The sequence below is a fragment of the Hyperoodon ampullatus genome (assembly GCF_949752795.1).
Source record: "Hyperoodon ampullatus genome assembly, chromosome: 16".
NCBI classification, from domain to species: Eukaryota; Metazoa; Chordata; class Mammalia; order Artiodactyla; family Ziphiidae; genus Hyperoodon; species Hyperoodon ampullatus.
The window spans coordinates 26,419,309-26,563,487 of record NC_136929.1 but is presented as its reverse complement, the minus strand read 5'-3'; the positions used below and the strand labels follow the sequence as shown (position 1 = coordinate 26,563,487).

Here is a 144,179-nt window from a genome sequence, read left to right as displayed (position 1 = left end):
GGACAAATCTCCCATGTAGAAGAATTCCAAATAATTTATGTAGATACTTCACCCTCAAGGAGGCGGAGCGTAACTTCCCAGTCTTTAAGAGGAGGTTGCACATAAAAAACTTCCTTCCAAAAAGTACAGTATGGAAAGGGGGAAAAAGAGTCACCTTATAATTGAGAAATCTGATAAACATTTCCTGAGCCAAGTGATCAAGGTTAAAACCAACAATAATAAGTCATAATGATCATAGGTACCCTGGATATATGATGAGAATGACATTTTACGTCTATGGTCTTCCTCCCCAAAACACATTACTCTGATCTAATCATGAAAAATCCCAGTGGAGGGACATTCTACAAAACACCTGACTGGTACTCCTCAAAACTGACAAGGTCATCAAAAACAAGGAAAATCTGGGAAAATCTCAGAAAATAGGAGCCTAAGGAGACAGGATAACTAAATGTAATGTGGTATCCTACATGGGATCCTGGAACAGAAAAAGGACATTAGGTAAAAACAAAGAAAATCTGAATAAAATATGGACTATAGTGAGTAATAATGTAACAATATTTGCTCATTGATTGTAACAAATGTACCACACTAATGTCAGATATTAATAATGGGGAGGTCACTGTAGGATATGAGGGAACTCTGCAGTATCTTTGTAATTTTCCTGTAGATCTAGAAGTGTCCTAAAACAAAACGTTTATTTTTAAAAATAGGCCATTTCCACACATGCCTGAATTATTTCTTCCATTTCTCAAACTGGCAGCCTACATCAGAATAAGCAAACTGCTGAGTAGATCTTCAGCTTTTGTTCCAGCATCAATTTGTATTTTCCATGCCCTTTTGAATTCACACTAATAGCTCTGCACAACCTCTCCTTTTTCCTGTGCATTATCCATTGAACGAGTTCCAAATCACTCTGCTGTGGAGTGGCCAAAGATCCCATATGATGGATGGGCATTTCACACACCTGTTTGGGGGTCTTTGATTGATGTGGTGGCATACATCTAATGTAACTTCTCCTAGAAGAGGAGTGAGGAAAACATACATTTGTGCAAGCTGCAGTCCAGTTTGCTGCTCATCCAAAAGGCTTAATTTAGAAATAGTTACTTAATAATTCAACAGGGACAATTCCTTGATTCCCATTGACTTTCAATTCAATCAGCAAGCTGCCTCTTGGATTTTCCATTATGATGAAGACTGATGTATTTTATAAGAGCAAACAGCTGCTCTGGCAGATTAATGTTCCTTCTTGTCACCCTGCAGTGAAAGCTTACTTGGAATTCTTCTCTTGTAAAAAGAAGTTTGGATCCCAAAAATTTAACCGGCTGACCACTAATGACTTTAGTGTACTCCTCTGCCCCAGGTCTGCTTTTATAACCCTAGCCTAGCAAAGTTCAGCAAGATCTTCATATATATAGCTTCTGCTGAATTAAAAGACACATGTACTGAAATGACTGAGCACTTGAAGTTGAGAGAACCGGGCTCTCATTGCAAAATTCTGTTTACTCTGGACAAGTTATTTACCTCTAAATGCTTTCTTCTCTGCCTCCTTCCCAGTTAAATGAGAACAAAAATACTTGCATGGTCTGTCTCATGGAAATATGGGCCCATCATGCATTCATTCAACAAAAATTTCTTGAGGATCTATTGTGTTGCAGTCAATATGTAAGAACTGGGGATGTAATAGTCAAGGGAAAAAATTGCTGCTTTTGTGGAAACTACATTCTAGTAGAAAGACATAGAGGATAATAAAATAACAAGTATAGTACGTTGATAGTTATTAGTGCAATTAAAAAAAAAACAGAAAGGAAGACAAGAACTCTTGGAAAAAAAGAAGAGGTAGTTTTAAATATGGTGATCAAAAATAAGTCTCATTATGAAATGGCATTTGAGTGAAGTAAGGGAGCCAGTCATAAGGATATCAGGAAAAAAAGAACATTCCAGGAATAGGAAATAGCAAGTGTAAAGGCCCTGAGGCAGAAGCAGGCTAGAATATTCAAAGGGCAGCAACAATGTCAGTGTGGCTGGAACAAAGGGAGCCATGTGGAAAGTAGTAAGAGGTGATGTCAGACAGGTGACAGAGAGGATGGTCAGGTCATGTAGAGCCTTGTATGTTGTTGTCAGGACTTTGGTTTTTACTCTGGCTGAGACAAGGAGACATCGCAGATAGGGAGCCATTTGAACAGGGAAGTCACATGGTATGTTTTATGCTCTAATAGGGTCACTATAGTTGAAGCATAGATGAGGGGAAAGCAGAGGAAGGGGACCAGTGAGTTACCTATGGAAATAACCTAGGAAGAGATCATGGTGGCTCCGGCTAGGATCCTGGCAGAAAAAGTGTTGAAGAGTGACAGGATTCTAGATAGAATTGTCAATAGGTATAGTCAATAGAATTGTCTGAGAGATTTGGATGTGAGATAGGAGAGAAAGAGAAGCATCTCTCTCCAAAATTTTTGTCTTGAACAATTGGAGAGATAAAGTTGCCATTTTCCGGCACTGGGACTACAGTGTGAGAAATCATGTGGAGGAATAGGAAAGAGCAGAAGCTCAGTTTGGGAAATGTTATGTTTGATATGCCTGTTAGACCTCCAAGTCAAGGTTATAAGTAAACAACTGGACATGCACGTTTAGAGTTCAGAGTGAAAGTTCAAACTGAAGATAGAAAATGTGTAGGTCATCGGTGTATAGACGGTATTTAAAGCAGTGTGAGTTGATTGGTCACCAAGTGAGTCTGGACAGTAGGGAAAGGGAAGAGGTCCTTTAAGGACTCAACTCTGGGACATTCTAATGTGAAGAGGTCAAAAAGATAAAGAGAAACCAAGCAAAGAGCCCTGAGGAGAAGAGGCAAGGGTTGACAATGAAACCAAAGAAGGAAAATGTGGTGGTAATGACCTGGAATCCAAGGGAAGAAAGTGTATGGAGGGGGAGGGAATTACCAGCCCTATGAAAGAGAGGTGATGGGTCACAGAAGATAAGGTCTGAGAACTGACCTTTGGGTTCAGTGATGTGAAGGTCATTGTTTATTTGGAGGCAAGAAAGTACAACTGCAATGGCTTCAAGAGTAAATGGGAGTTCCTGGCTTTGATAATGTGTTATGGTTATGTAAAATGTTAACATTAAGGGAGGCTAAGTGAAGAGTGTATGGGAATGCTCTGTACTATTTTTGCAATTTTCCTGTAAATCTAAAATTACTTCAGGATAAAAAGTTAGAAAAAACACAAGGGAAGAGAGTAATTAGAAGTAGTAACATAGGCAACTCTTTCACAGAGTTTTCTGGAAAAGGTAAGAAAAAAAAATGGATGGTAACTTGAGGAGGAAATGGGGTCAAAACAGTTTTTTGTTTGGTTTGTTTTTGTTTGTTTCTTTTCAGCTAAGAGAAACAGCACCATGTCTGTGGGCCAATGGGAATCATGTGGTAGAAAGATAAAAACTGATGATGCAGGAAAGAAAATATTGCTGGAGTAATGTCCCTGAAAAGGAAAAAGGGGCTACAAACTAGTTTACCTGTGGAAGCCCTGGCCAGAGCCAGGAAGGGCAGATTGAAAGGTACAGAGACTGGATTCAGGTAGATGTTCAAATGCGGTCTGATTCCTTCAGATTTCTCATGAAAGGGGGAAGCAAGGTCACAGATGAGAGGGAAGATGACAGCGGAAGTGCAGGAGTGACAGGGTTTTAAAGAGAGAGGAAAAGAGTGAAACAGTCCCCTAGAGGGTGACAGGGAGGCTAGGGGAGAGCATCTGAGAGGTGGGAAAGTGATTAACACTCAGTAAAGGAAGAAAGCCTGGACCTGGGAGTGCAGGGGGCACTGGCTGATGTGCCACTCTTCTTGCTTGATCTCTTCTGATGATTCTCAATAGTAGTAACTCCAATTAACAGGCCATGCCAAGGAAAGTTCCAGAAGCAATGGCACAGCCCACCTCTATAGTTTTAGTACGGCCATAAAGAATTACCAAAATCTTTACACATCTAATATTGAACAACTTCCTATCAGAACTATCTCAACTGCTGTGAAACAGAAGTTAAATCATGCTGCCCGTCCTCCTTTTGGAGCTGACCATGATGTATTGCACAGCTATATGCATTTAATTATATACTTTTAAAATATATCTTTTTAAGGCAGTGACCTTAAGAATAGAAAATCCAAGAGGAGAGCTGAAAAAGTTGAAAAAGTTCTATCTTCAGTCATCCAAGTGCTGCTCTGCCATATTACCCTTAGCTAATTTCACAGAAAGGGTACATTCCCCCAACTAGGGGGCCTCCCCTCAGAAGGAGGGCTGGGAAGAGAAGCATCCCAGGCATATGGCCTCTCCCCACTCAGCAGTCCAGGGGAAGACTCCTAATTGAGTGACATTTCAACCGAGAGTCAAGAGAGATTGTTACCGCCTCCCTAATAAAGCTCCTGGTTCTTCAAGCTGGTCCCTGAGCCCTGGAGGGGTTGGGGAAGTTGGTCTCCAGTTTCCTGGACTACTGGGTAATTTGCCTCCTGCAGAGAACAGATGAATAACCAAGACTAAAACCTCACAGAATAAGGTAGAGATGCTAAACAATTATGTTTGATAATTTGGACTAAATTCACCTGTTCATGAAGGAAAAGGGGGCAGAGGTTATTTGAAGTTCTAAGAAGCCCACCCAGGGAATCAAATTTCCAGACAACTGCAAGTTGTCCACTTCAATGCCACTGAAATAACTATGAATAGATTCCTCTCCCCTCAGAAATCCCAGTTAAATGAGGTGAAGTTTCTTGGCCAGAGGTTTCCTCCCCTTCCCCCTGCACCCCACCTACTCATAACAGCCTCCTGGAACCTGGTTCTTTCTGTCTAAGATACAAAGTAAGTGTGTTTCTCACAATCGTGATAGTGAGATGGGCACATTTATTACATTTGTTTAATTTCTAACTTCCATCAAATTCCCCCAGGACTTAGTGCAGGCCCTGGTTATTTGTTGAAATCCTGGTTTTGACCTGATCTTTTTTCCAGAATTTTATCCCTCCGGCACTGCATGTTGCAGTTAAGTAAAAAAGACAGTGGCAAGATTAGGAGGAAATTACGGAGCTGGCATCTCAAGTACAATTCCAACATTTATAAGGAACTATCTGGCCAGGAAGCCCTAATGCCTCCATTAATAAAGCTATTAATTTTGAAAAGCTTTGACAGCTATAACATCTTTTTTCAGAAAGCAAAAACACTTTTCGTTTATCTCCAAAATGCCTCCTTCTCTGTATGTAGTGGCTGCCTCAAGACCCGCTTTTACTGTCTGTTTTAATTTGTCTTTAATATCAGATGTGCCTTATCGATTTCTTCTGTGTATATTTTCATTCTGAATAATTCAGAGGCACTTTTTTATTCCTATTATGGTCAATAGCAGGAGCAAATTTTGAGGATAATCAATGGAGCCCTGACTGAGGATTCCTGTGTTGATATCCCCCGAAGTGGGGGAGGGGGAACAGCAGGCGATAATACTACCCCACAGTCAATCACCGCTATCAGTAAATGAGCCAACACGGGTTTCTGTGAGGAATGGAGATCCATACCGCTGGCCCAAAAGGTCTGCTAATAGTCCGTCTTTTTTACTTTCCATCTCAAGGTACTCCAGCTGTGCCAGGGAGAATTATGGTCCTTTCTCATATACATTTTCTTTTCTACTAAGGTCGTTTTAAAATCATGTTTTAAAGGTGGCATATTAAAAAAAAAAGAGGTGTCATATTTTATAGGATATGTACATCCTATAATGCATCGATTCTTAATGATTCGTTCATATTTTAGCCAAGCTTTTGCCAAAATAGGGTAGTGAAATTGGAAAGGTTCCAGGAAATCAGTCCAGGGAATAAATGTCACTTTTTAATTCAGGTAATATGGTTGAAATTAATTATCACAAAGCTGACAGAAACAATGCAAGTTTATCTAGTCTCCTTTCACTGTGGTAAGAACACATTTTCTGTGCCTGTTTTGAAGCTGGCCCCCATCCAAGTCTTTGCCACACTCAATTTACTACAAAATTGGCAGCCCTCTATCTCATAAAGGAATCCAAGTGTAGCAATAAATATTGGTCCCTCTGTACAATATGACAAATATAAGTCAGAGTAGACCTAATAAGTATCAGATCATTGGATTTAAATAATTACAGTATTTCATGTTTTCTTTCTCTTTCTTCAGGCATTTTCATAAAATTCTGATTTTACAGGATATGCTAGAAGTCAGGAGGGCTTTTGCATTCTCTTAGGGATGTTGATATCAGAACAAGTGAGGAAAAGAGGCTCAGGTTAACGCAAGCAGTTCAATTTCAATTATGTGAAGTAAATGGTCTTTTTCAGGTCTGATGGTTTTTGAAAACTATTTGAAGGTCTGGTGTGATTTACATGCAGTTTGCCTTGATCCTTCAAAATAAGGGCTTTCACACACTACTCAATTCAAGTTTTGAATAGAATTCTGATATGTCTGCTTGTCATAAATAGATATTCCTACGTTAATTTTTAACAACCAAGCAATCCCTAAAGAGTTGTTGGTTATAAAATAAAGGCTATAGAGTTAATATCTTTTACAACAGATATCTGGTTTTGCTTATCTCCAGAGGAGAGCCATAAAATTTCAAAAACAGCTGTAGTTAATTGCTAAATAACTTATAGTTAAATAAGAGCTCAATGTATACAAAGAGGAAATTAGAAGTCCTGGTTTAGTTTACCGTAGATAACTTATTTATAAATCTCTGTAATTTATTATTAATATCCTTATACAATAATCGCTCATGCACATAAACACAGTTAACCTTAAATTTTTTTTCTGATTCCTGTTTCTTTATGAAAGAGGCATCTTGGCTTCAGGACTCATTAGTCTAAAAGGTTTTTGGAAGGCATTAAAGAAATATGTTAACATTATATTTTATGGGAAAAAATAGTGATTCCATGTTCATGATCTTATTTTATTCATCAATAAATTTCACAGGAAAAAAATTACTCTCATTAAAAAATTACAATTTCCTTGGAATCGATTTTAGGGTTAAGGCCAACAATCTCCCCCTCCCCGCCAAAAAAAAGGAAAGAATATTTAGGGATAAATTATTCGTGAAGTTAGGATTTATTTTGTAAATGTTAGCAAGACTTTCCTACTGCAAATTACAACATCAGTATTCATATTCTCCAGTTACTTTCATCAGAACCGGTCATTATCTGACTTGCTCTTATCCTCAAAGGGAAAAACAATTTGGGAGTGACAAACTCCTGGCAAAGTATGTGGTGGATGAAGCTGACATGTTGCATGAAAATGGAGAATAGAATGAAAAAAATAATTTTTTTTTTAGTTAATGGTTTATAACATATATAGAAACAGACATTTGCTAGAGTTGATTTAATGGTGATATAATCAATAGGAAACTAGCAAACACAACCTATTCTAAAGCAACAACTAGAGTTAGTTATTTAATAAAGTTAAAATTAGCAATATAATGTTTTAGCCTGTTTTTATTGGTCAGCTATAAACATTGTATAGGTTGATATTAAAAATTAATATCAAAATTATAAATCTATCTTGGATTGAAACAGAGGAAAAAGAATTGGTCTGAGTAAGAAGGCCTGGGTTCCAGCACCACTGCCAGAAGTGCTACAAACTAGTAGTATGATCTTAGTTGCACTAATTCTTCATCATCATCATCATCATCATCATCATCATCATTGTCGTTGTCGTCGTCGTGGCAGCTACCAATTATTGGAAGTTTTTTTGGACCAGGGATCATTTCATTTAATCTTCTCAAAGCCTTATGGAGCGGGTACCTTTATTATTCCCATTTTGCAGATGAGAAACTGAGGGCACAGAGAGGTAATAATTTGCCTGAAGTCTCACATCTAGGAAGTGGCAGAGTCAAGGAGGCTGAAACTCAGTCTTGCTCGTTCTTAATCACAATAAATGTGTGTCCTCTGTACAAATATTGAGGGTGGAGCAAAGGGTCCCCTTCCACTTCTAAAACTCTTCAATCCTCATCTTTATATGCACTCCCAAGCAAAGGATTCCCCAGATTTTTTTAAATGGAGGAGCTACTTTTTGTTGCCCAAATGCTTCCAGTCACTATGAGGAAGAAAAGAGTGTAGGAAAGTCACTGAGAAAAAAATGGGGAAGGGGCACCATGGTCAGCTCACTGCCTTCCCCTCAAGAATCTCAGCAAATTGAGCGGAAACTAAAAAATACAACAAACTAGTGAATATAACAACAAAGAAGCAGACTCATATATATAGAGAACAAACTAGTGGTTACCGGTTTGGTGGGGGGTGGTCAATATAGGGGTGGGAAGTGGGAGGTACAAACTTTTGGGTGTCATATAAGCTCACGGATGTATTGTACAACACGGGGGAACATAGCCAATATTTTGTAATAACTGTAAATGGAAAGTTACCTTTAAAAATTGTAAAAAAAATAATAACAAAAATATGAAACAAAATTTAAAATAAAAGGGAAAAAATCTTGGCAAATCAAGAAAAGAAGCCATGGCCACAGCTCAAGATAATGACCCCTGCCACAGCTAGGACATCCTGCCCACTGTAAATGGTCTCACTAAGAAGATGCAGGACTATGACAAAGGATAACAGAATATGGTAAATCAAGAGCTGGAGGGTATGCTTCATTATAACTGCCTTACTGGCATTGTCCTTGGATCAGGCTTTCTACCTCATAGCCCAGGCAGTCTCCTGGCATTCTGAGACTAAATTAATGATAATTCCCTACATAAAGTACACCTCTGCTCAAAGTAGTTTTACATCTCCAGAGAGTTAATGGGGAGAGCTCAAGAGACCTGGTACTCTGATTTCAGGCAGAGCCCTAGGGTCGGGGGATGTATATGGTAGGACAAGCATAGGTTTGGGTCAAACCCTTTCTATCATGCTCTGTGTAGTCTTGAGAAATTTATGTCACACCTTTGAGCTCTGGTTTCTTCATGTAGGAAAAAAAGTGTAACAAAACATAGCTCATAGGTTCATCATCAAAATGCACATCGACATGGGGTAGTTATGAGAGTCAGCAAGGTCATGCTTACACAGTGCCTGCCACAAAGCAGGAGCTCAATAACCATCAGTTCTCATGTTTTACATTCCCATCACAGAAAAATGCTTCTCTCACTAGGTCATCAAGGGAAGATATTAGCTTAATTACTCCAAAGTTGGAGTATTTAAGTATTATTTAGATTTCATCTTTAATTTGGAAAAACCTCAGGGTGCTATTTTCAGTGAAATGTATCAACCGTAACACTTGGAACTTAAACACTACACTTTAACTAAATGACTTACTGTGAGCTTACCATTTACAGCACACTTCAAAACTGCAAGTGAGCTGCCATAAAAAGATATCCTTGGGCTTCCCTGGTGGTGCAGTGGTTGGGAGTCCGCCTGCCGATGCAGGGGACACAGGTTCGTGCCCTGGTCCGGGAAGATCCCACATGCCGCGGAGCAGCTAGGCCCGTGAGCCATGGCCGCTGAGCCTGCGCGTCCAGAGCCTGTGCTCCGCAATGGGAGAGGCCACAACAGTGAGAGGCCCGTGTACCGCAAAAAAAAAAAAAAAAAAAAAAAGATATCCTTTTTTCAAACTCCTTTTTTTAATTTTTAAACTAATAATCTGCTTTAATCAGATTTATTTAAGGGGACAGTGCCACTATCACACATTGACTTTACCTAGCACAGTGAGAGGAATATAAAACCTACAGTTATTGGTCTTTTAGTTTGTCCTTTCCGTCAGAAGTTGGAGTAAGTAACTTACTCCAAAGTTGGCTCTCCCTTACAAAGAGGGAAGCTAGTACCCAAGAATCTGGATTGAGAGATGAGAGGGAGAGGCAAAAAAAAAAAAAAAAAAAAAAAAAGAAGATCAAGGTCCCCATCAGGGGCCTTCATTCCCTACCAGTTTGTCCAAGCCAACCCTAGAAGCCTGTTCTCATTCTAAATTCCACCGTCCAAGGGGTAGACATGGTCATGTGCCCTGGGTCCCAGTGAGGTACACTATCAAGGGCCTCATGGATCTCCACATACACATAGGATACATCCATGTCTATGTATTTAGGTGTATAGTCATTTAGTTACATTGAAATACATTGAAGCAGTATAGATTAAATTTCAACAAAGTAAATGGCAACTTTTTATATGTGCATTCAAGAAAGAAAAATGTATCTCTTATGCAGGCCATAATTGTGGAACTTATGCTAATGGAATCATTGTAACACTTTATTCATAAGGGTCATTTATAAATGATGTATGAATGTTCATAAATGTCTCTCTTATTTGCTATTAATAGTTAGGAATGCTATTATTTTTACATAAGCCAAGTGAGATGTCTTTCAAATGGAAGCCACAATAGGTATAATATGCTGGAATGAGTCTGCAGACAAAATAAGCATATTTTGCTTGATTATTAACTACAATAAAGTATTTCCACATGGATTATTTAAGGTTTTATTTAGATTTCATCTTTAATTTGGAAAAACCTCAGGGTGCTATTTTCAATGAAATGTATCAATCATAACACTTGGAACCCAATTATTACACTTCAGCTAAGTTACTTACTGTGATCTTACCATTTACAGCACACTTCAAAACCGTAAGTGAGTTGTCATAAAAAGATGTCCTTTTTCCCAGACTTTTTTTTTTTTTTTTAGCTAATAATCTGCTTTAATCAAATTTGTTTAAGGGGAAGGGACCATCACACATTGTCATTACCTGGCACAGCAAAGGGAGTATAAAACCTATAGTTATTGGTCTTTTAGTTTGTCCTTCTCATAAAAAGTAGAAAGTCAAATGCTGTCTTGCCCTTCTTCCCAATGTTAGAGAGACGGTTTGAGAGTTAGAAGCTTTTTTGGGTTTTTTTGTTGTTGTTGTTTTTAACTGGGGTATAGCTGCTTCACAATGTTGTGCTAGTTTCTGCTGTACAGTGAGTGAATCAGCCATATGTGTACACATATCCCCTCCCTTCTGGATTTCCCTCCCATCTAGGTCACCACAGAGCCTCAAGTAGCATTCCCCACGCTGTACAGCAGGCTGTCACTAGTTATCTGTTCCATACCTAGCAGTGTATACATGTCAATCCCAATCTCCCAATTCATCCCAATGCCCCCTTTTTCCCCTTGGTGTACATACATTTGTTCTCTATGTCTGTGTCTCTGTTTCTGCTTTGCAAATAGGTTCATCTGTACCATTAGAAGTTTTGGAATGATCTTGTTGGAATTTGGTATATCTTGCTAAATGTTCTATTAATAGAACTTCGTGAAATTATTTGTTTCAGATGTAGCAGAAAAGGTAAAAGTTCTCCAGGGTAAGATTTAAAGATAGCTCAGTCAGTGTTTTGCACGGAGAGCCATTCACAGGTCGCGTGGGCAGTGGTCATTCTGCTCTTTGGTTTCTGTGCTCCCAAAAAAAGGCACAAGTGTAGGCCCAGAAGGATCAGCAGCTGCTACCACCGCTCTTTGGAAGCTGATGAATGGGTCCCGAAAGGAGGGAACAACGATGTGAATTCCAGCTGGGGACTGAACTGTGCCGTGCCACACGAGACCGGAGGGCGGGGGCAAAGGAAAAGAGTGTGCCATGCTCCTTGCCCTACTTGTCTTAGCTTCTTGGACCATGTAACCTTCCTCTCTGTAGCAAAAGGTTGGACTTCAAGCAGATCCAGAGTATAGGCTGCCCTGCCCTGCAGGCCATTTCCAAGCTGAAATGTTCTTTAACTTGCAGTTTTGATGCCTATTTAAAAATGCACAGCGCCTAGGAGGGGAGGCATTTTTTGTTTCTTCTGAGCACCACAAAGGATGACAGGCGGCCCTGTGACAGCTGGGGGGACAGTGGACGCGACTGGAGGAAGAAGATCCCAGGCTCAGAGGCTAGCAGGTAGAAGACAGTCTCGGTCAGATTCATAGCTTTGCCTGGGGCCAGATTTGTCTAAAAGCTTTACGCTTTCACACAGCTTTCCCCCCCAGGATTATCAGCTCACTAAGGGGTCACGTGAGTATTTCCCCAGTCTCACCCCTCTGGGTAAGCATCAGAAAATCTGTTGATGAACCATCCAATTATACTTCCATCCTTTGGTTTCATGTGGATGATGGTTCTGGGGGTGGGGGGGATTTTTGATAACACAGGAAACTTTCAATTCCTGTGAATAAAACTAGGAAAGCTTGTCAACTGTGCCCAGGGCTGCCAAAGCAGAGGGCACAGCAGAAGGGCAGATATTCTGATGAGGATATTGTTCCTTATTCCAGGTCAGAAGCTTCATTTCTCTGACGAGACTTTTTTTATTTTAATTATAGAAATGCAAGGCCAGGTGAAAGGAAACTGTTGTAAATGTTGATTGAACAAGTAGAGAGATGGATAGATGAGTGGATAGATGGAGACATAGAGAGATGGATGCATGGATGGGTGGAGAGATGGATAAATGGATGGACTTGATGTGCTTAGATATTGTTTTACTTAACTCTCACAATCCTATGGGGCAACCAGTCTCGTTAACCATGTTTCACATGTCAAGAAATGGAAGTACATAGGTGTTAATATTCACACCCCAGTCTTTTTTATTCCAAAATCCATTTTTGTGGGTGTCATGCTTACTCTATTGCCATTCCTCCCACATTTCAGGGAATTGGAATAAGTAAAACCCTAATGGGCCAAAATCTGATCCCAGTAATATTACAGAATGAGAGTAAGAAGGCAAGAGAAAGGTTTTGCTTCTCTGATCACCAAAGTACCACAAAGTACTCCCAGTAATGAAGAGAGCCGAGCATCACAGCTAGTCCTCCTCTCTGTGTCCAAGCTTTGATGTATGTGGTGTAATAACAACAGGCCAAGGAAATATGGTACTTGTGCTGTGGGTTACATGTTCAACTCCTTTGATCTTTTTTCCCTTACTCATGATTTAGTCTATTTTAGACTTAACCTCATTTAAAGCACTAAGTTTATAGACACGACAAGAGATTCTCCCTTACCGTAGATATGACTCGGATATTTACAATTCAAGTGTCTTTAGCTGGAGAGGGAACTTGAGAGAGGGAAGGACAGCACAAGAGGGGAATTAAAAATAAGATTGCTGAGAAATTGGATAATTTAATCTGGAGGAAAAAAACTGAGAATATAAAAAGTAGTCTGTGGATCCTATAGAATTAATTGTAAGGAAGATACTATCGAACGATTTCTCCATTTTTCTCTCAGAATAATAGTGTGAGATTAAATTATACTGAGAGGAATGCAAGTAATTTCATATTTTTACCCTTTGCCACCAGGAAAACTACGTATGTGCCAAGTTTCTGAGCTATTAGGATGGTTTAAATCAAGCAGGTCTCTCCGGTCCACATGTCTTTTCTAGAAGAAGTGTGGGATGCAGGCGGAGAAGCTCACCTGGGTCTGGCCCAGGAGAAAGGAGCACTAGCTAGCTAGCGGCCGTTGGCAGCATCCCAGTCAACAACCACCAAAGAATGAGAACAACGTAAACTAAACCTGGTTCAATTCTACTGTAAACGTCATTGGGCAGAATGACAACAATGCCTGCCCTTTATCGACAGCATCCAGTTAAGAAGACCTCTAATTACATTACCTCATTTAAATTTTACAAGAAGTCTATGGGTTGGTATCACCTTCATCCCCATTTTAGCAACAAATAAAAGGAGGTTCAGAGAAGTAATTTACTCACACTAATACAGTGTGTGGCAAAGCTGTAATTCAGGCCATCGTGTTTCCAACCTCTAATGATCTAAATGCAAATAACTGACTATTCAATCAACCGAACTCTTTTCCTGATCTCTACTGATATTAGAAAGAGCAAACCAAATCATAAGATAACAGGGATTTAGCTTAAAAAACGAATTAAAATATATCTAAGATGTGTTCTCAGAGCAGTACAAAGTCAGCTGTATTATTACCTCATTTATTCAGTCAGTACATAGGAATTTATTATGAATTTATGTTTAGATATAGAAAACTAACCTACTGCTACCAAAGGGGAAAGGGTGGGGGTACAAATTAGAGGTATGGGATTAACAGATACAAACCATTATATATAAAATAGATAAGCAACAAGGATATTCTGTACAGCACAGGGAATTATACCCATTACCTTGTAATAACCTGTAATGGAGTATAATCTACAAAAATACTGAATCACTATGCTGTACACCTGAAACTAACACAATATTGTAAATCAACTATACTTCAATAATAAAAAAAAAAAGAATTTATGTTTAGGCTGAACAAAGATCCTGAACAGACAAGTCTATAATATTTCTTATAGTATATTTTAAGCTATGTTTGTATGCTGTATGTATCTACTATAAATTTATTATATTAACAATAAAGTTATCCAAAATATTTTAAACACAGTGTTAAACCAGAGATTTTTTTTAAGAGGGCAGGGGTTTCTGTTTTTAACACACAGGTTAAATCAAGTAACCATTCCCTGAACATTACAGTTTATTGATGTTTTACTGTAGTGTTTTATGTGTACTTAGCTGATTTGCTAAGTAACAACTAGCTGGTTACCAAATAAGCGCAACTATCTCTAAGCCTCTAATTATTAAAATCCAGTAATATACAAATCAATATCAAGATAGGGAGAGGAAGATTTAGTATTCCTTGAGAAGACAACTTCTCTTAGGATGACGGGCAGCTAGTTTCTACATACTATGTAGCTCACTGAAGAAATACTTTCGAGGAGTAGAGAATGTTTGAAAAAATACAACTGGCCACTAGCCAACTATACTACATAGTGTTTCAGGTCCCCCCATCAGACTAGAATAACTGAGTTCCTTCACAGGAGCCCAGGGAGGAATTCCTGGAAATGGAAAAGCATATTAGATTTCACATTATCCAACAACATAAAATGGTATATTAACGTCCTCCCTGAATTCAAAAAGTGTATTGATTTTTTAAAATCTTAGATAATTTGACTAGGTTACATTTGCACTATGGTGTATAAAATAAACATTAAGTTATTTCTGATCACATCACAGACTGAATATTTTGTCCAAAATATTTCTGCATTGCCTGACTTTAGGGTATCAACTGAGGTGGTACAAGTCAACCAAAGCCAGTCATCAGATATTCATGTGTGTTAAATGCTACAGTTATGCATAGTCAGAGCCCAAACTAATTTCTTAAATGGAAGCAGTTCTGATAGTAATATCAAATTGAGAGAAATCTGTGAATGATTCTGTGGCATCTGATAACTAAGATGAGGTCCAACGTTACATAAAAGAAACAAGAAAAATGTTCTGCATAAATGTCAAGGTGAAGAATGATAGGAGATAAAGGGCAGGAGGCAGTGTCTTGCTGGTCGTAACTATGATGCTAAAGCATTTGGACTTTCTGCAGTTTGGATTCCATTTTGGGTAGACTGCTGTGATGCGGTGTGGTTTGTGGCTTAAAGAGGGGCTAAGATGGAGGGAGGGAAGTCTAGTCAAGAGACTAATGTCACCGTCTGGTGAAAAGATGATGAGGGATTGAACTGGGTGAGGCCTGGGGATATGACTTATTCCTCTTTGTATCCCCAGTACTTGGTAACATTCCTGGTACCTGGAAAATGCTCAAATAATGTTTGATTCAATTTATTCAAATAATTGGATTCAATTTATTTTTCTTTTTTCCACATTCCAATGAAATCTCCATCTTTTGGCTTCAAAACCACATTTCTAGTGACTATTATTGAATATAATGCATACTGAGCTTCTAAGACAACAGTTCCATAAATATGTCATATAGAGTATAGCAAGAGTATATATGCTACTAAATAAAATAAACTGGAAACTCTGCTTAACATGGTCATAATTCATTCCACAAATATTTATTAATTCTTCCCATACTTTCCTTTGTTTTTCCTGGACCGCAGGGATGTGAATAAGAATATAGATTTTAAAGGACTGCTTCAATCATTACCATAATAAAATAACTAAAGCCAGATAGCCCATCAACTTAGCAATGCTTAGTGCAGGAAATAAGCAAACCTGCAGCTATGTTGCCTATAGAAAAACATATACATTGCTGGGCATGTAGTATGCACACAGTAAACACTTGCTGGTTGGGAAAAAAAAAAAAAAGAGTTTTACCAGAATTTTTTTTTAAGTGAGATTGACAATGTAAGTAAGTATATACTAATATCCTGCTGTCCTGCAGCATAACACTTACCAAGGACTCAGTCATCCAGAATGGCAAGAACCAGGATAAGAAAAGACTTCTACACCATTAAATAGACATCAAAGAACATCAAGTCAGAATGGCCGGGCTCAACTCCAGGCCCTGCCATGTATAAGCTGTATTTCACACAAGTTACTCTGCCACCTTGAACATGTCTTCAACTGTACCCTAACTTACAGGGCCATTGTTAGAATCTGTGTTAATAGAAGTGCCTAGAAAGTGCTGACACATGGAAAGTAATTACTATAGTATTATGGGCTGAATTGTGTCCCCCCCAAAATTCATATGCTGAAGCTCTAACTCCCAATATTTCTGAATGTGACTGTATTTGGAGATATGGCCTTTAAAGAGGTCATTAAGATAATATGAGGTCATATGAGTGAGACCTCATCCAATATGACTGGTGTCCTTATAAAAGAGGAAATTTGGACAAGCAGAGAGACACCAGGGGTGAGAGTGCAAAGAGGGCAACCACGTGAAGAAGCAACAAGAACGTACCCATGTTCCCGACTAGGAGAGGGGCCTCCAAAGAAACCAACCCTGCCCACACCTGGAGCTTGGACTCCTAACCTCTAGAACTAGGAGAAAATAAGTTTCTGTTGTTTAAACCACTTAGTCTGGTGGTATTTGTTATGGCAGCCCTAGCAAATTAATACATAGAATCATTGCCATCTTCTTTGAAGTAGCTTCATTTGAGGGGTAGAAGTCTGACATTGAGTGACAGTGTGATTGACATAAGCTTCGAAACGTTAAGTTTCTTTATGGGTTCAGCATTTATCCTCACATCTAGCCCTGTGGCCTGGCAAATAGTACATTCTCAATAAGTATTTACTGAATGTATGAATGAATGAATATTAATAAGAAGATAAGTCTCTAGTGCCAGGTATGCTACAACCAACAGCTGACAGATTCACAGGAACAATGGCTAAATGCTTATTATATGGCAGGCGATATGCAGTAAAAACTACAAAAAGCAAATGCAAGAACATAAAACCTTAGGAGTCTGAGGGTTTTTAGAGTAAGGAAAAATGGTCCATGTTACCACTTCATTATCTTTGTAAACACCACTGTGTAATCACTAGTCCAGGGAGGCAGTGCTGTTTATGGGAAGGGGCACAGCCTTGAAGCTAGAAGACTTTGCTTTCTTGTTCTGTCACTTATGAGAGGTTCTTGGGAAAGCTGCTTAGCTACCCAGAGCCTCAGTTTCCTCTTCTGTACAACAGGAATATCGATACCTACCCCACTCATGGCATAAAGCTGTGGTGAAGCTCAAATTAGAAGCTGTGTGAAGATGATCTATAAACCATAGTATTATGTGGATTAAAGGCATTCTGTTCACAATGATAGCCTTGAATCATTTAGTAAATATTAGCTTATATTCTGCATATTAAGTTTTATATGAAAGGAGGTACACAAAAGATTTTTAAAGCATTGTATTTAAATTGGTAACCTGCTTAAAAACTTCAGACCACTTAAATGTTTTTCTGGAAGATTCACCAACGTGGTAGCACTCATGCCTGATGATTCTGGATAAATGTGGTCATCCTTCATTTTTTAAGATGGGATTTCTTTCTTTTTTTTTTTTTGTCCATGCCACATGGCATGTGGGATCTTAGTTCCTGGACCAGGGGTCGAACCCGTGCCCCCTGCAGTGGAAGTGCAGAGTCTTAACCACGGGACCACCAGGGAAATCCCAAGATGGGATTACTGATGATAATTATTTGAAAGTTTTTTGATTTGGACAGTTCTGACTCTTAGATTCATGATTTTCTAGAAGTGTTGTAGTAGTACTAAACAGCAAGTTCCAGTGAAAAATGGAATTTATTCTTCCGAGTCATAAGGATACAGAAAAAAAATAGAAGACATCTGTGCAAATAGCGATATATTTTAGATTTGTTTAGTTGTTCATTTTTAATGTATTTATATTTCAATTATTACTTCTAAAAATTTAATATAGAAAATATAAAACTTTATTCCATAGACATATCCACAGCTCATTTTTCCTGCATTACACAAAACTAATGGAAAGGAAAGCAAAAAATAAGAAAGGAGAGGAAAAAAGGAAAAAATACAGATAGGTAAAATCAATATTTAGCAAAACTCTAAGATATAATTATCTATTTAATTTTTTAAAATATTGTCAGCACTTTCATTTTTTTAATAAATAGTAGCAAAAAATTTTAATAAATGTTTGGATTTCTACTTGAATATTTGCAATGCAAATCCTCTCAATTTCTCATTTTCTTTATTTTTAATAGAAAAAATACCTAGCTTTATGCTGTAAGTATATGGTCTATTACTTATGTGCTTATAAAGGCAATATGTCAACTTTAATGGACTGACATCACAATATGCAGCCTATTAGGCCTAATTTGTAATTTATTTTTATTTTATTTTTTCATTGAGGAATAGTTGATGTACAATATTATAACTAGTAGCTTTTAAATCACAGTTAAAGGCATAAACAATTTCAGAATATCTTAGTAATAATACAGATTGGACTACTTTCTCCAAAGTATTTTTGTCAAGTAAATCTGACATAAAATTTTTTCCTATTCACTCTAATTGAGCAGGGAGTAATAATTGGTTCTAGTTCCACATTTCTTACCCATGTACCATCATAGACTAAGTTTCTTCATTGATACATTGAGAAAGAAATCCTTGGCTTATTTGTCTACCAGAATTAATGTGTGAATACAGTCAGATGATTGGATGTATTTGGAGGGGATACCTATGTAATTGGGAGAATGCATTCAGATTAAGAACATAAGGAATGCTTTACAAATGCAATGTACTGTTAATATACTGTTCTGAGTTTGCCCCAGAGCATCGTCTGGATTTGTCTTCAGACCAGGAGGATGACAAGCCAACTTGTAAATATAATAAAACTTGCACTCAAAAAGGAAAGAAAAATATTTTATGTATTTCCTAGGTGTCTGACACTCTTTAAACTGGTTTTTTTTTTCCTATGTGAACTTTACTTCCTTTGGGGATAAGTTTTGTTCCTGTCCTTCTCAACATCAACAGATTAGTCAACAGTTTCCTATACCATTATAGATATTTTATAGATACTATTGATACATTAAGAACAGCTTAGATTTTTCATAGATTTATCATTTGAGTAACACATATATTTCCTTTTTTAGTTTTTTCTAACATGAAAAATTCTAAACATAATAACTTGAAAAAATAATACAATGAACACTCATATACCTCCATTTAGATAAAGCAATTGTTAATATTTTTCATGTTTCCTTTATCTTTATATATTATATGTATATATATAGTCTCAAATATACCACAAAATCATTATTATACCTAGGAAATTTTTAAAATTATTATAGAATTTTTATAGAATAAAAATTACTCCATAAATATCACCTAGTTCCAGTTGTTACACACATTTTCCTAATAATCCTTGACCAAAAATAAATTTTTTTAAAAGGCATCTTATAGCTCACTTGCTATTGATACTTTTGTTGCTGTTTTACATATTTCGTGGAGTTTACATATTTCATAGCTCCTTACTGTCTTTTAATCCAGATCGGTCCCCTTTCCTGTCTTTGTTTTCATGATATTGAACTTTCTTAAGCATTCAGGTCCAATTGTCTTACACAGAATATCCCACATTCTGGTTGTTTTCTCATAGTGCAACTTAGCTTATACCTCCATCTCCTGTATTTCTTAAACCAGAAGTTAGGTTAGAGGTTTCGTTAGATTTAGATGAAACATTTTTGGCCAGAATAATTCACAGGTGGTACTGGGTACCTCAGATTTTAATTATATAATAGCATATATAGTCATCCATCGGTACCCTGGGGGGATTGGTTCCAGGACCTCTGAGGATGCCAAAATCCACAGATGCTCAAGTCCCTTATATAAAATGGCAGAGTATTTGCTTATAACCTACACACATCCTCCCATGTACTTTAAATCATCTCTAGTTGCTTATGTTAATAATACCTAATACAATGTAAGTGCTAGGTAAATTGTTATAAATACAACATAAATGCTTTGCTAATAGTCACCAGCACATGGCAAATTCAAGTTTTGCTTTTTGGACCTTTCTGGAATTTTTTTCCAAATATTTTCAATCCCCAGTTCGTTGAATCCATGGATGCAGAACCTGTGGACACAGAGGGCCAACTGTAACGTCAAGTTACAGTTGGACTGTAACAGGACTGTAACTGTTACAGGACTCCTCTAGGAGTCCTGCTAACCTTGACCATTTGGTAAAGGTGTGACCACCTGACCACTCCAGCGTAAACTTACTCTCCAGGGTTTACGATGAATATCCTGTTCCTCAACATCTTTCACCCAATGGCTTTAGCATCCACTGATTATACTCACACTTGAGCCAATTGTGACATTAGGGACTACACGGTGGTGATTTTCTAATTTTATCATTCCTTCCACATTTATTAGTTGACGTTTTTCTCTAAGGAAGAATTTTCCTTTGCTTTGTTTATTTCCCCCCCTCCCTGATTCAATGAACATTATTAATATGTTATTTTTTAGTCTTCATAACATCTCTAATGTAAATAATATCATCCCTGTTTACAAAACAGTGAAGAAACTGAAGCACAAAGAAGTCCAGCAACTTGCTCAAAATAGCCAGTAAGTGGCAGACAGACATGGAACTCAGACCTCTGATTCATACTCTTATACAGTGGCCAATGCATCACCGTTACTTCATAATATACAGCTTCAGTTGACATAAGGCATCTGTGCAACCCCTCAATTACCAAAGGTTTTTCTTCTAAAGTACCTCTGCTATGGAACTGTGACTAAGTCTCCCCTTAGAAAATTCCAAGAACTAATATTTAAATGTTCTCAGTATACGCTGTACAGTTAGGACTATTTTAAGTGAAAAATAGAAAATAGGTGATGTGCTGGCCAGGAACTGAGATGACATTCCTCACCCCATTCTCTAGTAACTAGAAACCACACTAAAAAATCTGGGGAGCTCTTGGGGAGATGGAATATTTGCTCATCCACCGTTTTTAGACTGAGTCCCTTGAAACCAATTTCCAGATAATTTCCTTATTGGCATTGGCCTTCTCAGGGTTTGGCTGGGGGAAAGATGATTTTTTTCATCATGAAGCTAATTTTGTTTTATCATAATTAAAACTACAATTGTTGGACATATTTGCACCTGGGAAACCAGTACAGTTTGTATCTACCTATTTCCTTCCCTTCCTTTTCTGTGTCTCTGATCATGAGAACAAATGAGAGTATGTAAGATAGTACACAGCAGGCTGGCACTACTCCTCCTTATTTCAATTTTTTTTCTTTCTCCTATATTCTTCTTTCTCACTCTACATCTATTATTCCTTCCCGAAAAGAAGCAAAAAGTTTATATCCACTTGTAACAAAAATTGACCTAAATTTATTCTTCTGCTAACAAGCATTTAATACTAAGTGCCTATGATTAGACAGGTATGATGCAAGATTGTGGAGAGACAAAGTAGTGAAAATTTTCACAGAAAGTCACACACAAAGCATCCATTATAATGTTGTAAGTACAAAAATTAAGGTCTGCATCTGCACAAAGGCTTGGGGAGCTAACAGGAAGAAATGTCCTCAGCAACATGACTCAAAGAGCTTTTGGAGGTCTGCGTCTCCCATAAGCACTGATTAGGGATGAACAGTTGCTTCATTTCCTTGGAACAAGAAAAAAAAATATGCTATTCTGTCTATTTTAATTGAATAAAAATCTAAAAGTGGGATTAATATGAACATGAGTTTATCTCAAAGAGAAGGCTTGTAGGAAAAGGTTTCCTGGGAGATTTGTTGAAAAGTGAAAGCAAAGGCTCGGAATCCTGAAATAATGTTCCTGAGCAGAATTTACACAATCACAGCCCTGGACAGATCAAAGTAGTGCATTCCCAGAATTATTCTTCCTCCTTGACATCCTTCAGGAGTGAGGATGGTTGAGCTTATTTCGTTAGAAGATCTCAGACCCACATCAACCCACATTTAGACAACAGAGCCCCAAGATGAGCCAACTCCCCTGGGGAGACCTTGAGCCCAGTGTAGACAGCCAGTTCCTAAAGTTCAACCAAGACTTTTTTCACGGTGAAATTGCCTGGGCAACTTTGAGTGAGCCACTTAACATCGGGTTTCTGTTTCCTCTTTTGTACAGTGGGAACGAAGATGCTAACCTTCCTCCCAGGTACACTTTGAAGAACAACTCATTAGCAATCATAAAGTACTTTGAAAATGTAAATGTTGAATTATAATTTTAATCAACAAATTAACCTTGGTGCTTCCCACTCATTCACTCCCTCCTGGGTAACTGATCAAAACTGTTGGCTGACCCAGGCGCTTCTGAGCCCAGAATTCACCCCTACCTCTGCACAAAACATGGCTCCTCCAGAGACCCACTGGGAGCCCTTCGATGCCCCTGTCACTACACTGCAGCTGCTTTTCTATCACTGATCAGGACACAGGAACCCCAAATGTGAAGGGTATTCAAGCTTGTACTTAACAAACACTTCAAGGAAATTCTGATAAAGAAAATAACAGGCCCAGCCCCAGGAAGGCGTAAACCACATTTTCTCTGGGTTTTGAAAGTTTTCAATTATGAAAGTATGCATTTATTCATTTATTTTTAGCAAATATTTGCTGAACACCTACAATGTGCACATTAGAATGAAGTTCTTTGTAGCTCAGCCAGTAGGAATCCTGTAGCAGTCAAGGTCAATATTCTATGGGCCAGTGATCCACGTTAGAGGATTAAACCACAGTCTCAAAGCCAGGTAGTCATGTGACAGACACATCCAACTCCTAACAAGGGCAAGGAGGTGGCGAGGCCGGGGACGGGGGTGGAGCATGGACGCCCGAAGTGTCCACTGGGTGCCTGACTGTGCCGGGTCCTCAGATCTCTCAAAGCAGTTACTGTCAAGCACATCTTCGTACAAATGACTCCTTATTGCAGATAAAGCAATCATCAAGCCCTAGATTGGATTTTAACTGGATGCTCTCCAATAGGGGATAATAAGTGTGCCAATTCCTCTAATACTAAATACACTTTAAGCTAAAACCAGAGGTGCTTCCCTTATCACATGTTAAGTAAGTTGGGCCATAAATCCCAGTGGAAATAAGTGCCAGGAACATATCCCATCAGTAGGACTTGCATATTTTTACTAAGCTTAATTAATAGTTGCAGGTAGAGCAAAACATAGACTCCTGGTTTAAATGGTGGTATCTCCTTTCACACTTGATCTGAGCCATTCGAAAGTTAATGCACTTATCTGAGTCATTCAACATTTCATCACTTACTATTAATCATAAATTTGGTGTGGTTGCACCTGTCAGAAATTTATAAAATAAAAACAACCTGTGGACTGAGCACTGGACCAAGAGTTAGTAGATAGATTCAGGACTCAAGCATACCACTTTCTAACCCCCGACTGGCAGTCACTTAAATTCTCTTAGCTTGGATTTCCTCCTCTATAAAATGAGAACAATAGTAAATGTCCCTCCTAATTCCAGGGCCACTGCGAGGCACTAATAGAATCATGCACATGAAAATGCTCTGTGAACTATAAAGCACCCTACCAGTTTAAGGGATGATGACAACATCAACTCCCATAAAATCTTCATGGAATAGATGAATTTGGCAACCTTTCATTGAATGAATAAAAAAGACCTGCAGGTATTAGTATAATACAATGCCCACAGGTAATTATAAATATGCGTTGATTATCATGAGGAAGAGAATAAGAAGAAAAGTCTTGTTCTTCAGATTCTGTCTTTGGTTAAAAAGATAAAACTGGCTTCAGTGTGTTTTTCACAGCTATCACATTTCTGATCTTTGCAATTAACTTCTAAAATATTCATATTTAAATGGCATGCTCTAAAAATAATGGATTCAGAAAGTTACCATATTGGCAAGAATAAGGAAAAAAAATAAAACACTTCTCTTCATTCCAAGAAGTTTCAGAGACATAGTTAATAAAATTCAATATGCTCTCAGACAGCATATACTCATGAATAGAATATCAGTTTAAAGATAATTTAACTCCCTGGTATCACCAAAACCTGCAGAATACTGCTACTAGCTATGATGAGACAGAAAATACAATAAATAGATGTACGGGCAGGTGAAATGCAATATGGATTTCCAAAATAGAGCCATGAAACAAGTTTACATATATTAGCAAATATTTGCAATATTAGTATAAACAAATTAGTATAAAAACACTAAATAGCAATGAAATTATATACAATAAATATTATAACAATGTAAATTTAGCCTTTGTTTACCTTTCTTCTTAAACTATGTTTACATTTTTCTAAACACTTTTGAAAATATTCACGTGCCATCTATCATTGATTAAGAAAACTACATTTTTTAATAATTTTTTTTATTTTATATAACCAGCCTTCATGTATTTGAAGATTTGTTTGGAAGCCAAATATGTACTCAATTCAGCTCCCCAAGACTGCCATCTTAGAAGACAGGGAAGATAAAAGTTAGAATCCTTGGTGGAGTAGAAGGAAAGACAGAGTCAATCTCTCCTCTTCTTCCCCCACTGCACTCCCTTCTCTCTCTCTGTCTCTTTCTCTGTCTCTCTCTTTAGGACCCTCAGCAAAAACAATAGTAAAAACTGTTAGGAAAAAAACAAGTCTAGTTTTCAAACATTTTGCCCAAGGATTTTTTTTCTTTTTGTTTAACAGTGCATTCATTATCTATCGCTGCATAACCAATCATCCCAAAACTTAGCTTCTTAACATAACAAACATTTAGTATTTTGTAGTTTCTGTGGGTTGGGTATCTAGGAATGGTTTAGCTGGGTCCCTTAGATTAAAGGTTTCTCATGAGGTTGCAATCCAGTTGTCAGCTGGGGTTATTTATGGTCATCCGAAGTCCCAGCTAGGGCTGAATGATTACCTTTCCAGCTCCCTTGCATTGCTGTAGCCAGGCTCAACACCCTCATGCACTGTTGGACTAAGGGCCTCAACTTCTCACCATGCCACGTGGGTACCTCCATGCCCCCATCATGGCAGCATGCTTCTTTTAGGGCAAGTGACCCTAGAGAGGGCGCAAGAGAGCACCACAAAGGAAGTCATAGTCCTCTTGTAACCTAATCTCAGAAACGCCATCCCAGCACTCTTGCCACTATCTATACATTAGAAGCAAATCACTAGGTCCAGCCCACACTCGAATGGCTTAAACAGCATTGCATATCAGACTTAGATCATGCTAGAAAGTGCAAAACAGTGACAGATGAGTTTATTTCTGCTAAGATGAAGCAAAATTGACATGTTCGGCATGACTAACTCCACTCATTAAATGACTTCGATGAATCCAATTTTTCCCCCAAAAAATTAATTTAGCCATTTTCAGAATCATTTCTCATCAAACCTGTAAACAGTCTAAGATGTGCCAGGCACTGGGCTTGGTGCTAATGGCACAAAGAGAGAGATAACATCTGCCTTCAAGAGGCTTTTACTTTTGAACCTAGTTGTTTAATTCCATATCTTTGAACATTCTTTTTCGTTTTTTAGTTATTTGTATTTGGTTTGGTTTTGTTGAAACAAGGAACAATTACTCTACTAAATGAATATGCACATACATGTGCCCTTCCAAAGAGCTCCAAAGTACTGAGTGGTCAATATCTCCCTGGACCTTAGACTCCCTACATAATCAGGTGGAAACTCAGTATACCATTATGCAGGCTAGCACTTGAAAGAATTAGGTTGTCTGTCCTATGCCACAAAGGTAAGAACAGGTAAAGGAATAAAAGAATCCATCCAACTTGAATGTCTGTCCATTTTCCTACTCACTATGAATTACTGCATTTCTCTGAGTTCAACAAGCCAGTTTCGAACCATCATTAATTCACAAACCTACTTATGTAGTTCATTCTTTAACCTCTTTATCCCTTGATTTACTGTAATCTCAAAGCAATCACACTCTGCAATCCCGCCAGCATTAACCCCTTCAGCTTTCCCCTGCCCTTGTCCTTGCCCTTGCCTTAAAGATTGCCCCACACCGTTGTTCCACATCTCCGTTCTTTCTTTCCAAACACACTGTGCTTTGCCCTACATCTTTGAAACCACCTTAAAAAATCCACGTTAGATGTGCTTTTGCTCTTTGGAAATCCTGTTCTTCAGTGGGCTTGTAATCAGCTTGGCTTCGATTCTCTCTTAGTTGACAACAGTTTAGTTTAGTCTTTAGTTTCCATACTAAAGGGCCATGAGTTTCATCTCCACACAGCAAACTGCATCATGCCTATTCCAACCATCTGCATTAGAATTTCCACTATCTCCAGGGTTTGTTTCCCTGTCTGAAATCAGATAATGGGAGAATCTGCAAAGTAACAGTGGGTGAGGCAAGATAACCTAAATCCTAAGTCAGAGTTGGCTCTTTAAGGAGAATTATAATAACAAGATGTACTGATAGTCCACCTACATAAAAGTGAGCTCAGGTATGTTTCTATCATATCTAATATGACGAGATGAAGGTTACGGAGCAAATAGTTAAAGAGTACTGCTCCACTGACATTGCTATTTATTCAGCATTTCCATGGCGATACAAAATGCCATGCAAGACGCCTTTCTGGTGTTTGACACCACATCTGACTAAGCTTGGGCCATTGCTGGTCTAATTCATATGAATAAGCAGGCAGAACAATCGTTAGGATTTTTCAGGGATCTGGAATTCTGAAAAACTTAAAGAAGAAAACAGTTCTGAAGACAGGATTGTCAAACAAAGACAGTTGCTCACCCAGCTGAATTTCACAAACATCACTGGATCCATGAGTTTCTACCATAAAATCTAAATGTGTTATAGCAGTGAGTGGGCATAAAAGCATAAATTGCTGTCACTGGCAATCAGGCAGTCTGGGACCTGTAGGGAGACAAGCTGTGTTCATGGCTTCTACTGTGGTTAGCAATATACAGTCAAGAACAAAGTCGGGCCTCCAGAGGGAACCTAGGAAAGGTGTAGACAGATGTTCTGAATCTTAGAGTCTAACAGGAGTTAGTATTTAGGTCAAGGAATAAGGTGGAACAAAGAGAGAAAGAGCAGAAACAGAATTTGTTGTGTGACCTCTAGAAGCAGTTTCAATAGAAAATTGTCTTGATATGTGCTTTCTAAAAGAGAAATAAGATTAGCTCTGAACTACAGTTAAACAAACAGCAAAAATCTAGATTTAAATGGAATTACATTGAAAATGTTGTAGTATCCAAGAGTTCTATGACATGGTCCATAGAAAATAATTTTTTTTAAAACAGAATTCAATGCAACAAAGAGCAGCATGATTTTCTTAGATGAAGCTTGTTTTTCTGCTTTTATTGCAACCCCCTTTTGTGGTCCTAGTTTACACATTCTGTTGACCTAGTTTACAAATTATTTTCCTTTCTTTGAGAGTAAGAAGAAAGCTCAAAGACAAATCAGAGATAAGTGGGCACTGCTTCACCCATCTGGTGGCAGCAGTGTGGGCCATGGACAAAGCGCTAAGTCAAAGAGTGAGGGGTACAGATGCTCATTTTCCTGTTGACTTCTGTTTAGGGCTTAGGGTTGCCCATAAGATTCAGTAACACTCTTCTCAGTCTAATCGGACTAACATACATGGTGAATTTTTCTTGCCACTTGGCATCTTAGAAAAGACATTTTAATTCAGTTGACACAATCAATCCATAAGCAAGTGGTTAAACGCCTCTTTGTTCTTAGTTCTCTCTTGGCACTATTGGGGATGGCTAAAGAGAATAAAAGATGACCTCTGCTTTCTATTGTGTAATATATGACTGAACAAAAATACAAAACACAAATTGTGACAGACACATGGTACTCATTCTAAATATGCACTGCACTAAGTGTTGATTATATTATCCTATTAAATTCTCCCACCATTCAATGAAGTAGAATACATTATTATCTCCACTTTACTAATGGGAAAAAGTGAAGCACAGAGAATCCATATAACTTGCCCAAGGTTATACAGCAAATAGATTGCAGATCCAGGATTCACACCCACGTATTCTGATTCTCCAATCTTTACTCTTAACTAACATGTTCTACTGACACTCAAAACAGTTGAGTGCTAAATTTACAGAAAAGAAGATAAATAAGGGTTGGAGAGGTTCATGGAGAAAGTGGACTGACTTGGAACGTGGTGAATAAAGAGACCCTAGCCAGGCAAAGAGCAAGGGATTCTGGCAAGAAGATGAATCATGAGCATGGAGTGCCCATGGGGGAGTGAAGGGGACAATCTGGCCAGGGTGAGTGGGGACGAGGAGAAATCAGATGAGATAGTTACAGTGGGAAAGGTTATGGAAATCCAGAACACTTCTAGTGAAAACTGAATTCCTAGGAGGATGAAGTTATAATTGGGTTAAAAGACATTAGCTCCAAAATGTATTTTGTAACATTCCAACACAAACAAAGCTTCTCTCAAGTGTAGAGATCCCTAAGTGATCATTTCACTGCTGGCAAAATTGAAGAGGGGAAAATACCGACTGTCAGGTAAAGGTCAATGCAGGTTTATTTTTAGGTAGCATGGGATGGCACCTGAAGAGCCGGAGTTTTCAGGACTGACTGACAGTACGTTCTGATTTGGACTCCACCTGTGATCTCTGTCTCCTAGACAGACATCAGCCTCTTTTTTAGAAAAATGTGGTTACAGCCATTGAGGCCTGGCCTGGAGGAAAAGCAGACTGAAGGAAATTTTCGCAGTGCTACCTACTCTTTGGAAGATCAGCTGAGAGGCAAAAAGACATTGTGTCTTACCTGCAAAAAGCAGAAAGGAAGGTGAGGGAAGAGAAACGGAAACACATCTAAATCATCTCTGGGAAAAAGGTAACACTAAAAATGAGCTGGCCGAAAACAGGGTGAAGCTGAACAAGGCGGTGCGGGGGGCGGGCGTCTAGATGTGTCACCAGAACAGTTAAGAAAGAGGGGGAGGTAGGCTAGCTCAGGAACGTGGCCGGAATATTAGAAGGAGAACAGGGGGCGATTTCATAACCTCTCGATCTCTCCAACTTCCTACAGTGTTCCAGGAAAGAGAAAGTGTGCTTGATAAGGATGATTTATTGAGCAATTATCTCTTTCCGCCCTCAGCTCTCTGGATCTGGACAGCAGACAAGTCGGGTGAGTTATTTTTGTAGAGTTCTCCGAAAGAGCCTCCTCTCAAGGGTACAGAACTTTCCAGTTAGTCACGAGGCAGCTCTACTTTCTTTCTGCACAGTATCTGTAATTTTCACTCTCCCTTCTCTGGCCCTTTCTCAGCCCATGCTTGCTCCTCACTGACTGAGGACTGTTTACTGCATCCGCCACTAGAATCATTTTGTTCACCCCTTGCATGTTTATCCAAAGTCCTCGCTCCCTTTTTGCTTGTCCCATCGTTCCTTTCTGCGGGTCCTACCCTGGACTCGCTGCTCCCCAAGCAAATCATATCCCTCATGTGTGGCGCCATCTTCCCTCCCTCTTCCTGCAGCCATACTTTCTTGGTTTCCCCATCTGCCTCGTGGCAGATACCCTGAAAAGTGAAGTTTTCTGGGCTCTCCTCCCCTAGGAGGTCTCTTCACATCCCAGCATCCTGAGTCTCCACTTACTCTTCTCCTTCCCCTGTTCTTGTGACTGCTGTGGTCACCAGTAACGAGCATGGAAGAAAGGATCTGAGGAAAAGCTGTGCTTTGGGTTCAGTAATTACTCCGATTTCATTTGGGTAGGCTGAGAGTGCTCAGAGCTGTTTGTACTGAACAACCTATGGTCCCAAATGTGGTAAGCCAGTCTCGCTTTTCATCTGCTGTCATGATTAAGTGGCAACTTCCAGGCATGGGGTGACTGGTATCTCAAGCACGTGCGTGCAAACAATTACATGAAGAATGCCAACAGATTCCAGGGCTTCCCTGGTGGCGCAGTGGTTGAGAATCCGCCTGCCGATGCAGGGGACACGGGTTCGTGCCCTGGTCCGGGAAGATCCCACATGCCGCGGAGCAGCTGGGCCCGTGAGCCATGGCCGCTGAGCCTGCGCGTCCGGTGCCTGTGCTCTGCAACGGGAGAGGCCACGACAGTAAGAGGCCCGCGTACTGCAAAAAAAAAAAAACAAAACAAAACAAAACAAAAACAAACAAACAAACAAAAAAAAGAATGCCAACAGATTCCAGACCATCAGGTCATGTTTTAGGGGAGGAGTTGTAGCAGGGAATATGTACCAGCATCTTAGATCAATTTTAGCACATTGTTTGTTTTAGAAATTTTGTTCCAGAGCTATCGGGCACCTGATAATTTTACTGTTGTCTGCATTACAGACGACAGTAATGGAAGGAAAAACAAGTTTGGGGCTGAGTATTTTCAGTCACCAGTGACTCAGGACCAGGCACCAGACTCATTTCACTTAAGATTGTAGGTTGAACTCAAATTGGAGTCCCTGAAGAGAAAGACTAGTCCTTTATCCAGTACATAAAAGAAAGCATTTCTTATTTCTATGAAACAGCCAGGAAACGAAAAATTGTGCAACAGCTAGAAGAGCACTGCAAATATCAGGGTTACCAAGAGTCACCCAGAAACCTTTAAAATAATTTAAAGTGGTGATAGAACAAGTAACACACCGTGTCTCTCTTGATACAGTAATCCTTACCCCTTGAACCTAACTTGTACTAAGAAGTCAGTAGAACTGTTTCTGGTTGATCTACCAAGGCAATTTCCCACAGTTTAGTGGCTTGGGAGTGGTGCTGATGATTTTCTCATTTATATTACCCACAAAGCACTAAAAAATGTGACTCTGCTGGAATTACCCTTTTATGAAAAAAAGAAAAAAATGTTTTTTTAGAAATGACTTAACTAATAAATGAATCAAGATAATACTGTACCATGATATTGAAATACATCAAAGATATATGGATCAGAAATATGATTTTCTCAATTCTTTGCCAGGTACCAAAGCAATTCCAAGAAGTCTTGTTTTATTAGAAATTGGATTTTTAAAATATTATCCATTTAAGTTCATAGTTAGTAGACAGCTACCTTGGAAGTGGAGTTAAGAAAAAATAAAATTCAAAGGTTGAAAAATAACTAAAAGAGCAGTAAGATGCTTTGAATCATTAACAGCACTACGCATGCACACAGAGATATAAAAACAGCTAAAAAAGGCAAGGACAAAATTAAACAGTAATGATGATTTATAGTAAGATACTCTGAGACATGACAGAAATCTCAGTACACCAAAAGGAAAATCTTGTTTGCTCAAATTATTTGTTTCTTCTGTCTAATGAATGTAATTCTAATATACAAGTGATAACACTGGCATTTCTTTGAAATGTTGATTCAGTTTAATTATGAAAATCACCAAGGTATTTTCTAGCTGCTGCATCACTCCCTGTACTAAGATTAATCACATCAACATCATTCATTTAATCTTCAAAGAGGAAGCAGTTGTCCACAAAAGCCTTCAAATAGCTTCATTAGTGCAATTTTTCAGTCTCAAACGCTTAGCTGGCAGCATCTGATTGAGAGTAAGGTCATTATATTCATCTATTTCCTAATCTAATTTTTTAATGTTTCTACACTTAATGTAGAAATGTATAAATGTGGAGTTTTTGCCTTCTCTTTGTTTGGCAAACAGCTCAAAATATGAAAAAAAAATATGGATGGTGATTAACAAAATATTGGGTCCTTGTGGTTTCAGGTCGTGAAATGTAATGTTCAGGCCCAGAACTGGTACATTTTCCCTTTGGGGGTTTGTTTAATGTGAAAAGGATTGGACCTAGAAATGTTGTGTTTTCTTATCTATTGTAGACAAAGAAAACCTCGTAGCATGAGTGAAATTTCTCAGATGAGGAACTAGAGTTAAAACAGTCATTGCAAATAAAATTTCTTTGGTGTTTTAAAATGCAAGATGGATTTTATATTTTAAAGATAGAAATAGTTAAATGACGTATGCTTACATTACCCACTTTTAGCATCCTTCCCTTTGTTTAAAGCACTAATAATTGCTTCCTGTATTGAAAACCAATAGGCATTGGAGTCCCAGAAAATAACACTGTAACATTTGATGCACTGATCAAATCACAGTATCAATCACTAAAAAATTACTCAGTTGCAATCAAAAGCATTCTCAGAGAGATATAGAGCAGAGCCTGGCACGAATAGGGCTGTGGAAGTTGAGTCATTTGTAGTTACTGTACCTACTTTGAAGGGTTATAAAATGTGTCAGAAAGCAATATTTGCTGAGCCCCATTACCAAGAAGCAAAACTTGCTAACTGGCACATTAAACTTTGTATCTTATAAAGGAATGATTTGACTTTTGACTGGTCCACTTGCAGAAATCATTGCATTACAATATTCAGTGACTGTACAAAGGGGAAAGAAAGGATGAATCATGCAGAGACATTCTCAAGTTAATATCTGGAAACCATATAATGCCAAATTTTTAAGGCAAGATCTGTGTACATGGGCTTCCCTGGTGGCGCAGTGGTTGAGAGTCTGCCTGCCGATGCAGGGGACACGGGTTCGTGCCCCGGTCTGGGAAGATCCCACATGCCGCGGAGTGGCTGGGCCCGTGAGCCATGGCCGCTGAGCCTGCGCGTCCGGAGCCTGTGCTCCGCAACGGGAGAGGCCACAACAGTGAGAGGCCCGTGTACCGCAAAAAAAAAAAAAAAAAAAAAAAAAAAAAGATCTGTGTACAATGGGACAAATAATGGAGTATGTTGGGGGCTTAGGCCAAGGGATCAGGGCTTTGAGTCATGAGAACAGTCCATAGCCAATTGCAATGACATGAGGCAAGGGCACAAATTTTGTTTCCACAAATTATATAAAGACAATTACAATATTTCAAATATCAACAGCTTTTAAATTGCTTTAAAATAAAACTATGATGAGCTTTGTGGAACTGAATTCTAATTGGTACAACATAATTTTAAGATAAAATGTAAATATGAGAATAACCTCAGCCTGAAAAGGTCAGTGTTGCCATTTGTCCACTGTGTGTGAAATCACCAGAGTAAAATGGAATTATACGAAAGAAGAGCAAGAGACTGCATTATTTACACATGTGTTCAATATGATAATCAGGAAAAAAAACTTTGCACTTCTTAACTCATGTATTCATGAAGTTTTATTACCTACTATATATAATACTGTGTTAGAAATTCTGGGACATAGATAGGTAGAAAAGATAAACTCTCTTCTCTTGAGAAGACTTTATTATGATAGAAATGCAAGAGTGCAAACATGACTTTACAATAGAAGGAAATGTGAATCAAGAGACTAAAGAAAGAAAAAATGGGCCTTGGAATTCACAAGTAGTTTCCTTCCTGGCTAGAAGATCATGGAAGGCTTCATGGCATGACAACACCTGTGCTTCTAAGGATGTACCCATCCCTAAGATGTTGAAAGATCAAGTTTGGAAGGGAGAAGATTAAATATTAGAGTTTTAAAATATTCTGTGTACCCTTCCAAACATTTAATGCATTTTATGTCCTCTGCAGAGAATGATAAAAGTTCTTTTCTTTTCAAAAGTATCAAAAGGATTTTTTTTTTAATATTTATTTATTTATTTTGGCTGCGCTGGGTCTTAGTTATGGCACTCAGCATCTTTTTAGTTGTGGCACGAGGGCTCTTAGTTGTGGCAGGAGGACTTCTTTCAAAAGGACTTTTTATAACAATAAACAAATAAATTTATGAAAACTCAGTGCTCATTCCAGTTGGTTTTTCTGAAATTGAGCCTAAAATACCCATTTTAATGGTTAATGTCAGACATTTAATGCCATTAATACAAAGTGTGATTAAAAACAAAAACCAATAAACCTGAGCAAGTGTACATCAACATATTCTGGGAATAAAGGATGTGTCTACTTTTCAAATAACAAAATAAGTTGATTTCTTTCATGTAAAGTCTGGCGGGGAAAAAAATGATCATAAGTTAGAGATGTTTAAGACTCTGAATCATGTAGCTTTGTGGATTATTTTTTATTGTTTCTTCTCTCTCTCTCACTCTCTAGACAGATAGAGATAGAGATATATTCAATGCCTGCTTGGTTCTGGCGGTAGAAATTCAGGGGCGGATTAAAGGGAATCCCATCTAAACACCTGTAGTAATATAAGAATTCAAATATTAAATTTAATAAAGGGCAAAAAATAAAACAAATAATTAATAGAGTTTACTGAATTCACCTAATTCACAAGCACTTCTGATATGCTTCTGGTAATTTCAATTATCACCGTAAAAGTAAAGAACCTGTCTTGCAGAGCTAGATAATATTGGGAAATCAATAAACTAAAATAGTCCCAGGAATAATGGATGTGTATTCCTGTTTGCAAGCATATAAAGGATAAATACAGGTGGCTTGACAAAATACGAAGAGTTCAGGAAACAAAAATAATCATATACAAACAAAAAACAAACAAACAAAAAATAGGACCGAATCTGGGTCCTATTCCGAGCGACTGGAAAGGGTCTCACTAATATAAGAATATGCAGTGGCTCTTTTAACTTTGAGTAACTGAGAAGCCTCTTTCACAGAAAGCTAAGGAGCTTAGAATCACCTTTCTGACCATCTTTCCTGTCTTCTATATATCCTCATAAAATATTTACTGTCCTTCTGAATGACCACTCTGATTATCCTTAGACTCCTTTCAGATTCCCTGATGATGTCATGGAGATGTTAAACCCATTATGCTAAGTTAGGACCTCCATCTGCAGTGACCTCTTGGCACAGGCTTCGAGGACAGCATGATATTTTTACATAAAAGTTAGTCTTCATTCAAATCCTCGAGGTCTGATCCTGAAAAGAACACTGACAGCTCAATCAACCCTAATAAATACTTAACAAGGTCCATGGAAAAAAATAATAATACCATCCCCCCCAAATCCATTATACATTCACAACTCAGTCATAAAAATGTCTATTAAAAGTACAATTATTTTACCACATTTTTATTGGAAAACAAGCATTTATCCTAATTTACAGGTTTAACCCAAAGGTGATACATGACATTCCTTTTTATTAAGCTACTAGGGGAGTGACAAGCGATGGCGCCCAGCACTAATTATTTTTAATGTAGTATTTCAAATTGATCATGCATAATGTGATTACAAATCATAATTAAATTAATTTGTCTTGATTTAAGATTTTATAAGTTGTTAATAACTACAGTGTAGTATATCTATTTCCACAAGCTAACATTAATATTTTTAAACTGCCAAAGTACTTCCTCCTTTTCACTCCAGTTTTGTTCTCATTAAAAAGTTCACAAACTTGTCAGTACTTCATGCAGGTGAAAGCTAACTTCAAAACCCTATAGGTAGAAGTCTTGAGCATTTTTAAATACTCCAAAGGTTCCTCTGAGAAATGATGTCTAATACATTTGTAAGTGTAGGATCATCTGCATTTAAAAATATATCTCTCTCTGAAACATTTTGCCCTCATCTATCTCCTAACTATCCCACCTGTCACAACTACCTTCTTGCACTTAATTCCAGCTTCTGATAGAGTGACTGACTCTGGAAAAAACTAAAGGAAACCAATGGAAATGTAGAAGTCCTTTCTCCAACATTCCAGGGGATGGAGAAGAATCTGAAAGCCAAAAGGAGGGCTGAGCAAACTTTGTCTAGCACCGAAGCCCAGGGAGTTGGGTCTTCCTAGACACTTGCCTTGTCTCCCTAGCCTAACCACACTCAAGGAATAAAGTCCCCTCAGAATCTCCACAGCTGAAGGCAAAATAGAGAATCAACTAGGAGACAGCCCAAGAACCCCAGGAACACCTCCTTCCTGTTTCTCTCAAGAACTGAGGGGAAGTTGGGACAAGGACGGACGGGAGTGAGGCAAAAAAACAGGACAGAGTAATGGCTCAGAAAGCCCCATCAGTACGTTTTCATAACAGAAACAAATCTTGAACAAATTTGCCAATTCAGTCTGACCGGTTTCATCACATACTAAAGAATGATTCCTTCACCTCCTCATAACCAGAACTTCAATCCAGCCGGACCCACTGGCATAAACCACAAAGAGGCATAATCTGGTCCTTCCATCCTCCACAAGCCTTGGAACCGGGAGTAGAGTCCTGTAGACTGTTGCTCTCACAGAGAAGGGTGGGCCTGGAGTTGAGAATTGTTTTTTGTTTTTATTGCCCTGTTTTGTTTTTCAATGTCTTTCTGAATACCTGAAATGCCTTAAGGTCCTATCAGAGGAAAATGAAGTAATCAGTGTTTGGGAGGGCTGGTTTGGAAATGGAGGGGAAATGTTTATGAGGAAGGCTCAGAAATGAACACTGCACACTACGACGGGAAGAGTTTCCCGGATCCCAGCTGCCTTCCCCTAGGACTGACTGGTCAGTAACAGGCACCTACTGAGCTCTAGGAGTGCACGATCACTGCAAGTTGAGGCAGGAAACCCGCTGCTCACTAGCGACCACTACAGGTCTCAGGGGGGAAACGAGCAAAAGCAGGAGCACATTCGGACACTCGCTCCAGGCGAAGAGCCGAACTCCCTTCGGAGGGTTGCCCTAGCTGGACCGTCCCATCCCGGAGGCCGCAAGCCACCCGCTAGCCCTGCCCTGCGTAGACGCAGGGATCCAGCTCCCAGGCGGCCCGGGCAGGGGAGCACCGAGACGTTTGAGAAGAGCACCCTTCTCATCACCACCATAGAGAAGCCGAAGGGCGGGGGGCGGGGATCCCGAGCGTAAACTGAGCAGGGACGGAAAAGTACGAACACCAAACTCAGGCGGTACCCAAGCGGGGCTCCGCGGGAGTGAAACGCAGGGCAGAGCAAGGAAGGGCATAGGCGGCAGGGGCTCAGGGACCCTCCCCCTATATGGCAACTTAGGGCTTGAATTCTCTTGTATACAGGGTCGAACCATCAAGACAGTTTCAGATACAAACAAGCTTAAGCAACACTTCTCTACACATCTCCCAGTTATTAAATAGCGCGCGGGCGCGCGCACACACACACACACACACACACACACACACACACACACACACGCGCGCGCGCAGGGCCCGCAGCAAGAAAGCAAAAGGGGTGCAAAACAAAGGCGTTGAGTGGGTTGCCAGGTCCTGTTCCTCCCTCAGCCAAGGTGCGACCAGAATACACCCCACCCATCCCCGCCAAGCGGGTGGGACTGCATGTGCAGGACACGCCTCGTGGATAAATGCATGCGTTCGGTTGTTCCAGGTTTCTGAGGCCTCAGTTAGCCCGGTCTCATGACCAACTGACAAAATCAGTTCTCCAGTCTAACTCTGAAGACGTCTCCTTTCAGTCAAGCCCTTTGCCACAACAGAAGGGGTCCTGGTGATGACTCGTTCTCCCCAACGCTACACAAAGAAACTCTCTCGAATGGACCGTTGTGCCTTAGCCAAAGATTTTAGAAAGATTCTTGAGTTGTGAAGGGGCCTTGCACTAAAAGGTGTTAAAAGGAGATCCCGTACGAGATGGGTGGAACAAATATTTTCAAGCAATCTCCAAACACATTGTTATTCTGAAGAATAAAATTAATTTAACCAAACATAACACATTCTTTTCCTTGACTAATAAAATTCACAAATGGAGATGTGGATTTCCTTGGACTTGAGCTACAGTGTAGCAGTACACTCCAAACTGCAGCCCCGAGTTTGAAGTGCTAGCCATGAATTCTCCTATATGTGCTGTCCCTGGGATTGGGATAATGAAGCACTACCCTCCAGGAATTATAACATTTTCTGGGGGGAAAAAAATCCATCCATAAGAGAACTACTTTAAGATAAGAAAAAATAAGACTCTGGTTTTAATAAAGTCTTAAAATTGATACTGAAGTTAAGTGTTTGTTTGGAAAAGGTGGGTTTGATATTTTGTGGGATTTTTTTTTTTTTTTTTTTTTTTTTTGGCATCGGTCCGTGTGACTAGCAGTGCAGGTTGTTAAGTTTCCAAGCAGGAATCAGCTTAAAATGCATGGATTCTATTATATGTACAATTTAATCACAAGGTATTTAAAATAGACATTTCCATCTAAAATCCAATCAGAAATCAACACAGTTCCTCCAGGCATTAGATGATCATCTCGATTTTGCATTTGTAAACTGGGAGAAATAAATGTGACTTGTGGATACCAAGAGGTCAAGTACGGCTGCTCAAATATTTTTCTTACAAAATGACGGATTTATTAGACAAATAAGTAGCCCGGCTGATGCAAAACCCCCAGTGATTGAATTTTGACGTTAAGTCAACAACAACTCGAACTACATCAGTGCTTCAAGATTTAGTTATGATGGTAGAGATTACTGAACAAATAAGAGCCCGAAATGAATACAGATTTCTGAGGATCTGCCCCTGGCACCCTCTTCTTGACATTCTCCTCCATATGCTCCCCCTATTCAGACTGTATTATAATTAAAGGACTTGCCTATGCCTAGCGATTGGAAAAGAACTGTAAAATAATTAGGCATATTTTTCTGTTAAAAAAAAAAAAGGACAGGCTCAGGGAGAAAGCCAACTGAGTTTCATTGTAAATTCCTTCGTGGCCTGAAAGTCACCCACTATTTTCTAATAGTGGGCGTGCAGTGGGTGTTTAGTTTAGTTTTTAAAAGACCTTATTTTCATTAAGAGTTTTAATAACCTACTCTCCCTCCCCCCCAATCTCTTTTTAAAACACAGCTTTCCAAAAAAATTGAGGACTTGGGCCACATTAGTATCCCACTGGTGGATCCGAATCCACTGCTAAATAATTAAACCGCCTGAAGAATTTCAGGAGTATTTAGATTTCACCTTTCCTGGGTTAACGTCTACCCCCCACCCTCCTCCCTTGCCCCGCCCCGACCCGCTGCCACCCCTCCCCCGCCTCCCGGGAGCTGGTCACGGTGCTGAAAATCCTGCGTGAATCTTGTGGGAAGGGAGGGCACTACTCATGGAGGCTTTTGCTCCTCTTGAAAAGGGGCTTAAATAATTGAGATTACATTTAAGTGTAAAGCAGTTCTTTTCTCCTCTTTTCGTGGTGAAAGGGGCTAATCTGCTCCTAGTGTGAAAATCTGCCTTTTATTTATTCTATGTGTGACTGCCTTATTGTAATGGAATTGGTGACTCAATTTCCATTTAAGTCTTGTTGAGCCAGCCAAGAACTCATTCCTTGCACCTTCTCCTTCTCGTTTCTCAATTTTCGGCTATAGTTTGGCTCCCCCTAATCTATGGAACTGCTTATTTTGCCAGGACAAATCTATATTTGATTTTAAAGCTTCGTCCGATCAAGGGCTTAAGACAATTCTCTCTGTAGCTAGAAATGCACTTTCTGGGTATCCAGGCACACACCGCTAGAGGCAATAAGCTGGTACCAGATCTTTATCCCAGATTTTATTTAAATGCAGTAATAACTGCACTCTGTAAAATAAGTTGCCCATCTGGGCTTCTCTCCCAGTTTGTCACATTCCCCTCCCAGGTATGCATGTATCCATAATTTCTACAGATGTTTCTACCATGCTGGTTTTTAAATCATCCATAGTATTAGGTGTTTTCCCAAGTAAATAAACCTGGAAACACAAAATTGCTAGCCCTGAAGTAGCAATAGAATTCATAAGCAGAAAAGAATGTTTCATAATTATTTTGTCACTTCCTAGGATTAGGTAATAAGTTATGCAATTTAAGCTCTTCTACGGGGCGGGGGTCAGGTTGTAGTTCTCTATTCTTCTTCCTTTTTTAATATTGAATAGTACCTTCAGTCCAATAATACATCTGTTTACAGTTTGCCTGAACTTGTTTCTGGATTTATATTTCAATATGCTCTTTAGGATGCAAAATTCCTGTCAAATTAAAGAGTGCTCATGTCTTGCCCGCTTCCAGCAAATCACTTGCAGCACCTAATAAATCCAGCTGGGGTTCCTTCCATAGCCCAATGCTGCCGAAATCATTATTGTCCTGCCTTGTTTCATGTCAGAGGCCTCTTCGCCTCATCTGTCATGAAACCAATTTCACTTTATTTACATCCATTTGCTAGTTTAATTACTGTGCTGATGAATAGCCTGAAGGAATTAAGTTACGAGTCTTTGGAAACCCAATGCGACAGATATATGGGCTATGTTTTAACTACAGGGAAAGAAATGAAGGCTCGTGTGGCATGCACCAAAATTTAAAGATAATAAGTGTTTCTCTGTATGCAGCTACTCTTGAGATTCAGGATGATCTGTCTTTATGTATTCATCATCTCCTGGATGAAATATAGTACTTTAGAACCCCTCATATTTACAGATTGACTGCAGTTCTCTACAATATAATTCTCTACAATTATGTTTTAAATGTTTTGTTTGTTTCCTTTTACTGAAAGAGTTACAGATGATTTTCCAGGCAAACCAAACAACCTAATGTACTGGTGTTTTTAATTAAAGGCACCTACCAATGTTAACCTTTTCTTGTAACTAAGAGCTTACTTCTATATAAACACAAATAGGTGTATTTGTGAAAATAAAAAATATTTAACACATCCAATCTAATATACAGTACAAAGTACTCCACTTACATCCTATAAATAATGTAACAGATGTCATTTACGTGATTCTTGTTTGTTATTGAGCACAATCTCACAAGTATCTTCTTTAAGGTATCTTTAAATCATAAATAAGAACATTTTGCTGGCCCTCTCTTCTCCAAGTCCAATATAATAGAGTACTATGAATCTATGTTAATGACAGAGAATTTGTGGAATGGATGAATAATCTATATTCTCAAATATATATAGTCAATCGCTTGCATATATATATATATTTAAAAACCTAAGATGAATAAATTTTTCAGTCATTCCATTATCCTATAAACACTTTTTAGTATAAGCCTACTATAACATTAAAAATCATATTCAAGGGTATTCTTTCCTAAATTGTATCATTAATTACAGATTGTAAATTTAAAATTTATAATCCAGAAATTGAGTCTTCATATGGTTCATAATCACGGACTATCAATTTAGAAAATAATAATACCTGAATGAACATTTGATTTTATATTTTCTCTATCCCTAGGTAACACATGAAAAGAACATAACTTTTAAATCTAAGTGCCTACATGTTTTCCTTTCACTGCTCTGTTTCTGAGAGTTCTGACATTTTAAAATCAATACTTTCATTTGATTTCCCTAAAAATGCTAAGTTTGTGGCACATGACAAACATATTCACCACTTCAAGAAAAAAATGTAAATTTTTCTTATAGACTTAATGTACTTATTCATGTATGCCATCTCCATGTTGAGTACATAGTCAGTTCTAAGGCTGTGTAACTTTCTAAAGTATTTATCTAACCAAAATTATTTTTAAACATTCAAGGGGGAAGAGATCATTCTAAATAAAGCAGAAGTGAGAAAGAATGGGAGTTTTAAGTGTTTTCCCATTTCCTCTCCTCCTAAAAGAATTAAATACTTTCTGTACCCTGTAGACTCTGCAGTTTCATTTATCATAAAGCCAGCTTAAAAGAAGGGATAAAAATATAAACAGTTTACATTTACTATCAGAAGAACTAAAGGTGGTGCAAACTCTACTGTCAGTGCAGATACATATTGATGAATTATGTATTCATTACAAATCCTCCAGACATCTCCCTCCACGGCCCCCCTTCCATCCCCTAAACACACATTTGCCTCATTCCACCTCCCCTACTACTTTTAATAAAGCTCATCTACAAAACAACCTACGTAACAAAAACAACTTTTTGTATCAGGAGTCTTGCTTATAAAAAAGTTTCGCAATAAAGGAACCCTAAACAGGACCCTCCAGGTAAAATTACCTTCTATTTTAAAAGAATCAGGTGCTATTCGAGTTCTTTTGGTAGGGATTTATAAACCATCTTTAACTTGACAGAAAGGAAATCTTCAGTGATTGAGCCTTCTTTAGTTATTTTTGTTCATTTTTTAATAAAAGAAACAAAAATGATGGGGGTTTTAAATGCTTTCTCTTTCCCTCTCCCCCCTCCCCCACTGCTCTCGCACCCTTTCAAAGACCCTCTTCTCCCTCTCCAGCTCTTTTTGATTAATAGATCCATGTGGCTAACGGCCTGACATATGGTGTGCGAAGCAGCTTGAGATAGTACCTTAGGCATCCCCTACGGCCATTAACATATTAGGGGCTTATGTGCAGTCAGACAGTCAGACCTCATCTAGAGCCAGTGTGTTCAGAAAGGCTGCACCCCAGAGCTGTTTGATAGAGAGTTTCAATAATGCACCAGACTGCAATTTTAAGGGAGTTGCTTCTGGCCCTGAAACACTGGGACAGAACCAGAATAAAGTTTAGAAACAAGACTCCACTACACTCAACAACAACAAACAGTAAAAACTGTACTTAGTACAACACAGTAAGAATCTGTTTGTATGTGGATGTGCACGTGGAGGCGCAGCTTCAAGCTCACAAACGCACACCAGTTCCTGAGCATTATCAGTGAACAGGCAAAGTTAGCTGCCTGGATTTATTTTGTTTAAAGGTTTATTTTGTTTAAAGTCCTCTTTATACCAGGAATATTAACAGTACAATAACAGTACACTTACTGATAGAGATGATTCAAAAGTGAAAACAAAATACAGCATAATATTTAGGAAAGAAACAGCTCTTAATCATGTAGCTTGACGTTTTTCCCTAGTAGAAGAAATTAAGTGCATTTTTACATCTGTAGCCTTAAAATAAGAAGGGGAAAAAATAATGAAACTTTGGATTTTAAAAGATTATATTTTAAATAGATTGGCGATCAAATCCCTAGAAAGATAACTATTATTGCTCTACAAAACCTAAAAGTTACAAATAAAGTCTTGGCAACAACTCTGAAAGGGGGAGTAAGCCTCTAGGATGTATATATATGCAGAAATATATATACACATGTACGTATGTATAAATTTTTGGCGAGGGAGATGATACTCAAAATCAAAGCAGACATCCCACTTGAAGCTTATTTAATTCACTTCAACGTCGTAACTGAAGCTTGAAATTCCCTTTACCCAACGTTCTTCTCCTTCCAGCCTCCTGCTGATAAACCACTGTACCCCTTTTGAACTGTACTCTGACTGTTAGCTTGGCAAATAAATGCTGTTCCGCCCTATTAAACCTTTTAGGTAGTTTCATCTTCGGATTTCTCAAATACAGAGCTAATAAGGAGGTGCTTTGATGCTGTCTTACTTTCCAACTATAGCCTTGAGGCGTTGAAACGCGCAAAAGGTAACCGAAAAAGTAAATTGCCACGAGCAAGGCGCACCCTCCCTTTCAAAATCGCTCCGACCCTCTGCAATGCACCGCGTGGCAGCAGAAAATCGCCTGTTCCCGTGCAGAACTGCGTCCTGTTGGCAGCCCCTGGGGTTCTGAACCCGTGCCACTTAACCAGGAGGATGGGGAGAGGGAAGCACTTTTAAGTTTAAAAGCCCTGGGATCCCTTGAGGGAGGGGAAAGACGGGAGGCAGAGAAGGCAGAGCTTCCCAAAAGCTGATTCTAGACAAACAAATATTAGATGGGAAGCGAGAAAGGCAACTTGTTTAAGCACGCAGTAATAAAACTTTTGCATAAGGCGTGGCGACAGTGTACGAGAGCCCGCTCATAGGCGCTAAGGCTGATTTCAAACCTCGGGCTCAGATTACACTTTGGAAGGAAGACCCCGGCGCGCTCTAACGCCTCTCACACACTTGATTCCCCTACACACACACACACACACACACACAAGCGTGCACATACATACACACACAAGACCTCTTAGTTGAATATAAGCAAATGAAACAATTGAAACCACATCTTTTTCTTTAAAACTGCGATAAAAGAGACTCCCGCTCAAAGGCGTCAGAGTCCCTCTCATTTAGGTATCTTTTCAGAAGAAATGAAAGCCCCTGGGAGACACCTCTGCCCAGAGTCAAATGGATCCTACCTGCTTTTTAAAATGCCTGTTTTTCCATTGCTAACTCATAAAACACATTTTAAGCAGGATAGCTGAGCTCCAATCTCAGCCTCAGAGCTCCTTGTCACGTTCTGGTTCTCTTGCTTTCCCTTTCTTTCATCACAACGCTTTGGTAAAGTCGCATAAGTGATCAAAATTAACATAAATCATTATTAGTTATTAGGATTCGCTCTAAATTACACTGTGACTATCGCACCAGCCCCATCTGCCGCCCCTGCTCTAGCAGCAATAGATTGCAGATAAAATAAATGTCCTTACCCCATTAGAAGGTTCCTGTCTCTGTAGCCAAAAGCCAAACAAAAGCAATAAATACCGGGCTTTCTCTCTCCACTATTCAGCTGTGACTCTTTTCATCAGCTCTTCTTCTAGAAAAGCTCGATAGCTGCCTGAAAATATTGCATTTTATATCACCAAAGGGCGATTAATATTGCATTAACTATATTTAACAGTTTTTTAAGCGCGAGTATTCTACAATGCGTTGGTTTCTGTTAATATGTACAGGGGGTATCAGAACTACTGCACACCACTTAAGATATTCGTATAAACATACTATTTGTCTCACACTTTGTGTATATATATATATATATATATATATAATATATATATATATAATGTTAGAGTGTAGCGCGCGATGTTTGAAGTGGAAGAAGCCGTGCTAATGGTCTGCTTAAAGTATTCAGACACTGGCTGGAGACAGCCGGGTCCCAGCCTTCATTAAATGTTTATTGTCAACACTTGGCGGGGGCGGGGCGGGGGTAGGGAAAGACTGATGTAAGAGAATTTCCGCGGCTGGAAATTGTCAACACTTTGTTTTATTCTGACCCATGCCTACAAAAGTTTGTGTGCATTATGCTTCACTGAAGCCAGGTGTCAAGAGTTACCAAACTTTGGTTTGTAATTCACTTTACCTAATCAATGCAAGGAGTCTGCCTCTCTTCCTCCTCCATCCCTCCTTTTGCCAGGCTTCTTTGGTTTTTCTTCTTTTTTCCCATTCTCTTCGCTTTCTAAATCGGAAAGAAGCGACCTCCGGGGCCCTTGGGCTTGGGGCAACGGATGGGAGACAGGCGCTCCTAGCCCCACCCCTGGGGCTGCAGGAGCAGGACACTGGTCCCCTGGCTTGAGCTTTGCCAGCTTCTCTCGAAACCGAGATTTTCACCCTCCGTTTTGCGATCCAGGACTCTACGGAATTCCCCGGGACTAACGCCCAGCGGCCAGCCTTCCTCCCGCGCCAGGTATAAGGTCAAATTCGTAGCAAGGCTTTGCTGGTGTGCACCCTAACAACAAAACAAAAGCCGAGACCTTATTGCTCCCAGTTCTTGCCCAAAAACGTCAACCAGTTTTGTTAAGTTTTGTGGTGTTTAGGACGTCTGTTGACGTAGGCAAACTGTGGGGAGGGGAGTATTTTTAACCTCTGCGAGATACTAGTCCATTCCCTCTTCTGGCAGGACGCCCTCAGAAGCCCTTACAGGGTGGGAAAGAACATTCGGGAGCGCTTAATTACCAGCTGCGGAACTCCAGCTCAATTCTCCGAGGTGACGCCGCACGCAAAACGCGCTTGCGCGAGCTCGGCGCGCACCGTGCGCACTCGGAGCGCGCCCAGTACGCGCGGCGCTCCCAGCGGTCCGCACTCCGCCGGTCACGCCTGCGCACGCGCGCCGGACGCTGGGCACTCGGGCGTTTGACCGCTCCCGTCATCCACGGCCTGGCTAAGCCCCGGCCAGGGCCGGTAGGCGGTAGCTGTCCCACCGTCCGAGAGGAGCTGAGGCCCCCGGCAGCTGGAAGCTTCCGGGCCGCGAGTCGCGGCAGGCGGCGGAGGGGCACAGACCCAGCGTACCTGGTCGCTGGGCCGCGGCTCGCACGCCTAGGGCGCTGGGATTTCCCCGCGCGGGCGGCCAGGGTTGGGTGGGCGTTTCCAGGGGGTCAGGAACCTTGCCTTGGTCGGGGGAGGGCGGTTCCCCTCCTGGCTGCCGATTCTGACCCAGTCAGCTCTGCCCGTGGTTTGAAACGGCACCCGCTCCTAAGTCCGAAGTCTAGCCTGAGAGCCTGGAGGGGAGGGAGCAGCACCACGAGGCCGTCTCCGAAATCACTCCGGGAGCCGCAGGAGTGTTCGGCCGCTTCAGTTTCAAGGCGCTTCCGGGCCCGCGCCCCGCCCTACGGAGCCCCGGATTTCGGGGAGGGGGAGAGGGAGGGCTGCCCAATCTCTTCACCAGGCTGACTTGACAACAATTACGAAAGTTTTTAATTAGCTTCTTGTTATCATTCATTTTATTAATTTCCAGAATCCTCAGGCCATGAATTATTCAAAGGGCAAGCCAACCCGAGCGGGGCGGCCGCGCGCCCCCGCCGCACGTGCCTGGTCCGGCTCGGGCCGAGCCGCCTGCCCGCTGCCCCCGGAGGGCGTGAGGCGGCCCGGCCCCTCCCGCCGCGGTGGCGCAAAGGTTTGATCAAATATTAAATAACGTAATTATTGCGACAAGGCTTATCTCGCAGGTGGGAAAGAGGCCCCCCGTGAGATTTAGAATTCGGCTGCTATTTTTTAAAAATCAATTAAGCTTGCGTTCTCCTCTGGAACCGCTCGCGAGGACTGGGGCTAAGACTGCAGCGGCAGTTAGTAACACCCATCAGCAAAACCACACCAGAGAATAATTGTGGTCGTCACCTTTATCACCTCGCGGGCCACCAAGGCCATTCGAATGGGGTGGGGAACGCTGCTTTTAGCCAGGTCAGAAGTCACAATTCCTACCTCACGGATTCGACTATGAAAGCCCATCCAAGTGAAAGATGGGGTAGGGATGCTTCAGGCAAGGTTGGCGGAAAGACCGGGGAGACGGGGCAAGAGGCTGAGGGCGGGAGCTGGCCAGGTGAGTCCTCGGCCCAGGGCGCCCTGTCCTCTCTTGGCGCGGCCAAGTGTAGGAACGGGACCGAAGTTATCTTAATACCACAAGAAATTAAAAGTCGATACAATCACGGCAGTGGGTGCCTACGGTTTATTTGTGAGGGTGTAATCGAAGTTGAGAGCAATTTCAGAACACGCATTAAACAAAAATCTATTAAGAAGTTAGTTGAAGCGTCTTGAGGACATCATTTCCTAGACCCACAGAAGTAGCGGGACCCGAAGCTAGGACTGCGGAAAAGAGAAAATTTAAAACGAATGGGTGGCTCAAACGTGGTAGATGCATTTTATGCTTACTTTTCTTTTGCCTTTCCTACTCCACCACCGCCTGCATTTCCTGAGAAGCTGAAATGCAAACAGAGCACAATTTTCCCTCTCCAACTTATTTTGAGATTATTTAAAAGGACCGGAGCCACGCTATTTCCACCCACTGACTAGTGCCAGAATTCACTTGAAGTTCCGTTCTTCAGAACCAGAAAACTTTGAAAGGTTAACTACCACTGAGTAGCAGGCCTTAGCACTCTCTCCAGGAGGACGTTTGTTAGCTTGTTCATTTGTTTGTTCATGAATTGACAGTTAAAGGTATCTTAGAATAGTCTTAATATTCCTTCAGGCGGTACACAGATTCAGTCACTAGACAGCAAGGCATTTCCTGTTTTGTTTTGCACAGCTTCCTACTACGTAAAATAGGAAACTCTGCAAAGCATGTATTTTCATAATCTGTTTTATTAACATAATATTGTCTTCTCTTTATTTGGTAAGGATTTTACTTAATACAAAACAAATGCTTAGGTTCTTATTACATACATTAGTCATCATTATATAATACAAATATATTTGCCTGCAACATTTCCGTTCGGGGCAGTTATTTTTTAAAAAAACAGCCTTTGTAAATCTGTTTATTTGTTCATTCCTGGTTCTCCAACAATGAAATCCGGTCATACTTTTCTATAAAATAACGGTATTTTTTTAAAAACAAATGTATTTTATTTAAAACTTCGATGACATTTCAATAACAACAGAAACAAATCAATTTTGATGGAAGAGATCTATTTTAAAAATACCTCTAGTGCTTTTTTTAAAACATTAACAATTGTTTAAAATCACAGCTTTTTAAATGTCCTCTTCTTTTTTGAACATCAAGCATTTTGTTTCACAGATTTGCCGGTGAAATTAAAAAGATTTGGCTAAAGTAGGATGACTTCAGAAGATATAATCCCAGCTATTAAGAAACTTTTTACATTTGGCATCTGATCTAGTCCCGGGTCACCAACAGAGAATCTCTGATCCCTCTGGAGCAGTAGGTGGCACACTAAAGTTCCAAATGAACAGAGGCGTTTGACACCATGGCTGGACAGATCAGTGGATGGTTTTTGTTAACCTCCAAATAAAAGGCATTTAGTTTCAACATTTTCTTAGAAACGTTTTTAGGCTAGAACAACACATACAAACCTCCAAATGCCTCTGCACCGAACCTTGATTTAAATATTTGGAGAGTGCGTGGTTATTTATTACCTTCCACCACTCTGAAGCGAGGGCTGTGCTTGAAGGGTTTCTGCAGTTAAAAAAAAGAAAACTTTGATAAACACAGGCAACTAATAGAGAATTCATTTTATTCAGAGCACCGCTTTCACATGAGTTATCTGAAAGTGAATTCTGATTCAGCAGAAAAATACATCATTCTCATCCCTTCCCCTCTTTTCACCTCCCTTTCAACATCCTCCCCTTCCCTGTATTTTTGGTTGAATTGAGTCTCATTTGTTGACCGGCTGTCCCAGGACTTTGGCCCAGTATAAACACAAAAATGCACCCAAATCATAAAACTGCTCTTCTTTCAGTTATGTTTTATTTGTAAGTGTACTGGGACATATCCCCCTGTTGTATTTTGGCGCACAGAAGTGGTTCTGATAGAAGTGGGGAGGAGGGAAAGATAATAGAGCAAAGACATAACCAAGGAAAAAGCTCAGCAGACATACATGGACAGGTAGATCAATCCGTGAGGCATTTCAGGATTAACACTGGCAGTTCGTAACCACTGTGTGAGTGTGTGCATTAAAGAAAATATTTACAGTAATCTTCCTTTTTTCCTTTTCCTCTAAATACAAGAATATGACAAGAATGTTGTGTTTTCGGTGAAAACAGGCAGTAGACTGTGAAATCACACTATCCACAAAACGGTCTATCAGAAAGCTAGCCCAGTTTAGTGCTCAGTTTCAAATGCATAGAATGTTTGCGCTGCAAACAATGATATACAATGTAATTAAATAAATAATGCCTAACCAGAGTGAGACCTAGTTGTGTTTCTTTCTGCACCTTTCAGATCATGCATGATTTCAGTCTTGTTAAATGGCAGGTTTTTTCTTTTCTCATCTGTTCTGTTTTCAATTTTTTAGTGCTTATTAAAGGATGGTAATAAACCATCTCCACCCGAGATCAAAAGAGTGTCTTGTGCACCAAGCAGGCATTTTACCTAACCACCTTCAATTTTTTTCTCTTTTTTTAATTCATCAGTAGTTCATAAAGTACCTTGATTATTACTATGAAATACTATACATGATTTTCTATTTGGGAGACTGATAGTGCAAATTAAAGTTCTTGCTACCCAACATTTATCCCCAGCAATAAATTACTTTTGGATAATAATAATAATAATTTAATAATAATAATAATAATAATGAAACAGTTGTTCTGCTTCCCCCCGCTCCCAACATGCAGACCCTTTTGAAATAAATGGAGGGCTTTAAACCTGTCTTCCTCTCATCTGGGATTTAGCTGATTTTCTCACAGCCAGGTCCTGCTCCAAGTGAAAGCAGAAACTTCTCAATATTTCAATGATTTCATGTTCTCCAAGGGAGAAGAAAGGGGACCTAGAAGAGCAAGATGGGTCCTGTTCTGTGGAGAAAATGGGACAGCGTATCTCTCCTACTGTCTGCCACCCCATCAATCTATTTGAATCAACAGGGGGGGAAAAGTAGACAGTTTAAAATAAGCCACTCAGAAAAATAAATGAAAGGGCAAGCAAGTTCTATGAGTGGCGGCGGGCGGGGAACTTAGTTTGAAATGGTCTGTTTTCTAGATCTTAGATATGAGAGCAAAAATGGAAAGAGTAAAAAACGGGTTAAAATTGTTCTATTTTCCTAGAATAAAATATTTATTTCGGAGCCTCTAAATTCTGCTTTTTAGTCAGCCCAAAGACTATGCCTCTCTCTCCCTAAAGACCCCCATCTGACCTATCAGGCCACAGGAGTATAGGCTGGGTCACTGGAAAACTTGGACTTCACCTAAACAAGTAGCCACCCGCCGCCCCTTTCAGCTGTGCCCCTTCTCACTTTCTGGCGATGGAGAGTAGCCATCGGAGTCTCATTGGAAAAGAGAAAATAAATCAAAGAGGACTTGGATGGGGTGTAGGTGAGACTTAGAGGAAATATTAAATTAAACACACAAACAGAACAACTAGCTTTGCTACCCAGAATTTCACCTTCCGGTTCGTCTGGTGTTCGGTCTTTGACTCAGTTCCTGTGTGTAGGGCCGGGCGACAGTAATAACGTGGTGCTCTTTTTTCTCTTCCTTCGGGGGGAGGAAGCGGGGGGAATGAAGCTGCAGAACACGACTCTCCGGAGTTAAATTTCTAAAGCATTTTTTTTCTTTGCTTTTGTTCTGTTTTGTTTTCGTTTGTCTTTATTTGTCTAGTTTTTGGTGGTTGGTAGGTTTTTTTGTACATAGCTCCTTGGTCCCCAGGAGATTTTGATAAGTGTCTCTGGTCAAAAACAGTCGATTTCCCTACCCTTCCCGAGTCTCCCCCCACCCTCACCCCCAGAGCCATCCTGCCCCTCACAACCCCTCCTCCACTCTCCGCTTTCCTTCCCCCGACTCCCCCACTCTCACAAATGCTCCCTCTTCTCCCCCCGCCCTTCTCTCTGGTGTCCACACCCGGCACCCCAGTCCTCTAGGCTGGGGAGGGTAAGGGCAGGGAGAGCAGAGAGGAGGTGGAAGCGAGCGCTCGAGGAGGGGCTCCCCAAATGCAAGCTGGACAACGGACACTCTAAATCCGGGGGGAAACAGGCCCGGGGAAAGCCCCCCGAAATGCCCCTTCGGCTCCCCGCTCTGCCCCGCCCGGTACCTCCCATTCCCCTCAGTAAGTGGCGGAGAATTTCATCCGCTTCTGCTTCTGTCTCTGGTTGCAAAACCACACCCGCACCACGTTCTTTTTGAGGTCCAGTTTCTCGGCGATGGCGGCGATCTTCTCGGACGAGGGCCGGGGCTGTACGGCGAAGTAGGCCTCGAGCGAGCGCTTCTCGGGCGCGGCGATGGAAGTCCGCTTGCGCTTCTTCTCGCCACCGTTGAAGAGCTCGGGCTTGTTCATTTTCTCGCGCTGCGCGCCCTCGGCTTCCTCCAGCCACGCCTGCAGGATGGGCTTGAGTGCGATCATGTTGTTGTGCGAGAGCGTGAGCGACTCGAACCTGCAGATGGTGCTCTGGCTGAGCGAGCCCACGCCCGGGATCTTGAGGTTGGCCAGCGCCGAGCCCACGTCGGCCTGCGTCACACCCAGCTTGATGCGCCGCTGCTTGAAGCGCTCGGCGAACGCCTCGAGCTCGCGCGGGTCCGTGTCCGAGTCGCAGATGGACGCCAGGCCCGCCGCGCCCACCACAGCCGCCGCCGCCGACGCCGCCGCCACCTGCCCGGCCGCCGCCGCCGCCGCCGCCGCCGCCGCCGCGCCGTGATGCGCCGCCGCCGCCACCAGCCCGGGGTGCGGCAGACCCGACGGCATGTTCATGGCGGCCGCCGCCGCCGGGTGCGACAGGTGGCCCAGGCCGTGCATGTGCGGATGCGGATGAGCCGAGCCGCCCAGCAGCCCGCCGCCCGGGCCCCCGCCGCCGCCCCCCGGGCCGCCGCCGCCCGGGCCGCCGCCGCCCCCGGGGCCGCCACCGCCTGGGCCGCCGCCACCCCCCGGGCCGCCTCCGCCCCCCGGGCCGTCGTGGGCGCCGCCGCCGCCGCCCGCCGCGCCCGCTCCGCCCGCGCCGGCCATGAGCGCGAGCGAGGGCGACGAGATGTGGTCCAGCAGGTCACCGGGCTCGAGCGCCTGGTGGTGATGGTGGTGGTGGTGGTGATGCGCCAGCGGCACGGTGGACGTGGACGTGCACGGCACGCTGTTCATCGTGTGGTACGTGGCGTCCGGCTTGAACGGGTGGCTCTTGCCCTGGGACACGGCGATGTCCACCGCCGCCAGCGCCTCGGCCCGCGCCAGCAGCGTTTCGTCTAGGCTGGCGAAGAGGTTGCTCTGCAGCTGCAGGCGACACAAACCAAACCAAAAAAAAAAAAAACCACAAAACCAAAAAAAGCAAAAACACAGAACAACCACACACAAGCCGGAAAGCACGACAAGCAAAAGGCAAACACAAAGCAAGCAAAATAATAACGACGAGGGTGGGGATGGTGGAGACCGGGAAAGACAGAATAGGGACATATTGGGGACGAGACAGGGGGTCAGATGAGAAGGGACGGGAGTGTGAGGAGAGGGGCAGATGCGGAGGAGAGGGGGACACAGGAACACATTCCGGGGACGGGCGTGGGAGACGGAAAAGGAGGGGGAAAGAAGAAGTGCAGATGTAACTCGCAGCCGGGGACCCGTGTCACGCACCCGAACACGCATAGAGAACGCCTTTCCAAGGCATGAAATTAACAGGAAAGAGTGGACGGAAATCGAGACTCCTGGCCCCAGCGCTCCCCACTCCGATCGCCGGCGCCCGACACGGAGGCAGAGGCGACGGGAACACGACACTAAGCGCCACTGTACAAAGCCTGCCTCGCAGCGGGACTCTTCTAAAACTCCCTGCCCGCAAATCCCCGCACCGGGACCTGTACACACATCAGCACCCGACATGCAGCGTCTCGGAGACGGGGAGGGGGCGGGCGCGCGGGCCGGGTCCGCGGGCATGGGGCGCTTACCGGCGGCGTGGGCAGGCAGGCCCGCCGGATGGCCTCGGAGCTGGAGTGCAGCGACGGGTACTTGTGCTCAGGGAGGGTGGGATGCATGGCAAAGTGAGGCTGCTTGCTGTTCATGGACATCATCTTGATGGCTTGGCATGTAAATCCACAAACACTCCGAAAGTCCGCGGGAAAGTGCGCACGCCGACTCCTCCGGCCTCCCTTCGGAGGCTGCAGCCGCGGCGGCTGGCGGCGCGGAGGCGGCGGACGCGCCGGGGGCCGCTGCTGCTTCTGCTGCCGCCGCTGCCGCCCGGCGCTGCTTTGACCGCGCAGACCGCCGCGCACCGGCCTCGCGATCCCACTTCTCCGAGAGCTCTAGCCCCGTGCGCCGACGGGATGCACTCCTCTTACACCTGAGCCCCAATTCTCGCGGCCGGTCCGGGGAGCTCTCGCGAGAGCTCGCGGGCCCGCCGTGCTGACAGGCATCAGCTGTCTCCGTCTATCTGACGCGCGCTCTCCCTCTCGGCGGCGCCGTGCGTCTGCGCGCGCGCGCGCGCGCTCTCCCGGCCGCGACCCGCGCGTGGGAGCCGCTCTTATAGTGACCACCAGCAAGGACAGCGCAGGTGATGCACCTGTAGCTACCCGGACATGCGCACTGCACTTCTCACCTTTCCCATCGCGGGTCTGGAAAGATCAAAAGGGCCAGCTATTGTCTGAGGGTAGGCACCTTTTAGGGGGAGAAAGACAAGATGCTCGCCAGCCCCTGGGTGGTTTCCCTCCCTCCTCCATACCCTCACCCTCATCGCAAGCCCTGAATATATGCGCATTACTTAGGCACACCTCCTCTCCGGGACGTCTAACAAGCTGTTATATAATGTATACAGCTGGGCATTTGTATGTTAAATTATGCCCGCGCATTCTTCTGTATGCAGTATAAATAACACAGAAATGCAGAAGGTGCTGTCTTTTGCGGCAAGAACCTGTTTCTTTCATGGTTTATAAATAGGTTCCTGGAGAATGAATAATCGCGGTGACAGACATTTGTTTGAAGCAGTCAGATGCTATTGATTTCCATATGATTTAATTTCCTCCGCATACTTTGTTGTTGTTGTTGTTGTTGTGACTATAAGTGTGTCAGGCACCGACAGTGACAGCCACTTAGGAGCCACAAGGAGCGTGTGCTTTCTACTAGGGAACGGCTGGTTGTTGAAATGAAGTTGTGCGTTTCTCTTATTGTTTGTCTCCTTTAACCGTGTACAAACCCACATTTCAAACGTGCTCCGGATGATCTGAGGCTTCTTGTAATCAAAAGGAAAAATAGTTAACAGGGTGTAGCTGGGATCCTTACCTCTCTTCAGCGTACACACACACACACACACACACACTTTATGTTGGAAACTCCAGGAAAAGGAAATAGCTTCACAGAAAAGGGAATAAGATGTTAAAGAGAACTTTATTTTCCCTTCCATCGTTTTGGCTTGTTTGCCCACCACCAGCCCCCACCCGCTCTCCAGATACAGATATACATACAGATGTATAGATGTGTATATATGTACACACACATTTTTTTTCTTCAGTAGGGAACAGAATCAAGCCAATTTATAGGAAAGCGTGATTAAAATATTAATTCAAACCAACTTAAAAGAACGGGGCCCAAGCTCTGGTCCAGCCTTTATTTATTTATTTTTTATTATTGTGAAATCAAAACGTAAGAAGAATAAATCAATTAGCCAACCTGCTATGTGGCCCTTATGTGGCAGGCAGATCAAGGGCCTCCCCGGGGAACCACAGTTCAGGTGCCCGAGTCCCCAGGGACTCAGCCCTTGCCCGGGGTGATAACAGCCCAGATGTTATCACATCTGCAGCGAGAGAGCTGGAGAACGGCAAGGGGCTGCTTAGGGGAGGCAGAGATCAGATAAATAATCTTTCTGGTCTCTCCCACAGCAAGGAGGTCTGTATTTCCGCCAAAGATTAGATCTCATTTCTATAAACCTAAATTTGTGTTCGCTTGGATCTTTTCTTTGGATAAACGCGTGCGTATTTAGCGGACACGCTCCCTACTCAAATTCCAAGAAGAGCCCAGAGGCGTCACCACGGCTTTTTTTTTTTCTTTTTTCTTTCTGTCTTTTCTTTTCTCTCTACCTTTCCCCCTCCCCCAACCCCCTTGCAGGCCGAGAGGGGAGTTAAGAAGGATGTTCACTTGCTACCGTGAGAAGGAGCCTCGTTTCCAACCATTACGCGGTCCCTTGGGAGTGCTAAGTGCAACTTTATCTCTGCGGGGAATGGACCACGAGCAGGACATCGCTGGAGGGAGCGAATGAGTCCTACGGTAGTCTTCGCACCGGGTGTCCAGGCTTAACTTAATCCTTCCTGACACCCACCGCGGCGGTTCCCTGAGCTCGCCTGCGTTAGGGGGTCGGCGGGTCGGGGGTGGGGGGGAAGAAAGGGCCCCGCAGAGGATGAGCGCCTAGACCCTGTCTCCCCCTCCCCCCAGGGAAACGCTGGCTTTTAGGGACCCCAAAGAGTGCAAGGGAAACAAACGCAAATGGCACAGTTTCGGGGCCAGATGGACTCTGAGAGAGAGAGAGAGAGAGGTGAGCCCCTGAGTACCCGAAGCCCATCTCGGTTTACCCTCCAACACTGAGAGAGCGCCAATTAACCCAGCGGGGAGGTCCCTGGCCTGAGGTCAAGACTTCACCACCTTGTCCAGACTCCTCTCCTAGTTCACTTCTTTTTGGACAACCAGAGTCCCTGCCCAGCTTAGGGCGGGCTCAGACCTTTGCTCAGAATGTCTCACTTTCCCCCAGGGCTAGAAATAGGGCCCTGGGTACAATTCCCATCTCACTACCCCCTCACCACACTAATGGATTGGAAGCCCATTTAGGGCACATCTGTGTCCACCCTGGCACTTAGGAAGGGTGCTTGTCACAGAGTGAAAATACCCCATAGAACAATACACGTGTGTGGGAAGGAAGAGAAGGCAGACGGCGAGGGCCCGGAGGAAAACAAAGAGAGTTCTGCAAGCCAGGACCAACGGGGAGTGGGGGGCAAGCAGGAAGATCACCGAAGGGGTCTCCTCTCTGCCTGAAAAGGAGATGCAGATTGGAACAGAAGGGCGTGCTGTTCCCACGCAGAGCTGTCTATCTTGATTCCAGCCAGCAATTTTTCCAAAGTCATTTATCTCATCCTTCCCTCATTTACTTTCTACCCTACCTTCCTTCCTCAAATGCTTGCTGAGCACCAGTCTGGGCCAGGGCAAGACACTGGAGATAAAGTGAGGTATAAAATACAGGCATCTGCCTTCGGGTGGTGACAGTCTATGAGAGTGGGGTAGCTACAGGTGAAGGGGGTGTTTTTGTGGTACAGGTGTGACAGGTGCGATGAGGGAATTGTATAGAAATACCGGGTGGGGTAGGGGATGATGCTTGGAGAATTATCCTGTCACATCCCTGCTGGGCCTCAGCCCCAGGCTAAAGAGTGGGACAAGGTGGTAGATCTGCCGGTACTTCCTTGGACCTTATCAAGCCTTTCCCTACTCTCCCCAGGGCAGTGAAAGGGAAGGGTGGTGGACTGGGGCTCAGTCCATCAATGTCACCGCTTTGTTTTCTGGGTTTGGCAAGTGCAGTAACTAGATGGCCCCTGCCAGAGCTAGTGATGCCCATGTGGGGTCTGAGCCTTGGCATAGAATCCTGGGCAAGTTGGGGTTTGATTTTTTCTTTTTTTCTTTTTCCTTCCTGTTTAATGACCAACACAGATTTCCGCCTCACCCGATCTCATAGCTTTGCATTTTATCAAGAGGGAGATAATGAATGCACAGCTATTGATTTCCAAGGAATTTCCGCCCCCAGGGATAGGGAGTCTATCATCTGGATCAGAAACACATTTCTTTCCCTCATTAATTAATTTTCTCCTCCTTCGTTGGCAGGCCCCACTTCACATTTCCTTTCGCCTCTTTCCCGGGCTTAGGGAGCAGACGTTGGTAGGCTGGAGTGAAGACCCGCGGGAGAGGCGCAGCGCAAGGGCGGGACCGGCTGGGGGTGACTGCTGCTCGCCTTTAAGCACCCCGCCCCGTCCACAGCTGCCACTGGCTGGGCAGCCTTTCTTCTTCCGAAGCGGCGCGGGGAAAGTTAGCTCTGGACTCAGCAGCCCCTACCTGCACGCCTCCCTCTCCCCAGCCCCACCTCTGGGCTTGAACCCGATTTATTTATCCGCATTCGGGGACGCCGGGGGGCGGGGGAGGGGGGGAGCGGTGGTCCTGAGGAATGTGCACTGAAGTGAGTGGAGATTGTGCGCGTACAAGAGACGGGGATCGGGCCTCACGTTCTTGCCCAAACGCGGGGATCTGGAACAACATGCAAACCCGGGCGGCCCAAGACGGAGCTCTGCTCCTCGCAGATGCGGGCCGCCTCGTTTCCTCCCGGCTGCCGCCCAGAAACTCGGCCGCTTCACCGCGCAGCCAGCGCCCTGCGCGGGGGAAGTCGCCAGAGCCTCGAGTCGGCCGGCTTCCGAGGCCGCTTGGGTTGTTTTAAGCGGTGGGAATGAACTGGCCAGCAGAGGACTAGAGGCCTAGAATTGGGAGGGGGGCTGGGGGGAGTGTCGGTTCTCGGAAGAGGGGCGGCACTTGGGAGGTCCGGCTCCCTTCCGCTCAGACACCCTCTGCCCGAAGGGTGGGACAGAGGAGGGACTAGTGCCGTGCTTTCGCTTCCCCTCCTGGCGGTCTTGCCAGCGTCAAACCTGGGCAGCTTTGCTCCTGGGTCTCTCTAAGCGCTGACCCTTGCGCATTCCGGCCCCGCCCCTCCCGCGGTGTGGGCACTGGGCTCCTCGCCCGCCCAGCCCGCAAGCCCGTCCTGGGAGGTCGCCCTGCCCTGTGCCACCGCTCAGCCCAAGGCGCGAGTTCACAGCCACGCTCTCGTTGGCGAGAGCTGGGAGATTTCCCACAGGCCAGTCCTTCCTTTCCACCCGGCTCTCCCCGCATCCGCGGCCGCTTGTCTCCAAGGCCGGGGCGGGTGAGTTACTGAGGCCGGTGGTGATCAGCTCCTGTGAGGCTCCCAGCTGGGACCTGCGGAGGAGGTTCTCGAGTAACCGCTGGAAAATCCAGTGTTTTCGTTCTTCTAGCCGTTTAATTCAAATGCCACTTCCGTTGGGAACATTTTCCTGGATGTCGAGCACCCCACTCCGAGATGTCCCTGATACACACACTTGGGATCCGAATGCTGCGGCAATAAAGTTCACTGCCGGTCATTATCTCTCTTGGCGTTACATCTGTAGAGATCTAGGGGTGTGTGTGTGTGTGTGTGTGTGTGTGTGTGTGTGTGTGTATATATATATAATATTAATATATATTATATATTAATACATTATATATTATATATATTATATATATATATATATAATCTCCACCCTAACCCCTCGGTTGACTTAAACCCACCTACCTTGTGAAAGCCCTAGGGATGATGTAGGACTACGTCTCCGTCCTAACAGGGGCACGGCCTCCCTAGCCCGCTAGTTGCCAGAACAAGTTTCACTGTCCAAGTGACAATGCTGGACCGCTACGCTTGGCCCCGGGCCCCTGTGGTTTAGGTCCCAAGGGAATCAGAGCTGCTCCCGCCCCGCCCAGGCTCCTTCCAGAAAGGGAGAACGCGCTGGTCAGAGAAGGGGCTTCGAGGTCTCCTGGTTACGAACAACAACGAACAAACCAACTCTACAACAGACACGCCCGCCCCTGACCCCACGCGACCAGATGGAAGTTGTGTCGCCTTCCTCTCCCCGGAGAGCCGCGGGCCCGCCGCTCCCACCCGGCCACACGCGCGCGTTGGTGGGAGGCAGCTCCGCTGGCGCACAAGGACCGCAGAGGACCCCTAGGCCCCCGCGAGCGCAGTTCCGGGAACCGAGAGGCGAGCGCCCGTCGCCCTCCGCAGGCTCGGCTCGGCCTGCAGGAGCGGGATCCCCAGGAGGGTCCAGACGCCCCGAGGAAAGCGCGAAGCCTCGAGTCCACACGCCGAAGTGCGGAGCTGGGTCCTGTCGCCCGGCTCCGAAGCTCGCAGGCGCCGCCGCCAGCCGCCCCTCCTCCCCGCTGCCTGCACAAATCAAAGCCCCTTGCGAGGCACTGGGAAATAGTTGCCTTGTCATGTAACACATTGCCCTGATTTATTATAAAACTTTAACGAAATCATGCATATTTTAACAGCCTTTAATCACTGCATGAAAATTTAATTCATGGACTGTAGCGCGTTTAAATAAATGAAGTGTTAATTCATTAGGATTAATTAATTTGTTAAAGGATTGTGTGCAAGGTTAAGGTGGAAAGAAAACTCTTTGTTGGTTTCGCGTCTTAATCGCCAGGTTTCGCGAGTCGTAATAAAACGAAAGGAAACCGCAGAGCTGGCCCTTTCTTTGGGCGGGGCCCTGGCGGGAGCAGCTGAGAGCGCCCTCAAGAACGCGGGAAACTCCGACCAGAGGGGCACCGGCAGATCTGTCCTCCCGGGAGAAGGGGGAGCGGCACTGGCTTCGAGAATCCGGGAAGGAGGGGCTCGCCGGAATCAGAGGAAGGTAAGCGGGATCGTAGCCGAGGCGGGAGGGCCAGACCTCACCTCCCCACCCCCAGCACAAAGACGACCCAGTAAGTGAAGCGAGGTCGCGCCTTCCGGTCCTCGGAGCGCCAAGCCTCGGCTTAATGGACAGATGATGGGCCAGCCCTGCCACCTCCTGAGCCTTCTAGCCTTCTGGGAATCACAGTCTCGCCAGCAGGCCGCCGGTCCTGGCGGCGAAGCTGAGTCTAGAGTCTCAGGGGATTCTCAGAGAGAGGAGGCGGACCAAAGCCAAACTTGCCAGCTCAGGCTGGGGCAATCGGGAAACCTTTTCAATCAGGAGCCCTGATGTTAGGGAATGGTTCCTTCAGCACCTCTTCTGAGACATCTGATGAATAGGCAACCCCTTGAAGGAGAGCGGACACAGGCGCAGAAGAGATGTCCTCTTCCGCATCAAACTCTTATTCATCCTTAAAGACCCAATACAAATAGCACTTCCGTGAAGCAGCCTGGTTTCCTTTCTGCTCCACGCTATCCCCAATACAGACACCTTTCTACTCACCAGTGTTATAAGAATTAAAATGGTCCAGAACTAGGTCCTCCTTCCTCACAGAAAGTCTCAGTAAATGCCTAAGTCAAATCTTTGCCCTAGGGTACTGGATGTTCACAGCCCCAAATTATGTGTCACACTAGGCGAACACTTCTACACACTTACTTGGTTAATGCAACTAACATTTATTAGAGGGGGTCTGCTCCCTGTTAAGACACAGCAGACCTAGAAATCTACCTTGATTCAAGAAATGGAGCTTCAATCGAACTTATTCTAGGCTGCCTCTGTCATGTCAAACTGAAGATCATCCAAGCCTAAGCTTCAGATGGGTTCTTAAAAGAAAGCTGCAGCTTCCTCCCTCAGAGTGGGGTTCCGAGAATTAGGCAATAAATGTTCGCTATGCACTCTGAGATCACTGCTTAAAAGGTTTTCTCTCTGCCAAGTATTATTAAAAGGATCGGGTTACATCATGATAGGCAAAGACTGTTGTAGGACTCCCGCGAATAGGAATGAAAGACCTTCTTATGAGGCCTTGGGAAACCCTTCTAAATAGGCCACACTCCATGAAACTAAACTGTTCTCTACAAATATCATTCACAGGTACAAAAGTGAGGGGGGAAAAAGTCTAGTGCATGTATTACACTTTGAATTGAAAACCATTCAAGTTTATAGAAACAGGTTCCTGAAACATCTTAAGAATCAAGACCGAAGCTCTTCCCCTGTTCAGTGGTACCTTTAGAGGTTTCAAACCAGAGTAAATACAAACGAACTTATAAGAAAACAGAGAGATTTGAAATGAAGGGGCTATATATCTTCAAGTCTGACATTTTCAGTTTAAGTCTCAGTTGATCCATTAGAACAGGAAAAAGACTTGTCATTTTGTATGGGATGAAGATTTTAAAAATTAAAAGATAAACACTAAAGGTCATGTCAAAATAATATCTAACATCATGTCACATTCTCTTAGCCATAGCATTTTAAAAAGATGAGCAGTCAAAAGATACTGTTTTTATAAAGACATGAACTGATGTGTCTTTTCCCTTTATCACTAGCATATCTTTTTCTAACATAGCCTTAGTGCTATTTTGAAATTCATCTAAATGTCAGAGTTAATGTGAATCTTTATAAACTTAAAAGTGGCACACACACAACCCCCATCACTGAGCTTCCACTTAGTAGTAGACTTAGATCGAGGACACAGTCAGAAATTAAATGCTACTTGAAAAGAAACATGCTAATACTTCCAAAATACTATTTTAAAAAGAATCCTTGGAAACTTCAAACCCATTCATCCTTTGGCCTATAAATGTGAACTCCCACGCATCCCATGCATGAGGGAGGAAGAGTACAAGGTCTGGAGTCAGAGGCCCAGCTCCAAGACAGGGTTCTAATCCTATTCTAGCTGTGTGACAACTAATTCTCAACTCACTTATTTGTAAACTGGGGAAAATTAATTCTTGGCTCACAGAGTTTGAAAAGAAGATTACATGAGATGAAGGTTAGCAAAGTACTTGGTTTCAAAAAAAAGTATGTCTTGCTTTAGGGTGTGTATATATAATAGATATATTTTAAAATGAGACCACCATATTTGTCATGACATTTCAGATTATGGTAAAGAGATTAGGAGTACAAATGAGAATGTGTCATTAAAATCACAGCCTGCACAGATTATTTCCTTCAACTGAGGAATGTCAGTTATTTTAATTTAATATAATATATGAAATATTGTTTTGGAGAGAATGGAGCAGTGTTTCTGAAGCAGCTAGGAAATACTCTGGCCCAATAGAGACACCCTCAGCCAGTTAGGCACTAGTAAATCAGGTTACACACTCTGCATTTCCATGGCACAGTGTCAGTTTGTATTAAAAACTAACACACTCATAGTAAAAAAAAAGTTACAGACAGAATTAGAGTGAGGTTTACCCCAAAATTTACTCTATTCAGAAAAATGTTAGATTTCTACATTTAATAGAATTTCAAATGCATATCCACATCGTCAAAGAGATTTAAACTGCAATATCTCTGAAAGTATCCATTAGCTTAAACATTATCATAAAGACAAAGTAATGCATAAATACTTATTGGAAAAAAAATGATAGAACAAAAATTACGCTTTATATTAAGCCTTTTTGTGGGGAGAAGGCTCTTACTACTTCTAAAAGTAGAAGTCATGATTCTCCAAATCACAAAAGTGACTTTTTATACTTTTATGGTTTTGTTGAATCCTGAGTCTATTATAACAGAGGTCAGCAAATTTTTCTGTAAAAGGCCAAATAGTAAATATTTTAGGCTTTGTGGGCCATATGGTCTCTGTTAAGACTATTCAACTCTGCTGTTTCAGTGCAAAAGCAGTCCTAGATAAAATGTAAACAAGTAAGTGCAGCTGTGTTCTAATAAGACTTTATTTAAAAGCACTGAAATTTGAATTTCATATCATTTTCCTGTGTTGTGAAATATTCTTTGGATTTTTAAAAGCCGTTAAAAATCTATAAACCATTTTTGGTTTACAGGCCTTTCACAAAAACAAGTACAGGCCAGAATTTGGACCACAGGCCATAGTCCACCATCATGGCCATAAATATTAAAAGATCAATAAAAAACGGTAAGTTTTACTGGTCTTTATAGGCTAATTCAACATGAGACAACATCGAGGATTACAGTGCTTATGACATCCTTTATTCAATTCACATAGAAAAGCATGCAGTATTACTGTAAAACAGTACAGTATTAATGTAAAACGTTCAGTGCACATTAGATAAACAAGTCATTAACACAAAAACCATTTTTAAAGGCCTATATGGGCATACCAAACATGTTTAGAATAATATACCTTTTCAGAATCTAAATTAAAAATTGTGCTTAGCTCACTATTCTCACCCCCTTTACACTCTTCATGAAAAAGTTTTTTGGGGCCTACATAAAAGATCATCTTTTAGCCAACTGAAACTTCTTTTTCTTAAGTAAGGAAAACAGTGCAAGCAAGAATGCTACCATGCATACAGTTTCCATGAAGAACAGTAACATGCAAACAAGAACTTTACCACTCCAAAGAAAGTTCCCCTGGGACATAAGTGGATCAAGAACTTGGCAATGAGTGCTTCTGCACCTGTATATCTGAAACGATGAAGCTACCATGTTTAGGCTCCTCCAAACACAACTGTTCCATGACTTCTTGCTAAAGTAGGCTCAATTTCTGATTTTCAACACACACAAAAAGATAAGTGAATGAAAGCTACCTGACATAAAACAAGTATTTTCATATAGAAAATGTATTCTTTCATACTAGCAACACATTTTCACAAAAACTGGACAGAACACAATGTTAAAAATGCAAACATATACATCAAAGTAGATGAGTATTGGCCTAAGGTTCGAGTGCTATTTCTCCATCATGGCCTTGAATAAAAGTTAGGCTATCACTACATAAATAAAAAGGGGCAGGCAAAATAATTTCCACCCTAGGAAAAGCTTTAAAGAAACTCAAGTGTCTTATGAGCAGTATATGGCCAACACCAAAAGTTTTATTTTAAAAATCCAAGTTCTGAAGATAACTGAGGCTTACTAATAGGCCATTGTACCTGAATAGTTAAATCAAGATTCAAGAAAACAAAATATACCCAAACCAGATACGTATAATATTCATTAAAAAGAAACTCTCACCCTACCTTTTCTGGTCAAAAAGATCCCCAGATGAAAATGAAAAAGACTAAACTCTTCAAAGTGAACAAAAGTATCCTGGGTACAGGCTAATCCACCATTCTGACTTGACACCTGACAAAAGATTATCAATTCAAAATGGTATAGAGCTTTTATGAGGGGAAAAACTAACTTTAAATTCTTACATTCCTCTCAGGACAAAAACATAAATGACACCTTTCTAATGAGTCAACTTTTAGTTGCTTTTGATGGGCTGGCATTGGAAAGGCTGCTCTGGATTTTTCTTTTTGTTGATTGATTCACATTTTTATTCCTCTTTTCAGGCACAAAGGAAGTAGACCAAGGAGACTGAAGGTGGTTATGAAGACCATGCATCTCTGAGGACATCTTAAACAAAGATGACCCAAACCTTTGATCTTCAAACAGCCTGTGTGAACTGCTTAACAAAACACCCTGGGAAAACTCAGTCTGAAACAAACAGCTTGGGGGTTTGATTTCATTGGTTCCTGGGTTAGAACTGGGATGGAGTGAAAAATCTTCATTCATTTCCTGGTCCGATGGAGAGAGGAGAAAAAAAGAATTGGGTTTCCATTCATTTCCATTTTCTAACTGATCAGTAGTTAGAGAACCTTTAGAAAGGTTTGGTTTAGTTCTTTCTTCCAGCTTATCTGGTTCCTCAAGGAATTCACTGCATTGAGATGACTTTGCTAAGCCATCCAAATCCGATGACTTAAAACCGTTATTACAAGGGCTCTTGCTGTTGTCTGACTCTGACATCATTGAATCCAGCTCCGAGATTTTGTCAAGGTAAGCTGCATCCATTGATGCTTCGCTGGATGTTCTTGTCCGATTCATTTCAAAGGAGCGGAGAGAATTCAACCTCTTGGATAAACATGAACCTGATTTCTCACTCAATTTTGAAGAAATTTCTCCAACACAATTTGCTATTGTGTTCTCTTCTGAGCTTTCAAAATCCAAGCTGGGGGCATAGCTCGTGGAACAACAATCCCAAAACCCCGTCTTTGGGGAAGTAAAACATTCTGATTTCTTTTCACTTTCACTTCTATCATCTTCTGAAGAATCTTTATTACAAACATTCGGAGAATCACAAAAATCATCAAACACCAATTTTCTCAGATGGTTTGAGTGCTTTCTGGAACCTCCTGCTTTGACCACAGAACTCTCTCTATTTTCTGGCGTATTGAGCTGAAGGCAACTAAGGGACAAAGGAGTACACGGAGCTGGAAGATCATAGAGTTCTTCGTCTTTGTAGGATACACAATCACTTGGCTTATTACCCCATTCTCTTTCCGAATAAGTATCCATACTTGTATCTGTCACATCTAACATTATTTCCACCCGTTTGTGATATAAGTCTTTGTTCTTAGAACAATTTGGTTCTGTTTTGCTGGTGCTTTCCTGTCTGACAGAACTGCTAGAAGGTTTTGCCAGGTGTGAATTCAAGGTTGATGAGCCAAGCTGCCTTCTGGCACCATCACCTTGATTCTTGGATGCCATATCCTCCTCGGTGCCTTTGCTCCCCTTGCCATCTGTGGAAAGTGCTCTCTGGCAAATGGAATTCATAGCTTCCTTCTCATCACTTGAATTTTTTAGCTGTGTAATTTGAGATTCTAGTTCCTCTATATATTTATCACTTCGTTCCAGGGCTTTCTTGAGGCGACTGGTTTCACGTTCATACTGTTCTACTTTGGACTGAAGAGCAGCTACCGTAAACCTTCCAAACCTACAAAGAATGGAAGGATCGTTAACCTTACAGTTCAAGATTTTTTCTTTCCTTTTCGAAGTTTAAGAGTGCAAACTGTCTCCGCCCATTCTAATTTCACATAACAGTGACACTTCAGACCACTCAATGAACAGGATAAGAGCAATGACAGATGTAGTACCTTCAAAAGAGGGTTTCCCCATTTATGTACTAATGAGCATATGATAATAATGGCAAAGACCTAATAGGATACTTCCGTGGTCAAATCACACTAGTAGTAGCAGCGAGGCAGAAACTCGCTGATAATTTCCCTCCTATGAGCTGGCGCTATCAATTCAGCTCATATATGCATGAAGAGTTATACCCTAAAACAATGGCAAAGATTTATGATAACATTTGAACAGTGGTCCACATCTTGAAATATTTACATTCAATCATTTTCCTATCATACAGCACTGTTTTACAATACATTCCTTATACAATGTCACCTTGTCAAACATAAAATGCCAATTTGAAATTCAGAAATCTTAGCAGTTCCAGCAGGAGTGGGTTTAAATACTTATTTGGACCCTTTCAATTATAGCTACCCTTGATCTGAAGTTTTTACTTGGCCTTTCTGAATACTGGGCTTTAATTCATTTCAGCTCTATTTATTTTTGGCATTTCACAACTGTGTGGGATATCAATTTCATTTCTTCCAACTTTAAGGTACAAAGTCAATGCCTGTGCTTCCAATGTATTACACATAAAAACATTTTCACATTTTCTGAAAAGGGACATTTTGAAGAATAGATGAAAAAGAACACAACAAAAATTCACTCCTCTCACTTGGGATTATCTTGTTTCCACTATTCCCTTGAGAATGGGTACTGGGGTTCAGCTAAGAAAACAAGTTTTGAGTACCTAGTGTGGCTCATGGTATATTTGGAGCTGATGATAAAAGGATCAATAAGACTGTCCCAGCTCCAAGGGACATGAAGTATCTATCGTAAGTTCTATCTGATCTGACTACCAAAGGAAATTTCATCTTTCAGGAAACTGCTTCTTATGAGTCAGTAAACATAAGTCTTACATTCTAACCCCATGAAAAATAACTTCTCTCCACAAAAGTTCTTTTAAAAAGCTTTTTCTTAATCATCTTTTTGATGACTTAAATATAGGCCCATCTTGAAGAATTCAGGGATTGTCTGTTTTGAGCAAGGTACTTGAGAAGGTGACTTCTAAAAACTTTTAATCTACAGGTTTAGCTTTTTCTTTCTTTTTTCCCTAATTACAAAAGAATAATTACAATTAAGAAAATGTACTGAGTATTAAAAAATTAAAACGGAGAAGGAGCCAACAGTAACTGTACCTCTTTGCGTCAACAACTATATGTTGTATGACTCTCACTCAACGCCCATCACCTCCTCCTAAACTGTAGCCCAGTTCACTCTCCAGCTCTCCCCTACATGATTCCTGCTCTTGTCACTAAAGGGAAAAAGCAGGGACAAAGGTAAATATAGATTCATAAAATCTCAGGGTTAGAAAGGGCCTGAAAAGACATGTTGCCAAATACTGACCTATTCACTGCAATGAACTGATCTCCCAGAAAGAGCACACTCCCTTCAACCTCTAAAAATCAAAGCAAACACCAGAGGTATAACAAAAAACAAACGCAACTTCAGTAACAAGCCTCCTTGTTTTAAAGACAAAGTTTACTACTATGAGTATTTGGTTAAATGAACGATGGGAGTTTTTCCTTTTTCACCAAAGAAAAATGTTTTGTTTTGTAAATGTAGTATTTGACAGAGTGGTAGTTTCTGCAAGAGAATTTTAAAAAGTGGACAAAGATCTTTAAGTTCATTCAGCAAAAATATCTGTGAGTTCTTGGGACTTCCCTGGCAGTCCAGCGGTTAACACTCCCCACTTCCAATGCAGGGGGTTCGGGTTCAGTCCCTGGTCAGGGAACTAAGACCCCACATACTGTGCAGTGTGGCCAAAAAGTAAAAAATAAAGTAAAAAATAAATATGTGTGGGTTCTTGACTGTAACTACTCTGGCATAATCAAACAACCCACATATTTTTAAATGGAAAAACTATGTAGCATGCAAACAGCAAAAGTGACAACCTTAAATTTGCTTGCCAAGACAAAATTTGCTTTTTCTTAAGTTCAATTTTTATAATAAAACTATCCTCAGATGAAAAATAAAATCAAATGGTTTAAAATCAAATAATGCTACTAGATAGTAAGTCAGCTGTTACCAAAGGATGTCCTTGGGAACTCAAAGGCCTACATAAGAAGTAGTGACAAATAAGGAATGTTTCCCAAAATATTAGCAGCTTCTTATTCTAGATTTTAGTCTGGAATTTCAGACATAATGTCATTTTATGATGCTATATTTGCCTCTAATTTTTTTATTATTATGTTTTTAAAAGAAGTTAGTTAACAAATGTTCTGAGCTGAAGTCAAAATGATAGCCTAAGTATATTTTTTGTACTACTTCAGAGAGAAAGCTGAAGTGCCATGAGAACTAACAACAGAGGCCAGCAACTAAGCACATATGAGAGGGACAAGCAAGGAGGAGTCACTGATGGAGCCGGCTGTTTTCTAAAAGGTCAATGCCCTCAATTCCCTTAAGTTCTATTTCAATACTCTGCAAGTCTATAACACTTCAAATATTCAGACCTTTTTACCATTCTAATAAGGGAACTGTGCTGGTGGGCAAACTAAAAGAAATATATAGTGAAACCCAATGAACTGATCAATTAATTTATCAGTCCATGTAGCTTATCTGTTTTCTGTCTCTCTCTTCCCCATTAGAGTATAAGCGTATAAGCTCCAGGAAAGCAGGAATTATGGCTAGCTCCCTAGAACAATTCACAGTACACAGTAGTTTCTCATTAAATATTTTTTGAATAGATGTTATTTTCTTACTTTAAGATACATCAAGACAGAGCCAACACCACAGGATAATCCAAAGGTCCTTGGGCCTCTTTCACATGTGAGTATTATGAGTCACTATATTACTAAACTAAATGTTTCATACGTTTGAGTTTCATACGTTTGACTGCTTATTTTCTTTTTTTCACTGACACCAGGGAAAGCAACAGAGAATGACATACATACACAGTATAGTTCTTTTTATTGTACAGGCTTGCTGTTCTACACTCTACTCCATCCAAAAAACTTTCACCTTAGCAAGAGAATGCAAACAGATGAGACTTCTGACATATGTTTAGCTTACCCTAGATACCAATATTAAATTTGGCAAGAGACAATTTACTTGATCATATAGAAATAACAATTAGAGATGCACACCTGATGCTATACTTCCATGGATGAAAACAATGAGGATAAGAGCTTATTTAACTTTGGGTATTAATACTCTCTTATTCACACTAATTCCAGATATTTCCAGACTACATAACATTAAAGGAATCAATGCCAAGGCAAGCCAGAGGGATTTCTAATATCATTTACCATACTTCCTTTTCCTGCGCAAATTTCAAAATGGAGTATTTTTATAAACATTCCATTAGAGACCAGAAGGCTTTGATTTTCAAATCAGCAGTGATGGCCAAGGGCTTCATTATGTCAGAGAAAACATAAAGCAGTTTGGGGGCTGCATCTGATATCAGAAGTGTGTTTTGCTAAAATCTAAGGAGAAGCTTAAAGGATTTTTCATCTTGCAACGTTAACTGATGTACACATTCTGGCTGAGAGCTCCCCTGTTCAAAAAGCTACATAAGTACAAGATTGGTCCTGTCCCTACTAGAAGTAAAAGTAATGAAAAGTCCTATTGGTTTGCCCTCTGAGGTATTATAACTAGAGTAAGGGCATCTCTAATAATGAAAAGTTCCCAAGACCACATTTTCTCATAGCTCATCACACAGGAGGAACAGGACGTGTTTGAAGGGTGTCAGAAGAAAGCAAATGTGGTAAAAGAATAAATGCCAGAACCAAGTGTCAAAAGAATTAACCTCTAGTGCTATGCAGCCATTAACTAGCTGTGAAACTTGAGTAATTTACTTTGCCCCTCTAGTTCTCAATGGCAGCCCCAACAAAAGGGATTAATGCAGCAAAGCCTAGTGGGTTGCTGAGACCACCAAACTTCAGAAACATCTTCTTGAGGAACAAGAGGGCCTCTGGGGAAGTGAGCCCCTCTGCCTTCCATGTACCTTTGATTTTATATCTTTTCCTTACTTACTACCTGAGGTAAGAGTGAAACAAAGTGAAAGCAATCTTTGGATATGGACCAGCTTTTGTGATCCAGCCTATCTGATAGGTCTTCAATATCGAGGTCCTTGATGGTTTCGACATGCACAAATTTCAGTTACCACAGTTTAGTTAAACACCACCAGTCACTGAACAACATGGTTCAAATTTACCACATTATATTAACTGTGAGTAGCTGCATAAAGTAAAACTTCACTGCCAGCTTTTCAGTTCACAGAACACTATATAAACAACAGACCATGCATCATGAACAGTGACCAATCAAGTCACTTCTCTCAAAGTCTGAAAGTGACTGTGCACCTGTTATTCACTTCATCCACAGACAATAAAACATAGAGTTGGGCTGTCACATGACATTTTACAAAAATGGATAATCAAAAGACAGAACTAGGCAACAAAGATGAGGTATAGCAAAGAAATGGAAAAGTGATTAATGCCAGTAGTAAAGTTAGAATCAAATGTAAGTGTAGAGATAGAGAATAGCTGACTGTGGGAATGTTGAAACTGTCACTATTTGAGAGACCCTAGGTAAGCCAGAGGAACTTGGGAAAGGCAAACTTGTTGACATAAATGAAAGAAGTGGCTGTGATGAAAAGGATAAAGATGTCTAGAGGAAGTGACAGGCTGGCAAAAAACTTCCATTAAAGCAACATGGAGCTATTTCACAATATTGAAAGCACAGAAGGATTAAATATAAAGCTGATGCAAACTTAGGAATAGTTGTTGAAGCGTTAGAAAAGTTGCTGCCTTCATATCATAAGCTATATGCTAAGAAGGCAAGCACTATTCAAATTATTCTCTGTAAGTTTTTTATAAAGAAATAAAACATTTCAATTCTCAGTTTCTAATGTTTTAAATTGTACTATAAAAATATTAATGTACTAAATAAGTATCAGTTTTACTATTTTTTCATCTGCATATACATTTATAACTGACAGAGATTTAATGTTTTGATTAAAATTATTAAAGTTTATAGAACAATTTGATTTTTCTCACTGATTATTGAGATTGCTTTGCATGGTTTTAGGTTGAATGGTCATTTTTATGATTCTATACAACCACGCAAAGTGAGGATTACCTGTACTAAAGTAATGCTTGGTATGTGGGAAAACCAAGTAAACTTAAGTGAGTCAACAATTGTTTTTTAAAGAACTGTTACATTTATCTAAGAAAAGAATGACCCAGGCATACCGTAAATTTTATTGCAGAGTTGCCTGGCTATATAGCTGCAGTTGCATATCTTCTCATTCCCTGACTTATGGAGATACTAGGAAAGTATCTTCTTTACTTAAAACATGGAAGAGAGATAAAAGTTTTAGGGGAAAAAAATTTCTATCGTTCCTTTCCCTTTCCTAAGTCTTTTCTCCTACAGCATAATGTATGGGTTAAAGATTCCTTAAGTTTGCAAATGCCTCTTTTTTTTTTTTTTTTTTGTGGTACGCGGGCCTCTCACTGTTGTGGCCTCTCCCGTTGCAGAGCACAGGCTCTGGACGCGCAGGCTCAGCGGCCATGGCTCACGGGCCCAGCCGCTCCGCGGCACGTGGGATCTTCCCAGACCGGGGCACGAACCCGTGTCCCCTGCATCGGCAGGCGGACTCTCAACCACTGCGCCACCAGGGAAGCCCCCGCAAATGCCTCTTTTTGATTACACATAAGTTCAGTGAGTAGTCTGTAATATGAGCTCTTTAGGATCTGAGTTTGGGCGGGGCTGGGAAGGAAAGGGGGGAGGTCCAGTGCTGTGCTCTGCTGTCCGCATGTGTGTACAGGATGGGGAGGAGGCGTACTCCAGGGAAAGAACACAGGGAGGACCAGCACTGTCGGCAGCTCAAAACTGTACTGGGTGGTGGGGGCCTTTCTCTCACCGGCTCCCAATGAGCTGTCTGTGTGTTACTCATATCTACTCTCATCCCTGTGTATGTATCAGGAGGATGGGGGAGAGCGTTCTGTCTTTAAACTACTAGAGAAGGTTTGGAAAGTGCCCTATACATTTTCTTCCACTGCTGAACCTGATGACTTGCCAGTGTTTCTTCAAGAGAGTTTTCTCTGTTTAAAATGAAACAGTTATGAAAATGTTACAGTCCTAGAGAATTTGTTAATCATAAAAGTACTGTCTATGGCCAATCCTTGTCACACTAGTTGAGTCCACAAAAATATATTCAACAACATGAGGCATACCAAAAGAGAACAGGAAAAACCTCTTCCCTCCTGAAGACTCAAGACAATGTTTCTATTCCCTGGCCCAACATCGGAATAAATAAATAAATAAATAAAGGCAAGTGAACTCTGGGGATGGAAATTACCAAAAGTAAATGTAACAGACAAATCGTCCACAATGCTGTAAGTGACTACTAACGACAACGCTGGTGACAATAACAGCAGCAGCCACAATTCACTGAAAGTTTACTTGTGTCAAGGACATTACTATATGCTTGATATATATTTACTTACCTAATTTAATTGTCATGCTAACTTTATGAAGCAAGATCTATTATTCTTATTTTAAAGATGAAAAATGAGACACTTAAAAAGGTTGTCTCTTCTTCCAGGTTATGTAGAAAGGAAGCAGCAAGAAGCCAAGTCTGTCTGAGTCTAAACACCATGTATGAAGCCATATGAGATGCTTGAACATGAGATCCCTTCTTAAATAATGTCAGCACCTATTTATACTATGACATAGTACAAAATGCAAGCATGTCCACGGAGTGCCAAGTCTGTATATATGGTCAAGGGACTAGAATTGTTGTAGTATTTATTAATACATACATCTGCTATTAGAAATATGGAGAGGAAATAACAAGATGTAGAAATACATTCAGATATGTATGCACAAAGGCAATAAATATTTATCAAACAACTATTATGTTCTAGACATAAGTTCAAGAGTATTTTCAAACTTCCAAAGATCATTTATTAAAATGGCCTTGCAGGAAACTATAGCACAGACAGGTCAACCTGGCAAATGCCAACCCAAAAAGGGTGACTATTTAAACCAGAGATATGAATACTAAATCTGAACCAGAACCATAAACTGGAAGCTCCATCTTTAATTGTGCTATGTATAAAAAGCATACATCTTCCTGTCTATCTCATGCACAATCAGCAGGCATCTTCAACTACAAGGAAACAAAGCTACCAATGTGAAATGAGCAAAATTTTAAATGTATAATTTTCAGAGCTAAATATCACATAGGTACTTACTTATCTAGGGTTCTAATAGGAATAAAAAATACAAGCTATGTTATATTGCATCTTATATTGTTATATTTATCACAAAACAGAAAGTGCTCCAATATTTGGAAGAATAAAAAAAAGCCACAATTTTCCCCTAAAGACAAAGGTCACATGGACAGTGGAACTAGACAAAGAACTAAGGCCCTTGCAGCCATTCCTTCTTCCTCCACCTCCCAAAAGTCCTGTTTAAAAATTAAGGTAGAATCTGATTGGCAAGCTTTCAAACGGAGAACAGAGTTTAAAAATAATAGCTCAGGGACTTCCCTGGTGGCACACTGGTTAAGAATCCGCCTGCCAATGAAGGGGACACGGGTTTGATTTCTGGTCCGGGAAGATCCCACATGCCATGGAGCAACTAAGCCTGTTCACCACAACTACTGAGCCCACACGCCACAACTACTGAAGCCCGTGTACTCTAGGACCCGCGTGCCACAACTACTGAGCCCGCATGCTGCAACTACTGAAGGCTGCATGCCTAGAGCCCGTGCTCCACAAGAGAAGCTACAGCAATGAGAAGCCTGTGCACCGCAACGAAGAGTAGCTCCCGCTCACAACTAGAGAAAGCCCGCACGCAGCAACAAAGACTCAATGCAGCCAAAAAAGAAAAAAGCTCGTATTATTAACACAATTTTAAAGAAAGGTTTTTTGTGTGTGTTTATTTTATTGAACTAACCATGCATTTGTATTTAAAAATTGTGGTGAAAATTCTTGCTGCAATACCTAGAAATTCTTAATAGAAAACACCCAAGTGCTGGGCAGCATATGTAAATTGAAGAGGAACAGGTTCTTTTTTGTAGTAAGTCTCTAAAAAGGGCTAACCCACATCTATATTCACTGCCTGAAGATGGACTACTCTTTTTACGGTAGAATAAATTCCATTCTATTTGTTAAATATATCTCATTTCAATTCCATGCAGAAATGTCCTAATTTTCTGCCCTAAAAGATCAGCCTCAAAGTTGATATGACATAAATGGCGATCCTAATCTTTCATGGAAGGAGAGAACCTTGAGATATGCTATTTCGTATCTTTTTACAGTTCTCAGAGGAATAAAGGATTTATACCTTTTCCCAAAATATACTAACCTTAACAACAACAATAAAATCTCAATAGTATAAAAGAATGCAACTGTTGTTGGGTGAAAAAAAGCATACTTAAAAATCTCTGAACTAATAGTATCTATACATTTTTCACTACAGTTAAATCAATCTCTCTCTCTCAGCATGAAGAATAACACGAAACAAAATAAAACAAAGAACTGTGATCCAGCCACTCTGTAATTATTGCTCAGACGATAGTTACTGAGGACTAATGCATGCTGAGAGGTGATGAGGAAGGAAAACAAAAGGGGTAGAAGACATTATCCTTGTTCTCACGCAGTTCATCATCTTTCTGACAACCTTACCGCTCAGTCATTAGCATGCACTACAGGCTCCTAAAATATCTTATCAATACAATAAAGGCAAGTTGACAGAAAACTGCAGCAACTGTCCACCCCCAATTAGCTGAATATCCAGAGAAGGGCCCCTCAGGCAGCTGAGGGGCCTGAGCACACCCAGCTGTCACAGTCTGGCCCCAGGGTATCATCAGGCTCCCCTGACAGTCTACAAGTTCCCCTTCCGGGAAAACCAAAGGACACAGCAGAATCAATCAACGGATCAGGCTGGGGTCAAATACCAGGAATCATGGCATTTGTCAGAGCAGAATCGTGAGAAACAAAAAAGGCCAGAAAAGGTCAAGAAGAGAGAACAGCCAAGGCTAGCAAGAGCAGAGATGCTGCTGAGGAAGCTGAAAGCCAGGTGTAGTACTGGCACATCCTGAGACACAGTTTAGGAAGAGCAGACCCGTGAACCAGGAAGGGGCACAGCTCGCTGTCAGCATGGAGACAGGTAAGGGCAGGAAAACCTGGTTCAAGTAAGGCGACTCAGACCAGAAACATCGTCCTGGAGCCAGGCAAGCCCTGACACTACCTCCTCTTTTCCTCTTTCTATCTCTCAATCTCTAGTACAATTTTGGAAAACTTCAGGAAATTCCTCTACTCACCTCATTTGGAGAATGCCAGGAATCTCTGACTTTCTGCCCTCTTAAACCCTATATACCTTAAGCTTCAAGAAAGCTCAAGATCTTAATTCCCTGGTCAGGTCCCTCCAAGCAGCAGTATAAAGCATTAGAGTGTAAGGACTCCTTCCTTCTGCCATGTCCCAGAGGAAAAATACACACAAACACACACAAACACTCACACACAAACACTCACACTTTACACAGATACACACTGAGTTCATTAAAAAAAAAAAAAAATGTCTTGGGCATTCCCTGGCAGTCCAGTGGTTAGAACTCTGCGCTTCCATCACAGGGGGCATGGGTTTGATCCCTGGTTGGGGAAATAAGATCCCGCAAGCCGTGTGGTGCCACCAAAAAAAAAAAAAAAAATGTATTAGTTCCAAGGAGCTGGTAGATTAACTGAGCATGACAGTCAGATCTGGTCAGTATACGATGTAATCCTTAAAACAGTATGATAAAAGAACCATCCTGGAAATCTCGGAGGGTCTCACAGATAAACTGACAACTGGGCTCGATCTCAAAGGATGGGTAGGGATTAACCAGGCAGAATAAAAACAGAGAGGCTAATGGAGAGGACCAGGGAAGGCAAAGGAAAAGACATGAGCAAAGGTACATGTCATAACATGGCAAATCTCGGCCCAGGGAAAATTCAACATGGCCACAGCAGAGTATAAGAAGAAGGTTGGAGAGGTGCTAAGAAGGCTAAGCTGAAATCATATTAGTAAAGCGGCTCCCATACTATACTAAGAAATTTGGGCTTCAATTTGTGAGCAATGGGAAATCACCAAAGGTTATTAAGCAAGGCAGTGAGATGATCAAAGTTATATTTTAGAATTCAGGCAACAATAAAGCAGATGCTCCAGGGTTGAGAGAGGAAAAGAAGAGCAATCAGTCAGAAGGTTGTTAAAATCGGCTAAGCACGAAATCACGTGGATCTAAACTAGTGGGAACAAGAAGAAGATGCGTTACCGAGGCATTTAATAGGCAGGATAGAATATACTGAACACTTAGGTGTGGGGTGAGGACAAGGGGTGGAGAAACATAGGAAGACTGAAGTTTTTATCTTAGGCAACCGGACGAGCGGTAAAGCCATGAAGGAGGATAGGAACAAAGCAAGAGGATAAACAATCTTTTGTGTGGGATGGATAATGGATACAGTTATTTAGACACAAACCTCTACCAGTTCTTTGTGTTACATGCTGTGCCAAGGACATACAATTATTTCCTTTAGTCCTCAAAGCAGTACATTATCCACATTTTATATAAAGAAAGCAATGGCCTCAACGGGTCAAGTAATTTATCGAATGTTATTTATCTACTTATTTAATGATTCAGCAAGTATTTATCAGGCGCCTCTCAGGTGCTGGGGTTCTGCAAGGGAAGGACATAGGCAGCAAGGCTGGACTCAAGTCACAGGCTGCTTTCGGCTTTCATGTCACCTCAGGAGAGTTATTTGAGAACAAGCCTTCGGCACTTCAAGTGAGTTGATTTGAAATACTGAAGAATTGCTAACAAGGTATTTACAAACATTAATGTGAAGTACATTGAATTTAATGTTGAATACTTTCCAGCATTCACCTCATGGAGCCACTGTTAAACACTGAAGGAAGAGAAGAAGGGTGGTGGGGCGGACGCAGCCCTCTGCTGCTGCACCTCCTACTTCCTTACCTTTTTTTTTTTTTTAACATGTTTATTGGAGTATAATTGCTTTACAATGGTGTGTTAGTTTCTGCTTTATAACAAAGTGAATCAGCTGTACATATACATATATCCCCATATCCCCTCCCTCTTGCGTCTCCCTCCCACCCTCCCTATCCCACCCCTCCAGGTGGTCACAAAGCACCGAGCTGATCTCCCTGTGCTATGCGGCTGCTTCCCACTAGCTATCTATTTTACATTTGGTAGTGTATATATGTCCAGGCCACTCTCTCACTTCGTCCCAGCTTACCCTTCCCCCTCCCTGTGTCCTCAAGTCCATTCTCTATGTCTGTGTCTATTCCTGTCCTGCCTAGGTTCTTCAGACCATTTACTTTTTTATATTCCATATATATGTGTTAGCATACAGTATTTTTCTCTTTCTAACTTACTCACTCTGTATGACAGTCTCTAGATCCATCCACCTCACTATAAATAACTCAATTTCGTTTCTTTTTATGGCTGAGTAATAATCCATTGTATATATGTGCCACATATTCTTTATCCATTCATCTGTCAGTGGACACTTAGGGTGCTTCCATGTACTGGCTATTGTAAATAGAGCTGCAATGAACATTGTGGTACATGACTCTTTTTGAATTATGGTTTTCTCAGGGTATATGCCCAGTAGGGGGATTGCTGGGTCATATGGTAGTTTTATTTGTAGTTTTTTAAGGAAACTCCATACTGTTCTCCATAGTGGCTATATCAATTTACATTCCCACCAACAGTGCAAGAGTGTTCCCTTTTCTCCACACCCTCTCCAGCATTTATTGTTTCTAGATTTTTTGATGGCCATTCTGACCAGTGTGAGATGATACCTCATTGTAGTTTTGATTTGCATTTCTCTAATGATTAGTGATGTTGAGCATCCTTTCATGTGTTTGTTGGCAATCTGTATATCTTCTTTGCAGAAATGTCTATTTAGGTCTTCTGCCCATTTTTGCATTGGATTGTTTGCTTTTTTGATATTGAGCTACATGAGCTGCCTGTATATTTTGGAGATTAATTCTTTGTCAGTTGCTTTATTAGCAAATATTTTCTCCCATTCTGAGGGTTGTCTTTTCGTCTTGCTTATGGTTTCCTTTGCTGTGCAAAAGCTTTGAAGTTTCATTAGGTCCCATTTGTTTATTTTTGTTTTTATTTCCATTTCTCTAGGAGGTGGGTCAAAAAGGATCTTGCTGTCATTTATGTCATAGAGCGTTCTGCCTATGTTTTCTTAACCGTAGTGATAAAATCATGGCATGGGGAAGCAATATAGCATGTGATTATGAGCACAGGCTCCAGAGCCAGACTCTCTAGAACTGAACTCTGGCTTTGTCTACTTACTAGTGCTGTGATTTGGGGGAAGCATGTTTTAGAAACAGAAGAAGACCAGTATGGCTAGAGCAGGATTAGCTGGGGGAATGAGAATGAGATGAAGTGGAATAAGCAAGCATAGACTAGTTGGTGAAGAGTCTGGATTTTATTTTAGGAAAACACTGAATAGGAGATTTAATAGTGTGGTTTATACTTTATAAAAAGCAATTTTGAGCATGGAGAAAATGAACTGGGTAGGGAAAAGAGAGACAGAGTGGAAGCAGGGAAACTTGAATCCAGGTGCTGTTGTCTCCAGAACTAAGTATTTATTTAACTACTGTGCTTTGTGGTGAATTTAAGGCATAGGATCTTGAGTGAAAGTATAAAATAGATAGATGGAAACACTAATCTACAGTTTAGGAGAAAAGACAAGGCCAAAGATTTAGATTTTGTTTTGTAATCTCAGACATACAAGTAGATGATTATTAAAGCCACGGGAGGTGATAAGACGGCTCAAGGAACACAAATACAGCAAGAAGGGAAGAACGTGCAGGTTATGACTTATGAAGTCTATTCTTTCCTCCTCAGAGCACTTTTTTCATGTACTAATAATAGGAAATACTGCTCACCATCTAGAGAGTATCTGGAGCCTTTATCTTCCCCCAGAAGGAGCTGAGGCATGGGTGAAGACTGGTCCATAACGATAAGCCTTGGGGCTGCCGGGCAGTAAAAATGATGCTTAACACTACCATACTATCAAACCCACAGATCTCACTAAAGATACAATGACATTCCCAAACACATATTTATAGAAAGGAAAGCCATTAATCCAATTATAACCAGGTTTGATTTAAATCACCTATGGAATTTTGTATATGGAGCTTTATACCCTACGCTTTAAGATAAGTTAGAAGCTAAGGGCATGGACATCTGCTCTGCTAAAGCCTCATAATAGGCAGCAACATGGCACAAACTCTGCTTAGCATGACTAGAACAAAAAATATGTCACAACTGAACAGAGAGATCTCAGAGAGAGGGCATGGGACTCTCAAGTGCTTTACAAATCGATTCTTCATACCCTTTCGAGCAAAAAAATCACTAAGGAACTCTTCTATCACGGACAAATATATCACACTTCCTGGCACAGTTCAGGAATAGAGAAATGCAATTCTAAAGTCCTCCCTTCAGCTTCTTATTCTTGTTTCTTATCATGTGGAGGTGTGACACTTGGCATTCCCCGTTAAATAGGAGACTGAGAACAGGCCTTTCTGCTTAGAGCAGAATGTAGTGGAGTACTAGATGTAGTGGAATTGTGCTAACCAGCTGTTTAAGTGGGATGATGATGGTCACATCATGCAAATTACACAGAGGACCTCTGCTCTGCTGAGTTTGAGAAGGAAGCCACCGTGTTTCTTGAGCATGACTTGTGGCTGCTCTGGAGACAAGGAACTAGAGCTGAAGGGACCTCTTAATACTCCTAACCGCTCAAGCTGTTTCCTCTTGCTCAGAATGCCTTCCTCTTCACTGAAATCTCCATCTTTCAAAGCTGGGCTCAAGTCCTGCCTCTTAGATAAAGACTCTCGTCACTCCAACCAACTGGCCATTCTCTGAACTCATACTGCTGTCTCTGCTATTTGACTTAGTAACTATTTAGTATTTAATTGTTTCATGTATTTTTTTTCTTGTCTTCATTAGATTATGAACTTCCTGGAACCAAGGACTACGTTTTGTTGGTTTTAATCGGAGAACAGTAATAACTCCATATACTCATCACCCACATTCAAGAATTATCAAGATTTTGCCTCATTTCACATATATATATATCTTTTGTTAAAATATACTATAGTTCATATTTTAGTATGCATTTCTAAAGAAAACATGGACATTTTGTTAAGTAACCATAAGACTTAAACAAAATTAACAGTAATTCCTTGGTATCATCTAATACCTAGTTCATATTCAAATATATCCAATTGCCTCAAAAATGTCTTCTGACATTTGTTATTAATCAATATCCAAACAAAATCCATGTACTGCATTTGGTTATTATATCTCTTAGTTTTCTTTTACTGTAAATCAGGCTTCCCCTCCCATTTTGCCAATGACTTAATGAAGAAATCTGGTCATTTTTCCAATTGACTATACCATATTCTGGATTTGTCTGTTTAATCATAGTCTTGGGAGCTACGTTTTTATTCATTTACTCAACAAATATATACTAGAGGCAGAATATTAGCCAGACACTATAAAATGCAGGGCTACAACCATGAATAAAACTATAGTCCTCACTCAAAAAGAACATGAAACAAATAATCACACAAAACATTAATTATTAGTAATTGGGATATGTGCTAAAAAGGGAAAGTACAAGGTAGTAACAGAAATTACAGCAAGGGAACCTAACCTACTTTAGGCGTCAGAAAGAGTATTTATTTTGTATAGTTCAAAGCACCTAGGATACTGTCAAGTAAATAAACTTTTAGTATTTCTGGGCTGGTTGGGAGAGTAAGTTTTCTTCGCATAACAGTCTTGTAAACTAAAGGACATTACCACCACCTCTTGAGTTCTGAATATCAAATCTGATTCTCTTAGGAGTCCATGTTAGAGAAAACTGAAAGGGCAAACAGACGGCTTTCTCCAGGTGAAACAAATTAGAAGACAAATTCAGGAAGTCTTTGGCTACATCAAGTCAAAGAAAAAGATTGCATTTTTCTGGACCACCAGTTTAGATATCGAAACAATGAATTTTTGACAAGGAATAGAATGGATATTATTGATACCTAGAAGAGTATGATTAGTAGGATATCTGCCACACTGCTCAAAAGGGCTTTTAACTTAAAGTTGAGAAAGGAAAAATATGCAGGTACACTTTAAGACTGGATATAATGGAGGGTAAAAGATAGACTGGAAAAACAATAGCAGAGGAGATAAATGATAATCCAGATTTCATTTTAAAGATTATAGCACTGTTTTTAAAAATTATAAAATATATTACTTTTATATAATACTATCTACTTGAGACCAATGTAAATGTCTAAGTCCCCCCCTTGTTGACACCAGATGTTAGTCTAGTTTTGGGGAAATAGCATGATATTTGCTTGAGTGTCCTAAAAAGAAATACCTTCTGCTATGGACTGAATTGTGTTCCCAACTTCCCCACCAAATTCATTTGTTGAAGCCCTAAACCCCAATGTGACTATATTCAGAGACAGGGTCTTCAGGAGGTAATTAAGGTTAAATGAGACCATAAAGATGAGGCCCTAATCCAACAGGACTGGCATCCTCATAAGAAGAAGAAGAGAGACCAGAGCGTGCGCGCTCTCTCTCTCTCTGACATGTGAAGACATAGTGAGAAGGCAGCTGTCTGCAAGCCAAAAAGAGAGCCCTTGCCAGAAACCAAAATTGCTGAACCTTGATCTGGGATTTCTAGCCTCCAGAACTGTAAGAAAATAAACACCCAATGTTTAAGCCACCCTGTCTATAGTATTTTGTTATGACAGTCCAAGCTAACAAATATACCTTCCTAATTTTTTTCCTCTCTAGTATCTAAATTTTAAAGCTCTCTCTTCTGCATGATTTGTAGAATGTGTCTGCACAACCTGAAAGATACATCAGAAACTAAGGTCATGTGTTTAAAAAGTATACCTTGATACCTAACCAAGTAGACACGAGAAAAATAATTTGTCAAGGCACTTCCTAATCAAGGGAATGAAATGGAATAGATGGTTTTTATTTGCTTGCATTTACTTTTAAACCCTTGAAATTTAATATTCTTTTCAATACGAACAGGAGCTCTCTTCAGGTGAACCAGATCTGGGTATTTTCAGCTGTGGTCAGCTTCTCTCTGAATCCCACTAGGGTTTGGTGATGCAGAGTAAACAAGGCTATAAATCAAAAGCCATGCTTTTAATACCTCAGTGCATTGCAAATTGATCAGGAATAGGGGTCAGTTCAAATCGTTTTTTAAGTGAAACTGTTCCCTTCCCCTGAAGGAAAGGAATGGAAGTTAAAGATAGCAAATCCCAAAGTTATATGGGATTCAGAAGTGTGGTTGCTCGTTAGAATAGACAGCAGTGATGTTTCTTTAGATAAGATTCTTCAGTTGTTTATCAGGTAGGAGTCATGGCTATTTAAAAACACACATCCTGGTGGCTAGTATTAAATCTGAAATCTGGTGGGCAACTTTTCAAGAAATAAAAGCTACAAACAAAATGGCTTTAGTTCCATTCAGCCTGCCGTGGGGAATGGCTAATGGACAAGCATTACTATGACTGGCAAGGCGAGCTGCCAATAAATGAGAAGAGCAGAGATTCAAACCGCCATATAATAATGGCAACACTTCTTAAGTTTATTTCACTAATTCATCAAAGTACGACATTATCTGAAGTGAAAGGAAAAAGGGGAGGGAACTATTTAAAAGTAAAAGCTATGCTTCTTTGTCTATTGGTTAGTTATCTCTGCTTTGAGTAATTATGGTTTATTTCTACCATTTCCTGATACTATACTTGTTTTACTGAAGGCAATATTTTCTCCTTTTCAAATGACAAGCAGAGAACTACCTCTGGTAGGATAAATTTCCACTGTTTGTTTATGTCTGTCTTTGTCTTTTTCCATTAGGAAAAAATGAAGTCTAATGGTTGAATGGGAAGGCAGTGTGGAGTTCTGATATGCCACTCCTCAGAGGGATGGGGGCCATATTCTCTTTTCACTTGTCATTTTTTTTCCTAGAAAAATAACAACCTTAAGCACTGTCTCCCATCTTTTCTCAATTCTCAAGTCTTAACTCTCAATGGTTTCTTATCATTTTAAACTAACTGTTAAGTGGGTCAATAGTTCCAACTGCTTACCTTTTGGAATGGAGTGAAAACTATCCCATCACAAAAGAATAAATTCATTTAATTGTATAGTTCAAATCAGTCCAAAATTCAACAAATGATGCCTTAAAATTCTATTTCAGACAGGCTTTTTAGTGTAATGGGTAGTATAATAGTTTTCAATGTAATGTAACAGAACACAGATTCCGGGGCTAGACTACATTGGTTCAAATCCTATTTCCACCACTTACTAGCAGTGCAGATTTAGAAAAATTAATTTGAACTCTATGCCTCCATTTCATCATCTGTAAATGGAGAATAATAATAGTTCTACATCACAGGTTGTTGCACCTGGCAAAGAGAAAGCACTATATGAATTTTGACTATGATTATTTCAGAAAACGTCTAAAGGGCATTATGTTACTCTCCCTACTCTTTGTTCGGACCACTAAACAGTTACATGTAAAACCAAGTGGAGGCTCACCTATCTTAGGTCACATAAAACAATCCTCTTGCTAATCAGATACGGAAAAAGGATAAGAGGGAAATCTTCTCTTCAACACTAGCCTTAACTAAGACTAAGATTTTACCAGTAACATAAGTATACACTTGATGTTTAGAGGTAAGACATTCTATTTAAAGTTACATGCTTCAATGAAAAGAGTCAAATGACAAACACAAACTATAACAGCAGCTTATTCTAAAACATTGACATAACCTGAAACATTGCTCTGTTAGCAAAATACATACTTCTGGGGTGATCTGTTATCAACTTCAGCTTTCAGTCGTAAATTCTCCCTCACCAGGCCACCATTTTCCAATTTCAATTTTTTATTTGCCTTAGAAAAAGAAAAAGTGTTGAAAATAATTAAGCACAAGTTAAAACAAAAGTGCCTTGTAAAAATAATGACATGAGCCATCTGTATTTTTTTAGAGCAACAATATCAGAAAACTGAATATTAGAACATGTCTTCAGAAGCTTAAAATCACCGTTGGGAATGACTTGTGAAACTGTGAACACAACCAAGCATTTTTAATCCATATTCCCCAAGCACTCTGCAAATCCCCTATCCAGGGAAATAAACGGAACTATGTTAGTCAGCTTAGAGTCATTAAGGGACTAAACTAATGGCAAATATGTTTTTTTCTTTTCCTTTTTCAAATAACTGAACGCTCTAAACATGATAACATTATACCACATGCAATTATTCACAAAACTAATGCTAAGAATCTTGAGCTATGAGATTGATTTTTGGTTGCTATTTAAAAATAGTTTTTAGTGATAACATAGCTTGCTTTCTTCAAAATGGCTTTCTCAAATGCTCTGGCTCACAACTTCTGGGACTCTCAGAATTGAATCAATGTTTTCTAATAAATTCTACGGATTCTCTTTTGATTAAAAAAAAAATCCCAAGTATGATTTTCTTTTTTGAGTTCTATGATACCTAAAAACTGCTTGACAAAACATTAATTCCTAGAAAATCTAGAAGCTCAGTATTGAGTCTTGACAGCCCCAAAAGTAGTGTGTCTATTGTAGTCTTCTTAAAAGCTACTTCATTTAACCCCCCTAGTCATTGTGTTTTTCAATTCCAACAAAAAATAAGACTCCTTAGACTAGGAACCAATCTTACCAACCTGGCAAGAGAAATTCATTGTCTGACTAGAACATTAACATTCAAAGTGAAGGGGTCACAAGAACACTTGTCAACAAACAGGTTTAAACCAAGAAAACTTGAAAACAGATTTTAAAAATCTGACCAATAATTTGTAGAACTTTTCACTATATTATTTGCCCATCAACACACAAATGCCCCAAGAGGATGACAAGAGAAGCAGGACAGAGGACACTCTTCTGGGCACCAAGCCTAACTCTCTCACTTAGACTCATCTAGGTTCCTTTTGAGCTCTGAGAACCTGCTTACCTTCGTGGGTGCAAACCAACCAGGATTATGGAGGGTTAATTCTTTAAGTGACTGATAAATACCATTACTGCCCCTCTGAAGACACAGGAAAAGTAATTTACTTCCTCATACACACAAACAATGAATTAAGCCCTCATAAGAGGAGGCACTTAGTGAATGCTTTTTGATGATGAATGACAGGCTTAAATTAGAACCTCATTTGATTTCTTTTCCCCATCCCCTCTGTCAAGGTCTCTCACCAGTCCTGTGGCTCTCTAAGATTCTCTCTATGGGCTGGCTAGTTCCTCAACTATTAGAGATGGTTTCAAGTTCAGGAGAATCAGGTGGGTAAAGTTACAAAGGGGAGAGTTCTGCCTATTTGTTGCACCCAAAAGAGTAGTGAAGACTTCAGCTAATTATTATATTTTGCATTCTCAACACTGGCTTCATAATTGTTCAAAACTCACTTAGCCCTGGAAACATTAGAAAAATAGTCCAGGATTGGTTCAAGATGGTGGAGTAGAAGGACGTGCTCTCACTCCCTTTTGCGAGAACACTGGAATCACAACTAACTGCTGAACAAGCATTGACAGGAAGACACTGGAACTCACCAAAAAAGACACCCCACATCCAAAAACAAAGGAGAAGCCACAATGATATGGTAGAAGGGGCACAATCACAGTAAAATCAAATCCCATAACTGCTGAGTGGGTGACTCACAGACTGGAGAACACTTATACCACAGAAGGCCACCCACTGGAGTGTAGGTTCTGAGCCCCACGTCAGGCTTCACAACCTGGGGGTCCGGCAACGGAAGGAGGAATTCCTAAAGAATCAGACTTTGAACTCTAGTGGGATTTGACTGCAGGACTTCGACAGGACTGGGGGAAGCAGAGACTCCACTCTTGGAGGGCACACACAAAGTAGTGTGTGCATCAGGACCCAGGGGAAGGAGCAGTGACCACATAGGAAACTGAACCAGACCTACCTGCTAGTGTTGGGAGGGTCTCCTGCAGAGGTGGGGGGTGGCTGTGGCTCACCGTGGGGACAAGGACACTGGCAGCAGAAGTTCCGGGAAGTACTCCTTGGCATGAGCCCTCCCAGAGTCCGCCATTAGCCCTAACAAACAGCCTGGGTAGGCTCCAGTGTTGGGTCACCTCAGGCAAAACAACCAGCAGGGAGGGGACTCAGCCCCACTCTTCAGCAGAAAAGCAGATTAAAGTTTTACTGAGCTCTGCCCACCACAGCAACAGCCAGCTCTACCCACCACCAGTCCTTCCCATCAGGAAACATGAGCAAGCCTCTCAGATAACCTCATCCACCAGAGGACAGAGAGCAGAAGCAAGAAGAACTACAATCCTGCAGCCTATGGAACAAAAACCACATTCACAGAAAGATAGACAAGATGAAAAGGCAGAGGGCTATGTACCAGATGAAGGAACAAGATAAAACCCAGAAAAACAGCTAAATAAAGTAGAGATAGGCAACCTTCCAGAAAAATAATTCAGAATAATGATAGTGAAGATGATCCAGGACCTTGGAAAAAGAATGGAGGCAAAGATCGAGAAGATGCAAGAAATGTTCAACAAAGATCTAGAAGAATTAAAGAACAAACAAACAGAGATGAACAATACAATAACTGAAATGAAAAATACACTAGAAGCAATCAATAGCAGAATAACTGAGGCAGAACGGATAAGTGACCTGGAAGACAGAGTGGTGGAATTCACTGCTGCAGAACAGAATAAAGAAAAAAGAATGGAAAGAAATGAAGACAGCCTAAGAGACTTCTGGGACAACATTAAATGCAACAACATTCCCATTATAGGGGTCCCAGAAGGAGAAGAGAGAAAGGACCAGAGAAAATATTTGAAAAGATTATACTTGAAAACTTCCCTAACATGGAAAACGAAATAGCCACCCAAGTCCAGGAAGCACAGAGTTCCATACAGGATAAACCCAAGGAGAAACATGCTGAGACACATAGTAATCAAATTGGCAAAAACTAAAGACAAAGAAAAATTATTGAAAACAGCAAGGGAAAAATGACAAATAACAGACAAGGGAACTCCCATAAGGTTAACAGCTGATTTCTCAGCAGGAACTCTACAAGCCAGAAGGGAGTGGCATGATATACTTAAAGTGATGAAAGAGAAGAACCTACAACCAAGATTACTCTACCCAGCAAGGATCTCATTCAGATTTGATGGAGAAATCAAAAGCTTTATAGACAAGCAAAAGCTAAGAGAATTCAGCACCACCAAACCAGCTCTACAACAAATGCTAAAGGAACTTCTCTAAGTGGGAAACACAAGAGAAGAAAAGGACCTACAAAAACAAACCCAAAACAATTAAGAAAATGGTCATAGGAACATACATATCGATAATTACCTTAAACGTGAATGCAGTAAATGCCCCAACCAAAAGACACAGGTTTGCTGAATGGATACAAAAACAAAACCCTTATATATGCTATCTACAAGAGACCCACTTCAGACCTAGGGACACATACAGACTGAAAGTGAGGGGATGGAAAAAGATATTCCAAGCAAATGGAAATCAAAAGAAAGCTGGAGTAGCAATACTCATATCAGATAAAATAGACATTAAAATAAAGAACGTTACAAGAGACAAGGAAGGATACTACATAATGATCAAGGGATCAATCCAAGAAGAAGACATAACAATTATAAATATATATGCACCCAACACAGGAGGACCTCAATACATAAGGCAAATGCTAACAGCTATAAAAGAGGAAATCGACAGTAACACAATAATAGTGGGGGACTTTTAACACCTCACTTACACCAATGGACAGATCATCCAAACAGAAAATTAATAAGGATACACAAGCTTTAAATGACACGATAGACCAGATAGATTTAATTGATATTTAGAGGACATTCCTTCCCAAAACAGCAGATTACGCTTTCTTCTCAAGTGCACATGGAACATTCTCCAGGATAGATCACATCTTGGGTCACAAATCAAGCCTCAGTAAATTTAAGAAAACTGAAATCATATCAAGCATCTTTTCTGACCACAACCCTATGAGATTAGAAATGAATTACAGGGAAAAAAACGTAAAAAACACAAACACATGGAGGCTAAACAATATGTTACCAAATAACCAAGAGATCACTGAAGAAATCAAAGAGGAAATCAAAAAATACCTAGAGACAAATGACAATGAAAACACGATGATCCAAAACCTATAGGATGTGGCAAAAGCAGTTCTAAGAGGGAAGTTTATAGCTATACAAGCCTACCTCAAGAAACAAGAAAAATCTCAAATAAACAATCTAACCTTACACCTAAAGGACCTAGCGAAAGAAGAACAAACAAAAGCCAAAGTTAGCAGAAGGAAAGAAATCATAAAGATCAGAGCAGAAAGAAATGAAATAGAAACAAAGAAAACAATAGCAAAGATGAATAAAACTAAAAGCTGGTTCTTTGAGAAGATAAACAAAATTGATAAACCATTAGCCAGACTCATCAAGAAAAAGAGGGAGAGGACTCAAATCAATAAAATTAGAAATGAAAAAGGAGAAGTTACAACAGATACCACAGAAATACAAAGCATCCTAAGAGACTACTACAAGCAACTCTATGCCAATAAAATGGACAACCTGGAAGAAATGGACAAATCCTTAGAAATGTATAACCATCCAAGACTGAACCAGGAAGAAATAGAAAATATGAACAGACCAATCACAAGGAGTGATATTGAAACTGTGATTAAAATCTTCCAACAAACAAAAGTCCAGGACCAGATGGCTTCCCAGGTGAATTCTATCAAACATTTAGAGAAGAGCTAACACTCATCCTTCTCAAACTCTTCCAAAAAATTACAGAGGAAGGAACACTCCCAAACTCATTCTATGAGGCCACCACCACCCTGATACCAAAACCAGACAAAGATACTACAAAAAGAGAAAATTACAGACCAATATCACTGATGAACATAGATGCAAAAATTCTCAACAAAATACTAGCAAACAGAATCCAGCAACACGTTAAAAGGATTATATACCATGAACAGGTGGGATTTATCCCAGGGATGCAAGGATTCTTCAATATATGCAAATCCATCAATGTGATACACCGTATTAACAAACTGAAGAATAAAAACCATATGATCATCTCAATAGATGCAGAAAAAGCTTATGACAAAATTCAACACCCATATATGATAAAAACCCTCCAGAAAGTGGCCATAGAGGGAACCTACTTCAACATAATAAAGGCCACACATGACAAAACCACAGCAAACACCATTCTCAATGGTGAAAAACTGAAAGCATTTCCTCTAAGATCAGGAACAAGACAAGGATGTCCACTCTCACCACTATTATTCAACATAGCTTTGGAAGTCCTAGCCACGGCAATCAGAGAAGAAAAAGAAATAAAAGGAATACAAATTGGAAAAGAAGAAGTAAAACCGTCACTGTTTGCAGATGACATGATACTATACATAGAGAATCCTAAAGATGCCACCAGAAAACTACTAGAACTAATCAATGAATTTGGTAAAGTAGCAGGATACAAACTTAATGCACAGAAATCTCTTGCATTCCTATACACTAATGATGAAAAATCTGAAAGAGAAATTAAGAAACACTCCCATTTACCACTGCAACAAAAAGAATAAAATACCTAGGAATAAACCTACAGAGGGAGACAAAAGACCTGTATGCAGAAAACTATAAGACACTGATGAAAGAAATTAAAGATGATACCAACAGATGGAGAGATATACCATGTTCTTGGATTGGAAGAATCAATATTGTGAAAACGACTACAGTATCCAAAGCAACCTACAGATTCAATGCAATCCCTATCAAATTACCAATGGCATTTTTTACGGAACTAGAACAAAAGATCTTAAAATTTGTATGGAGACACAAAAGACCCCAAATAGCCAAAGCAGTGTCAAGACTTTTCAAGACTTTTTTCCCTCAAGGGAAAAAAGACAGAGCTGGAGGAGTCAGACTCCCTGACTTCAGACTAAACTACAGTGCTACAGTAATCAAGACAATATGGTACTGGCACAAAAACAGAAATACAGATCAATGGAACAAGATAGAAAGGCCAGAGGTAAACCCAGGCACCTATGGTCAACTAATCTATGACAAAGGAGGCAAGGATGTACAATGGAGAAAAGACAGTCTCTTCAATAAGTGGTGCTGGGAAAACTGGATAGCTACATGTAAAAGAATGAAATTAGAACACTCCCTAACACTATACACAAAAATAAACTCCAAATGGATTAGAGACCTAAATGTAAGCCCGGACACTAAAAAACTCTTAGAGGAAAACATAGGAAGAACACACTTTCACATAAATCACAGCAAGATCTTTTTTGATCCACCTCCTAGAGTAATGGAAATAAAAACGAAAGTAAACAAGTGGGACCTAATGAAACTTAAAAGCTTTTGCACAGCAAAGGAAACCATAAACAAGACAAAAAGACAACCCTCAGAAAGGGAGAAAATATTTGCAAACGAATCAACGGACAAAGGATTAATCTCCAAAATATATAAACAGCTCATGCAGCTCAATATTAAAGAAACAAACAACCCAATCCAAAAATGGGCAGAAGACCTAAATAGACATTTCTCCAAAGAAGACATACAGATGGCCAAGAGGCACATGAAAAGCTGCTCAACATCACTAATTATTAGAGAAATGCAAATCAAAACTACGAGGTATCACCTCACACCAGTCAGAATGGGCATCATCAGAAATCTACAAACAACAAATGCTTAAGAAAAGGGAACCCTCTTGCACTGTTGGTGGGAATGTAAACTGATATAGCCACTATGGAGAACAGTATGGAGGTTCCTTAAAAAACTGAAAATAGAACTACCATACGACCCAGCAATCCCACCACTGGGTATATACCCAGAGAAAACCATAATTCAAAAAGACACATGCACCCCAATGTTCACTGCAGCACTATTTACAATAGCCAGGTCATGGAAGTAACCTAAATGCCCATCGACAGACGAATGAATAAAGAAGATGTGGTACATATATACAATGGAATATTACTCAGCCATAAAAAGGAACAAAACTGGGTCATTTGTAGAGACGTGGAGGGATCTAGACACTGTCATACAGAGTGAAGTAAGTCAGAAAGAGAAAAACAAATACTGTATATTAACGCATATATGTGGAAGCTAGAAAAATGGTACAGATGAACCAGTTTGCAGGGCAGAAATAGAGACACAGACGTAGAGAATAAATGTATGGACACCAAGGGGGGAAAGTGGCGAGGGGTGGTGGTGGGGGTGTGATGAATTGGGTGATTGGGATTAACATGTATACACTGATGTGTATAAAATGGATGACTAATAAGAACCTGCTGTATAAAAAAAATAAATAAGATAAAATTCAAAAATTCAAAAAAATTTTAAAAAGTCCATTTCACTCGTTCTAGGTATTCCTTTATTCTGAATGTTTAGTACTCCTATATTTGATTTACAGTATGTTATTATCTTGTTCTTTACATTCAAGGTTTGCCTCTGCAGTCCATGTTTTAAAATTTATTTATGTCCCAGCTTATTGCCTAATTCTACCTAATACCTTCACTGGGCATCCAAAATGGGCTTATTAAATATCCCAGATAATTGTGAGGTCTCAGGGTAGCTCTGGGTATTGAATTTAACACGTGACCTTTAAAAGAACAAAGAAAAACTGTATTTTATGTAGTTCTCTTTTACATACATCTCTTATACCACTCTTTTTTTTTTCCCTATACCACTCTTATAATCCCAGAGTAAAGTTTTCATACACATCTTCATGCTCTAAGAAACGTTTATTGCCAAAAATTTCAATGCAATTCAATAACTATAAGAGACCCTATAGAACTTACTGATGGTTCAGGAAGAAGAAAAGCTAAAGGGGACATGGCTGATTGATAAATACTGTGACTTCCCAGCTGTATTTCCTTTTCATGTCCTCTTCTCTTCTTAGACAAAATGCTAATAATGTTGGCTACCGAAAACCAAAGAAATTACACACTTCCCCTAAACTTGTAACAAACTCAGTGCAATTATGTCTGTAGTTTCTTTTTTCTCTAAAAGCACTAAGTTCCCTTCTTTGTCTCATCTTGGCCTTTTCTGAGCCTAAATGGCATTTATTTTACATGTGGGTATGCAATTTGACTTAGTAATCACACTAAGTTGCAGATACTTCTCTGCTACTTAACCTCACTGAAGATCAGTATGTGGTAGCACATCTTTAAAATATCATATGGAGCATTAATGATTTCAGGAGGCAGGATTTAGTAATTCAGCACAGTTACAGTATTTTAAGAGAATGCACATAGGCTGAATGGGTGGTTGTGGACCCGGATACCACAAAACCATCTCTATTCATCACAAGACTCCACTGTGGATAAATCTGAAGCCAAGCTGAAGGCTAGTCCCTTTGGCCAGCAAAGCTCTACAGCACTTGATTATTACCTCTAGTGCTGATAGCATGGATCTCATCTCCTTTCCTAGACTGGAAAATCCTAGAGGTTTGCCCTTTTCACCTATGTTTTCTTTATCTTGTTGTATGGATGGAAGATAATTGAAAAAAATGAACCTGGCTCACAAGCCAAATATTCTTTTTCATGGAGTAGTCTAAGGCAGCTACTCACAGCTCTCTTGGAAGTAGTCATTAAATCTTCAACTATTTACAATATTTAAAAAATCAGAGAATGGTAGTGCTAGAAAAGATATGGTCTAAACCTTTCATTTTATAGGTAGGGAAATGGACAGGTGTTTGTCTTTATGCATACAGGGAAGTCACTAACATAAGCTTAAAAAACAAAATTAAGCCAAACCACAATGAGAGGAATAGAAATACATCCTTTAAATTGATGTCACTCTTCCACAAGAAGATGCAAACTCATATAGAGGCACTACAGAGTCTCCAATTATAGTCACAAATGGAACCACCTGATATTTCTTGGCAGCTAATAACATTTAAGGAGAAAAAGTTTTCCTATTTCTTATAAATGCTCATCCAGGGATTTCTGTCCTTTCCCCCCAAATCATCTAATGATGACTCAAAATAATATGGTGACTTATACTTTTGAAGGTACTTAAAATACTACAGAATTTTAAAAACAACCACAACTTACCTCCTTCAACTTTTCCACATCATATTTCACTTTTTCATAGATTTCATTAGCTGTTCTAAGTTTTTTCTTCCACTCTGCTACAGTTTCTGGGTCAATTTTACTTGGATTATCTGCAACTGGATGTTTGTCTTCATTTTGGTTGCCCTGCATCAAGGTTAAAGGATCCAGAATAGTCTTGATCTGTGACTCCAAGCTGAGATTTTTACTCTTAAGCTCTTCTACCTCTTTCTGTAGACAATCTATTTCATCCTGAAAAAGCGTTGCATAGCCATCAGGTAGACAGAGACATTAAACACATACATATGCTAGAGTGAGGCCAATGTGCTTTTAAATTTTATACTCAGAATTCTGTAGATACATAGATTCTTTACGCATCAGAATAGCTTTGCAGACAGAAAGTCACATATAGTTGAAATTCTCAAAATGTATTTTGACTCTGATAAAAGTAGGCATTTCCGGGCTTCCCTGGTGGCACAGTGGTTGAGAATCTGCCTGCCAATGCAGGGGACACAGGTTTGAGCCCTGGTCTGGGAGGATCCCACATGCCGCGGAGCAACTAGGTCCGTGAGCCACAACTACTGAGCCTGTGCATCTGGAGCCTGTGCTCCACAACAAGAGAGGCCGCGATAGTGAGAGGCCCGCGCACCGCAATGAAGAGTGGCCCCCGCTTGCCACGACTAGAGAAAGCCCTCGCACAGAAACGAAGACCCAACACAGCAAAAATAAGTAAAACTACCCCCAACATCTTTAAAAAAAAAAAAAAAATAGGCACTTCCATTGCTTTTATTTTAATTCAATGATAGTTTGTGATTTAAAAAAATTAAAATGTCGAATCTTTGATTCTATTTTAGATATCCAGAAAACACGAAAAGGCACATGAATTCAACAAGAAAGTAGATTCCTCAGAAGAAAATTCTGAGGCATGTTTAATTGCTTTACTGAGGGGAATTTGAAAATACAGTTTTGATCAAGATTTATAGTTTTGTTTGATGTCTATATTTTTGCTTCTATATTTGAAGTAGGAGTAAAACCACATACCATGTCCTTTCACTTTCCACTTCAGAATAGTACCTGTAGTTAATTTTTAACTCTTCTACATTCTGGATCTTTAATTACTGCTAAGACTATTCCAAGTATTAGTTTTCCCCATGTGGAGCTGCTTGCTACCTTAAATCCAGTAACTAAACATTTGGGGCTAAAACTCTTTTCTGTGATACAATTTATTCATCTATAATGGATATTTCATCTTAAACTAAGATTGTCAGAAATTCTGTTGTTAGAAAATAAATTTCAATATGCCAGTGATCTTCTAAAGGATTAATTTGATTAGCATCTAAGTGTGATAAATATTAAGTAAATAAGAATACGTTTCAGAGCTAACACAGATAGTGCTATTTACTATTTTAAATTACAATACATTTCAAGTTAAATGGCATTACAAAACAAGAAAATCGCTTTACTTGTTTGAATTAATATATTAATGAATAAACAGATACAAACAGGAAAACATATACGAATGAACATTTATTCAGTCATTTATTTATGTCCCACTTTATTTCAAAACATTTTTGAAGCAGCTGAAGTAGTTTCCATTTACATAGTATAACTTAAAAATATTTTGTCAAAGGAAGAGAGCAATAATATCCCTCATTTAGTCGATATAAAATGACAACTGGGCCTAATGTTTATTCAAAAGTATATGTATTCCATTAACATGAAGCTAATTTAGAAAAAATTCCATCACCATGTCAAATCACCTTCACAGGAAGAAAACCACTGCATGATCTCACATATATGTGGAATCTAAAAGAGTCAAATACATAGAAGCAGAGTTAAACAGTGATTACCAAGCGTGCAAGGTGGGGGAAATGGAGAGGTGGGAGAAATAGGGAGCTGGTTCAGGGGGTGCTAAGTTGCAGTTATACACGATAGAGATAGTCTAGAGATCTACTGTATAACATGATGACTATAGTTAATAATACTGTACTATATACTGGAAATCTGCAAAGAGAGTAGATTTCAGGTACTCTCACCCCACACACAAAGTAACTATGTGAGGAGACAGCTATGTTAATTAGCTTGATTGATGTAATCACTTCACCATGTATATGTATATCAAAACATGTTATACACCTTAAATATACACAATTTTTATTTTAAAAAAAACACTGTTTTACATGGGAAAAGAAAAAAAGAATTAGGAAATAGCATATCTCACACCAAAATCTCTTTGCTGGTAGCTGACATAAGTATATTTTCTTTACCAGAACTGATCAGACTTATAATTAGCAGTGAATTTATAGGTAGAAACAAAAACAGAATGATGGTTATAGTCCCTGTTTGCCAGACCATTCACAATGCCTTGTGGGGGCTGGAAGACTGACTTTTACAAGGGAGTTTCCTCTTGAGGGAGTAACTTACAAAACAATGTTTCTGTTGAGGACAAATTTAAAATTAAAAGAAAGAAAAAAGGAAATGTTTCCGTCTGTTCCTTTCCTCTATTTGAAATAGGAAAGGGAAAAAGAAAAAGAATTTATCAAATAAGATATTTTTAAACTGGCATTTAAAATAAGATTTCATTAGATGCTTACTCTAAGAAGTCCAGGGACTGATAGGTCAGTTTTACCTTGAATTCAATGCTGTCATCATTTAACATTTTAATTATTATTTACCTCATATTCTTTGTGGAGTAATTCAAGTCTAGTTTTCCGAAGGTGCTTCCTGACTGTATGGCTTAGTATAGGTTCACTTTCACTTGTTCCTCCTATAGGGAAAAAAAAAGCTAACTTTTCATTCTGATTTGGGTAGAATGACAATTAAAATGAACTCTTTTCTTATTGTTCTATATAGTTCTCTAGCTTAATTTCTACCCTTTTCCTTATAACCACGTGGGCTGCCATCTAGGCCTCTTCTGTACTTTAATCCTGAGAAAAGATAAATAACACCATAAGAAATACCTTCAATAAAATATCATGTTTTGTTTACTTACCTATGTATTTTATTATATTAAACTCAATGAAGGCAAAGGCTATATTTTATTAATGATCACATTTGGACGACTGCAAATTTTGAGTACCAGACAACTGTTAATGATAAAATCAATGACTATATTTACAGCTAACCAATAAGTTGTATAAATAATATATTATCAATATGACCTGTACATGATATAATTATCAAATACATATTATTATCTGTATATATCACATATGATACATATATTATGATATATATTATTATAACCAATGTATTCACTCAAACATATGTGGTTACACAACTGAAAAGATTAATGTGTCTTTTCACTGATTCTAACAACCCAGTTACGATGGATTATAAATCACAGCACTAATTGTATGCCCATAATAACTCACACAAACACACTCAAAATGTTTTCTTCCTGAGAGCTCTTCACTTATGCTGTGGTTACCTTCTTTGTACTTCTTAGCATCATGATAGCAAAGGCATTTACAGATATTCTTTTTCAGGATGTTCTATCCAAATGGCAGGATGGATGAACCATTTTACTTGAGAGAATTTATGAAATATCACTTAGATATGAATGAAAAAAGGAGGGAGAAGGGATGTGAAAAGAAGCTGGGGAAAAAACATTCGAATTATTTTAATCAACAAAACTCATATTCCGCAAGGAAAGACCTGACTCCTCGTAAAGGTCAGTGCAGGTAGAAAAGTAGAGGCTAAGGTTAACACTCCAGTTTCCAGCACAGCAGAGAAATATCCCTCTATCAGACTTCATCCAGGTACTCAGGAAAGAAACCTTGGAGCCAGCTCTGATTCCCCTTTCAGATCACTTAGTTCCAAAGTTCCACTGGTTGTTCTTTTGTTCTAGCATATATACCTTCCTTTCCATTATAAAAATTTTAGTTAAGTCCATTTTGCCTAACTTAAGACTATTACAATGGCTTCTTAAGTTTTCTGAAAGGTTTTTTTCTATGATTCATGCTATCATGAATTCACTTTCAATTTTTCCTAAAGCAAAACCAAATAAAAATCATTTAATTTTAACAATCTAAGAGAAATAGCACTAAAAAAGCTCTTTAAATGCTTTATTTTTCAAGAATCTTCTAGTTCAAGTTTTATCCCCTCTCTTACCTACACTACTGTAGGACTGAATGTTCTTTTTTATTCCCTTAATCCAGAATCACACTCTCCTTCACCTGGGCAAGCGCGTCCAACCTGACCTACTCAACGTCCCGTTTCTCCCCTGGAGCCCAGCCTGCACACATCCCGAGTGATACTCCTTACACACATTTTGGGTTGTGCCATCCCCTTGCTCAGGCCATCATGCCCACCTCGCCCTTCTCACCCACACAGCAGTTCCCCGATTTAGTCTGTCACTCAAGATGCTCTGCACTAATACACTACCAAATGTAAAACAGATAGCTAGTGGGAAGCAGCCGCACAGCGCAGGGAGATCAGCTCGGTGCTTTCCCTCCCTCCCACCTAGAGGGGTGGGATAGGGAGGGTGGGAGGGAGGGAAATGCAAGAGGAAAGAGATATGGGGACATATGTATATGTATAGCTGATTCACTTTGTTATAAAGCAGAAACTGACACGCCATTGTAAAGCAATTATACGCCAATAAAGATGTTAAAAAAATAAAAATAAAGTCTCAATTTACATTTTCAGTCTTATTTCAACAGTCAGACCCAAACTAGACTACTGATCATTTCCAAAAACATGCCTTACTTTACTACTTTTAAACTGTAGTGCATGCTATTCCCCCTGCATGAAATGCCCTCCCTAATCTTTACCATTTGAAAACTTATCCATCCTTAAATCTCCAACTTAAAGGCCACCTGTGTCATGGATCCCATCTCAATGTTCCTAGCTGAACTTCCCTGTTTAAACTCTGTGGACCTTTCTGTTAGTTTGTTTTTGGCTGTTAGCATCTGCTGCTTTAAACCATTAATATTTTGGTCCACATGCACAGCCTCTACCAGAATGAAAGCTCCAGGAGGCTGAGACTTCTCATAGCGCTTTGTGCTCCTCAGTTGCTCCACTTACAGATTATGCCAAATGATCAATCCATCCAGTAGGATATTGGCAAAATAACATCACTGAGAATTGTCTATTTCAGTCTTCCTCCAAATAGACACTATTTAAGATTGTTTCAAATCTATTTCTATGTGTTTATAAAATAGACCCTTACCAATAATCTCTTTGCAAGGATTTTCAGGAGTGATGGGGACTCTGCAGGCTGGACATTGGCTATTATTCTTCAACCACAAATCGATACAAATTGAACAAAATACATGGTTGTTGATGCATATGACAGGCTGGCGTACCTTTGAAAAAAGAAACATTACTTTTAGTACAGGGCAACAGTCATAATGAGAATCTCAGTAGTTTTAGCTTAGAGCAAATCTCTTCTCTAGAGTACAGCAGTAGGTGCTTTAAGAGGAAGTATAATATCTAGGATTCATAAAAACGCTGCTTGTGCTACCACATTGTTTCTTACACATGTATAATACAGATACTAGCTTAGATATCTGGTCATAGAGACTGAAACTTTGAACACGTCATGAAATGGTTTTATTTTGTTCCAAACCACACTTATTGCCAAAAAGAAAATGCATTTTGTTCCACTAAGGCTGGGGCAATTTTCCTTCAACTATTCTATTTTTGGATCACGAAATGTCAGAATTAGAAAGTTTTTTAAAGATTATTTAGTCCAATCACGCATATGACATTCAATACTTGAAATCCTTCCCTCAAGTCATTCCACTATATTACAGAGCAATAGCAATCAACAATTTAGCACTGATCCTTACTAGAAAGTCCCTGAAACCAGAGGCATGAAAGCTACAACAATCCGAAAAGACATGACATACGCTCATGTGGTTTACAATCTAAATAGCAAACAGTGCTGACAGAAATACTGGAATACACCAAATACACAAATCTTTGACTCAGTGTAATCAAATACAAATAACAATACTTTACATTTATATTGTCTTATATTTTACAATGGGCTTTCCATGCATTCTCTCTCTCTCTCAATAACCCTGTGAGATAAACAGTAAATATACTTTACTAATAAGGAAACCAAGGTGTGAAGATATTAGGTGGCCTGCTCAGGGTTAACGATGTAGGTGTTCTGACTGTGTGTAGCTGTTTTATCAGAGGGAAAATAGAAGAGAAGCTGTTTTAGTTTTCTACTTATTTGTTTACATATTTATTGTAAATTTATATTTATCTCCCCTTTTAGACTGGAAACTCCGTAAGAGCAAGAACTTCTTTCGTCTCATTCATTTCTGAATCCCTGGTACCTAGAAGATAGCCTAGTACACAGCAGGTACTCAATAAAGGCTTGTTGAATGAAGTAATTGCTATTAGGACAGTACTTAAAATTCAATTTATTGGGGAACTTGCCAGAGGGAATAGGCAATTCTTTCACATTTTGCTGTAAAGAAGAGAGCATAAAAATATGGCTATCGTAAGAAATGATAACAGGAATGACACAGTAAAAAGGGGATATTAATTAATGATGGAGGAAGAGGGGGAGGGATTAGAGCCATAGATAGCAAAGTCCCTAAGCAGTCAAGAGGGGAATGATATCCAAAGCACAAGGGGGCAGATTTTGGCTTATATGGAGGGAGGATCTGTCCTCCATTTTAACAAAAGGGAAAACCGAGGGTACAAGAACAAAGTGGATGGAAGATCTGTTAATGGAAAGATGAGGGAACTCATGTTCCAACTGCTTATTCTTTGTGATTAAATATGAGGTGAGGTTACCAGCTGCAAGTGAGAAGAAGGGGGGAATATCGACGTGAGAAAATAGGAGAATAAAGCAGTTGTTTTGAAAGGTAAGAAAGTAAATTTACTAGGGTTATGTACAGAGCTGGATTGCCAAACACTGTTGAGTATGTGAATGGCACAAACTGAGAGAGTCATAGAGTCAACCAATGGATCCTGAAAAGGCCAAAGTAATACTGAAGAGTAGGTATGATGAGAAGAGAAGCAGATGCTCATGGTCAGGGTACAGGAGGCGGCACAGCTGCTTTCCCTCATGTTTTGCCCTGGGACACCTTACCTGACAAAGTTCTATTTTCTCTCTCAATCTCATGTATCACATAGTGTTAACATCTTTTCTATGGTAACGGTTCCTGAGAATCCTCTGTAACTGGACCTTAGTAAGTGGCAGAGCTTAGGCTTCTAGAGACAAACCTGGGGCCGACTTCAGCTCTGCTACTTATTGAACTGTTTGACCTTGGGTTAACCCTTTAGTTACAGTGGCATCTGTTTCCTCTTCTGAAAACTACGGTTTAACCTAGTAAACTTTTCATTCAGATGTTGCTTAAGATTTAATAATATAAAGATGTAAGCACAGAGACTTCCACATAGCAATCCCTGGGGAGGGGAGGGGAAAGGCGAAAAGGACTATATCCACGTGCCCAGGAGCCAACTCCATGTAGGCATCTTAAAGCTGCCCCAACCATAACATGTCCAAAGCCAAACCTGGCCTGCACACATTCACTCCCCCTCCTGCACTTCTTGTCTAAGTTACTGGCACCACCACCTCACCACTCAGGCTAGAATACTCAGAGCTGTCTCTGACTCACCCTTTTTACTTATCCTCACCATCCAATCAATCATCAAATGCTGGCATCATATATCAGTCTAAGAAGCCAGAGATTTTAGGATATACCCATATTTTATGTACCACTAAGAAAAAAGAAAGAATGAAAAATGCTGCCAATTACAACTGCAAGATGCTACCGCTTGTAAAATAGAACCAGATTTCAGAGATGTTATAACGTGGAAAAAAAAGTATATCCCAAAATAGTCAAAATGTGGCAAACCTACCTCTAGATGTTCTTTTACTTATCATCTATCACTTCTTTTTCATCTTCGCCTCAATGACTTCAGGTTCTCATTCTCTTAACCCAATCTATTGCAATGACCTCCTCCCAAGCTTCCTTGCTTCCACATGTTCACTACTGTCCACCTTTCATACTGATGCCAGAGCTAGCCATCTAAAATATGGAGCAGCAGCTTCCACTTCTCTTTTGCAAAACAACGGTTTTTTTTTCCCTGCTCATAGTTTTCAGTACAGCTTTCAAAGAACAATGTAATCTGGTTCTTATATAGCCATATCTTTGATCTGCTATTTCAATACTTGACAAAACCTATACTTTAACTACACAGATATACCCAATGTTCATCAAAAAGAATAATAGAGTCTCCTTGTTTACTGGGCTCTCATTTTTTAGCTTAATATGTTCTACTGGCCTCCCAACTTCCCCAATCAAAATAAAATCCTTCCCATCTTTTAAGATGGAAATCAAAGGTTACCTCTTCTGTAAGGCCTTCACTAATCCTTTTTAGAATTAACTGGATCTTTGTCTGATTCTTATAAGGGCACTTCCTATGCATTGATTTAATGTTCACTGGACTTGGAAGATTGTTTACATCCTGCCTTCCCTATTAGATTTCAGGTTCCCTGGGGGCAGGGACACTGTCCTGTTCATCTTTATGTCCACCTACAACAACTTATACAATGTATACTCTAAGATTAACAGAAGTGAATTTTGATGTATTAAAACAAAAGGCTGAGATAATGCTGCTAAAAGCATCTCAAGAAGCAAAAGGTCAATGGCCACTGCCAAATTTTGAAAAAGTGAAAGTTTAACCTTTCCATTTAATCTGCCAAAATGACACAGAAGAACAACCACAGGCAGACTACTTGGCTCTGTCTGCTAACAGCCATTGGCAATGTCACCCAAAGGAGAATCATTTTCACTGTTCAATACCTGGTATTATCATTGCCATTGTGTTGGATTTTGAAACAGTTGACTAATTCATTCTTTGGACCACGTACTTATCAGATGATGATTTCTAGACAATGGTTTAAATGTACTTAGGAGAATAGAAACCTATAAAGGAGAAAGAACTACTAAAACAAATTACTTGTTATTTATTTGACCATCACCTACAGAAGCAAAATACAAAGAATCTAGCCCTCCTTCAATTCCTGTCCACCCATCTCCTCTGCCCAGATCCTGCTATATATAACACCAAAACACATACACAAATAATTTTCTTTAATAAGATCTTCTCAAGATACAGAAATAGTCATAATTTGCCTATGTTATTAGACTTTATATCCAATTTACTCTCAAATGAGATCTGTGGCAATAACACAGTAAGCACTCTTACAAAATAAAAATGCAAGAAGACAATGGCAAAGCTAAGTGGCATGTACAATTCCAAACTCATCTGGAGTAAGCATGTTGAGGTGATATCCTAGGGTAATGCCCCATGAGGCCGGTGAGGAGGAGGAAGAGGAGGAAGAGAAGACAAAGTAAGGGATGAAAAGTGGGCTCTTCTCACTGGAATGGGCCTGAGGAAGCAGTCCTAGGTACAAAAAACATCAACCCTATAATATATAATTCTACTATGTAGTTTCTTTTATCTGAAGATGTTTCAGTTTTAAGAGACTTTACCACCAAAACCCCTTTCATAAAAAGCAAACGTACCTGGGAGGAGTCATGCCTAAAGGTGTTGTCCATTAATATCCATTCTAGACTTACCTAATAGGAGTTATACATTGGTTTAGGGCAGGGTCTGCCAACTTTGACACTACTGACATTTTGGAACAAAAAGTTTTCGTTGTGGGAGGCTGTCCTGTATATTGTAGGATGTTTAGCTAGCAGCATCCTTGGCCTCTATCCACTATATGTGAGTAGCACCCCCCCACCAAGACAATCAGAAATAGACATTGCTAAATGTCTCTGTGGAACGAAATGTACTCCCATCCCATTGAGAACCACTGGGCTGGGATACTCACATGAATTTCCCTAACAACCTAATGGGGTTGATAGTATCAAATTCATTTTCAGCTGTAGAAACTGAGACTCAAGGAAATAATGATACAGGTTCTAAGTGGCAGAGTTAGCATCCAACCACCATTACACGTGCAAACTGAATGATCTTTCAACTAAGAAATAGTTCTTTCTTCCTTAGAGCAGGTTTAGTAAATAATAATCTGGGAGTAAGAAATAGAGGACACATGCCTGAAAGGATCAAGACACCAGGATCAGTAGGGACTGCAGAACAGAGCTACTGTACTGATGGAGGTGGCTGGAGGGAAAAGGCAGTAGATCAACTTTACCAACTGGCCTGACAATTTCACTTCAAATCAACTTCTCTGCTCTTGTCACCTTTACTAGAGACTAGAGCTAATCCTTCTTCTCTGAAGAATATCCTTCTGGCACCTGTGTCAAAATTTTATGGGTTTCACTAGTGGAGACCTAGAAAGACTGAAAAACAAAGCTGAGGTAGAAATGATTGTACTAGGGGCCCGCCTACTCAACCTTAGAAATTTGGAAACTTTTAAAAATAATTCCTGGATTGCTCTTGCTATGTTTCAAGAAATCTTTGGCTCTGGGCCAGAGTTTAGGACCTAGAACTTTAAAACTGTGTGATCCCGAGAACTCAGTTATTATACTTAATGCCTATTGGTCTGGGTCCCCACTTCTGTCTACATGAAAAGAGAGATAATACATTTCCCCTCTCCCACCTTTATCCCTACCTAGAATGCCTTAAGGATAAACTGGAATCTTATTTGTGAAGTAAATATGTCAGCTATTATATGCCAACCTTGAAAATTATTAGGATATATCAACACTTTTTTGAGTTAATTTTTACTATACTCCATGTTAAGACACAACATTGTTATACTTTTCTGAAAGTGTCTACATTCTTCAAGCTTATTTTAATCTAGAGAAGAGAAAATGCAAAACTTATATACTCCACATGACTTTTTTCCAAAGCAAATTACTTGTGACAATTATGTACAAGGCTGGTTCTTAAATCTACTCTTGGGAACTGAGAGACAATCAGGACTCCGACATGGGCTCAATGTACTGAGGTGGATGGCTTGCTGGCCAATCAACAGCCCCTAATGAACACTGATTAATGAATTTAGTCAACCTAGAGTTAGGATGCTACGTTGCTAAGGCTTTGTCTCTAGCCCTATCTTTGCAACATTTTAAATCAACTGCATGTGTGGAAAGCAAAGCAAGAAGTCCTCCCTGAAAGAAGGGTTCTTTTCCACAGTGTTCCTAGTGAGAAAGAGTCCATGCTATTACTGGACATTTCAAGAGACGGACACTCCACATCCTGAGAAAGCTGATCTCATTTCTGATTATTTCAGCCAGAAAGCTTGCATTATATTAAGTACAAATCTTAATATCGCGGCGCTACCCAAAGCTTGATTCCTTTCCAAATGAAAATACTTTAATGATTCGCTATCATGTTCATTCACTCCAACACTATTCCATTCCATCTATATTCCAACCTCAATTTCAATTCCTTTCCAAATGATTTCAAATACTCTAGTTTATTTATATTTATCTTAAAGCGTGGTGCCCCAAACTGGATTCATGCTCAAGTGAGGAATAACTGGATATGATATATTAATGTTAAACAGCATTAGAAGCCTAGTTGCTTGGCACTTCTCTTGAGAACCTCCTTTGTCCTTTGATAAAACTAACTGTGGGCCACATTTGGCTGTCACTCACGGCAAAAACGCTGACTCGGTCAATAAAAGTATTACCTGCAACAGTTTCGTTTCGTACCTTGAATCCTAATCGAAGAGATAAAAGCCTGGAATTATCTAGAGATAAACCGGTCTGTAGCATTCTGGCGGCATTACCAAATGTCACTGAACAGATATCCTGGGCTAGATCATTTCTGTACTTTGGCCTGCTGGCCTATTAGCCCAAGGCATGGAAAAAAATTAAAGAGGAATAGGCAAGAAAAGGTTATATATAAATTGTCCCACAGGATGTACCCAACTTCTTCAGGCCACACAGAGCTCTTACTTACAATATTGGCAAGGTTGCTAAACATTATTGGGCAGAGAGAATCCACCTTTAAGACTGAGGTAGAGTCAGAGGTAGGAAATGCAAAATGTTTAAACTTTTCCATTTTAAGCACATTTGTATTCAAAAGACAGAGCATTAACCACTTACCTACTTGGACTATCTCCACTACTGCTCACCCCCCGCATTCTTGCCACCTCCACCCCCATTCCAATCAGCATCTACCTTATCTCTTCAGATTTAAGGTCTCTCCCACCCCTATCTTCTTTAAGTAATATGCAAGGTTGTTGTTTTTTTTTTTTCCAGTAAACCTCTAGGAATAATGGCCCCTAATTCTGTGGAAAAATCAAAAATGAAGACTGCTAATTCTATATGGTACAAATGGTGAGGGCAGCAAAAGGATGATTATACAGAAGAGGGCTAGTCAGGAAGGACCTTAAGGCAGATCTCAGAGGTGGCCGGAGATGCTGTGTGTCGGGCAGATGGAAGTAACATTAGGAACGCGCTGCTACTCCAGGCCATGCCACCTCCAGCACCCCACAAATACAGCTGTGTGCGGGAGGGTGAGTAGCACAAGCAGATCAGATTTGCTTTAACTATACAAAAGGCAACAGGGATAGGGAACCAGCTAAAACCTCTGGATGTACTGTAGCAATTTCCTGGACAAACAGGTCCCACTCTGTTGGGAATGTAAATCTTCACTGAGTGAGTGTACTGGTCTCATGAAGCAACTGGGAAGAACATTTACTGGGAAAGGCTGGCTTCCTCATTTTGAGGGTCTGCCTCAGTGTCCATAGTAAAGGTTAACATTTATTAAGTGCCAAGCTTCATGCTAAGCACTGCATATGAATTACTTCATTTAATCCTCCCCAAAAGACAAGGATAAATGTTAATAATATTATCAATCCCATTGTACAGATAAGGAAACTGCTCTGAGGGAGGTTAAGTAATGTCTACAAGGTCGTATAACTAGTAAGTGCAAGACCTAGATTAGAACTTAGTCGGAACACAGTACTCAGGGCCCTCAACCACTAGGCCGTTCTGCCTCCATAGTAGACATAAACAAATGCCTATTTACAAATCATTAACCTTTAATTAATTAATCACATTTAATTCTAGAATACAGTTAACCAGTACATGGCAGAAAAAAGACACCAAAAGTGTCTGCTGTTATGCATGAGTTCAAGTGAGTTTTTAGGAAGTAACTTACTGAAGACACAAATGGTAACAGAGGTTCAAACGCTGGAGACTCTAAGCCTTAGTTTTCTTATTTGGAAAATGGGGAAACCAGCCCTATCTATCTCACAGCACTGGTGAGAGCAGTAAATGAAATAATTAAATGTATACAAAAGCATTCTGTAATCTGCAAAGCACTATATTCTATTAGCTATCAGTTTTGTTAAACACAGGAAGCATAGGTAGGCAAAATCGACCAGGCAAAACACATTTTCAACACAACTGCAAGAGACAGTCTATGAACTAATGGAAACTAGATATAATGTGTACAACTACAACCAAGTGAAAATTATTTCCGAAGGATATTTTATCAGCCCTTTACCAGGCTACTGTTGGGAGTAAATTCACTCAGAACTTAAGTTGTGGGAACTTCAAGACAGGAGCCAAATGTAGACTGTAGCAAATTGAAACATCTTCCCCTCCTCTCAGCTACGTATGCAGACAGTGGTAGCACGTGCCAGCTCAAATAACCACCCTCCACAGGCCATCCTTGATCTCGCCAGTCAGAATGGATCAAGCCATCTCTGTATCCTCTCACAGCACATCTGCTATTTCCTTGGCATTTCATTCTGATGGATATCATGAGTTATCAGTTTCTTCCAAGCCTGGCTTCCTACTACTTCTTGAACTCAGGAAATTCACATAGACTTAAAGCAGATGATCAAATGATCATATTGGCTGGCACTCAAATGTTTGCTCTATTAAGTTTGCATTTCCCAGTCCTAAGCCTGTGGGGGGGGCGGGTAAACACACGCACAAACACACCATAAACGTAAAAACAATTCAGCGTGAGAAAAAAAATCTCCTTTCTGGACCTACGTAGTAAAACAAAATGTTCTTCTTAAACCGAACGGGAGGCACAAACGGAAATGAAAGAGGAGACAAATGCATTAGAACCTTCAAAACTCCGTTTCTAATTCTGAACTACTTTCTCCACCTAGTTTCACAAACACCTTACGCACCTCTTGCATCACAAAAAGACGGTATTCTACCTCCTGACTGATCCGTTCTTGGAATTAAAGACCGTATCTCTCATTCTAAACGTCATTCAGGGGCACGTACTATTTATTTTTCAAATTCTGAAGCCAGAGCAAAAGCCACTCCCAACGCCGGGTTAGGTAAAGGAAATGATCCAGGAAATGGAAAAGACTCTCCAACCAGCACTGGAGGCCCAAGAACAAAACACTCTAGTTTGTGCAGAGGACGAAGGAACCTTAGCGAGGCTCCCAGGAAACGTGCTTTCAGGATTTGATGGGGATGCACAGGGGCGTAAATTGCTGGGATTCGTTTCTGACCAGGCCTCCTTCGACGCCGGAGTCGCCCGGGTGAGGCCGCCCTCCCTCCACACCCCAGACCGCTGTCATCTTCCTCCGAAAGGCACAGAGATGACCACACGAATCGCGGCGCGCTCCCTCCGTCGCCCGGGACGTGGCCTCCCCAGCCTAAGGAGAACGCGGGTCGGCGTCCTCAACCAGCCCGGCGCCTCGCGCCGCGTCCCCGCCACACACAGAGACCGGCCTCGGCTCTGGCGGGCCACTGCACACCCGACCCCGATTCGTAGCCGCGCCCGGAATCACCCATTACCTTCCCCAAGCAGATGTGGCACGTGATGGGCAGAGTGAGCGACAATGTAACGTTCTGCACGGTCTGAGCCATGGCAGCGTTCAGAATCCCGCCAACACGGAAGTCCCGCCGACCGCGGCTTCTCTCCCTAACTGAGGCCGCGCGAGGCCGGCTACGGTAGCCCAGCAGGGCCACGCCGCGCCGGTCGAGGCAACGAAAATGCGCTTTCCCAACGCGCGGTCGCCGGAGCTGTTCCCTTCCTTCTTTCCTTGCTTTTCCGTTTGAAAAAAACTCTCCCCGGTTCGGAAGCTACAGGATTCCTGAGAATGGGAAGGAAGGAGGTTTACTACGGGCATCGAGGATCTTGAAAGTTTAAATGAAAGAGTAATGGTGGAGAGAGGAGAGGAAGATGCAGAAAGGCGATTTAAAATCCCAGGATCTTTCCAGGAGGGTGGGGAGGAGGGAAGAGTTTTCCGACTAAAGATTAAACCCGTCACAGAAAACACGGCGCAGTCAAAACGGGAAGAGGAAAGACGTTATCTGTACATTTTAACTTTTCCAAGCAACTTTCTACCGCGCTCAGGTCTTTTTACACTCTTAAATGATGTAATGTCACTTAAAAACGACAGTGATTGTCTCCTTGTTTGTTTCAGAAACGTTTTGCGTACATTAATAGCAGCTTTCCGTGAAGACATGCTTTCACTGTTGGTCCTTCTGTGATTTCTATCCGAAAGAGACTTTAGGATCGGAGCCGTGGACTCTGATTTACACCCACATGTGAGAAAGCTGCAAAGAGCGTGAACCATCCACACTCCCCGACAGCACTCGCACAGGCGTTTAAAGCCTTCATTTCAGGCGCCTGGTTGGATATGAAAAGTACCACTATGCTGCTGAACTCTGAAGAAGAATGTGTGATGTTATAAGTTAACACTTCCTACCAATGAAAAAGAAAAACTCTGAAAGTTCCTAAATGAATCTTTGAGTATGACAGATTTGGAATTTAACTGCAATTTACTTTAAGTGAGGAAGAGCCAGCATGATCAATTTATGCAAACAAATACAATCTGTGAGTAGGGAGGTTTAGAAACAAAACCAGTGCAACTACATCTACTAATCTTTTTGTGGGAGAGAGCATTATAATTACAAGAAGCAGCCTCATGGTTAAAAGAAAGGGGTCTGGACCTGGGCTGCAGGGTAGAAATCCCTGTCTGAACAAATTCCTGGCTCTACTGGCTTCAGACTATTTGTTTAACCTCTCTGCTTCTTAGCTTCCTCATTGGTAAAGTGTGTGTGTGTGTGTGTGTGTGTGTATTGAATGAGGTCAATGTGTGTTTACTATCACGTCTACAAAAGGAACAGACAATTATGAGATTGGAGCAGCTAGTAATTCACTTGAAGTAGCCCAATTCCAGTTCAAAATCGGCTCACAGGTGATAGTGAGAATTCTTTCAAACAGCTCAGTAACTTAATTTCCTAGGAATTGGAGACCATCACGTGCTTCGGATAGGAGATCTGGGCAAAATAGTCATATTGATTGTCTGTTTGATGGCCACTTTTTTTCTGAATGACTGGCCTAAAAGTCATCTGGTTTGCCTATTTCCTGGCTGTTTGGAGTCATATTAAATGGGGTGTCAGCTTCACATGTGTTGCTAAATGCATCTTTCATATTCCTGGCTATAAATCTCAGGCTTCAGAATGCGAAAGCTCCAAGTCTTTACCCACAGTTGTTCAAGGTTTGCCTTTTCCCCATCTTACTGTGTTCTTCCCTGTTCTCACCTTGTTCTCACCTTTTTTATACCCAATGTGGTATTTTAGGACCTGTCATTCCCACCCTCTGAGGGGGATGTAGGACTGAGACTGTTCTTCCTCTCACACCAACCCTTGGAGACAGTGCAATAGGAAGACACGTTGAAGACAGTTTTTTTTTTAAAAAAAGACTTTTCCAAAGCTACTAGGGAAAGTTCATTTCTTGTTAATCATCCTGATGATTGGTGTTAGTACTCAGTCATAAAAATATATTTAAAAAATCATAACCAACATTTTAAGTAGAATGTTTAAATCTAGACTATTTCGAACATCCCTCGTTTGTATCATTGTCACAGCTTCTCAGTGCTGTTCTAGTGCTCTGTCCATATAGTTCTTTTTGCACTAGGCTAATAACATTCTATTATAGTTGATCGTTTATTTGTTTGCCCCTACAACAGACTGTCTGTTTCTTGAGGCCCGGGATTGTATTTGATTTATCTAGTATCTGGTACTGAGTGACTAGTCCACAGACCGTAATATTTTCTTTAGCCACAAACTACCTTTATTACAGACCCAGGCTGCTTTACACATTGAGTTTACTTGTTTTTCACTTCAAAATGGAAGACTGTATTCCATTTTGCTAATTATAAAAATATCAATAGTAAGAGTCATCTTGAAAATTAAGCCATTTATAAATATATAAAATAATAAGCAAAAGTTCCTCTAGGCTTATGCCTCACCTCTCGATCCTGACTGGTAGTCACTATCAACATTCTGGAGCATATCCTTACAAACATTTCCATTCATATTATTGTGTGCATAAGCACAAATAGGATCATACCATAACATACCTGCTCTGCTCACTAATGCTCTGTGAATAAGTACACACACACACACACACACACACACACACACACCTGAGTAATATCATTAGCAATACAGACCGACTGGGACTCTCTCTAGGTCCAGATTGATTCCAGGCCAATTCCCAGGCTTTGCTTTAAATAATTCAAATGCTTTAAGGCCAGGAACTCTCTCTTCCCTCTGCCCTATGAAGGGCATTTCTCTTTTTTGGTGATGGACAAAATTAACTCTTTATTTCACTTCTTAATACATGCACATCCTCCCAACACTCTGGAAGCTGGAGGCTTCCAAAATACGCTGACGTTGTCCTTGCTTTGAGTTTCACTGAATTCCCGCCAGAATTCTGTGCATTGCTAACACTATATGCAAAGGGGTGGCAAGGAATAGCCGTGAACACACATACTGCAAGTATCTTCTCTGCTCACCTGTGTACACCATGGTTCTTACTGACTTGACTTTCGAAAGTCCAAAGATAAAATGATTAAGAATATCAACATGGCAACATCAAAGTTTTAAACCAAGTGCAGGACTCTTCTGAATGTAGGGCCCTGTGTGACTACACAGCTTGAAGCTGTCCCTGTATGACCAATAGAGTATGTAGAAGTGACATGTATGACTGCCAAGGCTAGGTCATAAAAGTTACTGTAGCTTCTGCTTTGCTCTCTTGGATTGCTTGCCCTGTGGAAGTGCCTCAAATAGCACTCAGACAGCATTGTGGAAATGCCTACTTGGGGAAGATCTGAAGCCTTTTGCCAGCAGCCAACACAAACTTGCCAGCCATGTGACTAAGCTACCTTGGAAATGGATCCTCTGGCCCCATTCACGCCTTCAGATGACTACAGCCCCAGTGAACATCTTGACTGCAACCTTCTGAAAGAACCCAAGCTAGAATTTCCCAGCTTAGTCACTTCTGAATTCCTACCTACAAAAATTATCAGAGATAATTAATATTTATTGTTGTTTTGAGTCACTAAGCTTTGAGGTGAATTGTCCCACAGCGATAGAAAACCAAAGCAATGCTTTAATTCACATTCGCTTTAATTTTAATAAGATATGGCATCTTGACAAATCATATTCTAAACAGACATTATTTGGCCCAAATCATTAAATAATGCTGCCAATACTTTAATAGGAAAACAAATATTACATGGCTTGTTGACTTTCTGCTTAATTTCTTTCTAGGCTTCTTCATAACCCCATGAGGAGTCCTGTGACCTGAGGAGTTTGATCAGATACATACAGCACCTGGGATAGGCTAAAGCCTCCTGAATCCTTAGAATTATAAACTTTTAGAAGTAGGAAGGATCTTGGGGAGTTTTATTCAGGCCTTTCCTTTCATAAATGAGGAAATTGAGGCCTAGATAAGGTAAACCACCAGATAATGGTAGAATTGGAGCTAAATCCTAGATCTCACTTAGACTCTTTGAGATTGTTGGCTAAATGCCTTCATGTAAGTGCGAGATGTATTATTATTAATAAAGTAGTTCAGTAATAAAAAGTCAGTTACAATTGAATTTCTTTGCTAAGAAAACCATCAAATAGCCGTGGAACACCTTTTACTCCTTGTCTAAATCGGATTCATTTTTATGATAAATTATTTAAAAGCAAGTTTAAAAAAATATAAAATCTTAAGTGCTATTAAAAATTGATTAGGAATGCATTATTCTTTCATTGACCCAGTTCAGATTGTTTTTTAATTTTTTTGGTCAAAGCTAATAAATTTGAGTAGATGTTTCAGGCAGACGTTTTGTAATCATTTGGTCATCAGTCAATTAATCACAACTTCATAAATATTGATTTCAGATTACGTTTATTTTTCATTCCTGAAAGACAGTCTTTTTTTCCTTTTTTTTTGGTTTTAAATTTATACACCCCCAATTGGACTGTGGTTAACACTGAAAAAACTCATAAAAGTTGGATTAAAAATTAATCAGAGGTGCTGGCCCAGTTGTATGGATGGTACCATCTTCTCACAGGCTGGGAATTTTGAGCTAAAATGTCTCAAGATGTCATCATGAAAGATGCTTCTTACTATAGCAGAAGGAAGAACGTGGGTTTTTCTTGCACAGTGGTTTTTGTTGTTATCTTTTTGTTGTTTTTCTTTCTAGAATAGACAGTTGGAAGTTAGCATTTATTCATTTAATGTATTTTTATTAAAAACATTAAGGAGGGCTTCCCTGGTGGCGCAGTGGTTGAGAGTCCGCCTGCCGATGCAGGGGACACGGGTTCGTGCCCCGGTCCGGGAAGATCCCACATGCCGCAGAGTGGCTGGGCCCGTGAGCCATGGCCGCTGAGCCTGCGCGTCCGGAGCCTGTGCTCTGCAACGGGAGAGTCCACAACAGTGAGAGGCCCGCGTACCACAAAAAAAAAAAAAAAAAACATTAAGGAAAACTAACTCAGACAGTTCATTTCATGGAGCTAACATTCTAGTAGAAAAGTTACACTTATGCTGTATTGACTTGGAACCAAATCCTGGCCTCCTGAGTAGCAGTTGAGGTTTTAATACTGAATCTACACATCAAATTTTTATGTAATCACAATATAAGTGATTGCAGAATAAATAAATAAATGTAATTAGTTATTTATTATTCCACCAATCTTTAAATTTTTTTACGTGCCAGGCACTGGTCTAAGAGCTGGGTAGACAGCTGTAAATCAGATAATGTCCCTGCCTGCATTTATTCATTCAACAAATATTTTATTGATTATCAGTGATGTGCCAGCCCCTGTACTGGTTATGGAAGTACTGAGCCCAAGTCTTCTATTCCACCATGAAATGTCTATTTTGACAGTGATTTCTCTTCCGGATGGATGTTCTCATTGTTGGTTAGCCCCTGGCATTATGACACAGCAAGTTATAATTTTTAATATTTTTAAATGTTGCAAATTGGGTGATTGTTTTAAACTAGGTAATTTTTTAAAGAATGTTTTAGTTCCACCTAAAGCTAAGAGGTACTTCACAAATGTTTGTTGAATGCTGGAGAATGAATGTAGGAAATAATACGTCCAGGAATATCGTAATAGGAATCACAAAGACAGAGAGGTTTTAGGATTTGCCAGAGCAGCAGAATAGGAACCCCAGCTCTGAGATCCTGACTGCTTTGTCTTTAACATGCCCGACAGGGACTTTACTGGTTTGATCCCTGGTCCCTGGTCGGGGAACTAAGATCGACATGCCAAGTGGTGTGGCCAAAAAATAAATTAATAAATACTTTAAAAAAGCTTTTAAAAATATTAAAAAGAAAAGAAAACACTTAAAAAAAAGATGCCCAACAAAGCACAGTCCTTTTCTTCTTGTTCTTAGTTTAGGTGTGAGCAGCCCTTCCAAGGTGGGACCCTCCCATGGGAACTCAAAACCAGGCCTCTGTTCATTCTATTTACTGAAGCCTTATAATTAATTGCATTCCACCTCTGTGTACCTCTCTCACAAAGACATCCTGCACTTGGCCGTGGAGTCCTCGGCAGCTGGCTGGAGTCTTGCCAAGTGGCTTTACCTCTTTTAGGTAAAGCATCAACACTCCTTTACACACTCAACACTCCCAGTCATTGTTTCAGCAGTTGAATCACTTATTACAAGTGTTATTTAAAATATGGCTTCCTTTCCCCATCGTTTCACCATCCTCAACTCTTTGATCTATGACTTTACTTTCTTTTCCTCCTCACTCCATTCACTATGACCAAGTCTCATCTCTTTCATGATGCTTCTCCTGTCTTCTCCAGCCTGCTCATAATCCCCTTGCCTTTCAAATTCTTGGTCACTTATGATCTACATCCACCAGTTTTTGTACCTCATGCATTTATTCTCCGAGCTCTTATTTCACATCCACAGTGGATCAAGCACCATGACAAATGCTAAAGTTAAAAAGTTGAAAGGCAAGACCAGCCCTGTCCTGGTGAAAGTTACATTCTAAATGCAGGAAGGCAAACATATTAATAAGCCATCAATTATACAATGAGTTAATTCCTGCAGGCGTTGAGAGGGAGAGCACCCAACTGAGCCATGTGCAGTGGCATATACGCCTCTGTTGGGCTGTACATTTTTGGAAAAATCTCTCCCTAACTAAACTGGAGGTCCCTGATCATGAGGAACCCTACATTATCCATGTGTGGCACAAAACACAGTGGGTCTCAGCAAATAATGACTTACTGATTGGCAGTCTATCCCAGTTTTAGCTCTATGTCTCTCTATCTCTACTTGCATATCACCATTTTAAAATGTATATTAATTTATTCGAGCTGTTGTTCTCAGGTTTAGAAATAACAAGTGTGTGTGTGTGTATTTTTACCCAAGAACGATGTTTTCAAACCATCATACAAATTATTATTGTTTATTTATTTATTTATTTATTTTTGGCTGTGTTGGGTCTTTGTTGTTGTTCACGGGCTTTCTCTAGTTGTGGCGAACGGGGGCTACTCTTCATTGTGGTCGCGGGCTTCTCATTGCGGTGGCTTCTCTTGTTGTGGAGCACGGGCTCTAGGCGCCTGGGATTCAGTAGTTGTGGCACACGGGCTCAGTAGTTGTGGCTTGAGAGCTCTAGAGCACAGGCTCAATAGTTGTGGTGCACGGGCTTAGTTGTTCTGTGGCATGTGGGATCTTCCTGGACCAGGGCTCGAACCCGTGTCCCCTGCATTGGCAGGCGGATTCTTAACCACTGTGCCACCAGGGAAGTCCCTATCATACAAATTAAATAGTAGGATCTGTCCAGAAGAGCAAGTCCACGGGCAGGATCCCTCCATGGTAAGCTAGGGGAACGGCCTCTTCTGCTACACAGCATGTAAATTCAACTTAGAGGAAAAGGTGCGGCCACATCACAGAATAGGTCACGGATGCTATTGTCTCAGAAACAGCCAGGGGATCATAGCATAAAAGCACCTTTTTTCTTTTCACTCTTACCCCACCAGCTGCTTCCACTGTCTTCATTACCCTCCCTTAGAAAGCACTGTCCTACTTCCAGAAGCTTGAAGTGGCCTCCACAAGGACAGTGGACTCCTTCCAAGTAGCTAAGTTTGATTGCCTAAAAGAAGGCATGACTTTTATAGATTATATTACTATGTTGTACAGCTGAAACGAATATAATATTGTATGTCAACTATATTCAAATAAAAACATGTGAAATGGGAAAAAAAACAAAGAAGGCATGAAATTATATGATCCCTTTAGAACTATCACATACACAAAACAGTTTTGAAGTTATTGTAATTTAATGATTAAATCACAGTTCTCTGTGATCTCGTATCCACAGTCCTCAGCATGGCTTAATAATGAAGGCATGGCTGTTTGATTAGAATTTAGCTTCTGTGACCAAAGAAGAGAATCTTCAGTGGGGACAAGGGTATGAGCAAATAGGCACTCTAATTCACCACAAATTAACGATGTAACTGGATTTTTTTTTGACGTGAACAAGAGTTACTATGATAGCTGTCTTTGTTTGAAAAGGCTGCTATAACAAAGTACCACAAACGGGCAGCTTAACAATTCAGATGTATTGTCTCAGTTTGGAGGCCAGAAGTCGGAGACCAAGGTGTTGGCAGGGTTGTTTTTTTCTGAGGGTTGTGAGGAGGAATCTATTCCATGCTCTGCCCTTGCTTCTGGTGGTTTTCTGGCAATCTGTGTTGGTCCTTGGCTTGCAAAAAGACCCCTATGATGTCTGCCTTCATCTTCCCATGTCTTTCTTCCTGAGCACGTGTCTGTCCAAGTTTCCCCATAAGGGCAACAGTCATATTGGAATAGGGGCCTTCTTATTTCAGTATGACCTCATCTTAACTTTAATGAATTATACCTGTGATGGATGTGGAAGCAACCTAAGTGTCCATCGACAGATGAATGGATAAAGAAGATGTGGCACATATATACAATGGAATATTACTCAGCCATAAAAGGAAACAAAATTGAGTTATTTGTAGTGAGGTGGATGGACCTAGAGACTGTCATACAGAATGAAGTAAGTCAGAAAGTGAAAAACAAATACCATATGCTCACACATATATATGGAATCTAAAAGAAAAATGGTTCTGAAGAACCTAGGGGCAGGACAGGAATAAAGATGCAGATGCAGAGAATGGACTTGAGGACACGGGGATGGGGAAGGGTAAGCTGGGACGAAGTGAGAGAGTGGCATGGGTAATAACCACCACTCATGGAGCACTTATTCTGGGCCTGGTGTGAGGTCTGCGCGGTGCTGTGGGGACCTTGAGGGGATCTCTTTTCAACGTAGAGATCAGGGAAGTTTTTCCATCCCCAGGAAAGGACGGTTAGAATATCTAGCAGTCAGAGGGGACAGCAAGGTCCCTCAGAACAGTGGGAACCCTAAGTACAGCGGAACTGGCTGGGCGCGAGAGAGCCTTCTGGATGTGTGCAAAAGTTTGGCTGTTGGGTGGGGAAAGTGACATCAGAATGTAACCGAGCAGGATCCTCAGGGGACTTCCCGGGGCAGATCCCGCCCCCATATCCTCTGCTGTAGCTCCTCTTTTTTAAAAAATAACGATTCTTTTTTTTTTTTTAATCTCCTTTCTGAAGTACCCAGATAATAGTATCTCGTGCATACCTCCTGAGTTTTTCAGATGCTAAAAAGCACCACCAAATGGAAGAAGTTGACTACATGATGATCATGAGCACGTAGCCGCCCCTGTCCGCCTCCCCCATCCCCCAACCTTCTGGCACCCAAAGATTGATGTAATGTTGACTGCCTTGTGACCTCACCATCAACCAATCAGAGAATCGTGCACAAGCTGATCACCCACCCTGCGGGGCCCTTCCCTCACCTGACCTATAAAGATGCTTGGCTGAAACCCTCGGAGGAGTTTCAGGGTTTTCTGAGCGTGAGCCCCCGTTCTCATTCTCCTTGCATGGCCCAGCGATAAACCTTTCTCTGCTCCAAACTCCAACGTTTCGGTTTGTTTGGCCTCACTGTGCATCAGGCACATGAACTTGTCTTCCGTAACAAGGATTATACCAGGATTTCTAGCTTGGACGACAAGGTAAGGAGTGGAATAGGGCAACTACTGAATTTTCTAATTTCGCTCAAGATTCAGCATTGTGGTCTTAGCATAGGTACTCTCTGCCTGGCAGAATGAACACTTTCCAAACTCTTAGGTTTTTATTTGTCAGAAATAAATTAGTTGTGGGAAAAGATGATGTAATTAAAATCAGGTTTTTAAAAAATTGTTGTTGCACGAATTTATTTTGGAAAAACAGAATATATCTTGGAGCACTTCAATATGCAAACCTCTCCATGAAGGACTCTCACCTTTTGATTTAAAATCTGTATGTAAAAGATTAATGAACTAGGAAAGGTCTGTTTTAGAATGTTCATATAGATACGAGAGACCAATGTAGTCATTGGATAGTGGACAGGTAATCACCAGAAGAGTCAGTTTTGTTGAATGATAACAGGATACAGTTAAAAATAAATTTTATGGGCTTCCCTGGTGGCGCAGTGGTTGGGAGTCCGCCTGCCGATGCAGGGGACATGGGTTCGTGCGCCGGTCTGGGAAGATCCCACATGCCGCGGAGCGGCTGGGCCCGTGAGCCATGGCCGCTGGGCCTGCACGTCTGGAGCCTGTGCTTCGCAGCGGGAGAGGCCAGGGCCGTGAGAGGCCCGCGTACCGCAAATAAATAAATAAATAAATTTTAAATTCATTGATGTTTGAATGGATCTGTCATTATTTTGGCATTTTAACCAGTATTTGGAAGATCCACAAGGGATGAAACCTCATTGTTTTAAAAATAAACTTTTAAAAATACAAAAGCACAAGGCTTTAGGAGTCAAAGCAAATGCTAAGTGGAAAATTTTTTAATTACTGCCTAAAGCCCTTTTTTAAGCTGGTGAGAATGTTTTATGAGCATACTGTGTGCTTTTTAGGGGAACATGGAGGAAAAGCAAGGCAGGAAGGAAATATATACATTCTCTGTTAACATTGTGTGTATGCTGTATGTATACACACCTCCACCCCCATACACACTTCCCTTCATACACCTATATAACTAACAATTCGCATACTGAATTCAAATGAACAGAAAGCTCAGGTAATCAGTATCAATACTACACAGTTATAACTGAAATTCTTAATGATGATTCTGTGACTCTGAAGAATACTGAGATGCTTCTGGGATCCTCAAGGGTATGTTAAATTATGCCTAGGTCAATATTCTTGTTAATTATATTTTATTATGTTATTTAAATATTGGTTATCCTTCTGTGTTATATATTGTTGCTCTCATTTGACCTAAATAGTTAATTAACTGTCCTTTAATTTGCTTAGGTGTGAGTATTTGTGAAAAAGGGTGTTAACAAGTTTAATTTCATAACCAGTCTTCCACAGTGGCTGTAAATGTGGCATTTAATAAAACATCCCTTTAATATAAAAAGAATATAACCTGGATGCCCTACTACTGCCTTATTTTGCTTCTACATTAAATTTTTGAGGTGTTTGGTTGGAAAAGGGTGTTTCTTTGTTTTATGAAAAAGTTGACACATAATTTTATTGTTTGGCATCAGCAAACCCTTTTTGTTCTCTAGTTTAGGGCTTAGTTCTCAAGTTTTTGTTCTCTAGCTCTCTTTGTCTGTAGTTGTTCCAAGATCTGATCTTCAGTGATAATGCTTGGTTTGATACAGGCATCTCTAGGCAACCAACATTTACCAGAATGTGCTTCCTAATTTGATTTAGATTTGCAATCCATGGTAACAGAGATTTGGTGTTCAGGTTAGAGCACCCATTCTTTTGGAGCCCTCCCCTTAACCCCAGCCCCAAATGGTAGGGATGATGAGAGATTTGTTTTCAGGATGGTAATAATGGCCAGCTTACTGGATTCTACTTACTGGATTCCAGTCACTGTCAAGAGCTTTAAGTGCTTCCGTTCATTTAATTCTCAGGACAACCCTATGAGACTGTTACTATTTCACTTTTGAGAAAACTGAGGTGCATTCATTCATTTAACAAATGCACATTGAACTCATACTATGTGCCAGGCACTCATCTAGGTTTAGGTCCACAGCAATGAATAAAATAGACACAAAGTCCCCACCCTCTTAGAGATTACCCTCTGGCGGGGGCTCAGAGAGGTTTGGAGACCTTGCTCCAAGTAGGAGAGTAACTGTGGGGTGGGATGTAGCATGTGAGCTTTAACCACTGCTTCAATATTGTTTTCTCAGCCATGTACATTCCACAGGGAACCTCAATCTATGGTGACTTTTGAACTTTAAATAAAAATGTCATAGAATCTATTTGGTTCAGCAAATGTTTCTGAGTGCCTGCTATACATGGCTTGACGGAAATAGCACAAGACTCAGAGTTGTTTCTCTGACACTATTTAGGGGCAAAGTCCCAAGCTTCTTGGGCCTTATAGGTACTAGATGAGATGTCACTGAGTTACTCTAATTTTTAGTGGTTCTATGTGTCTAAAACTTTTTGATGCAGTGTATAAAAATGTATGCATTCCGAAAGCATATGCCAGATGCTGACTTTGGGGACTGTAAGCCTTGTGCAGGATTTTGCGGTTTTCAAATGCATCATCTGATTAGCTCATCATAATGGCCCAGTGAGCAGATTGGAAAGATGTTATCACTTCACTTTTACGTTTGTGGAAACTGAGGCTAAGTGGCTTACCCTAGGACACAGAACTAGCAAATATGGGGGCAAACATTTAGATTCCTCTCTTCTCACAAAATCTGGCCCAGCTGTCTTTGGAGGGCGAGATTGAGCTTGTCTTGGAGAGAACTGTTTATTAACCTCTTACTATACTCAAGACACTATGAGCAATGAGAAATGGAATATGGACCCTGCATATTCTTAAAGCACTTGTAGTTCAGTGGGGGGAGAATACTTATACACAAATAACTCTTAAAAAGGAATAAAACTGGAAGAGTCTTAAGAGAGATTCAACTATGCAATAATAGGAATTGGGTGGTGGGAAAGATTATTTTAAGTGGATTAAAAAGAAGACTTCCTAGACAAACATCCTTTGGGCTTGTCATATATAGACATATGGAGTAGGGGAAAGGGTGTTCTAGGTGGAAGTGATAGCATAAACTAAGTTATGGAAATAGAAAAGCATTAAGGAACAGCCGACAGTTCAGTTTAGCTGGAGCATAAACAAACTGGGTAAGGGCAGCCGTAGAGAGACCAGTCAGATGGGTTGAGGCCAGTGGTCGAGGGTCCCAGGACTTTGGACTTTGCTTTGTAAGCTCTTGGGAGCCAATGGAAATTTCTGAGCAAGGGAGCATGTGATCAGAGATATGCTTCAGAAAATCCAACCTATCAACAGTGTATAAAGTGGATTGGATTGTGGAATAAAAAGGCAGAATATTATATGTTCTGAATGGAGCCAGGAATGAGAGAGATGAATCTCTATAGTCTAGAATATTGAAAGAGTTCCTGGAGCAGGAATGACTTGGTCTGGACTTAGATGAATGGCCGAATTTGCTGAGAGAAGCCTTGGTAGATGAGGATGAACATGAGTGAGGTTATAGCATTCACTCTCGTCAGGGCACTTGCTGTTCTTTGGGGAATAAAAAGCCATATGCTCTTTGAACAGCAAAGTGAATACTAAACAGGAGTGCCCCCAGAGTGAATCCAAGGGTTCAGAAAGCTCTGAAATCAATCCAGAAATGCAGAGTCAGGGGCCAGATATGCCTCCTGGGCTGCATGACCTAATCTTATGACAAGTTTAGGCCAAGAGGAATGCTTAGTACCACTTTGGGGTCACAAAACTGTAGTTCAACTCTTAAAGAGAATATCAACCTTTATGTTATTCCCAATAGCATCAAAACTTAAACAATCATCATTAGATTTATAGAGGATAGGTGGAAGAAATCAGACCAGGTGGCTGGACAAAGCACAGAAGCTCAGCCTGAAGCAATGTAGCTCTGCTGTAAACAGCTGGGAAACAGCTGCCACTGACAGCCCCCGCTGACATGCTGCTGCTAGCGACAGGTGTGCTCAGTACTAGAAGTGACATGAAATATGCGAGGCTAAGCAGTAGGACTCACAGGCCAGACCTGAGACACGCATTCGAAGGCAGGCCTCTTTCTGCTGGTTGACTTACTGTGTTTCCCTTGCCCAGGGAGGAAAAATGCCAGCAGATTATCCTTGCTTCAAATGGAGATCAGGAGGCTCCATTTGGAGTTTCTTAGGTCTTATACGCCATTGCTATCTACATAGAAACTCTCCTGCAATTGTCAGACTTTAGATTGTGTGTTTGTGTTTCAGAAATTGGCAAAATGTTGTCCAAGGTCGTTCATCATTTTACACTGCCCCCAGCAGTGCATGGGAATTCCAGTTGCTCCACATCTTTTCCAACAGTTGGTATGGTTAGCCTTTTATAAGTTTAGTCACTCTAATAGGTGTGCAGTGGTGTCTCTTATGGTATTAATTCACATTTCCCTAAAGGATATTTTCATGTGCTTTTTTGCCGTCATTTTTCTTCTTTGCTCAAATCTTTGGCCCATTTTTGAAATTGGATGCTTGTCTTCGTTTTTAGTTGTAAGAATTCTTTATATATTCTAGATACAAACCTGTGGTCAGATACATGCTTTGCAAATATTTTTTCCCAGTTTGTGGCTTCTTTTTTTATTTCCTTGAGAGTATCTTTTAATAGCAAAAGTTTTTAAGTTTGATAAAGGTTTTGCTTTCTCTTTCCCCCATCTTTTTGATTCTTTCAAGTCCAGGGGAAAGGGCAGACTCTTCTGGCCCAACTTGGCTGCTGTTTGAGCAGGGCCATGTCAAATATCGTTCCCAACTTTAGTCCAGGTGTTCCTCTTTCTATCTGATTGTGATTGCATAGTTGCTGTGGCAAAGAATAGAGAGAAAGAGTAAAGGATCAGGTGAGGTGTGGGTTTTTGGGGAACTATCAACAGATCTTAAGTCCAACCACGACTGGCATTCAATCCACCGAAAGGATTTCGACGGAGTTTCTCTTCTTTTCAATGAAAGCAGATTCCTTGACAAGTGTCTTCTCAGAGTCCCTTGCATCCCTTGAAAAGTATGATTTATGTGAGATGGAAAGGTTTGATTCTGAGCCTGTGACTTGTGCTGATAGATTTCCTTAAAGGACACCTCGAGTGACTTTAAACTATTGACTATTCCTGCTACATTTTTGTCATACCCAAACACTTCAGAGGCAACAAGGTTGCTTTTTGTCTTATTTATTTATTTGTTTACTTATTTATTTACTTCAAGAGGATAGATACTCAAGGCTGAGAACAATGGCCTTACTTCCAGAAGATATCTGTAATACCCTTTAAAAAACATATTTCATGTTCCTCTAAAAACTTTCTAAAAATCATAACCAGCTAAGTAAGAACAGTTATTTGTTTCCAACCCCATACTTACCGAATCAGAATTTCTAGGCTGCAGTTCTCCATGTGATTCTCTCATTTACACCCAAATTTGAGAACTATGGGCAGAAATGTCTTTTCTTGTATGTTTGGTCAGTCATAGAATATGAATACTGGTCTCTGTGCTGGGGCAAAAGCGTCACAGGAAGGCAGAATTCATGTCCAATCTCATGCCTTTTACAATCAAAATTCTGTGCTTCCAAAGAAAGTATAAGGAAAACAGGAAGAGATCCCCACACCTGCCTCTGGGAGAGAAGGAGTTAACTTGCAGGATGCTAACTGATTATTACCTGCTCTAGGCAGGAATGCACCTAAGTCTATTGGCTGCAGGCAACAGAGTCCCTAAGGGGCATAGGGCAGAGCCTTCTGTGGTTGGAAGGCATTATTTGCTGCCTATTCTGTGGGGCTGAGAAAAGTGGATGTCATTTTATTGAAGTCAGAAGGAGTGGAGAAGAATGGCAGAAGTCATTTCCTAGAGGTTTGGCATTTGGTTGCAGAGGCATGACGCTTATTAAAAAGCATGGCTTTTTAATATTTTCCTAACAAAATACAAACTTTCTTGTAATTGTTTATGGGAATCACTACGTTAGCACAATGCTAAAACAGAAACGGTGTTCATGAAATACAAAAAGACTGCAGGCAAACAATATATCCCTTCATCCACCGCATGAGACCACCCGAAGCCAATGAAACTTTTTTTTTAACTTTAGAATTTATTTTATTTATTTTTTAAATTTACTTATTTTAATTTATTTATCTTTGGCTGCGTTGGGTCTTCGTTGCTGTGCGCAGACTTCCTCTAGTTGCGGCGAGCTGGGGCTACTCTTCATTGCGGTGCACGGGCTTCTCATTGTGGTGGCTTCTCTTGTTGTGGAGCACAGGTTCTAGGCATCCGGGCTTCAGTAGTTGAGCTCAGTAGTTGTGGCACACAGGCTTAGTTGCTCTGCGGCATGTGGGATCTTCCCGGATCAGGGCTCAAACCTGTGTCCCCTGTATTGACAGGCGGATTCTTAACCACGGTGCCACCAGGGAAGTCCCTCCAATGGAACTTTGTGCCATATCGGATATACACTTTTTCCCACCTCCTTGCCACTGTCTATGTATTTCCCCCTAAGTATTATCATCATTCTATCCATCTTTCAATGACAGGCATAAATACTGTCTAACCTCATGCCTATCCCATACCCCAACTCTTTAGCTTGAAGCTTTTCCACATCTTGCTACTGTCTACTTTTAATTCTTCCTTTCTATAGGAACTCATTGCTTTGCCTACCTAGGTATGTTTCCTCACTATCATTACAATGCTAGGCGTGGACCAACATCTGTTTCACTGTACTTACCATATTTTCCCTTTGTCTAAAATGTTTTCCCCTTTCTATGATTTTAATACTACTCATTTTTTAAGATCAGAATAAATTCCATGTCTTTCTCAAGTTCTCGCCTGCCCATGGAGAGCTACCATTATTTCTGCCTCTTCTGCCATCTAAGAGTCTGTACCTCCTCTTTGGCATTTTTCATAATTTGTGTGATTCATTATCTTTTCATGAGTTTTATCTTCTTAACCAAATTGTAAGTTTCCTGTAGGCTGTATGTCTTCACCTTCTTCACATTCTCCCATAAGACTGTCATAGAAATATGACAATTTTAATATTTCCTGGTGAAATTCAATATATGAAGAGAAGATTCTAGAGGCTGGAGTAACACAGAGAGTTGTATTTTAGTCTGCAATTTAGAACATATCTGAGTCGTACCTGTACTTCTCATATCTCACCAAATGGTGAGCATCTAGATGGCAAGGAGTCTCATATATATCTTTGATAGTAAATGAATATTTATTGAATTAATGATTAGAAAGAACTTTCTTGTAACATCAAAAAACATGCCAGGGCTTCCCTGGTGGCGCAGTGGTTAAGAATCTGCCTGCTAATGCAGGGGACACGGGTTCGAGCCCTGGTCTGGGAGGATCCCGCATGCCGCGCAGCAACTGGGCCCGTGAGCCACAACTACTGAGCCTGCGTGTCTGGAGCCTATGCTCTGCAACAAGAGAGGCCGCGATAGTGAGAGGCCCGCGCACCGCGATGAAGAGTGGCCCCCACTCGCCGCAACTAGAGAAAGCCCTCGCACAGAAACGAAGACCCAACACAGCAAAAATTAATTAATTAATTAATAAACTCCTACCCCCAACATATTCTAAAAAAAAAACAACAAAAAGCCATACTCCACTCTTACCTCTCAGTGTTCTTGCCTTTTGTTTTTTAAATGTGCTTTTAAAAACTGTAGTATCCGTGGATAGAACTGCTTAGAAATGGATACAGTGCTTCACACATACCCTGCTGGTTCACACCTCTGTGTCTTTGTCCGTGGAGTGCCCTCTGAAGTATGCTTTTTCCATCTTTCTTCACTTGGCCAACTTTAACCCATTCTTCAAGCCCCAACTCAGTCTCTCCTCCAGGAAATCTCATCAGAACCTTCAGGAGTTATTCACCTCTCCTCTATTCCCAGAGCACCCTGTACACACTCTAAATTATGCTTTATCGTGTATTGTTGAAACGTTCTGTTCATGTGCCTGTCTCTCTTGTTGAACTACCCTCTCCTCCAGGTCACAACTGTGTTATGATTTGACACAGGTTATTTCTCAGCCTCACCCTAACCCCATCCCTCACTTTGCACAGAGTCTGGTATAATGATTCAATAAATATTTGTTCAACTCTTGGCCAGTGATTTTCAACTGGGGGGAGGATTTTATTCTCCAGAGTTTATTTGGCAGTGCCAGAAGGTTTTTTGTTTTGTTTTGTTTTGTTTTGTTTTGTTTTTGCGGTACGCGGGCCTCTGACTGCTATGGCGTCTCCCGTTGCGGAGCACAGGCTCCGGACACGCACAGGCTCAGCGGCCATGGCTCATGGGCCCAGCTGCTCCGTGGCATGTGGGATCCTCCCGGACCGGGGCACGAACCCACGTACCCTGCATCGGCAGGCGGACTCTCAACCACTGCGCCACCAGGGAAGCCCCAGAAGGTATTTCTGATTGTCACAACTTGGGGGGAGGTGTTGTTACTGGTATCCAGTGGGTAGAAGTTGGGGATGCTGATAAACATCTTACAAGGCACGGGACAGTCCTAGCACCATTCCCTCTGCCCCCTACTCTCCCACCTCAAGGAACAAATAATTATCCAGTTCAAAATGTCAGTGGTGACTGATGAAGCTGAGAAATCCTGTAGCAGAAGAGGCAGACATAATGGCTTAAATTGTGATATGAAAAGTGTTTACTAAAAGGAATGCTTTGGAAATTTTAGAGGCTATGTATGCTCTCATCTCTGTATTATTTGTTTTTCAGGAAGACTTTTAGATTTGCATTAACAGTTGGGAATGAACTTATAATAACAGCAACTTGTGATATGCGAGTGAAATGGCTTGGTTTCTAAGTGTGATCAATGTTGGAAATTAGAAGTTAAAAGCTTTTGTTCATGAAGGATTCTATAGGTTTACTAAAAACCTCTCTATGCAATTATTTGAATTCGTTTCAGGTGAATTTAAAGATGATCAAACCTTTGTGTGTGAAAAATCAATCCTGTAGGGATTCAGAATAGCATCTCCTGGTCATTTATGAACTGAACTGGGGAACTTTTTGAATTTTATGTGCTAACTGTAGCCATACTCCCACATAAAACTGCAGGGGGAACTGTACTTACACAGGAGAGACTCTGGTGTGTAACTGCATACAAACACGGCTTTCAAATGACTTCAACTCACCTACTTAGACCAAAGAGGCTGTCAGTTAATTTAACAAACTATCCCTGTTCCCTGATCTTTCGGCCATAAAAATTGTTCATCTGCTCAGTCACAGGCCATTTAATTTTGGATGCATCGTTGCCAGTTGGTTACAGTAATTAGCATTCCCTATATTGTGGCAGCTTCCCTGAAGCTATGCTAAGTAGGGTTGCACTTTTGTGTGGAAACATAAGCTGGGTAGTGCAAATGAGCCTGGCCACCCATCTTAGAGACAGAAGCCCTAACTACCGTCTTCTTGGCTTGGGGTGCCTTCCAGGCCCACCTGCAGATCTTATTTACTGATTATTAATGACAAGAACTGTAGGCAGCTGTGAAAGGCACAGCATGGCAACTCAAAGCTGCAACTCACAACTATCCTTCGTGGGACTGTAATTTTCTTGAATGACACCTGACTTCATTTTAATTTCTTTCTTTGCCCCAAATGCACTTGTGCTGGAGAAATGCAATAGAAATTCAATGAGCTCCCCATTTAATAGGCAGACTTGCAACATTTGTTGGTGCATCTGTTAGTTTCCTGGCAGACGTGGGGCATTTGGAAAGGAAATATACATTTGTGTTTGTTCCATAGTTGGCACACAACGTGTAAGGCAATGATTCAGCAGGGCCCCTGGTGAGATACCAAAGAACAAGGTTACCTAGTGGTTTACTAGTTGCCAGTCTATGGAGATCATATATTATATGGGTTTAAAAATCAAATTTGATTGAATAAATGTTAATTTTCAAACAACATTATTGTTCATGCTTAGGAGACCAGATTTTTATTCCAATTTAGAGGGACATGGCATTTTGTGTAAACTCAGAAAATGAATTGGCTTCATTAGGAATAAAAACTGGATTTAGTTCTTTGAAATGCACACAGCTGCATTTTAGTTTGTACATCTGCAGAGTTTTGGTTTCCCGGGAAACCACCATGCAAGAGTTTGTAAGAAGGATATGCCACACATTGCTTTATATCCAGAGTGATTTTATTTCTTTTTCTAATATGCTAGAAAGTAATATTTCACCAGTGGAATTCATTTTTGCATGTTTAATTTTCAGGTTAATAGGACGAACACCTTGAATGTAATTAAACATAGGTTATGTTGCTTTCTTCTATTGACCGATGCTAATGCAAATATGGGGCTTTAGCTCACATTAGTTGCCTTCTTTACTGCAGGGCTGAACTGTTCAGATGAATAAAAGCATCTTAAGTTGATATTTTGGGGGGTGAGGAACTTATAAATTTTATGATGGATTAGCCATTTCGCTGTCCTATTTAATCACCATATTCTCTAAGTACAGTGAACTGTGCTAATTAAAAAATGATCTACGTAGTCTGGGCACAATTAATCTTTATTTGCATACGTTTTGAGGTTAAATAAAGTAAATATTACAAGGAGAGAAAAGAACTACTTGAGTATTTGGTGATTGTGTATGCAGTGGGAGACGGTGAGGGTGACTGACAAGATGAAGACAAGGGATGTGGTAGTGTAGCTGTTTTACTTTACTATTTTTTAACAGGAGTCGACAAAGGCTCATTTTCATAAATGTCAACACAAGCATAGGAAACCAATAAGAACAGTGGATGTTTGGGAAAAAAACTGGGCCCGAGTGCAGTAATTTCTTATTTCATTTGTTACCAAAAAAGAGAAAGAAAAAAGGCACGGAATGCCCAACAGACATTTTGCCCAGCAAACGGACTTCAGGACCCCATTTTAGAAATTCCTGTAGACCACATCACAAGAGCTATAGCAGGAGGAAAAAGTGGGGCATGTTTGCATTGTCCAGGATGTATTTCTGTGAGAGTGGGTATCTTTCAAACTCATACCAGGATAGAAAAACTAAGGTCTGCTTCCAATGGCCTTTTACTCCTGTTCATTTCTTTAAGGTAACAAAAATGGTCTTGCTTTTGATGGGGGAGGAGGAAAGAATGTAAATACTTGTCTAAGAATATTGTGGTGAAGGGCCTTTGGAAAGCTTTATTGACAAGCTCCACCTCAGTTACAAATGAAGGGAAAGGCAAAGGGTTTGTCAAGGCAGTTTCTTATTGGGGTCTCCTAGCAGGTTATTCTGGTCAATGTCCAGAAAGGATCAAGAACATGAGGGATTCAGAGCCACTAAAATTCTGTGCTCCATTTACCACCCTCAATGGCTGTGGTGGGGGGATTAGAGACTCAGGAAGATGAGCAATTTCTTAGGTGATTACGAAGAACTTTCATTTTGGCCAAAAGACTTTTTCTAGGGGAGTCAGTGGTATAGGAAGAAACTCAGCCCTACATTCTTGAACTTTTTCACAGAGTTATTTCTTGTATGGAACAAATATACATATTGTGCTCAGTTTTACCTGTTAGCAATAACAGGTCATACCTCTTGGTGATATCTCGGTGAACTAGATCCAAAGTGGTGAGAAAATAAAATGATGGTAATAGTCATAAAATCATATAACTTAAGATCTGAAAGGGACCTTTAACACCATCAAAGAATAGAAAGTTTTCTTCCCAGGAAACAAGCAAAACACAATTTTTGCCCCATTTTAGCTTCTATTTAAAACAGTGGCTAAGTTTCATAATTCTTTGTAGGCCGCTTGTTCTGCATTGCCATTGACTCCAAGAAAATAAAGGACAATTGTAAGATAATAGAAACCTGTTCTTCAAAAATTCTCTGAAGGGCTTCCCTGGTGGCGCAGTGGTTGAGAGTCCGCCTGCCAATGCAGGGGACGTGGGATCGTGCCCCGGTCTGGGAAGATCCCACATGCCGCGGAGCGGCTGGGCCCGTGAGCCATGGCCGTTGAGCCTGCGCGTCCGGAGCCTGTGCTCCGCAACGGGAGAGGCCACAACAGTGAGAGGCCCACATACCGCAAAAAAAAAAAAAAAAATTCTCTGAAGTGAATACCCTGTCATTGCAATTCAGAGGTGGGTCTGGACCTGGCCCAACTTTCCATGTGGATGATACTACATCTTGGAAGTTACCCTTAGGAAACCAAGTATTCTCTAGTCATTCTGGATATTCACATCTAGTACCATGTGGATTTGGAGTGGAGGTGGGGAGGTGTTTATCATTGAGGAATATATTTACACTGATGGTGACATTTTGGTATATTTAAGTTTAAGGGGGTATTCAGCCAAAAAAATCATCTGAGACAGGTCAGATTTGCTGACTACATTAAAATGTACCCTGAATTTGATTTAGTCAGTTGTGATGAGGCCAACAGATCAGGAGACAGCTGCCATGAAGGAAGAAGCTTTTAATTCCAGTTGCCTAGAAACAGGAAGCATGGCATACAGGGCCACATGGAGAAGTGCCCAGGTCAGTCAGGAGGCAGAGGGGTGAGGGGAAAGAATGACCACAAGCCTTTATTTTGGTTTCTGCGGGAAAGGCAAGGCAGGGTGGGGTAAGCACCTTAGGATTGGCTTGTTTGAATAAGTTCAGTGGGCTCTAGGCTATAGGGGTGATCTCTAGTTGTCTGGTACCTGGACTGGGATGATTTAGAACAGGGGAAATATTGGTTTGGTGTTTGAGATTTAGTTAAAAGAAGTGTTTAGGGTTGGATCTGTTGGTTTGTATATCCAAAGGTGCACTCCCAGGCAAATTGTTTGCTACCTCTAGGAATTAGCTAACCCTGGGAGGAGCAGGTTCTCCAAGATGCCAAAGATCATAAAATATAGAAAAAATATATGATTAATACACTGGCTCTACTTCTATCCTAAAGCCTGTCCTGTAGGACCGACCTGCAATCAAAGGTGAGATTTTGAGGTTGACGGCATGTTGGTCTTCCTCTCCTAAGGGGAAGTGGGGCCTTGACAACAGATGGGAGCTTATTTTAAATGTTTGGCCAAATAACCCTCAAGGAAGCATAACAATAATGATAATTACTATTTATTGATCTGTTACTCTGTGCCAGGTACTATGTTATGCACTTGTCATATATTATTTATTTATTTTTTGAAACGTAGGTACTGTTTTCTCCATTGTAATATGAATAAACCAAAAGCTTAGAGAGGTTTAGCAACTTGTCTATGGTTTCTTCATCAACAGAAAGCAGAGCAGGTATTCTAATCCAGCTCAGACCACAGAGGTTAAGGTTTGTGCTCTTAACCTCTACACCCAGACTCTGAGATTTCACGGAGTAGTAAAAAAGGAACAACGGCAAAGATGAAGAGCCTGACAGAGGGTTGGCAGTATTTTAGTTTTGCAAAGCAAGGTCATTTTAAAAGGAGGGCAGTGTTATTATACTACTCCAACAAAAGAAAAAAACAGAAGTGAGAAACATGTAATCTCAGAATACAAGGCCACTGTTTCCATGGAAGTACAACAAGTCCCCTACATACGAATGAGTTATGTTCCGAGAGCACGTTCGTAAGTTCAATTTGTTCGTAAGTCAAACAGAGTTAGCCTAGGTACCCAACTAACACAATCGGCTATATGCCACTGCTTTTACATTTGCTTCCAGACAACCTGGGCTTGAAATAAAGATACTGTACTACTGTACTCTATGCAGTACTGTACAGTAAATTATACAAAACACAGCCACTTGTAGAAGATGCACGTCCGTGACAATGTACTCCAGACACGTGAACTAACTTACATAACTGGACATGCGAACTCATGTTCACATCTTTGAAATTTTGCAACTTGAAGGTTTGTATGTAGGGAACTTACTGTAAATGCAGTTTTATGAAAACTCAGTGTAGTATCTTTGTTTTTCTCCTGTTACTGTGGGCAGTGTCTGATGGGCAGGGTTTGGGATTGGTGTGGGACAACACGACAGTACTGAGTAGTGATGAGGGGCCCTGGTGGCTACTGGCACTGCTCAGGATCTGGTGTCAGACCCTGCAGGAGGTCATCCCCCAGTGTGGTGAAGAGGGCATGAGGTTAGAGAGGCAGATGAGAGCTATACAGCTCTTTCTAGAAACACCAATTTCAGAAGCTCAAAGGATGAAACAGATTTAAGGCAAATACAAAGAGAAGGGGATGGATTTGGTATCTTGTTTGAATGAAAGACAACAGGAAAAATGGTTTGTTCATAAGATAAAATTTAGCAAAGCTGAAGAGGACAAAGGTGAGGGATGATTGAATAAGGGCACAGGAACTTTTTGCAAAGATGACTGGTGACCAAATGTGTTACATCCTCATTAAGGACAAAAAGGGGACACTGGCTAAAATAGCAGCAGCAGGAAGGTAATAAATCAGATGGAAGGAGCACATGATGGCTGTAAGTTTCCTAAAATATTGGAGTTGAGTAAGACGTCCTGTTCCAACCCTTAGGCTCATTAATTCTTCACTGTTGACCAATACAAACAATGGAATTCATTTTTCTGTTCCTCTCATTTCTGTTTAGAGCTGAAGTGAGTTCTAGGATGGGTCTTTTCCACTTGCCACTTTGCATTTTTCACTCTGATAAAATATTTTTACGTTTTTCTTTTAAAGCTATTGTTGGAGGAGGCCACTGAAAGGACATGGTTGCTGGCGAGCTGAACCCAAGGTACTCCTCACCCCCTCCCCTGTCCTTGGAATGTATACTCTGCCCACCATTCCCACAGTGGGAACATAGCCTTGAGAGAGTAAGGTATTGTCGAGCCCACCTGGACTATGTATATGACTGAACCCTGTTAAGGCCTCTATATAAACTTTTAAGATGCTGGTGGGTGGATGTGGAGAGCTAGTCATCTTGCAGCTCCCCAAGACAAGCCTTGTAAGTAAGTTCCCTTGCCTATTTAAACAGCCACCTACCAACCTGGAGTGGGCTGCCTCTTTCTTCAGTCTCTCCTTGGTTTCTGTGTATGGGACCAATTTGAAAACTAGCAGCTATCAAGGTTGAAATAAGGAACTTTCTTTTTTAAAGTTGGGAAAGACAAGATAGATTGACGGGGGAGATGTCCTACCTAGGTCTCGATTTGGCCTTTAGAAATGACAGCAATACTATGTCTATATACACATAGAGCAATGCTACCTGTGACTGTGATATAATGCCCAGGAGTTTATAACTCAGCAATTCAGGACACAGCTTGTGGGGAGGGGGAGTATGAGCTTTGTGATAAGGTCCCAGTAAAGTCAAACATATTGTGTGATAGTCTGGCACTCAGGAGACCTGAGTGCTTGTTTTCACTTTTTCCCTATCAGTTTCGGAAACGTTAGTTTTCTCTCTGTCTATTTACACCTTTGCACTTATCTTGTTACCCACTAGCAAGCTATGGTTATTACAAAAGAAATGGCAGATATGTCCCAGGCTTCTTGCATAATTTGGAGCATGATTTTACCAGGTCACTTATCTTTATCTTTATAACAACCCGGCAAGGGAGATATCATTTTCTATATTTTATAATTGAGAAATCAGAGACCCAGAAAGGTTAGGTGACTTGCCCAAAGCTGCACAGTAGTGGAGATGAGATTGAAACCCCAGGCTTTGTTCTGGTACCCTACACAAGGGCTTCTCCAACTGTAATGTGCATATGGGCTACCTGGGGACCTCCTTAAGCTGCAGATTCTGGCTCAGTAGGTCTAGACCTGGCCTGAAATTCTGCTCTTCTAACATGCTCCCAGGTATTACCCTTGCTATTGGTCCTTGGACCACACTTTGAGTAGCAAGGTATTACGTACCCATCGTTGACAAATATGGTGGAAGTCTGAAGTTGTGTTCTTCCTGAATTTAGGGGAAAGTATTCATTCAATCTTTCACCACAAAGTACGATGTTGGCTATAGGTTTTTGTAAATGTCTTCTATCAAGTTAAGGAAGTTTTTTTCTGTTCATAGTTTGCTGAGAGTTTTTATTGTGAAGAGATGTTGAATTTTGTCAAATACTTTTTCTGCATGAATTGATATAAGGAATAAACAAACAAAACAAAATGAAAACAAACTCCTAGATATACAGAACAAATGGATGGTTGCCAGAAGAGGGGCAGGGCAGAAACAGGTAAAGGGAACAAGAGGTACAAAACTCCAGTTATAAAATAAATAAGCCACAGGAATATAATATACAGCATAAAAAATATGGTCAATAATATGGCAATAACTTTGTATTAGTACAGATGACTACTAGACTTATCATGGTGCTCATTTCATAATGTATGCAAATGTCAAATCACAATTAGTATACCTAAAGCTAACATAATATTGAACATCTACTATATTTCAATTAAAGAAAGTGACCAAAGCACAGAGTTCCCATATACCCCTTATCCGCACACATCCTCCCCTATAGACATCCTGTGCCACATTGGTACATAGGTTAAAATTTATGACAATATATTGACATATCACTATCACCCAAAGTCCATAGTTTACACTAGGGTTCACTCTTGGTGTTGTATAGTCTATGAGTTTTGACAAATTACCTTTTAAAATATTATCTATGTGTTTTATATTTATTAAAAAATATTAAAAATACTTTTATCAAATTGGCATTGCTATCTCATATTTTTAAACTTACATTTCAGTTTTTACTTAGGAGATTCTTATATACTCAATTGTATTGTTTATGTTTATTTACTTTGCCCATGATATTAACATGCTTGTGTATGTTATTCATTTGTAAAAGATTTTTATATATTAAGGCTTATAAATAATACATAAAATTTTATTTTTTTAAATATATTAATTTACTGAAATCTCTTAATAGATTCAGTAGTCTTTCTATTGATTTATAAAGCTTCCTTCTGATCATCTTGTCATCTTCAAACAAGGACACTTTTCTCTTTCTTACTCTTTTCCTTTGCAATATGTATATATATCTTGTCTTTTTGCATTGGCCAAGATTTCCAGAACACTGTTAAAAATAGCAATGATAGTGAGCTTCTCCTATTTCTGTCTTTAATTATCAAGGGTCTTGTGTTTTGCCATTTAGAATCACCTTTTTCGCTAGCTCCTAAAATAAACTTTTAACATGAGAATGCTCTTTTCTATTTCTCGGTTACAGTGAGTTCTTAACAGCAATGACTGATTCCTGATTTCAGTCAGAATAGCACTAATCTTTGACTCTGATAACTTTCAGTACCTAGACGCCAGGATTGGACCTCAAACTGTTAAGCTTAATTTTCTAAGCGTGTCTTAGAATTCTTTCTGACAGCAGCCATTACCTTGGTGTCTCTCTCTGATATTTTTTTACTCAGCAGTATATCCAGACCACAAAAATCAATCTAGACTTTAGCTGCTGAAAGTTCTACAGTCACCAGAGACTCCAGAGAAAACCAAGCCCCTCAATAATCAGAGGTTTCTACAATTTCCATCATTTGGTAACATCAAGTATCCTGTTTTAATCCTCATTCCTTGGATTAGGAATCCCTCAGAGCAACCATTCCAGTCTTTCTTCTTTTCAGCACCCAAGTGCCACCCGTCTCCTCACTCCCACTCTACCTGGGAACTGCTGATATTAATTGTTTTAGAACTCCTGTGGCCAACTAAATTCTCTTTGATTCTAATTCACCTAGAATCGAAGTTTTGCAAAGGAATTAGAAAAACTGGAGGTGGGGAAGCAGGTAAGCAATTTGATTATCTCAAAAAGCATCACTTGTACCTAGAGGGACAAGTCCTCAGAATTATGGAAATTGCTTTGCTGAGCAAGGGGTTGAGGGTGGAGGAATGGTCAGCGTAGCTTCCAACCTTCCAGATGAAGAGGTTTGCTCTTTTTCTTGAAAGGCACTATAACAGAGTGGGTACAAGCAGAGATCTAAATCCTGAAAATATGTATTTGAATTCTGGCTCCAACATTTTTTTTTTGAATTTTATTTTATTTATTTTTTTATACAGCAGGTTCTTATTAGTTATCTATTTTATACATATTAGTGTATATATGTCAATCCCAATCTGGCTCCAACACTTTTAACTCTTTGGTCTTGTGTAAGTTCCTTAAGTTCTCTATATCTCAATTTTTTTCAGGTATAAAATGGGGATTAAAATATCTTGTAGCATTCCTTTGAGGGTTAAATGAGTGTAAATACACACATAAACACACACACACATGTATCTCTCTATCTTTCTGCCTCTATCTATCTAAACAGGTAGATATATAGTGTTTAAAACAAGCATATGGCACATAGTAAGCTATCATTATTGAGGTGAAGCATGGTAGTCCTCTATTTATTATTCTTTTTTTTTCTTGTTTAACTTTTTTTTTTTTTACATCTTTATTGGAGTATAATTGCTTTACAATGGTGTGTTAGTTTCTGCTTTATAACAAAGTGAATCAGTTATACATAAACATAAGTTCCCATATCTCTTCCCTCTTGCGTCTCCCTCCCTCACACCCTCCCTATCCCACCCCTCCAGGTGGTCACAAAGCACCGAGCTGATCTCTTTGCGCTATGCGGCTGCTTCCCACTAGCTATATATTTTACGTTTGGTAGTGTATATATGTCCATGCCACTCTCTCACTTTGTCACAGCTTACCCTTCCCCCTCCCCATATCCTCAAGTCCATTCTCTAGTAGGTCTGTGTCTTTATTCCTGTCTTACCCCTAGGCTCTTCATGACATTTTTTTTTCTTAAATTCAATATATATGTGTTAGCATACGGTATTTGTCTTTCTCTTTCTGACTTACTTCACTCTGTATGACAGAATCTAGGTCCATCCACGTCATTACAAATAGCTAATTTTCCTTTCTTTTTATGGCTGAGTAATATTCCATTGTATATATGTGCCAGATATTCTTTATCCATTCATCCGATGATGGACACTTAGGTTGTTTCCATCTCCTGGCTATCGTAAACAGAGTTGCAATGAACATTTTGGTACATGTCTCTTTTTGAATTATGGTTTACTCAGGGTATATGCCCAGTAGTGGGATTGCTGGGTCATATGGTAGTTCTATTTGTAGTTTTTTAAGAAACCTCCATAATGTTCTCCATAGTGGCTGTACCAATTCACATTCCCACCAACAGTGCAAGAGTGTTCCCTTTTCTCCACACCCTCTCCAGCATTTATTGTTTCTAGATTTCTTGATGATGGCCATTCTGACTGGTGTGAGATGATATCTCATTGTAGTTTTGATTTGCATTTCTCTAATGATTAATGATGTTGAGCATTCTTTCATGTGTTTGTTGGCAGTCTGTATGTCTTCTTTGGAGAGATGTCTATTTAGGTCTTCTGCCCACTTTTGAATTGGATTGTTTGTTTTTTTGTTATTGAGCTGCATGAGCTGCTTATAAAATTTGGAAATTAATCCTTTGTCAGTTGCTTCATTTGCAAATATTTTCTCCCATTCTGAGGGTTGTCTTTTGGTCTTGTTTATGGTTTCCTTTGCTGTGCAAAAGCTTTGAAGTTTCATTAGGTCCCATTTGTTTATCTTTGTTTTTATTTCCATTTCTCTAGGAGGTGGGTCAAAAAGGATCTTGATGTGATTTATGTCATAGAGTGTCTGCCTATGTTTTCCTCTAAGAGTTTGATAGTTTCTGGCCTTACATTTAGGTCTTTAATCCATTTTGAGCTTATTTTTATGTATGGTGTTAGGGAGTGATCTAATCTCATACTTTTACATGTACCTGTCCAGTTTTCCCAGCACAACTTATTGAAGAGGCTGTCCTTTCTCTACTGTACATTCCTGCCTCCTTTATCAAAGACAAGGTGACCATATGTGCATGGCTTTATCTCTGGGCTTTCTATCCTTTTCCATTGACCTATATTTCTGTTCTTGTGCCAGCAACGTAATGCCTTGATTACTGTAGCTTTGTAGTATAGTCTGAAGTCAGGGAGCCTGATTCCTCCAGCTCTGTTTTTTTGTTCTCAAGATTGCTTTGTCTATTCGCGGTCTTTTGTGTTTCCATACAAATTGTGAAATTTTTTGTTCTAGTTCTGTGAAAAATGCCAGTGGTAGTTTGATAGGGATTGCATTGAATCTGTAGATTGCTTTGGGTAGTAGAGTCATTTTCACAATGTTGATTCTTCCAGTCCAAGAACATGGTATATCTCTCCATCCCTTTGTATCATCTTTAATTTCTTTCATCACTGTGTCATAATTTTCTGCATACAGGTCTTTTGTCTCATTAGGTAGGTTTATTCCTAGATATTTTATTCTTTTTGTTGCAGTGGTAAATGGGAGTGTTTTCTTAATTTCACTTTCTGATTTTTCATCTTTAGTGTATAGGAATGCCAGAGATTTCTGTGCATTCATTTTTTATCCTGCTACTTTACCAAATTCATTGATTAGCTCTAGTAGTTTTCTGGTAGCATCTTTAGGATTCTCTATGTATATAGTATCATGTCATCTGCAAACAGTGACAGCTTTACTTCTTCTTTTCCAATTTGGATTCCTTTTATTTCCTTTTCTTCTCTGATTGCTGTGGCTAAAACTTCCAAAACTATGTTAAATAAGAGTGGTGAGAGTGGGCAACCTTGTCTTGTTCCTGATGTTAGTGGAAATGGTTTCAGTTTTTCACCATTGAGGATGATGTTGGCTGTGGGTTTGTCATATATGGCCTTTATTATGTTGAGGATAGTTCCCTCTATGCCTACTTTCTGGAGGGTTTTAATCATAAATGGGTGTTGAATTTTGTCAAAAGCTTTCTCTGCATCTACTGAGATGACCATATGGTTCTTCTCCTTCAATTTGTTAATATGGTGTATCACATTGATTAATTTGCGTATATTGAAGAATCCTTGCATTTCTGGAATAAGCCCCACTTGATCATGGTGTATGATCTTTTTAATGTGTTGTTGGATTCTGTTAGCTAGTATTTTGTTGAGGATTTTTGCATCTATGTTCATCAGTGATATTGGCCTGTAGTTTTCTTTCTTTGTGACATCCTTGTCTGGTTTTGGTATCAGGGTGATGGTGGCCTCGTACAATGAGTTTGGGAGTGTTCCTCCCTCTGCTATACTTTGGAAGAGTTTGAGAAGGCTGGGTGTTAGCTCTTCTCTAAATGTTTGATAGAATTAGCCTGTGAAGCCATCTGGTCCTGGGCTTTTGTTTGTTGGAAGGTTTTTAATCACAGTTTCAATTTCAGTGCTTGTGATTGGTCTGTTCATATTTTCTATTTCTTCCTGATTCAGTCTTGGCAGGTTGTTCATTTCTAAGAATTTGTCCATTTCTTCCAGGTTGTCCATTTTATTGGCATAGAGTTGCTTGTAGTAATCTCTCATGATCCTTTGTATTTCTGCAGTGTCAGTTGTTACCTCTCCTTTTTCATTTCTAATTCTATTGATTTCAGTCTTCTCCCTTTTTTTCTGGATGAGTCTGGCTAATGGTTTATCAATTTTGTTTATCTTCTCAAAGAAACAGCTTTTAGTTTTATTGATCTTTGCTACGTTTCCTTCATTTCTTTTTCATTTATTTTTGATATGATCTTTATGATTTCTTTCCTTCTGCTAACTTTGAAGTTTTTTTGTTCTTCTTTCTCTAATTGCTTTAGGTGCAACTTAGGTTGTTTATTCAAGATGTTTCCTGTTTCTTAAGGTAGGATTGTATTGCTACAAAATTCCCTCTTAGAACTGCTTTTGCTGCATCCCATAGGTTTTGGGTTGTCGTGTCTCCATTGTCATTTCTTTCTAGGTATTTTTTAATTTCCTCTTTGATTTCTTCAGTGATCACTTCGTTATTAAATAGTGTATTGTTTAGCCTCCATGTGTTTGTATTTTTTACAGCTCTTTTCCTGTAATTGATATCTAGTCTCATAGCATTGTGGTCGGAAAAGATACTTGATACAATTTCAGTTTTCTTAAATTTACCAAGGCTTGATTTGTGACCCAAGATATGATCTATCCTGGAGAATGTTCCATGAGCACTTGAGAAAAATGTGTATTCTGTTGTTTTTGGATGGAATGTCCTATAAATATCAATTAAGTCCATCTTGTTTAATGTATCATTTAAAGCTTGTGTTTCCTTATTTATTTTCATTTTGGATGATCTGTCCATTGGTGAAAGTGGGGTGTTATAGTCCCCTACTATGATTGTGTTACTGTCGATTTCTCCTTTTATGGCTGTTAGTATTTGCCTTATGTATTGAGGTGCTCCTATGTTGGGTGCATAAATATTTACAATTGTTATATCTTCTTCTTGGATCGACCCCTTGATCATTATGTAGTGTCCTTCTTTGTCTCTTCTAGTAGTCTTTATTTTAAAGTCTATTTTGTCTGATATGAGAATTGCTACTCCAGCTTTCTTTTGGTTTCCATTTGCATGGAATATATTTTTCCATCCCCTCACTTTCAGTCTGTATGTGTCTCTAGGTCTGAAGTGGGTCTCTTGTAGACAGCATATATATGGGTCTTGTTTTTGTATCCATTCAGCCAGTCTGTGTCTTTTCGTGGGAGCATTTAATCCATTCACATTTAAGGTAATTATCGATATGTATGTTCCTTTTCCCATTTTTAAAATTGTTTTGGGTTTGTTATTATAGGTCTTTTCTTTCTCTTGTGTTTCTTGCCTAGAGAAGATCCTTTAGCATTTGTTGTAAAGCTGGTTTGGTGGTGCTGAACTCTCTCAGCTTTTGCTTGTCTGTAAACGTTTTAATTTCTCCATCAAATCTGAATGAGATCCTTGCTGGGTAGAGTACTCTTGGTTGTAGGTTTTTCTCCTTCATCACTTTAAATATGTCCTGCCAGTCCCTTCTGGCTTGCAGAGCTTGTGCTGAAAGATCAGCTGTTAACCTTATGGGGATTCCCTTCTGTGTTATTTGTTGTTTTTCCCTTGCTGCTTTTAATATGTTTTCTTTGTATTTAATTTTTGACAGTTTGATTAATATGTGTCTTGACGTGTCTCTCCTTCAATTTGTCCTGTATGGCACTCTCTGTGCTTCCTGGACTTGATTAACTATTTCCTTTCCCATATTAGGGAAGTTTTCAACTATAATCTCTTCAAATATTTTCTCAGTCCCTTTCTTTTTCTCTTCTTCTTCTGGAAACCCTGTAATTTGAATGTTGGTGCCTTTAATGTTGTCCCAGAGGTCTCTGAGACTGTCCTCACTTCTTTTCATTCTTTTTTCTTTATTCTGCTCTGCAGTAGCTATTTCCACTATTTTATCTTCTAGGTCACTTATCCGTTCTTCTGCCTCAGTTATTCTGCTATTGATCCCATCTAGAGTATTTTAAATTTCATTTATTGTGTTATTCATCATTATTTGTTTCATCTTTAGTTCTTCTAGGTCCTTGTTAACTGTTTCTTGCCTTTTCTCTATTCTATTTCCAAGATTTTGGATCATCTTTACTATCATTATTCTGAATTCTTTTTCAGGTAGACTGCCTATTCCCTCTTCATTTGTTAGGTCTGGTGCGTTTCTATCTTGCTCCTTCATCTGCTGTGTGTTTTTCTGTCTTCTCATTTTGCTTATCTTACTGTGTTTGGGGTCTCCTTTTTGCAGGCTGCAGGTTTGTAGTTCCCGTTGTTTTTGGTGTCTGTCCCCAGTGGCTAAAGTTGTTTCAGTGGATTTTGTAGGCTTCCTGGTGGAGGGGACTAGTGCCTGTGTTCTGGTGGATGAGGCTGCATCTTGTCTTTCTGGTGGGCAGGTCCATGTCTGGTGGTGTGTTCTGGGGTGTCTGTGGACTTATTATGATTTTAGGCAGCCTCTCTGCTAATGGGTGGGGTTGTGTTCCTGTCTTGCTAGTTGTTTGGCATAGGGTGTCCAGCATTGTAGCTTGCTGGTCGTTGAGTGAAGCTGGGTGCTGGTGTTGAGATGGAGATCTCTGGAAGATTTTCGCCGCTTGACATTACATGGGGCTGGGAGGTCTCTTGTGGACCCGTGTCCTGAAGTTGGCTCTCCCACCTCAGAGGCACAGCACTGACTGCTGGCTGCAGCACCAAGAGCCTTTCCTCCACACGGCTCAGAATAAAATGGAGATAAATTAGAAAGAAAGAAAGAAAGAGGATAAAAGAAAATAAAATAAAGTTAGGTAAAATAAAATAAAGTTATTAAAATAAAAATATAATTATTAAGAAAAAAATTTTTTAAGAAAAAAAAATACGGACGGATAGAACCCTAGGACAAGTGGTGAAAGCAAAGCTATACAGACAAAATCTCACACAGAAGCATACACATACACACTCACAAAAAGAGGAAAAGGTGAAAAAATAATAAATCTTGCTCTCAAAGTCCACCTCCTCAATTTGGGATGATTCGTTGTCTATTCAGGTATTCCACAGATGCAGAGTACATCAAGCTGATTGTGGAGCTTTAATCCGCTGCTCCTGAGGCTGCTGGGAGAGGTTTCCCTTTCTCTTCTTTGTTCTCACAGCTCCTGGGTCTCAGCTTTGGATTTGCAACACCCCCCCCCCCCCCCCCCGCGTGTAGGTCGCCTGAGGGCATCTGTTCTTCGCTCAGACAGGACAGGGTTAAAGGAGCAGCTGCTTCGGGGGCTCTGGCTCACTCAGGCCTGGGGGAGAGAGGGGTAAGGAGTGCGGGGCGAGCCTGCGGCGGCAGAGGCCGGCGTGACGTTGCACCAGCGTGAGGCGTGCCGTGCGTTCTCCCAGGGAAGTGGTCCCTGGATCCCGGGACCCTGGCAGTGGCGGGCTGCACAGGCTCCCCGGAAGGGGTGTGTGGATAGTGACCTGTGCTCGCACACAGGCTTCTTGGTGGCGGCAGCAGCAGCCTTAGCGTCTCATGCCCGTCTCTCGGGTCCGCGCTGTTATCCGCGGCTCGCGCCCGTCTCTGGAGCTCCTTTAAGCAGCGCTCTTAATCCCCTCTCCTCATGCACCAGGAAATAAAGAGGGAAGAAAAAGTCTCTTGTCTCTTCTTCAGCTCCAAACCTTTTTCCCGGACTCCCTCCCGGCTAGCCGTGGCGCACTAACCCCTTCAGGCTGTGTTCACGCCGCCAACCCCAGTCCTCTCCCTGCGCTCCGACCGAAGCCCGAGCCTCAGCTCCCGGCCCCGCCCGCCCCGGCGGGTGAGCAGACAAGCCTCTCAGGCAGGTGAGTGCTCGTCTGCACCGATCCTCTGTGCAGGAATCTCTCCGCTTTGCCCTCCGCACCCCTGTTGCTGTGCTCTCCTCCGTGGCTCCGAAGCTTCCCCCCTCCACCACCCATCTCCGCCCTCAAAGGGGCTTCCTAGTGTGTGGAAACCTTTCCTCCTTCACAGCTCCCTCCCACTGGTGCAGGTCCCGTCCCTATTCTTTGTCGCTGTTTTTTCTTTTTTCTTTCGCCCTACCCAGGCACGTGGGGAGTTTGTTGCTTTTTGGGAGGTCTGAGGTCTTCTGCCAGCGTTCAGTAGGTGTTCTGTAGGAGTTTTGTTCCACGTGTAGATGTATTTCTGATGTGTCTGTGGAGAGGAAGGTGATCTCCGCGTCTTACTCTTCCGCCATCTTCCTCCTCTCCTATTTATTATTCTTAATCCAACTCCTTTGACCTTTTAGGAGAAAAATATCCCCAATTACTAGTATAAACTGTCACTTTTAGGTCTTAGTTGTGGTGTGAACTTTTATGTTCTTAAAAGTACTTTATTTTTTAATAGATATAAAATACTCTAGATATATTTTAGCATTAAGATAGGAGAGATTATTAGAATCTGATAGGCAATGTCATTGAAAAACCTGCTTCCAATCTTGGGATGTGGGGATAAAGTAATGAGGATTAAAAATAAGATAGATTTGGTGATTCTACTGAACTTGTCATTTATATAAACACAATATTAGGAATTCAAAAGATACTATAATGGATATATTACCACCTAATTAATACCTTTGCTTGTATGACTACTCTCCGTAGCACTTATTTTTTTAAGATTCAGCCTAAATTTTTGGTGTAGTAGACCAAAACATCTGCCTGATATCAAAATAAATATTTTTGTGTTAAATTGAATATAGAACAGAATCATATTCACTGGCAGATGATACTGCAGTACCAGATTTAGTGGCTGGCTGTTATAGTACAGTATCTTCTTCAACTACAAGCAAGTGTAAATACATATCATTTGCTTATGTCATTGTACATTCACCAGAATGGGTTACTAGTGTGATTAAAGCTAAGGATTCAGATTATTGATAAAGGGGATTGATTATCACATTGCGTGCATTACCAACTTAGTCTAAAGCCTTACTACTTTTTAAAAAAATATTTATTTATGTATTTATTTATTTTGGCGGGGCAAGTCTTCGTTGAGGCATGCAGGATCTCCACTGCGTCATGTGGGCTTCTTAGTTGCGGCATGTGGACTCTTGGTTGCAGCATGCATGTGGGATCTAATGTCCCAATGAGGGATCAAACCCGGGCCCCCTGCATTGGGAGTGCGGAGTCTTACCCCATGGACCACCAGGGAAGTCCCTAAAGCCTTGCTACTTAAAGCTCAGTCTGCAGGTCAGGAGCTTTGGCAGCTATTTGGGACTTGTCAAAAAAGTGATATCTAAGACCCCAACAAAGACTTGCTGAATCAAATCAAATTAACAAGACCCCTAGATGACTCACATGTACATTACATTTTGAGAACCACTGGTCTAGTGCAGTAGCTCTTGAACTTTTCTGTAGAATTGAATTGTCTAGTAACTCTGCCCAGGCATCCATACCAAGTAAACCAGAATCTCTGAAGGTCACACCCAAGGCCTCAGTATTTCTGAAAACTCCCCCATGTGATTCCAAATGTACAGCCAAGTTTGAGATCCAGTGGTCTAGAGCCAGCTGAGAAATCTTCAGAGAGAACCCCTTCCCAACCCTGTGGCTTTTTATAATTCTCCAATTTCAAATTGGAGTTTGGGAGCTACAGCAATGTCTTCATCTGAGCCAGGAGCCCCCGAGACTAGAGAAAGGAGGTTGCATTCTCTATGGAACTTAAGACTCAGGTTCCCCAGAAACTCAAGCATTCAACTCTATATTCTCTGTGACTTTCAAGAGCTCGTAAGATAGGGTTAGTTAGGGGTAGTGTCTCCTCTAATGTGATTTGTGTTTGACAGTTTCTAGTGAATGTTACTCAAGGTAGAATAGTGACTAGCAAGGTAGTTACCATACTGTACAGGGTATCCTGTGTCTCTCACTGTAACCCTTCTTATTTTCGTTTACAGTGATGGTAGCCCAGAGTCCGTGTAAATCACCATGGGAGCCATCTACTGGGAGAGCCTTCACTCTCAGTAATTAGTCTGGAGGCTTTGGCTCAGCACCTGGGTGATGGGGCTACATCCTAAAGAGCACCACTGGTGCTGCTTTGAGAAAGACCTGTGCCCACAGAGTTCCCCAAGTTAATTTTTTCCCTACTGTGGAACTGCCTTCATTTGCACTGACTTTCAATGACCTACCTTCAGGCAAACACCTGCCTGCAGTAAGAGGTGTGGTTTAAAATAGAACAGTGTATTTAATGAATAACAATTTCCACGTATGAACATCTACAAGCTTGTGGCCCT

The 144,179-nt window shown here is 40.6% G+C and overlaps 2 protein-coding genes across 2 annotated transcripts; both read right to left on the bottom strand.

Moving 5' to 3' along the window:
* Positions 1–50,972: 50,972 nt before the first annotated feature.
* On the bottom strand, positions 50,973–52,909 carry POU4F1 (POU class 4 homeobox 1; the record flags this gene model as incomplete). The annotated part of the gene is made up of 2 exons (XM_079721819.1): positions 50,973–52,124; positions 52,787–52,909. The coding sequence occupies 2 exons, from the start codon at positions 52,907–52,909 to the stop codon at positions 50,973–50,975; spliced, it is 1,275 nt and encodes a 424-aa protein (XP_079577945.1).
* A 10,818-nt stretch (positions 52,910–63,727) lies between these two features.
* Positions 63,728–107,349, bottom strand: OBI1 (ORC ubiquitin ligase 1; the record flags this gene model as incomplete). Its single annotated transcript, XM_079721700.1, has 6 exons — positions 107,245–107,349; positions 97,746–97,881; positions 95,248–95,339; positions 92,576–92,824; positions 83,288–83,376; positions 63,728–65,243 (listed from the first exon to the last, which is right to left on the bottom strand). Exons 1-6 carry the CDS (start codon positions 107,314–107,316, stop codon positions 63,728–63,730), a joined length of 2,154 nt encoding a protein of 717 aa, XP_079577826.1. The 5' UTR covers positions 107,317–107,349.
* Between the last annotated feature and the right edge of the window lie 36,830 nt (positions 107,350–144,179).